The 112,138-nt window shown below is 45.9% G+C and overlaps 1 protein-coding gene and 1 non-coding gene across 3 annotated transcripts; one reads left to right on the forward strand and one right to left on the reverse strand.

Moving 5' to 3' along the window:
• Nucleotides 1–3,066: 3,066 nt before the first annotated feature.
• Nucleotides 3,067–111,007, reverse strand: LOC139057607 (high-affinity choline transporter 1-like). Of its 2 annotated transcripts, XM_070536130.1 has the most exons (11): nucleotides 110,732–111,007; nucleotides 108,782–108,889; nucleotides 96,273–96,428; nucleotides 68,519–68,667; nucleotides 67,029–67,178; nucleotides 62,689–62,818; nucleotides 50,695–50,912; nucleotides 32,109–32,279; nucleotides 23,982–24,232; nucleotides 7,491–7,661; nucleotides 3,074–3,929 (listed from the first exon to the last, which is right to left on the reverse strand). In XM_070536130.1, the coding sequence occupies exons 1-11, from the start codon at nucleotides 110,922–110,924 to the stop codon at nucleotides 3,656–3,658; spliced, it is 1,971 nt and encodes a 656-aa protein (XP_070392231.1). In that variant the 5' UTR covers nucleotides 110,925–111,007; the 3' UTR covers nucleotides 3,074–3,655. The 2 variants fall into 2 exon arrangements, with proteins under 2 accessions (XP_070392232.1, XP_070392231.1); XM_070536131.1 differs by lacking the exon at nucleotides 32,109–32,279 and having other exon boundaries at nucleotides 3,067–3,929.
• Nucleotides 69,029–69,103, forward strand: TRNAF-GAA (transfer RNA phenylalanine (anticodon GAA)). Its single transcript has one exon. It is a non-coding gene; the product is annotated as a tRNA-Phe (tRNA).
• Nucleotides 111,008–112,138: the final 1,131 nt, after the last annotated feature.

The following is a 112,138-nucleotide window of genomic DNA, read 5'->3' on the forward strand; positions in this document are numbered from 1 at the left end:
CACTGGCTTTGGTCGGCAAATGCTTCACAACAGACTTCCGCGTCTACTAAATGAACAGAATGAATAACAAATCGATACTCCGAGTTGTACGCATTCCTTCTAGGCTAACATTGACCTCTAGAGCTGTATATGATTTGCATTTTATATTGTTTTAATGTCACAATTATTACGCGCACGTTACGAAATGTGCTGGTGTTCGATGTAGGTGCAGTCACGTATGTTAACGCATCATGCCTTATGTAGGGAAGTGAATGGTGATGCGTTTAATTTTAAAAAATTCTAAAAGTGTATGACACTGTTGTGCTTAATATGATGGTTTTGTGAAAGTGTACGTCGATGTGAACAAAATTTGTGTGCCTCTGCTGCTGTCTTTGCCAGTATGGAGGCGAAGGACTCCCTCAAGCCACCCTTGATTGGCTTTTCCCTTCGCCTCCCATCCCATTTATATGTGATAAACCAATAAGGAATCAATCAATCAAACAATTTAACATCATGTGCACCACATCGCGTAGGAAGGGTGCTCAAGAGCGCATGCGCACGCACCTTTCTCCTTTACGCTGAAGGCGCTTGAACGAAAAGGGCGAATTTAGAGCAGTTTATTACCCGCTTCAAGAAAGTTCCGCTTCACATATATTGTAAAGTGTTGGTTGGATCAGCATAATATTTTTGTTCATTTCTTCTGTGTTGTTGATTGTGTCGCGGTGATTGCAGCATTGGTACATGTCAGAATATGTTGTGTTTCGTTTATTTTCTTTGGAAGCTTTCGTCAGCCTTCTCATACTTTATGCGAATGGATCTCCTACGACCCCGTCCTAATTTGTTTGAATTATTACCATTTCAGGTTTTCCTATTTGCGCATTACGTTGCTTACACACAAGCCTGCTTTCAGAATCCGAGGTTAACAAAGTTTGCAACCATTTTCCTTCGCATATTCTACATTCGGTAGTATTCTTAGTTTCGCAATCATCTGAACTACTGTGCATTATGCTTTAGTAATATATATAATACTCATTTTACTAGAATTGGTTAAGGGGCAGGCGAAACATCGTGCCTCATTTTATTTAGTCACTGTGGGATTCATATCGCGCATGTTTACCGTTTAACTGCGAGTCGGCCTAGTTGGAACATATTCATATTGATACTTTTTGTGCGCAAACAAACAGGGACGAAGAATAGGGGCAACACAAGGACGAGCGCTTGTGCTCGTCCTTGTGTTGCCCCTATTCTTCGTCCCTGTTTGTTTGCGCACAAAAAGTATCAATATGAGTTTACCGTTTACCGCAGTCTTCATAAACTTCCCGTTACTCAGCTAACCCGTTTTCATGAGGAGCTATTTTTGGAGTACGCAGTAGTGATACTACCACCAACTCCGTACTGCAGCGAAACCTAATTCTAGCAAAATAGGATTTGTATATGACTGTATATGATTTGTATATGTTAAAATGAAGCTTTTTGCCGACTACTGCATTCTTTATAATGAAATTAACTCTATGAATGACCATGTTGATTTAAACAGCGCCCTTCACGATGTAGTGAAGTGGTGTAAAAATTGGCAGATGGAGCTGAACATTAAAAAAACTGCCTTTTTATCTATAACCCGCAAAAAACATAGGTTGGACTTCGAATACACTATCAATAATATACCACTCACCCGAGTTTATGAGCTTAAATATCTTGGCTTGATCATTTCACATGACCTAAGATGGGAAGCTCATATTAACAGTATCATACCATCTGCTTTAAAACGGCTATTCTTCCTCAGAAGAAGACTTCTAGCTGCGCCGCCGGAAATTAAACTGCTATCATACAACGCATTTATTCGCCCAGTTCTCGAATATGGTAACACAATTTGGTTTCCTTATACACAACAGCTTATTAACAAACTAGAAGGAGTGCAGCGAAAGGCAATTAGATTCATCTTTAACAAATACAAGAATAGCGACTCACCTACTCAACTGCTAAAACAAGCCGGTATTCCTACTCTGCGAAACCGCGCTAAGCTAGCAAGACTAAAATTATTGTTCTAATTGATATACAATGCATTACGAAGAAATAGTTCGTTGTATATATCCCTAGCTGACACCAGACCTTCCCACCATAAGTATTCATTAACACTTAAAGAATATGCATTTCGCACTGACTGTTTTAGATATTCGTTCTCTCCTCTTGCAATAAGAGAATGGAATAGCCTGGACCCCTTCATAACGACTAACACATCGTTGCCGAAATTTATAACCCTTGTAGAAGAGCTGTTGTGCAATAATTAGATTATGTTAGCTGGAAATAACACAACTCAAGTCATTGTATAAGATGAAATCTGTATGAGCATTGTATTTGCCTATGTAATGTCACCCCCTTTTGCCAAATGAAATGTACCCTTGTTTTATTTCCTACCATATGTGTATATCTGCTTCGTGTCGATTTCAAATATTGTTGAAATCAAGTAAACTTGTTTTTATCGCTATTTGTGAGTGTATAATATATGCCCAACCTGTAAAAATCCCACTGGGATTGACAGTATCTGAAATAAATAAATAAATAAATAAATAAATAAATAAATAAATAAATAAATAAATAAATAAATAAATAAATAACCTAATAGTACAAAGAGCTTTCTGCAGTTATGGAAAGCAAACAGTTTTTTCTCAGGTGTATCTCTTTGGAGCTCATTACTCGTTTACTTTAGAATCACCCCATGTACTTGTTTCTTTTCGTAATAATGTAAAGAATTTTTTGATGATTGTCGCTACGCTAATGATTTTCACTTCTACTACTGATATATAAAATAATTTAATCGCAGTTGAGTAATTATCCAGATCATTATTTTTTGTTCCTGCTTTTCCAGGTCTTCTATTCATTCTTTCTTCAGTTATACCCTTCAGGTACACTATCGCAGTTTTAATGTTTCTTTCTCACTATTGTATGTGTTAATTATATATTTCCTCTTGTTCGCTAATTATGCATTGTATTTGAGCATCTTTTAATGTAAGGCCCCATGATGTTTTTTTTTTTCCTGAGGACGTTGTTCTGTAAAACTTAAGATCATGTATATTGTACTGCAATAATTACTTGAGATAAATCCTTCAAATCCGGCAAATGAATCATTCTGTTATTCCTATATGTTTCGAGCAGCACGTTGGCTTTGTTAGGAAGTTCCCTTAAATTTTGCTGTACGTGCTACAGCATCGTATTCTGGTGCGAGAATTCAACAGCACATATGGATTCGAAAGCATGGTAACGGACAGAAGAAATTAGGTAAATACTAGTATTATTTCACAGGGTGCACTAAATACTATGCGACACCACGGCCGCGTCCTAGGGCTTCCAATTGTTGCGAGTCCGAAATAGCGCAAGGTGAGAGTGGAGCGAAAAGAGTGCCACGAGCGTTTACAAATAGCGACAGGGGTAGTAGGCGACAAGGAATAAGTGGCGCGCACGGTCTTTGTACAGGATCACGTACATCGCTGCAGTGACGGCAATAGCTGGAGCCCTCGATTGAGTCAGGCGAGGCTTTTTTCTTCCCCCCCCCCATTTTTTTCCCCACCTTCTGCTCCCACCCTCAATTTGTTCCCCTTCGTTTCTTCGCCAAGATTCTCCATGGACAATACGGTGCAAGACCTGGAAGCCCCGAGGAAGCGCAACCGGCGGTCGCATTTCACGAACCACTTTCCTCGTCCGTAGACGAAGAGGACGAATCTGGCGTAGGTTGCGATTTCTTGCCGCGCCGCTTTCTTTTCCGGTTCGCCTCCGATGATGACGTAGATTCCTCCGAGGGCGGAGACCGCTTGTGCTTCCGGCCTTTCTTGCGGCTTGCGCGGCTGCTCTCGTTGCTTCTTCCCCCTTTGCTTCCCTTGCTGCTTTTTCGCGAAGGCGCCGAGCCCTTGGGCTTTGCCACATTCTTGGCCGAGGAAGAACTGGCACGACGAGGCCTGTGCAAGAAGGAAAATTTGCGTCAACGCACCCTGCAGTGCGTTGCTGCTTTTGCAGACGGCTCGTCGTTAGCAAGAGAAAAAGACGAATGCAATGGATACATTTTGTGAATACATAACTACGCTATGCAAGGAGTAACTTTTGCATTTGCCTTGGGCTGTCTGTCGGCGTCAGCATCAATGGCGTTCTCGATGTGCGAGATTGCATACACCTGCGCCAGCATACTTACCTCAATGTTGGCCCAGCAACACATCCTCCGCTGAATAACCGCCTACTCTCTCTCCACCACAGAACTCCCCGAACGCTGCATCGGCGACACGCAAGCCATTTTTTGGCGCTGGCAGTGGACGCCCCGAGTCCGGTGTATACAAGTTATTATTCCGGAAGTTTTAGGAGGTATTACCATGATGTATTTAATGTCCAGTCCGTTACGAGAGAGTTAATATACATTACCATTGGTCATTGTATATCTAGCGTTTAATATAGAGAACAAGTCACATCATCCGACTTCAATCTATTAGCGTCGACTGCACATCAACTCAAGAGCCAAATATTTAGGCATAGGCGCTTTTACGGTGGGCGGGAGTGTTAGGGGGTTGGGGGCACTTGCCCTTGCATTGCAAAAAGTGGAAGGGGGCAAATTATGCTATTTGTGACCCCCCCCCCCCTCCCTGTTCTGAAACCAGGCGCTTTCGGTGGCGCGCTGTAAAATCTAGCAAAATCACAGCTCAGGCAAAATTTTGTTTCTGAAAGCATCAGCCACTTACGTAACGTTTTTCTCTATTACGTATCCCCTGAATTGGCAGCGAGGATTGTCTTTCGTGCCTCACCACGAACAGCTGTAGCATACGACGAATGGGGCAGCGCGTATGGCTTGCGCATACAAGCTGACATTGGGGAGAAGGCTGGCACAGGGCAATACCGGCAGTAACAAACTTCACGTTGCACTTCTAGCATCATGCACCGTTGTTTGTGTGCGTGGGGAGGTGGGGGGAGAGCCACCTAATGATATTTGAAACACGAGTTAGCTTGTTGCATTTAATCAGGGGATGGGTTTGGATAAATTATTTTAATCAGCCGCAACCGACGACGGCGTGCCTTACAGTCTTATATATCAATATAGATAAGGGGTTAACCGAGTAGCCCGATATTTAGTAATTACATCAAAAGAAGCCGACAAAGAAAGTCACGTCGGGCAACATAGGAGAAATTGATTGTGCTTACTATTTGAATTAAAGAAGTGATAAATAAAGGGAAATGAAAGTCGTTAAAGAAACAATTAGCCAGAGGTGGGGAATGATCCCACGTCTTCGCATTACGCGTGCAATGATGTTAGCAATTGAGCTACCGCGGCGCCCTTTTCCCATCAAATTTCTTGGAATGCTCTACTACTAGAGCTAACCTTGGAAATGTTAGCCAACGCCACTGCTCACGAACTTTCGCATCAGCAGAAAACCGCTTTTGCTGTATATAGTGTTGCTCTGCGAATCTATTACAACCAACCGGTCGCTAATTCTTTTGACATGCACTGTTGATTCGTCACGAGTGCAAGTGCCTCACAGCAACAATGTGTCCTGGCAGCAGATAAGCGCATAGAGGTGACCCCTATGCCATGTACGCATTTAAGCACAACTCACCGTTTCTTTTAGCCCTTACGAAAGCCGGACCCCAGTCGAAATGTAGCAAATAAAGCATTCTTCTTTTTGTAAGTGAACTGAACCTACAAGTACCTGTTGAGCTAATGGATCCCGGCAGGCGGCGCTCGGCACATTTGGCCACAATCCATTCTGCCATTTGACCTACTTTCCGATGAGGTACTACTGCCTATGAGTGACCTCACTTCTGCTGCGGCACCAGCCTCAGGTTCCCCAGATGTTTTCTTGCATACCGTCGATGACGCACTTGCGCCAGCTCAACGCAGTCAAGTTGTTCCTGGGGAATACCATTCTGGAAACAAGCATGCGGGGTGAACAGCGGGCACTCGAAGCGAATAAGTGACTGTGAGATGTGTGACGCCACTGATGTTGGCTGGAGAACGAGCGAGCGAGTTGGCGACATTCTTCTGCATAAGCAGACGCTTCTGAAACAGGTGTCACAGCAAAAGCGGCGGGACGGTAGATGATACTTGTGTCCACGATGCAGGAAGGTGAATATATATATATTTATATATATATATATAGCCGATATATCTATAGCGGCTGCACAGCCACCATAGTCCTCCATAAAGAAAGCAACAAAATCCCAATAAAGAAAGGCGTGAGGCAGGGAAATGCGATCTCTCCAATGCTATTTACAGCGTGTTTACAGTAGGTATTCAGAGAGCTGGATTGAGAAGAATTGATTGAGAAGATAAGAGTTCATGCAGAATATATTAGTAACCTGCGATTCGCTGATGATGTTGCCTTGCTTAGTAAAGAAGGAACAGCGGCTTGACTAGGCGTGTCACGAAGCTGGGGTTGCTGAAAAGCGCCGTCAGTGCAAGCGTCGACGGTGCACGAGATGAGACCGACGGTGAACGTTAGTCAGCGCCCAGTCAGCAACGTCAAATAACCTTATAGTTCATGTTCACTGTTCCCACAGCAGTGCAAGCAGCAGACAGAACGCATCGCTTGCTCTGTCACCGAGGCGAGTGAGCGTAGCTTTGACGGTGCTTCCACTTCGTCGTTTTTTGCTGCCAAGTGCCCCACGGGCGCCACAAAAGCACGAAGGCAGGAAAAAGTTAGAAGAGAGCATTACGTCACGCAGCCAGCGATGGCACGCGAACGCTCCGTGAAGCCAGTTCTTTTTCTCGGTGGCGGCCCAACACGTTACCTTTTGCGTCGAGTTCACGGAGCAAAAATTGAGTTTGCTGAGACGTTCGGTTCCAAGTAGCTATGTAAGTAGTTTTTATTGGGTGCGCGCCCGTTTGGCTGCCCGGCCATGGCGCTGCCTGCAGAGCGGGCACACTAAAGCCAACCGCGCACTTTGACGGGCGATCACGTGTTGGCCCGAGAGGCTTCGCTTCAATCGCGTTGTGTGATGCTCCCTCCTAACTTTTTGCTTCATCAATACTCAAGAGCCTCTGACCAAACGCCCGCGAACCGTGCATGGGCCGTCAGCAGGACAACACGACAACGGCGGCGTCGATGGTGTGTATGGGCTTGTAGCATCCGTACAATTACTATTGCAGTAACTTCACTGAATACTTTGACTGCGGAAACATGCATGCAAACTAGATCTTAACGAGGAGCTTTACGCGCAAGATGCTTCTCTCCAACGGAGCATTTCTGAACCGTTCACGAGTTTTTGGTTATGCAAGGGCATGGAGTATATCGAGCGTATTCTGTAATCTAGTACTTTTGTGTATATGATTTTCAGTGTGTGTTACTTGGCTAAGCAGCCGGGTAGAATATCCGCTGTTCCATGAATGCGTCACGTCACACACCGCGTCAAGCAGAACTTCAAGCGTCCCAGAAAATTACCGATCGAGGGTATAACTTCAAGCGTCCCAGAAAATTACCGATCGAGAGTATACAGTTCTAGTTTTGCACGACAAGGTTGAAACCCCAGGTGTGACGTACCTGTTGGATGCCACCTTGACCGCGCTAGAGGACTCAGTCTTAGTGATCTGGCTGCCAGAGCTGATCGGCTGCTCTCCAGAAGAGAGAGCGCGCCTGCCAGAGCCCGATAGAGAGCCGGTGTTCATGCCACGCCGTTCACCAGGCAGCTTCACTTCCTCGCCAGTGAAGCACCTACGCGTAGAGTAGTGCAGGTTGCAGAATTTTTCACGGTCTGTGCCTCAACAGGTAAATTTAACACTACTGCAGTACTCAATGTGGGAGAGATGGAGTTCTGCGCTGGAGACTGTGTACATCGCGTGGCTATATGAAAGGCAGGGCCAAAATTACGGTCAAAGCAGGTTGGCCTTCTTGCTCTTCACACTTGTTGTAGCGCATAACTACAATTTTCACAAGCTGCAGTTTTGGAAACACGAGACCCAAATAGAAAACAGCAGTTACACTACCCCCATGTTCTCACACCTGAATATTAGCTTTGTCAACTAAGAATAAGTTTTCCCTTTTGTTTACTCTGAAAAGCATTGACAACTGGCCAGAATGTGTTGTGTGCCAGCTTCTGTGGATGTTGTTTATCATTTGACTCAGCCCATTCTACGTTGGTTAGGCGAGTCTTCAGTAATGTTTGTATTATTAGTGCCCTCAGCTAATCCTGTCATCTTGCCATGTAGCACTGTCTCGCAGGTCAAGTTGATCGACTTTTGTTGGCCTGACACACGGCTACACTACTGTCAGCTATAGCTGAAAAGGTATTAAGGCAGATAATGACGTACCGTGACGCAGAAGCACAATAAATACATAATTAATGAAAAAGGCCGGTAGTGATACCACCTTTGCATAACGTCTCTCACAGCCTAAAAATAGCTGACCCCATGGGTAGCGTGGAAGTAGTGTTTTCCGCGCTGGACAACCTACGCAGGATCGGTACGGCGGTAACTCCACAACATAAGTGTGCCTCCGTCTGTTCGACCATGCACAAGAAGCGTTTTGGGCCTTGCGTTGTTGGGGCTGTTTATTCAATTTCACTGTCACGCGGGAAGAGATGTATAGGCCAAACTGGTCGCTACATGATTGCATTGTGCACCTAACTATACAGGGGCAATAAGGAATTCACTAGAAAGCTCTCGATTGGGGGACGCAAGTGGATTGCGTACGCAAGAACAAGGGACCACGGCACTGCACATGCGCAGAGCCCTACGTCTGGGTGTGCGTATGCGCAGTACCATCACCCCTAGTTCTTGCGCACGCAAGCCGCTTGCGTCCCCTAACCTAAAGCACTCCACTGTGGCGACTGTGGGTGTAACTGAAGCAGGGTGTGAGACCGGACTAGTTGGTATTCCATGCCAACTAGCTTGTCTTTGTCGCCTTTTTAGTGTCTCGTGTCCATTCTTGCGCTAGTCACTTCAGTGTGGATGTAAGCCGAATTTTTATCGGTGTGAAATCTTAGAACAGCACTGTCCAAAACTTACTTGGGAGATTATTGCAGCTGATCTCATCGCAAGGGCTGGTAGCATCTGTGTTAGCGCGCCATCTTTGTGTCTATGTTCACAGGAAGATTTCTTGATCAGTGTAATCGTCCATGAAAAATTGCGCATTCTGTGACTCATGATGGTGTAGTCTTCGCTCGGTGCGACGTTTTGTGAAGCGTCCTCATGACATTGCTTGATGCTTTCTTGTAGCTGTATATTTCGGGCAACGTAGCCATAAACGAGTTGGGAGTCAGCCCTCTGTTCTTTCTCTTGGCCAGCTCGGCTTCTTTCTTGTTTTCTACGTTGTGGTGTACCAGATTTAGAAATTGGTGATTAGCCTTAATTGCTCCTCTAATTCAACCATATATCTAATTCTCCCCATATTGGGCGACTGTATGTAACCATCGCAGCCAGCACGTGCTTATAAATCAAACGCGTTCTCAATGCGATCCTTGAGGTCGAAAACAAACCTGTGCGCCGCTGTGCTCGGAGCGGTGTGACCGCTTTACCTCACGTAGAAGACGCTGACGACGATAGTTTAGCCGGGCTATGAATTTACGGCCGGTAAATTCACAGGCAACGTGCTTCGCCACTGAAGAAGCGCAGATTACTTGCTGATAATGGGCGAGATATAGCAGTTAGCAGCAGCAAATTATTTGAGGAGTCATATTCTTAAGTATATTGTTACGGGGAAGTTGGGCGTACAAGGCCATATTTAGAATGTATATAAAAGAAGAGCCATTGGAGTTAAAATGACTGACTAGGAACAACACGCAGCCGCCAGCTTCTCGTGGTCTTCCTCTCTCTCTTCGTTCATCCTCCCGTAACAGCACCCCCGGGTGGTGAAGCGCCGTGTAGGCACGTGGCAGTCGAAGAACTGCGAGCGAAGTATGGTTTCAGCCGCTAAACGTGCACGACGTCAACAGGTGGCGGACCTGAAGATAAATGAAACTGTAGTGGCGCTATTTCGTAATTGACGTCGCTAACTTGACGTAAGACTTCATATGGCCCTGTGTAGAGAGAGCGAGAAGCTTCTGGTAAAGGCCGACAAGTAGACATGATGAACAAAGCAACAAGCAAGCACCTTGGGTGAACTTAATACCGCAATCGCATCGGTCGTAGCGCTCTTTTTGCAGATGCTGCGAGGCTAATATGCGAGATCGGGCGACTTAACGCGCCATGTGAGGGCGATCGATGACTTCACGACTGTACTCAGTCGCGACCCGGGGCACAGAACATAGGATGGTGCCAAAGGGCAAATTGACCATACAAAAGATAAGAGGGTGAATATCCTGTGGTGTCATGTCGCGACGAGTTATACGCGAATGTCACGTAGGCCAGTGTGGGGTCCCAGTCGCGATGATCATTGGAAACGTACATCGATAGCATCTCCGTGAGTGTTAGGTTGAGACGCACCGTAAGTCCTTTCGTTTGTGGGCAGTAGGCGGTGGACAGCTTGTGCTCAGTGGCACAAGAGCGGAGGAGGACGTCCACAACTCGAGACAAGAACGAGCGGCCGCTGACTGTAAGTAGCTGTCGAGGTGCACCCTGCTGGAGAATGACTTCGTGAAGCAGAAAATCGGTGACGTCGATTGCGCAACCGGTCGGCAAAGTCTTTGTTATCACGTAGCTTGTCGCGTAATCAGTAGCGACAGCGATTCACTTATTACCTCTAATCATCGTCGGAAAAGGGCCAAGCAGGTCAAGGCCTACGCGAAAGAATGGTTCAGAGGGAACTTCAATTGGATGAAGTCGGCTGGCAGGGGGCAGGGGAGGTTCCTTCCGGCGCTGACACAAATCGCAAGTGACGACAGAACGACTCACAGAGCGCTAGAGACCCGGTCAGAAGAACCGGCGTCGTAGGCGGTCGTATGTACGCAAAACTCCTAGGTGTTCCACCATCAGTGCATCGGGAAGTTTGAGCACGATGGATCGCAGATGACGAGGAAGGACAAGGAGCAACTCAGGGGCATCAGGGTTGATATTGCTGTGGTATAAAATGCCATCATGCCGCACGAACATGCGGCACGTGTCATCGGTGCTGCCAGATTGCACTCCGGCGATGATGGACATTAAGGATGCGTCGCGTTGTTATTCAGCGTGCATGTCGGTCATGTCAGTCATAGCTATCACGCAGCTCACCGGATCGTGCCCAACAGGATCGGAAGGATCCACTGGGTTACGCGAGAAGCAGTCAGCGTCCTTGTGCAGACGTCCAGACTTATAGTTGACTACAAATAAAGATTCCTGTAGCCGCAAAGCGCAGCGACCAAGCCGTCCTGTGGGGTCTCGCAGGGAAGACAGCGAGCAGAGGGCGTTGTGGGCTGTAACGACCGAAGACGTGCGGCCGTACAAACATGGCGGGAACGTGGCGACAGCCCAAACTAAAGCCAAGCACTCCCGCTCGGTGAGGGAGTAATTTCTCTCAGCAGGTAACAGCAGGCGGCTGGCGTAAGCTATCACGCACTCGGTACCATTCTCCTGTTGGGCAAGAACAGTGCCGATGCCGTGGCCGCTTGTGTCAGTGTGGACTTCGGTCGGTGCAGATGGATCAAAATGGGCAAGTATGGGAGGGGTGGTCGGAAACCCGATGAGAGCGGCGAACACGTGAGCTTGCTCAGGACCCCATGAGAACGGCATGTTCTTCTTTAGCAGATCTGTCAATGGCCCAGAAACGACGGCGAAGTTTTTGACGAAATGGCGATGGTAAAAACACAGGCCGACAAAGCAGCGCACATCAGAAGCAGAACATGGCACAGGGAAACTGCGTACGGCGCGAACCTTTTCGGCATCTGGTTGGGCACCGGATGTGTCAACGCGGTGCCCAACACGGTAATCTGCCGGCGCCCTAATTGATACTTCGTGGAGTTCAGTTGGAGGCCGGCTTTTCGGAAGACCGCAAGAATGGCAGCGAGTCGCGTAAGGTGGCTGCTGAACGAGGGAGAAAAAGCAATAACGTCGTTAAGGTATCAAAGACAGGTGGTTCATTTGCAGCCTCGCTGAAGAGAGAACATCATACGTTCAAATATTGCAGGAGCATTGCCTCGGCCAAAGGGCATGACTTTGAACTGATATAAGCCATCCGGCGTGACGAAGACCATCTTCTCCGGGTCCATTTCAACCGAAATCTGCCAGTAGCCGTATCGAAGATCGATGGACGACAAGTGCGTAGCTCTGTGCAAGCATTCCAAGGTGTCATCGATGCGTGGTAGTGGGCAGACGTCTTGTCGTGTGATCTTGTTTAGGTAGCGATAATCGATGCGCAAACTCCGTGTACCATCTTTCTTTTTCACAAGGACGACAGGCGAAGCCCAAGGGCTGGCTGATAGCTCAATGACCCCTTTTCGGAGCAATTTGTCCACTTCTGATTGGATGACTCGGCGTTCAGCATGCGATACATGATAGGGACGCCGACAAATAGGATTCGTGTCTCAATTGTTGATACGATCTTGAGCAACAGATGTTTGTGCTAAAGGCTTGTCGCCGAAATCAAAGGTGTCAAGGTACGATTCGAGGTGGAGACATATGTCCGTGGCCTGTGCAGAGGTGGGGTCAGGTGCAATCATCTTCGCCAAGTCATCCGTTAGGGAACCAGAGCTGTGAGCGGCAACTGGTGCTAAGAAACCGCTCTCGGCATTCAGATTTGCAATGTCACATTTAGACGTATTTGAAACGCTGGCGAAGAACATGCCGGCTGGAAGCATTTGAGGGCACAGGCTGAAATTCAGAAGCGGAAGAACGACTTTGTTATGAGTAATCGTCACCAGCGCATGCGGAAGAGCAACGTTCCGGTTCAAAAGCACGTCGATGATGGGGCGAAGGACATATTCGCCGTCGGGAATCAGCGGCTGTGCGGTCACAGCGACGTAAGTGACTGCCTCAGATGACAGACGCACATCTTGAAGCGAACACAAAAATGGTGGAGTGGGGCTTGGAGCTTCGGCAACTTGAGGCAGTTCCAACTGAAGAACGCCCGTTGCGCAGTCGATGACAGCGAAATGACGGGATATGAAGTCCAATTCAAGGATAATGTCGTGAGGGCAGTTGTCGATCACAGCAAAGAGAACATAAGTAGGGCCGCCGGCTATACTAATGCGCACAGTACACATTCCAAGTAGAACCAGCACGCCGCTGTTGGCCACACGAAGCACTCGGACAGCTGCTGGGGTTAGGACCTTCTTTAAACGTCTACGTAGGCCAGCACTCATAACAGATACGTGGGCTCCAGTGTCGACGAGTGCTTGGACATGTAAGCCGTCTATTTGAACGTCAATTACACCTCTTTTCCTGTGCACAGACAGAGGATTTGCTGCAGTAGTGGGAAAAGCAGCACCACCTCCGAGCGCTGCATTGCTTAGCTTTCCGAAAGTGCATGGCCAAAAGCCAGAGGGGACGAAAGGCGATGTAGCTGCGGCGAACGGGAAGATGGGCGATGTGTTTTCGGTGATTGAGACTGGCGTCCGCACGGCAATGGTGAGCGACTGTACCATGTGGTCCTAGCAGAGTTGTCGGTGCTGTTAGACCCGTCGGCGGGCGAAATATTGCGGGCATTTCCATTAAACCACTCAGGTTGGTCGGCGTGCGAGGGTTTGAGAGCCACGAGTTGCGACAGTATCTGGCGACATGACCACTGCAGCGACAGATGAAACATAACGGCTGGTGGTCCGTGGTGCTCCACTCCCTCGGGCTGCGATAACGCGGAGAAAAGCGTCGGAGTGGAGCGAAAATAGTAGAAGGGCGTTCGTTGGCTCTAGGGTTGGTGACAGCAGAGCGAGAATGTAGGCCAAAGTTTTCAAGTTCCTGTCGAACGATGGCTTGCACGAGGGGAACTGAAAAAGGGGTAGCGTCAGGGCTACGCGAACTGAAAGCTGCGGGTGCCATCGCGTCCAGTTCACGTCGAAGGATTCGCACCACGTCCTCTGATGGTGACGCATGCTGCTGCGCGGGCTGATTTTTACACGTCGACGTTGCGTCAGTATTGGGAAGTCTGGTGAATGGGTGCAGGAGGCGTCGGCTTTTGGCCTGCTCGAATTGTTGGCACTCTTTGATGATAGCATCAACTTTAGAGCAGCTTCTTCATGGGGATGTTAGGGTTACAAGATTATATATACAATGTATATACAATAGGAGCCAATGGGGTTAAAATTGCTGACTAGGAACAACGCGCAGCAGCCTGCGCCTCGCGATCTTCTTCCGCTCTCTCTTCTTTCATCATTCCGTAACAGTATTACATCGTATAAGCACGTGTGCCAGTGCAAGGTCATGATGTTTTTCAGATTATGCCTTTTTGTCTTAGGCGCGACCTGCGCTGTAGTTCCTGTGAACCGAGGAACTTTCATGCGTTTACCTTGGTTCAGTTTATGAGACGCTGCTACTCTTGCGCACTGTATGGTTTCATTTCAAAAGCTAATGACAGGTTTATGACAGGTTCAAAAGCTAATGACAGGCGGCCGGCCAGGTTCACATCTCGAACAGAGCACTGAAGAATCTCAGCGACGTGGCCATCGAAAACCTCAGCGGTTATCAGAAGTGCTGGAGGGCTGGGTCACTGCCCCAGCAGTGGAAGACTGCCAAGACCATCCTCATCCCCAAGTCAGGCAAGCCGCCGTACACGGACAAACTCCGGCTCATCTAGCTCATGGCCTGCGTGGGCAAGGTGTTGGAGCACGTACTCATTTGTAGGTGGCAGGCCAGCTTCCGGGTCCGCGAGGCTTATCAGGTGGAGGAAGTGGCCATTGTCCTGGCCATTGCCGACCGCAGGTGCCAGACGGTGTTGTGTGATTCGCGAAGTGTAGTGCGGAATTATGTCAAGCGCAAACTGTGTGGTGAGGCTGTGCGCGTTCTATGCTCGGCTGACCTGCGACGAGAGAATAGGTATGTTAGAATCAGGTGGTTCCCGGCGCCCGCGGGCAACGATGCGTCGAAGCACGATAACCACAACGAGACGGCACGCGCAGTGGCACGAGCGATAACCCACCGCGCCGCTGGAACCGACCGTCCAACGTGGTGTAGGGCCAAGGACCGCACGACGCTTAATGAACTTACACAGTTCCACCCCCTGGCTCGAAGGACTTGCCGCCCCCGCACCCGGGGCTGAGCGAAGCGGAGGCGGTGCTGTTCCGACAATTGCAAACTGGTTCCTTACCCTCCCCAGTGTTAACGAATCATCTGTACCCGAAATTATGTGAGTGATGTGTGCCGCGTGTGCCAGCGGGAGAGGGCCAGTAACGCACATCCTATGGGAGTGCACCAAGTTCCCCGACGAAGCTTCGACAAGTACAACGATTCCGCCGAGACTCGCGGCTGCGTCGGAATGCTACGACCACAAAAGCCAAACCTGGGCCGTCGGGCAGGCATCAGCGGCTCTTGAAAGACAAAGGCCGAGCGAAAGCGAAGGAACGTTGTCTCTCAGGGCGACGGACAGCGGGAGTAACACGCGCTGGAGTTGAGTAGAGACCACCCGCTGAGAAGACGTCAGGGCCCGCGCCACGGCGCCATTTATTCATGGTGTGGTTCTGCAGGCGACTAAATGAAGTTGTTTCTCTCTCTGTGTCTTGTAATTTTAGATGTTATTGTTTTGTCTACGTTTATCTCTATTCAAAATTTTGTTTTTTGGTCGGCTTCCGTAGTGCACCCTAGTACCCTTCGAGTTTTATTTGTGTCCCACCAGCTGGTGCTCTGACACGTGATTGACCCCAAGAGCAAACATACGTAGAACACGTCTGCGAAAAATAGCGCGTTGCTATGATGAGAATATTTTGCGCAGTTGGAACCATGATAGTTCCCGTGAGTGGCATTTTTCCGTCTTTTTGGAATAGCGAAATTTCAGAATCGCAACAAATACATATTTTCTTGTTCTTTCAACACATCTTCGCAACAAGACATCTTTTTATTACGATCTGTACATAAGCGTGGTATTTGCTGGGTGACATCGCGCAACAAAATTTTCAGGCTCCAGAAAGCGCGCGACAACACACATCGGCCGGCCAAGGAGAAGCCACTCCCTGCTTAGGAGTAATGTGACACGTCTCCTGTGACAGCCAGAATCCAAATCCCGTACGTCGAGCATGCGGCAACTGGGTAGTGCGTCTTCTTAGACAGCTTAGCGACGTCGGTCGCCGGAGGTTGCTTGGGTATTTAGGAATTCGCCATGTTCTTTAATGACACTGTCTGTCTGTGTCTGTCTGTGTGTCTGTCTGTGTGTCTGTCTGTCTGTTTCTGTATGTCTGTCTGTGTCTGTCTGTCTGTGTCTGTCTGTCTGTGTCTGTCTGTCTGTGAGGTTTTGCAAGCGCTCTGTTTGCTTCTATTTTCAAAGATGCTGCTTGCTCACACGTACTGAGTATCGCTATCGTTATTTCGAATTCGCAAGCGCCAGCTGACTTTATGGCATACTGTGCTGTTGATGTCGAGGCCAACCTTGGGCCTACGGCTCAGGACGCTTTTCTATTACTCGGAGAGTCCAAGGCCAATAATTAGACGGCATTCAAGAATGCCCTGGCTAGCCTAATGGAAATAATAAAAATGTGTTACAGACTACGAGTACAACTCAGCAGTTTTGAACAAAATAGTAGCGGAATCCGCGAAATTAGGGATGATGTCTGCTCTGTTTATGGCACAATGAGTGGCGTAAGGCAGTCCATGTCAAAAGCAAACGACGAGCTCGACGACATGGTAGATGAGCTTAATACCAGATCGACACGTAACAACTGGTTCGTAAAGACATGCTCAGAGACCGAAAAATGTGCTTTGCAACGACTGAAAGTAAAATCTGACCTTTCATTTCAACCTTCTTGTCTGCCGCCTCAGCACAAATGTATATTATTCAAGTTCTAATAATCTAAACTTTGCACTTACAGGAAAACAATATTGAAGGAGTCCACACAATTATCCCATTATCGTAAATTCTTAACCTTCAAGCTGAAGGAAGAAGTATTGCTCAATGCCTGGGAACTAAAGAATGTAATGCGCAAGGCATGGCTGGCTCGAAGACGACTTCTCGCTGAAAGAACAGTTAGTTCGAAAAACAGTCGAGTGATTTCGCTAAAATGCAATGCAAGGAAGAATGAAAAATCAGGTTTAACAAACTTGAGGTGCATGGTAAGGCATTAAAGCACGTCGCCGTCTAAGGTAGGGTTATCGAGACAGCTGTACAGGTGATGCGCCTTCCTAAACGACGAGGGCTACAGTGCTAGTCACATTGACACACAAATCAGCCCTACATTTGCCGCTCACCAATTTCCTCATAGTTCTTCATAAACTTCACGCAGTGAAAAGTATGGTTCGCACATTTACTGCGGATATTTTCCGCACTAAACACGGCTTAGCGCTGTTGTTCCCAATGGTGTACTATGGGCCTTATAACGTAAAACTATTGCAATCTCCTGACGTCAAGTTTACGTAACTGCCGACGCAAGCACCGGGCGGGGACTCGCAGCGTTGTTTCAACAGTTCACTCAAACGCAATCCTCGTCTACAGGAGGGCATTTTTTTTGCTTTAAGGCGAATAGCATTGCCTAAATTGAGTTGCTTTTTTTTGTCGAACTGGCTGAATAGAGGTGAGTAGCATGCAGATGTGGATAAGCTTCCGGTGGAGTCGACCTAACGCAGTCAAAGTATATAGCCGGGTGAAGAGGGCAGCGCCGCCCCTTGCTTAGCCTTCGGTGTCTCGTAGAAAATTGCGGCGGCGTGCAACGGAACAGTAAATAAATGCCGCTAAAACAGATCCTCAGCGAAGAAAAGTTGACATAGGGATGTCGTGTACGTGCCAAACAGGCTCGGCAATGTTACGTGCCACGCAAACATTTTTGTTGTCGACAAATAAATCCATGGTACCTGGCATCTCCGATCAGCCAGTGCCACAGCGAACAGCGGGCAGCCATTATCTATTCATTTAAGAACGGGGCAGTCTCCAGTTATTGGAATTTCGGAATAGATTCACTGTAGTTCGCAAAGGATGTTCAAAATGTATTCTTAGGAAAAAGAGAGCATAACAGAGAACGCACAAAAGAAAAGCTAATACTAATTGGCAAGAATACAAAGAGGTCCACGATACTGCTGAGGTAGACAACTTCTTTAATTATACATTGCTAATTTGTTAAAAAGAAACCATACAATATTTTGGTGCGTGAATTATCCTAAAGATGTCTCTACATTTCATGTTATAAACGACGAAAACGGCAATGTAGTCCCCGTGGAATCTACTGCTACTGTCAATAATAAATGTTTTTCAGAAAATTTCACTAGTGATTCACCTCTCCAGACTATTTCTGAGTGCAATCATTCAGCTCTGCGTTGCCAATGTGGACTGACAACCATAGGCGTACACCAAGCGTAGCCCACGCTGTTGAGTGGCTGCCGCTTAATTCAATCTCTGGTACTGATGGCACCAACACTAAACTTCTGAAATTTGCAGTGCGTTTTTCACCCTTTTGGTCATCGCTCATCGTTCAGCAATGCTTAGGCACCGGGTGCCTTCCCGATGATGGCAAATGGCGCATGTCACTCGCATAAATAAATAAATATTCAATTCCGGCCATAGCAGAAGCTCTATTACCGACCGATATCCCTGACGAAACTGGTGGAAGAGATTTCTTCTTGCGGATTAGGACTTATTTAAATACAAATAAGATACATTTAAACAGCCAGCATTGCTTCAGGCGCAAAAGTACTGTCGAACACAATTGCATGAACCAGTTACTGATCTCCATGACTACATACAGGAGTGAAAATACACGCAAGCAATATTAACTGATTTTAGAGAAGCTTTTGATCATGTTGCACATAACTGACTAGTTAAGTAAGTCTATAACCTGGAATTACATTCTAGCACAACTCATTAGAAACCCGAATTCTTAACTATCCAACATCTGAAGATTGTCATAAAGGAACGTACATGTGGAAGCATGCATTGCCTCTCAGGGGTACCACTGGAGTTTATTCTAGGACCATTGCCTTTTCTCATTTACATTATTGTTATAACAAGTAAGATAAGCTATAAAAGGACACGTTTTTCCGATAACAGCGTCAATATTTCACAGGTAGATATTTACTACCGAGGACGTAACTGGCTTACAACCTGACTAAGTACAACGCAATGAGTAGTGTAAGGTCTGGTAGATGGAGATTAACGTATGAAAAGCAAAGCCCATGACAGTTTCTACGCTGACTAATAATTCGCTATTCTAATGTGACCTACACAGATAGAATACAGAACATATGAGGCATTTAGGAAATTAGGACCAATCAATCGCCGCTTGAAACGAAGCTTCACGCTTACACATTTCTCATCACGTTCTTTTAGAAAACTCATCGATAATGTGGCAGCGAAATGCTGTTGCTTTAAGGAGCCGCATTGAATCAGTAGAGAATAATGCACTAAGGCTCATACTTTATCCATATTAGCCCTATATCAGAGGGCATCATTGTTAAAACGCACCATAAGTATTTCCAAATTAGCTCTCGACGCTCCCACCCCGCTCTCGAAATATTCTTGTTCGACATTCTTCGTTCTTTTTTTTACTACACCGAGACAATATTTGCCCCAAATACATGCAGCCTGTGCATGGCATTTGTGCAGTCGCAAGGAGGAACATAAACTGCTGCCTATATATGCTCGAACATTAAAAACCTATGCTTACCCTTAGTGAAACCCATAGATGAGCGGAACGCGTCGCCAGCAAATATTGCCGCTCACACTGAAGCGGTTATTTTTCGAAGGGAACTTCTCAAACATAGTTGCCGTAATTACCAGCTCCATTTTCACTGTTGTTATGCATTCGTTAGGATTGTAGAATCTTGATTGTCGTTGCTGCTGTTCTATACGGGAGCAGTTGAAGGCGTCGTTAGACCTGCCATTACTGTATTTACCATTTCCAGGATTCATGCACGCGCTTTTATTCCCTTTCTGTTGTTGGTAATTATGCGCCTTTAGAATTGTATAAGATTCACTCTTGCTGGTCCTGCTTGAATTGTGAAGAACACTTGAAAGGTGTCGTTATGCTTCCTTCATACTATTATATATACCTTTTACGCATTCCAAATTTGTTTTTTTGTCAATATTTCCTTTTGTTCAGGTGTTCGTGTGAATTCAGAAAGATTTTAAACTGCGCGAAAATGACGGGATATGAATAGAAACACAGACGCGGACACAAAGCACAGTGTGCATCTATGTTTCGATTCATGTCCCGTCTTCTTCGCCCAGTTTAAAATTTTGCTGAATCTATGAACCGACTAGCCCAACAATATGCCTTAGTTCATATGAAGACAGTTATTTTTATTGCTCCTTCTCTTCCTATGTAATGTCCTCCAGGGTCTTCTAGAGTACCAAACTAAATAAATAAACGGATAATGCTGAAGAATACACACTAATTCGGCAACATTCAACAATATTTGCCTAATAGGTCTGATCAGCGAAAGAAGGTTGTGAAAATGCTTCTCGAGAGTGATTAACGTGGCATGTTTATTGGCTTCGGATAAACATGCCACATATTTTGGCTTGTACAAATAATTCCAAATGCTACTGCCTTCACCGCTTCATTCCTCTTCGAAGACAAGTTTCAACTTCAGAGATCTCCAATTACTCTCACCCTGCTCAAGCGCATTCTCATCCGGCTAAAAATATTGTTTTAGACCTTCACTCTAGGCAGGCCTCCGATGCCAATAAGTATGGTTCCTCTCCATATTGTAGTTCACATTCTATTGCTTTTAGAGATGCAGACGGGCCTTTCCGGCATCGCTTTTATTTTTTTATTTTGAACATTTAAGCTTGAATGAAAACAATACACCTTTAGGAGGAGCTTTAGCTCCGTTGGTCGTATCGAAATAAATGGGAATGGAAAAATATTTCTTATCAGGAACCAATACACCAATTTCGACTAGGTTTGTTGCAGTTAAAAGAAAAAGTAAACTCTATGGACGGCAGAAATCCAATTCTTTAAGTTATAATATTTTCTATAAAATTCTTCATAATTGGAAAGGTAATAAAACTTAAGTATTAAGTTTCCAACTCTGAAACTCAGAAATTAAAAACATCGCAATTCTTTATAGTGCATCTAATAATACGCGTTTACCGAGAAATATTGATATGATGTACTGTGCTTCGCAACGTACCAGCAGTTTATGAGCAGGACTTTTGCGAAACATCTTCAAAGATTGCAACCATTTCACGTAAGCTCCAATTTCATACATACATAGTGGCGGATGGTCAGGCAGCCATCTTGCAGTAATGGTTATGGTAGTCGACGCACACGAGTGTTAGTCAGCGTCGCCACTCCATAGGTTAGCTCTAGTAGATAAACATAAATACCCCCGAAAGTGGGTGGGGAAATGGCGCCGCACCATCTGATTTGGTAAGAGTATGGCATGCATACGTGACGACGTGGGTTTCTATCCCACCTGCGGCCATTTCTCGTTTCATCAATTTTCATTACCATTTCTTTGTCATATATCTAATTCAGTTGAGAACTAAGGATATTTTCTACTATGCACTCCTTGGTGTCATTGTTTTTAGGCTTCCTATCACATTCTAGCTGCGTAACTATCGCCTGCAAAGCCAGCGAAGAAGAGGGCTCACGTGCAGGCATCGCCACAATAGAACACATAAGCATTCCCGACCTGAGCGGCCGCGGTGTCTGGCGCTGCCGAGATCCCGCTGCGCCATGGCTGGCTGGCATAAAGAAAGCATGGCTGCGGCGCCTACCTCTTCGCGCCGCCTCCCACAAATTGATGACCCGGACGACCGAGCATAGCCATGCCGAGCGCACCGACTCCGCAAAGGCGTGAGTGACGTGGCCTCACGTGGACCGGCAGAGGTCCCGCGTTTTAGGGTGTCCGGAAATTCTAAATCATCATGCCGGACATCTGGTTCATCCAGCTGGATAGCCACTTCCTTCTCAAGAAGGCTCCAAGCACCGGCGGTGTTGCAGGCTCCGGCTGCGTTCCAGGCGCCGGTTGCCACCCCCGGCCCCGAGTTCTACGAGGACTTGCAGGCTCCACCACAACAGCTCTCGCTATTTGAGCCGTCGCATCATACTACGTCTTGTCATCCTACATCGCCTGCGTCCACCCGTGCCGATCATCAGCATGCGCCAACCCCAGCATCAAACCTCAACTCTGTAAGGAAGCCTCCTCCTCATCTCAAAGGCGACTGCGTGACACCTCTTTTCAAGGTATTCACTGGACCATAGGCGAGCGTTTTCGGCTATTCTACAGCCTGCCGCTCTCTTTCCTTGGACGTTCCCGGAAGATGTCCACTTTCTGTTCGGGGGCGCCTCACTCATCACCGATTCAGAGTCTGTCCCACCGGCACGAGGCGCAAACTTCCCTCTCGCAGGCATGGCGACTCCACAAGCACAACGGTCGCGATGCCTGCAGAGACAACCGCAGCCCTGACATTATCGGAATTCGAGACGGCCACGCAAGCAGCAGCAAGCGAGCCTTCCTATGTTCTGTGTTCACACCTTCCACGGATGCATGGCCTGCCGAAGTTTCGCAGGAGCAGCTCTACCATGCGGTTTGTTCAGCTCGAGAATAACAGTACGTTATTGGCGTGAGCGACCAACACTTGTGCTATCTCGACGCAAGTCGCGAGCTGCCAGACGGCCTTCTTTCGGAGCTCCTACTTCTACCAGACCCGAGCATATACAAGAACACGTGGCAGGTCGTGATTTCGCACTACGGCATCACTGCGACAGCCCGTCGCTGGCCGCCTACGCTGCCGGTGCTGCCTGGTACATCACTCCCGCCACTACCGACAAGGATACCATCTGCAGGCTTTATCTGGACTCCTTTACATGTACTTTAACATTGCACTTTATTTCAATCGCGCTTTTCACTAGGAGGGGGGGGGGGAGTGCCCTGCAGCAGCGCCACTATCGCCTCGAAAGCCCGCGAAGGAGCAGAGGGCTTCACTTGCAGACAGCGCGCGAATAGAGCACGCTAGCGCGGTCGACCTGAGCGGCCGCGGTGCTTGCCGCTCCTGAGATCACGCTGCACCATGACTAGTGGGCCTAAATAAACCGTGGCTACAGCGGCTACCTCCTCGCGCCACCACCAACAATATACATTTCCCTTTAGATAATCTAGTGGACGCAGTTACGGATTTCCACGTTTAGTGTTCAAAAATTCTTATAGAAGGTTCCAAACCATACATCAAGGTACTACTTCTTGCAGCTTTTACGGCCTTTCTCTCTACTGCATCAAATTTCATTCAAAACGGTCCACGAGTTGTCTCATCAAAACATGTCTGCATTTTAAGTATATCAGAATTACGAAATCAAAGTTGACACCAAGCTGAATGCTTTCCTTAAGCACGTGGCACGCATCAACGGTACAGGTGTATTACTCGGTTAATATTGTGCTTAAATAAAGCCTGATAGCTTAGGACTTGCAAATGTTTCAAGAGAAACAATGGCGCTTGCCCTGAAATTTATGTCATCCTTGGATGATCATTTCCCAACGCTCTAGAGCGCTCTCAAAGTACCGATCCTGTTCGCAATGTCGAAAATAGGTGCTCCGGCTGCATTGGGATGACCTTGTTTGATTGTCTGAGTTTACTTCAGAGCTCTCCTGATATCGACAGGTGCTTTCGGTATCGCCTTCACCGCAGCCGGGAAATTGCGTCAGTCTCCGGTCACATGACCTCACGAAAAACTGTTGTTACGTGGGCGAAGGCTGACTCTTGTTCCTTTCAGGCCCACGAAAACTATCGTTCAGGTGCGCGACATCGCTGTTATGCTTCCAGTCTAAACGCAGCCGGCGGCGGCGCTGGCCTCGTTACCAGGAGTTCCCCTCAGCTTTCGCTTCCTTCCTTCTCACTACCGACTCTCACTGGCTGTTCGGATGGTCGAAGATATGTCCCACTCAGACCTAGACTGGAAGCGATTCCCTCGAATTTGCAAGGTCACAACGATCATCCACAGCTGCTAACAGAAGCTCAATATTTAAGATGTTAGTCTGACACTCGTACATTAACTGCAGCATTAGGCGAGCGTTTTGTATGAACAACGGCAGCAAGAAAGGAGAGACTCACCGGAAGATGTCCGCGGAGGGCGGCAGGATGGTTTGGAAGATGCAGCTGGCCAACAGCGAGACGGAGATCAGTGTGATGAAGCACATGCACATTGAGAAGGTTTTGAAGGGGAAGCGCTGCACCTTCTTCTCGTCGTCGTAGTACGGGTAATGGATGAAGGCCGGTACTCCCAGCAGGTCCTCGCCACCAGCCGCGCGAAAGAAGGCGCCCACCATGTAGGCGGTCAGTGAGCCGTACGTGTTCACGTAGTCCTGTCACGCGAAGGATGCAGCGAAAATAGCTGAAAACCTTTACTACACCGCAAAGGGGAATAAAATTGGGAAGAACCGTTCATTATTCCCATACATGAACAGGTGTAGCATGATTTGGGAGTTGGTTATTTGTGGAAAGGTGTGTTACGGGTGGCGCTATCCCTTACTACCATGCCTTACGCGGGACCTAACTGGTATATCGAGTGCTACTTCCCTAAGGATGAATCGGGAATCCCGTCCAGTGCTAGTCACCGCCGATACCATGCGGTACCGCACTGTACCAACGGTAGTGTCGGTGCCACAGTAGCGGTACCGGTACTGGCGGCGCGGTAAAGAGGTGAGCAGCTTTGTCTAGAGTGCGCCGCTGGGGCTGGATGGATGGATGAATAGATTAATAAGGCTGAAGACATTACACCAAACGGCCGCTCACGCCACCTAGCCGTGAGTAGTACAAGAGCTGGGGTCAGGCATGTCAAAATGTGTAACTGGCCTATGCCGTCGCCCGACTCATCCACACTGAGCACATTCTTGAAGGGAAGAAAGCGTTCTCATTGAGAACGAGGGGTACTGGGTTTATTTACAGTATCTGCATGAAGTGTGGAGACCGTTGCATCACATCATTCTAGCATAACTCAAAATGAAAGACACCGAGAAGCCGAAAACGGCTGCTCAAAGCTCCCCCTGTCCTCCCTAGATTCCTAGGCAAGGTTAACGGCCGTCCACACCCATTCCCTCACCTTTTTTAACTGAATACACAGACAAGCTTCGTAGACAGGGATTGTCATGCTTTACTGAAGCAGGCGCGTCTTGATTTCTGGGATGTCCCCGCAGTTAGCTGCGCGTTTGTCAAACGACCGTGGCGGCTACCGGGGCCCGTGAAGAATGCCGTAGAACAACCTTTTCCAGGAATTTTCTTGCTACCATTGGTCCCTGAAGGCGACAGTGAACCAGGTAAGAATATACGGCCCGCCAAACGTTTTTCGCCTTGCGGGCGCCGGTAGTCTGTACGTGGGAGACGCATTGTCAGCTTCGCGAAACGATTCGTAGCAGTAGGATAGGAGAGGCTAGAATGTCACAAGCCCCGCAGGCCGATCGCAACAGCTCCTCCATGGCCCGGAAGATTCCGACTGGCCAGTGCTTATAACCGCTGGGCAGGAAGAGAATGGCTGGTGGCAAAGCCGATGACTTGGCTTGTAGCAACCAGCTGCGAAATGCTGACATACACCTAGAGACATCTCACAATGAGAGACACTGCGCTGAGATGAAGTATCTTGGATGTCGCTCTAGAGCTGCCAGGCTTCAAAGAAAACATGAGTGAGGCTTCAAAGAAAACCATATGTTCATCGCTACTGAGCATCATGTTCGCAGATATTTTCCTCAAGTTACGGCTTGAGCAGAGGCCCAACCAGAGATGGTGGGGGGGGGGGGCACACTCGGCACGGGCTTTGGATGTGTCAACTGATGTTTTGGACACACCAGACAAATGACAGATTTATGACATTTGATAATGACCAATATTCTATTTATTAGTAGGAGTACATTAACATCGATGCTGAACGAGGATTAACTGTCAGTTATTTCTTTTTTTAATCTAAAAATTTAAGTTAGTTTAGCAATTGATTGTTGCATTCACTTAAATATTTCACACGCATTTGAGTAGGAAGAATAGGAGCTAAGAGTTTCTTTTAGTGTCATGACCTTGACTGTCTTGATGCTGTTTTGCATCATGTTCTCGTGTTCACTTTTGTACACAATATATTTTCCGGCACCCGCTTTATATATTGCAAGAAGCAGCTGCAATGACAGAAGGATGTCAAGGAGCCAGCCGTGGGAGACCCCATGTAGTGCAGAGGAGCGGACGCCAAAAAATCTAAATACGTTGCCATGCAATTTGGGCAAGAAATCTACAATGTGGATATATTGGGTGCACCATTTACCTAAATGTCCACAAGACTTTCAAAATACAGTGTGTCCCACCCAGATGAAAATTCTCACGTGCCCTATGCAGTTCCATTAAGCAGGGTGTGAGACCGGGCTAGTTGGTATTCCATGCTGAAGGGACAAGTGCCACTTCAGCAAGAGCGGACACGGGACACATGCGTTACTTCAGCTAGAGTGGACACGGGACACAAAAGGGGACAAGGACAAGTGCTTGTCGTTGTCGCATTTTGTGTCCCGTGTCCGCTCTTGCGCTAGTCACTTCAGTCATCTTAACATGGTATATTTATATAATGTCTCTGTTGGGAAAGTCACAATGAAGTATGCTCTCTGGCAACAAACACTAGGAGCAAGTGTCATTGAAAAGCTAGAAATGTGTTTAAGAAAAGCTGACTAGTTTTGTGATAAGTGACTGCTTTTTGTCTTGCCTCTCAACAGATATATCCATGTGATAAGAAATAGTGGTACAATGAAATTGCATATTTGCTTAGTGACATGATAGATACTTGCAATGAGCACCGTGCTTGTGTTCATATATAAATCAACAGCTCATGCTTGGTTTGGTGCTTACATACATTTAACAGCTTTAATAGCTTGCATATAACAGCACGTGAATGCACGCGTGCAAATACAAGCCTCGGCCATTGTGTATTTGAAATGCTGCCATGAAGCAGACAGATTTTCATGCCTTCCCTTTTATCTATTTCTTACACCTAATTTTAGAAGTATGGCCTCTTTTCGGTTCCAGAAACCGGAAGCATTGGGGAAGCATTGGCATTGGGGAACATTGGGGAAGCATGTTTAAGAAGTCATTATCGTTTATGTGCATGCTAGAGAAACCAGTTTATTTGAACCGATCGTGCTTCCTGAAGCAAAAACAAGGAGCAATTGAAGCCTTTAACTGTGTACACGATTGTGCGCACCTTACGTCTTGGAAGCCGGAGAGTCACTTGGAATTGGAAATTTTCTCAATGTAAAATTGTGTTTTCTCCTGTCAAATAGTCTGTAATAGCTTCTGGCAGGTATTTGATATTTTGATTAGGGCGACTCAATCTACTTGCCAACCGAGTATGCTAGTCGAGGTAGAAATGGGTTCAATGCAAAGAACTGAGAGCACCTGAGTAGAACACTGGTTCACCAATTGCCGGATGCGAACATACAATGCTAAGCAAAAGCCACCTAATTTCATGGCATCTGTAGACACAATTTTTCTGAGGCAATATAATGTTATAGCATCTTTGCACATGGTAAATACCTTGACTTAAAATAGAATGTACAGTGAGGCAATGTATTGATCTTCCCAGACACATATGTACTTGTTTTGAGATGAAGATTCTGTGAAGTGCGATATTTCTTACTTTAGCGCATCTTGAACACTTCAGTAGAAAAAAGCTTTGGTTTTAGGTAGTTTGTTCCTTGTGCAAGTGTATGCAGTCGCTTGCAAAATCCACGTGCGCAGAACGGATAAGTGAAAAAGGATGGTGCCTTTCTCAATTTATGATGTGCTTCTTTGTTTGTTTTTTCGTGCACTTCTCTGCCTGTACTCATGCTTATGTCGCCTCTGATGCATCATATTTATCACATCTGATTTTTGGTTCATATCTAAAGCCATGTTATACTTATTTAGATTGCATTTTCAACAAGTCACAATAATGGATCATGTAATTATGCAAGCAGCTCCCCAGAAGTATAGCATTCTTGCCATAATGGGATTGAAAAGCTACCATATATGACAAGGAAATTGATGCGCAAGATTTTAATGCCAGTGCTCTTTGCAGTTTTATACTCATTTGCTGCACACTAGTTAATATTGCAAATTTATTTTTATTTATTTGTGCAAAAGTGTAGTGGATCAATTCCAACAGTACCAAGAAACTACTTTCGTGAGGAGGTCAACCGAATAGGAAATATGATACACCTCTGTTCCACTTTGACACAGGGCTGGATATTGCTGCAGAACCACGACAAGACACATTTAGAAACAATGGGGTGCAATCCATACATCAATAACTCTATGTGAAATATAAGAAAAGCTAACTAGACCTGCCGTCTCACATCAGAATATGCAACGCATTTCTAAATGCACTGTGCTCTAAGTCACGAACATTCATAGGCTGTACAGGACGTTATCAAATGAGCTGCTGTCTTAGAATATGGCACACATAAAAAGTTTCTTCCACAATTTATCTACATTACCAGCCCCATGCCAAGCAGTTCTTCTGGTAACCTCTGCCATATAAGTGCATGCGTTTTGTGCCAGAAATGCGTTTGCTGGCTAGTAATGCAGTGCATATTTCTCTTCGATCATAGTGTCAATACTTTGTGAGATTGCACACGTTTGTTGCATGTTTAACTTGCCGTTGTATAGTTTTTTTTTGAGAAGGTGGAGCCAAACCATAATGAAGGATCTGTCTACGCTACAATACTGATGAAACTTTAGTGAATATAACTATGGTTTATGACAAGATGTGTTATAAAGTTCATGGGCATCATTGTAATGTGATTTTGTGTCTTTCAGATGTTTCTGAAATGATTATTCAGTTTTCTTGTGACTGATTAATAAAGATTTTGACCTATTGAGAGAGAAAATGCTTCATTTGAGTAACTCGGCGACCACAGATTACATTCCATTTATCAAGCATAAGTGCAGGAGCTGCTTATGAAAGAATAAAATATTCCCCGCGTGTAAGTATTGCGAATCCCTTCTAACGTGACCATGAATCTACATCGTGCTTTCACATTATCGGGAAGCGTACTAGCACTCTGTTTGGGGAAGTAGAAACACTCGTCTCGGAGGAGTAGAAGCACTCAGTCTGGGGAGTACTATTATCTCTGTGAGAAGAGTATTAGCACTCTACGGAAGAGTACTACCACTCACTTGCGGTGGAGTAACAGAACTCTGTCAGGAGTAGTTATCCTACTCTGTCTCAAAAAGGGTCGATCTGTTCTCGAAAAGAGAGTGAAACATGGGACAAACAGATACTCCCTCGAAGAACTCTTTGTTTTTAGAATGTATGCGCATAGCGCGGCCCTGTTCGCGGCAAGCGAACCTACAAGTTGGGAACTGGACAAGGAAGCGATGAGCAGGCACCCAGCTCTTTTTTTTTTCTTGCCGCGCATGCGCAGTGGATACCTAACTCAATCTCAGTGACTATCGTTAGATGCGCTGCCCCCTCCGCAGAGACCTGGCTTCACGCCCTAGACAAGGCTGCTCACCTCTGTACAACCGAGTTGTTTTTCCGCTGTGTCAGACTGCGCGATCTTCGATATGGGCACCCGAAAGCAGTTAGAAAAGAAAAATCCGGGTTAGTTCACAAGCATACCTAAGCGCCTTAAAATTTGCAGCTCCGATCAATTCAGTGCTCCAAGCCGTTACAGCGAAAGCTAGCAAAATGATACGCGCATCAGTACCCCGCGAGATCAGCAGGCTGACCGCCACAATCACAAGTACGCTCTACCTTAACTGCACGAAATACCGTTAAATACCGATACCGAAATACCGAAATACCAATAAATCGACCTCCGGAAATGTTCTACACATCAGAACCCTAGAAGTGAATGGTTTTTTAAATTTAATAAAAGCACCAACGCGCATTTCAAATGCCTCTTCAGCACTAATAGACCTGTGTCCCTTAGAACGACAGACAGCTGAGCTAGTTTGTAAGGATTCATTATGCAAAAAAGAGGTGAGGAGTGCAGACAGGACTGAAGAGTAGAGAAGTCGACAACACGAACGCCGTGTTCGTGTTGTCCACTTCTCTGCTCTCGTGTCCTGTCTGCACGCCTCACCTCTTTTTTGCATAATGGACCTGTTTAATTATTACTAACATTGACTAGTCATGTCTCTTATCAGGGTTAGTAAACGCCGCGATCAGTGACCACCCCCCTATATTTTTACTAAGCTCAAGAACTGTACACTAGACACATCACTTGAACTGACAGTTACCATAAGAGATATTACCCTGAGAAGCTTGGACAATTTTCGCAATCAGCTATAGATGGCTGACAGGTTAAACGTTTATCGTATCAATGAACCTGAACTTCCCTACGAATATTTTTAGACACATTTAGTGGTATTTGTGATCAATGCTTCCCACTCAGCACTTTGAAGCGTTCACTTCAGAGCAAAAAACCAGGGATAATGATGAAATGTCTGAAAGAAATACGCAAGCGAAAAAAATATGCAAAGTTTTCAGAAACGGCAAGTGTGAGCTTGCCCTGAAAACCTTCAGATTTCAACAAAACAAGGTCACCCGCCTTTTGCGACATGAGAAAAAGTGCTATTTGCAGAATTTCTTTCACTCTAAGGTCATTAAAAAAAAGAGTCATATGGCTTCGAAGCGAATAAATGAGTACCTAAGCCGCGAGGTGAATTATGAAAACAATCTTTAGGAACGTTGCATTGATAGTAGAATCATTTCAAACGACGATGTGGCAATTTCTTTCGATGAGCATTTTTTTGTCTATAATAAGTAACAAGAATGACCCAAACAGTTTACAGCACATGGGCGACAGGCAGAAAGAAAGTGCCTTTCTCGTTCCTACAACCGCTGATGAAAGTTACAATTTTTTAATCTATAAAGAACAGTGGTTGCTCTGAAGCTCATGGATTACAAGTCAGACCTATCAGATGGGTTTTAGAGATAGTCGCCCCTGTCTTGCAATACGTTTTTAACCTTATCTTCACCAATGGCATCTTTCCTAAAAAACTGCAGATCGCGAAAGTAATTGCATTGTATAAAGGTGGAGACAGGAATGTTTTCTCCAACTACAGGCCTATATTAGTACTCCCTGTCTTCTCTAAGGGCCCAGAAAAATTGATTCATGTCCGAATGGTCTTCTTTCTTAGTAAACACAGCATAATAACACCATGTCAGAATGGCTTTATGAAAGGTCTTTCGACGGAACATGTTCTCTTAGCGCAAAGGGAAATGATACTAGACGAATTTGAGCAACAAATATGTGCATTACGCGTTTTTATTGATTATTGCAAGGTTTTAGACTGGATAACACCGGAATTTACTACAGAAAAATGAATCATTATGGTTTCCGTGGCGTAATTCTGGATTTAATCAAATCTTACCTACAGTACCGCAAGCAGAAAGTAATCATTAACAACCATGCCTCAAATTTAAGATCTATAGCATCAGGAGTGCCACAAGGAAGCATCCTTGGGTCATTGTTATTCTGTATATACAGTAATGATGTCGTTACTGTTTACTGGTCTGCTATTTTCATTGTCTATGCTGAAGATACGCCCATATTAATCACTGCGCGAGATCACAACGATGCTGTTATGAAAGCAAATATCACGCTAATGAAGCTGTCAACTTTGTCCACTGCAAATTTATTTTTTGTCCACTGCAAATGTTAATTTAACTCTTTTTTGTGTTGCAGCCAAGGCTGTTTTTAGTTTATGTTTTATCCGCTTTGCTTTCCTGCAGTCCCTCGCCGGGACAGCATTGCCTACATGATCAAAGTGTACAACATGGAATGATGCGCAACAGACTAAAAATTACTACTGCGTTGCAGATGTGATCAATAAATGAGCAGAAAAGAACACGCGAATGACAGCACACACAAATATGAAAAGAAAATCGCCTCAGAGCAAGAAACGTATGCGATCACCAGATACAAGGAAAGAGACACCGTTTGCTATAAGGAATGTTTAATATACAATTCTCTTTAAAATATTAAATTCATAAAAAAGACGGCTTCAAATTTATGTTTATTCGCGTTACTGGTGAAAAACACGCCAAACTTTTTTTTTGTCGCTATGTAAAACGTGGATCACCAGCAACTGTATCCCAGCCGCGTATTCCTTTACAGCTGGCATTCCTTTACAGCAAGTTAACCAACTTTACTAACTTCGACAACACCTTGTGGTTTGAGTGGTGCAGATTGTGTTAGGACCAAGCAAATTCATGAGAATTCCTGCCTTCAAGTAGATGACGGACAGCAGCTGCGGGAAGAGGATGACGTAGACGAGATCCGAGGACAGGTACCACAGTGCGTACACCGAGTTCGCCGTGAGCGCAATGTAGGTGGCTACTGCGCCCACCGCCACGATGGATAAGCGCATCACCCAAATCACCTCGCTGTCCGAAGCCTGCGCGGGATCACCCAATTAAGTATGCCACACGTACAGCCTTCACCCGTAACGGCATCGACAAATGTTTTGACAGGTAGCGTGACAGATTGTGTGACGAAAAAATGAAGCCACACCGGCGAAACTAAGCCATAGTTGAGTAATGTGGTTCAATGTCACAAAGCTAAACAGAAGGAATTTGAGAAGACATATCCTATTTTGTTAGCTCCTTGAATAATATGAGCTGCCTTCACAGACGTCTGCATCCTTCGCTTTACAGGGGGCTAAGTATGTTCTGAAGTAGCCGATGAGAGTTCATAAAGGTAAAACCACGGATATCGCAGGTAATAACTAAGGTTGCGTGCTTTCGGCATATACCGGTAGACACCGAAAAAAACCCCAGAGGTGGTTTTCTATGAATCAGTAAAACCTGGAAAACCTAAAATTTAAGCTGTGCTTCAAATAGTAAACGTGAGCAGACATCTCTCAATTGCACTATCTATGTTAACACCACGATTCATTCAGACACGCTTTTCATCCGATACTCTTGCGTAACTTGGATTCACTTCTGTCCAGTTTTCTTTCGTTCCTTCCGGAAAAGCTACAAGTGTAGAAATATATATTGTCACGTGGTAGTGACGGCGAAGAAAGAAGCAGTACGGTGGAATACAAAACTAGCTTTTATTGGGCGAACCTGTGCCCACAAAACAGGCTACACTTATAGCACAACGAAAGCGTCGAACACGGTCGGCGATCGTCGAAAATCTGATCAGCGGGTCAAGCGCGTCGGCTTTTATACAGCAATCATCGAATGTTCCAGATTAAACGTTGGGACCCGCATGCCTTCTAAAATGTTCTACACCATTCGTGTCAAGCGATGAAATCAGATAACACAACGTTCGGCGACAACAGACAGCGGATAGAAGCATCGATAACTTTCCAGAAACTTCGGACACATGCAGGCGCGTCCCGCGCTGTGCGATAACATTTGTTAGGCGACAATACTTGTCGCCCGATAAAGACAAGTACACGTGTCAATACCCCCCTCTTAAAAAGCATCGACCCGATGCTGCAAACAAACGAAAGTAATAAGTAAGCACTCATAGCAAAGAAAAAAAAACAAAATAATGAAAGTTCGTTAGCGTCCGTAAAATGCTTTAAGACGCACCACGTGGACCACTTCAGGTCGTGCGCGACGTCGCTGTGAATGCGAAATACCGTCTGGCACGACCTCATAGTCCAGAGCGCCAATACGTCGGATGACCTTGTAGGGTCCGAAATAGCGTCGGAGTAGTTTTTCACTGAGTCCTCGTCGGCGCATCGGTGTCCAAACCCAAACACGGTCGTCGGGCTGGTACTCAACAAAGCGTCGTCGGAGGTTGTAGTGTCGGCTGTCGGTCCTCTGTTGGTTCTTGATCCGTAGGCGGGCGAGCTGTCGGGCTTCTTCGGCGCGCTGGAGATAGCTAGCGACGTCAACATTCTCTTCGTCAGTGACGTGGGGCAGCATGGCGTCGAGCGTCGTCGTCGGGTTCCTGCCGTAAACCAGCTTAAACGGCGTGATCTGTGTTGTTTCTTGCACCGCCGTGTTGTAAGCGAATGTTACGTACGGCAGGACGGCATCCCAGGTCTTGTGTTCGACGTCGACGTACATCGCTAGCATGTCGGCGAGGGTCTTATTCAGCCGCTCCGTAAGACCATTCGTCTGCGGGTGGTAGGCCGTGGTCCTCCTGTGCCTTGTCTGACTGTATTTCAGAATGGCTTGGGTGAGCTCTGCTGTAAAGGCCGTTCCTCTGTCGGTGATGAGGACTTCTGGGGCGCCGTGTCGAAGCAGGATGTTTTCGACAAAGAATTTTGCCACTTCGGCTGCGCTACCTTTCGGCAGTGCTTTAGTTTCAGCGAAGCGGGTAAGGTAGTCTGTCGCCACGACGATCCACTTATTTCCGGTTGTTGACGTCGGAAAGGGTCCCAGCAAGTCCATCCCGATCTGCTGGAATGGTCGGCAAGGAGGCTCGATTGGCTGTAGTAATCCGGCTGGCCTTGTTGGCGGTGTCTTGCGTCGCTGACAGTCTCGGCATGTTCTGACATAACGGGCGACGTCGGCGGTCAGGCGCGGCCAATAATACTTTTCTTGTATCCTCGATAGTGTACGGGAAAAACCGAGGTGTCCAGCGGTCGGATCGTCATGTAGGGCGTGCAATACTTCTGGACGAAGTCCTGACGGGACAACAAGAAGGTAGTTGGGGCGGACTGGTGAGAAGTTCTTCTTCACGAGGAGATTGTTTTGAAGCGTGAAGGAAGATAATCCGCGCTTAAATGCCCTGGGGCAACGTCGGTGTGCCCTTCCAAATATTCCACCAGGCCTTTTAGCTCCGGGTCTGCCCGTTGCTGTTCAGCGAAGTCTTCCGCGTTTATCAAGCCAAGGAAGGCATCGTCATCTGCGTCATCTTGCGGCGGCGGGTCAATGGGGGCGCGTGATAGGCAATCGGCATCGGAGTGTTTTCGTCCGGACTTGCAGGTTACAGTGATGACGTATTCTTGTAGTCTGAGGCTCCACCGCGCCAGTCGTCCTGAAGGATCCTTTATACTCGCTAGCCAACACAACGCGTGATGGTCACTGACGACTTTGAATGGCTTGCCATAAAGATAAGGGCGAAATTTAGCTGTAGCCCAAACGATGGCGAGGCATTCCTTTTCGGTCGTAGAATAGTTGCCTTCCGCTTTTGACAGCGACCGGCTAGCGTAAGCTATCACCTGTTCGACTCCGTTTCTCCTCTGGACTAGAACGGCACCGAGGCCTAGGCTACTGGCGTCAGTATGGATTTCTGTATCGGCGTACTCGTCGAAGTGCGCAAGTACAGTCGGCGACTGCATGCGTCGTTTGAGTTCTTCAAATGCGTCAGCCTGCGGCGTTTCCCACTTGAACTCAACATCACATTTAGTTAGACGTGTCAACGGCTCGGCGATGCGTGAAAAGTCCTTGACAAAGCGCCTGTAGTAGGCACACATGCCAAGGAATCTACGCACTGCCTTCTTGTCGGTGGGCTGCGGGAACTTTGCGATGGCAGCTGTTTTCTGGGGGTCGGGGCGTACTCCGGATTTACTGATGACGTGGCCTAGGAACAGAAGCTCGTCGTAAGCGAAGCGGCATTTTTCTGGCTTCAGAGTGAGCCCTGATGACTTGATGGCCTCTAGTACTGTCGCAAGCCGCCTAAGGAGATCGCCGAAATTTCCGGCGAAGACGACGACGTCATCCAAGTAAACAAGGCAGGTCTGCCACTTCAATCCTGCTAATACCGTGTCCATGACGCGCTGGAAAGTTGCAGGTGCCGAGCAGAGTCCGAATGGCATGACCTTGAACTCGTAGAGGCCGTCTGGCGTGATGAAGGCGGTCTTTTCCCGATCTCTCTCGTCGACTTCTATTTGCCAGTAGCCAGACTTGAGATCCATCGACGAGAAGTACTTAGCGTTGCAGAGCCGATCCAATGCGTCGTCTATCCGTGGAAGGGGGTATACGTCCTTCTTCGTGATCTTGTTCAGACGACGATAATCGACGCAGAAACGTAGGGTTCCGTCCTTTTTCTTCACCAGGACAACAGGGGATGCCCACGGGCTTTTCGACGGCTGGATGATGTCGTCGCGCAGCATTTCGTCGACTTGTTCTCTTATAGCTTCGCGTTCTCGCAGCGAAACTCGGTAAGAGCTTTGGCGGAGTGGTCGAGCGTACTCCTTGGTGATTATGCGATGCTTGGCGACTGGTGTTTGTCGAATCCTCGATGTCGTCGAAAAGCAGCCTTTGTATCGTCGGAGCAGACTTCTGAGCTGCTGTTGCTTAATCACTGGGAGACTTGGATTAATGTCGTAGTCTGGTTAGGGAACCATGGTCGTCGGGGTAGATGCGGCGGAATCCGAGAGGACAAACGCATTGCCGGTTTCCACAACTTCCTCGATGTACGCGATCGTCGTGCCCTTGTTGATGTGCTTGAACTCCTGGCTGAAGTTTGTCAGCAACACTTCAGTTTTCCCTCCATGCAGTCGAGCGATCCCTCTTGCGACGCAAATTTCACGGTCTAGCAGGAGACGTTGGTCGCCTTCGATGACACCTTCTACGTCAGCGGGTATTTCGGTGCCGACCGAAATAACAATACTGGAGCGGGGCGGGATGCTCACTTGGTCTTCGAGCACACTCAAGGCGTGGTGACTACGAGGGCTCTCCGGCGGTATCGCTTTATCTTCCGACAGCGTTATTGACTTCGACTTCAGGTCGATGACTGCGCCGTGTTGGTTCAGGAAGTCCATACCGAGAATGACGTCTCGTGAACACTGTTGGAGGATAACGAAGGTGGCAGGGTAAGTCCGGTCATGAACGGTAATTCTTGCCGTGCAGACTCCAGACGGCGTGATGAGGTGTCCTCCAGCGGTTCGAATTTGAGGGCCTTCCCACGTAGTCTTAACTTTCTCCAACTGGGCGGCGATGTGTCCACTCATGACGGAGTAATCAGCCCCTGTGTCGACTAAGGCAGTGACTGCGTGGCCGTCGAGAAGCACGTCGAGGTCGGTGGTTCTTTGTCTGGCGTTGCAGTTAGGTCGTGGCGTCGGATCACGGCTGCGTCGTGTTGAACTGAAGTTGGAACGTCGCGTCGTCGCGTCGTCGTTCGTCGGTGTAGTCTTGCCTTCCTGACTTCGTCGGGACGGCGGCGTGTCGTTATGTCGTCGAGATGGTCTCTTCGTCGTCTTCGTCGGCGGCGGAGGATCTTCGTCAGTTCGACGAACAGCAACCGCACCTCCATCGGTTGCTGCTTTTAGTTTTCCGGGTATGGGCTCGCAGAGCGGCCCCGGGCTGGGCCAGTGTATGGACGGCGCTGCGGCGACAGGTAGCGGCCTGGTGACGGCGAACGGGACGGTCGTCGAGAGTTCCACTGAGTGGCGGCTAGGTAATCGGCAATGTAACGTGGGCGCTCCCCAAGCTGTGGACGCGACGCGTTGACGGCGAACCCTCTCAGTCCCATGTCGCGGTATGGGCATCGGCGGTACACATGGCCGGCTTCTCCGCAGTGATAGCAGAGCGGGCGGTGGTCGGGAGCGCGCCAAACGTCGGTCTTCCTCGGGTAGGTGCGCTGGGCGAAGGGTGGGCGCGTTGGCGGTGGCGGCGGAGGACGACGGAATTGCGTCGTTGCAGGACCCTGGCGTGGTCGTGGAGGGGGACCTTGACGCCGTACGACGGCGGCGTAGGTCATTGCTTCCGGCTGCGGTGGTTCTGGTTGCACCTCAGGAACTCCAAGGGATCGGTGCACCTCTTCCTTCACGATGTCGGCGATAGAGGCCACTTGAGGCTGCGACGAAGGCAGGACCTTGCGCAGTTCTTCGCGCACAATGGCCCTGATGGTCTCTTGAAGGTCGTCCGAACCTAGTCCTTGGATGGCATACTGCGGCGTGTGCCCCTGGCGGTTATATTGCCGGGTGCGCATCTCCAGAGTTTTCTCGATCGTCGATGCCTCTGCAGAAAACTCAGCCACAGTCTTCGGTGGGTTACGAATAAGTCCGGCGAAAAGGTCTTGCTTGACGCCGCGCATCAGGAAGCGAACTTTTTTCTCCTCCGACATTTCCTGGTCGGCGTGCCGGAAAAGACGGGCCATCTGCAATTGAACGGGCCATCTGCAATTGAACGGGCCATTGCAATCTGCATCTCCGTGAAGATTGCGATCGTCTCGTTTGGCAGCTGCACTCTGGTTTCTTTTAGAGCTTGGGCTCGCTCTTTTTGCACGACGCTTGTAAACGTGTGCAAGAAGCCGCTTCGGAAAAGGTCCCACGTCGTTAAGGTGGCTTCCCGATTCTCGAACCACGTCCTGGCGGCGTCTTCCAATGCGAAATAGACATGCCGCAGCTTGTCGTCGCTGTCCCAACTGCTCATACGTTTCGAGCCAGGTTTCCGGGTCCTCGAATGTTGATCCGCGGAACGTCGGAGGTTCCCTGGGCTGCTGCAGCACGATGGGGGATGCTGGGGCTGCCATTGGGGTTGCCTTGTCCACAATCTTCTTGGTCTTGTCAGGTAGAAGTCCGTGCTCCGGGGGCAGCTGTTGAAGACGGCGGCTTGCTCGATGTTCCGGGACAGCGCTGGTGTTGTCTTTGCGGTCCGGGCTTGTATTACGGCTTGTCGGGGGCGTCCGGTACATGGACGTATAGCACCTCCACCAGATGTCACGTGGTAGTGACGGCGAAGAAAGAAGCAGTACGGTGGAATACAAAACTAGCTTTCATTGGGCGAACCTGTGCCCACAAAACAGGCTACACTTATAGCACAACGAAAGCGTCGAACACAGTCGGCGATCGTCGAAAATCTGATCAGCGGGTCAAGCGCGTCGGCTTTTATACAGCAATCATCGAATGTTCCAGATTAAACGTTGGGACCCGCATGCCTTCTAAAATGTTCTACACCATTCGTGTCAAGCGATGAAATCAGATAACACAACGTTCGGCGAGAACAGACAGCGGATAGAAGCATCGATAACTTTCCAGAAACTTCGGACACATGCAGGCGCGTCCCGCGCTGTGCGATAACATTTGTTAGGCGACAATACTTGTCGCCCGATAAAGACAAGTACACGTGTCAATATATATATATATATATATATATATATATATATATATATATATATATATATATATATATATATATATATATATGCCATATACCTATATATACATATACATACATATATGTTTAGGCCGGACCCCGGCCACAACGTCAACAATCCGCTTCATACGCGCGTCTACTTCACTGTATATATATATATATATATATATATATATCGTTTTGCAGGCACCTGTTAGACTAATCTCTGCATCGAGTTCCATCTGCTGTGGTTCGCCTTGCCAGGTTATGGAGAGCATGCCGCAAAGAATGGCCGGCCTTTTCTAAAGCTTCCCTTCATTTTCTTGGCTTCTCGGTGTCAAACGCAAAAGTAAACAATGCGATTTCTGGACTGTGTTTTCTTAGTCAAATGGAGCGTGCTGCGATGGATGACAAATCTGTCGCTATGTACATGGACCTTTTTTTCAGTAACAGTAATAATAAACTTATTAGTATAACGTCGCCTTCTTATTTTCATTTGTTGATGCAGTAGGTAAATGTGTAGGGTGCTTGGTATGCATTCAATAATGTTGTGTAATGTCAGGCGAGAAATATTTTCTCCAGTAATTAGACATTCGCTTTACAAGACAAGCCCCGATAAACGCCGTTTCTCTCCGGCATTCCAACTAGACAGCGAAAAACACTGGTTCAAAGGAACAAATATAAACATCGATAAAAAAACACGAATTCGAAGAAACAAAGCCGATAACATGAAAGCCTAGTAATACCCTACGTGATTTATCCAACTTTCGCATGCGGACTAATGCTGCCTAGGCGCACAAACCTGCAGCGACACTCCTGAGCAAATTCATGGGCTCACTTCCTACACTGAGCTACTTGACCGCTCGCGGTCTATCCACCATGCTGGCCCCGGGTTTATGGGTTGCTGGAAGTCGCCGCCTCACCTACCCTGGCAGCTTCTAGATAGGCGGAGAATGCTTGTCTACTGAGCGTTTTAGACGAGCGGAGGCTTAAAAAATTAATCGGAAGCTCTCCGTACGTTTCTACTTATAGGCCGTGTGTTTGTTTCGGGACAGTAGACAATTTAATGAATATCGCAGTCTCCACTGGCACATGTCATCTTACCTGCAAAAAGGATGTGCACTTGTGGCATTTCAGTATAAGTCCATAATAACGATGGCGCTGACCTTGTCCTTGGGGAGAATCTCGATGTGGTCGTGCCTAGCTTCAGGCCTACTTTCCAGGATGCCACACCTACATACCACCTTCGATAGCATTGTAAGCGTGTATGCTTTACTTTCAGCAGACCTCCACGCATTCGTAACGGATGAATACAGAGCAATGAGAAGGCACAAAGCGATGACACTCAAAAAGCCTACGTTTAGTTTTACGCATGTATACCATGAAGATCAGGGCACCGAGCGCGCGCCAAGATACACGTGCTTGGTGCACGTCTACGTGTTTCAACAAAACGCTAATAAATACCTGAAAACAACAAGGCGCTAAAGGCAAAAAACATTCTGAATAGTCAGAAATTTCGCCCTCCTGCATGCAGTGCTTCAATGGTTCGGACAAGCGAGCTCCTTCTTCAGTCGATGGCGTAATATTGCACGTATCAGCCAGCCTATGACTAAAACCGCCGTCTGCAAAGTTTGCATTAAATTTGACTTCAGGTGAATTTTATGCACTGTTGAATTCTGCAATGAAAACAATGACAGCGATTGAAGACACCGCACAAATTTTTCCTATGCTGCGGGAGCCTCATAATTAAGGTTCCGCCCGGATACTGTGCATTCTGTCACAAGATAATGAAAGGAAATACACAACATTCTTACATGTCCGGGACCACCATATTAGGTTGGACTTTCAGCATATTGGCTCTGTAGTGTACTTTGTACAAGCTGGAGACAGAGCATCATCATCATCATCGTCATCATCATCATCATCAGCCTGGTTAAGCCCACTGCAGGGCAAAGGCATCTCCCATACTTCTCCAATTACCCGGTGATGTACTAATTGTGGCCACGTCGTCTTTGCAAACTTCTTAATCTCATCCCCCCACCTAACTCTCTGCCGTCACCTGATACGCTTCCCTTCCCTTGGAATGCAATCCGTAACCCTTAATGACCATCGGTTATCTTCGCTCCTCATTACATGCCCTGCCCATGCCCATTTCTTTTCCTTGATTTCAACTAAGATGTCATTAACTCGCGTTTGTTCCCTCACCCAATCTGCTCTATTCTTATCCCTTAACGTTACACCCATCATTCTTCTTTCCAAAGCTCGTTGCGTCATCCTCAATTTAAATAGGACCCTTTTCGTAAGCCTGCAGGTTTCTGCCCCGTTCGTGAGTACTGGTAAGACACAGCTGTTATACACTTTTCTCTTGAGGGATAATAGCAACCTGCTGTTCATAATCTGAGAATGCCGGCCAAATGCACCCCAGCCCAGAGTATATAGTAATAACAGAAAATCTAGTAATATAAACTACAATGACCACCGTACAGCAACAATCCCAATTATATTTGAAGTGGCGACACTGCCACACTTGGAGACCCGTGCGTCAGTCAACCGTCACAGCTGTTAGTGTTAAAGATGTATCCCAGCATTCGATGAATTCTGGAGCGTTCGTAGGGCGGCATGACAGAATAAGCACGGGAACGCGTTTCGGTGTTTAATATGTGAAAGTTGATTTTTTTTTCAGCTCGTCTTGATGGTTTATGAGAAAGCGTCAAAGAAAGAATCACTAGTAAAACATGTGCAGTTTAATATATCTTGTTTTTATCTTAAGACCACGCTGCTTTTAGCATTTGCTGTAAAATTAACATGTGCAAGTGTTCCAGTTGAAACATTGAAAACGCATACATCTGTCTTTTCATGGTCCCATTGGGTGACCCTATGGCAGAATATGGCCTTTCGCGCTTAAAGATGGTAATATTTGCATAGGCAAATTTATCAACAGGGAAGTATTTTTTGGACAAACTTCACGTGAAATAACTGAGTAAGTTCCGTGCCTGCTGTATTTTAAGAGGAATGACTAGAAATACACATTTTTGTGTCATACCGCTCAGTCAAAAAAAAAAAAAAATCGAAGGCTTTGTCTCTTATATTGCCAGATGGGCTATAAAAAGTCGAAGGTGAAAAAAAAACGTCATAAATTTTGAATCAAGAGAATTATTTAACGTTTCACGTAAGGCGCATAATGTTAAGCTTCGTTTCCTTTTTACCATATTTGGAAATGCAATAGCCCAATGCGCTGAGTGCTGCGCAATTTAGTTGTCAGGCTGGCTTCTGGCATGTTATCAGGCATTTAATTGCAATTTCCCCATCCCCGTTCATACAAACACTATTTATAGATCGTATGTCTGTCTGAACAAATAAAAGTGGTTCTTGTTTATGGATATTTAAAAACTGACATTGCCATCACGGTAGCAGAAAGCTTTCGTTGCCTTACTACAATGCAGACAACTAACCCGTTGCTGTTCGCCATGCGTGCTGGTAACCAGTATTCGCTTTTCTCAAAGAAATCTAGCAATTATCTTCTGGTGCAGCTGCCAAGCCCCCGGTGCTGTGTCGATATTGCTGTCGAGTATGTTTTTGACGTTCACTCTTTGCTTCTCTTCTCAGGCTAGATCGAGTCTACTCTGAGTCCCGAGAGCACAGACCTTCTACTAATAGAAGTGCAAAAAGTAACGGCCGGCCAAAAGAAAATAATTACAGCAATAATAGGCATTAGGAGCCATCTGGTAGCGACGAATAAATTGGTGTCGGATTCGAAGCACCAAATGAGAGTAGTCGAGCATATTTGCGCTAGCATTATCCCGTTACGAAATGAAATCGAGCCCGTAAAATGGAAGCTACTAAAATTACTGACATGGCCACTTGCTTGAAACGGCGTATGGATGGCGCTGAAACCGCAACCGTAGGAAACAATATATTCTTTTATGGCCTTCCCGATACTAATCACTCGGAGACATTTGCCCAACCTGACGAAGGCGTAACTCAGCTGTGTTTTCAGCACCTTGATATTGACACACACAAAAAAATTGAACCAGTACATCATCCAGAAAGGCACACCGCTGGAAACCGCCGCCCTATAATGATCATACTCACACACTTGAAGACAAAATAGACCGTCTTATCAAATGGCCGTAAGTTTAAAGGCACGGATCGCAGTGTCGGCGAAGATTTTTTTTCTAAGGCTGTGCATCTCCGCAGGCGATTTGTCGCTTTTGCAAAAGCACAATCTGCTTCCTTTTCATTGCATTAGAAAACGTTGTACACACGTACTTGGCGCAGCAACCTCAGACCTTAAAAATGACATAGAAATCACATTACCATAGGAATACAATAAAGACAACTCGCCTGTTTAATTCGCGTAATAATGTGTCCTTTTCAAAAATTTTCACAACATACGTAGCTTTCTAATTTTCACTACTATAGGTAGCGTTCTACCATCTACCAGAACGTGTCAAACTTGAACTCATCGTCTACCAGTAACTAATGCGGCTTACAAACTAAATCATCGACGCGGACGCTCTCAGCGATCGGCCCAACTTCGATGTTTATCGATGCGATCAGAGGGGCGCTCGTGGCGGTGTGTTGTCGTGAACCAACAAATGTACATGCGACTTAATATTGGCAGCAACCTGGAAACACTGTGGTGAAAATGTTAGTGTGCTCCGCGAACAGTGCTGCTGGGTGTCGTCTGCTGGGTGTAGTCTCTTAAACAACCTAATAAATATAATTACTTCAGTCATCACCAATGCTATCACCCTCCTTTTTGGGAACGTTTTTTCACTATGACCTGGCAGACATTTTTGCTACTAATCCCAGAAAATTCTGGCAGGCGATAGACCCCGATAAAGCGCGCATCGTTACTGTTACTAACGATCTGGTTGAATCGGAGAATGGTTTAAGCTACGATAACCTGTTCACCAATGCGCTTTCATCATCAGTGTTCACTAGTGAGATGGGGATGCTTCCTTTACCGCTAACCACAAATATACAGTGCAACATGTCAGCTATCGCATTCACAACAGGTGGGATTTTATGTGTAATAGAAACTATTTTCTTGATTAGCTGGCATCGATGAGACTACCTATGAACTACTAAAAATCACGAAACATATTTTTACGGCGTATCTGCATCAATTATTTGCAGAGTCGCTTTACACAGGCCCCGTGCCAGAGGAGTGGAGATCGGGATGGTTATTTCAATCAACAAATCAGTTAACAAAAATTGTCCCCTAAATTAACACCTCATCTCATAGAGAAATGTTCACTGCAAAATCACGGAGCACATAGTTTACTCTCAGAATAGTAACTTTCTAGGCGCTAAAAACTTTTTCATCCTTTGCAGCGCGGGTTCTGCAGGGGCCGGATTTTAATGCTTGACATCATTACCCTTAATTTAATTAATAAGAATAAAAATAAATCAAAAAGGTCTATACAAGCTATTTGCATGAATATTACACATAAGCATGTTTATGCCTGTTCAGGGTACAGAGGTAAACTTGACGTAACTTCAGCCAAACTTTAAAGAAATATGCATATGCCACGTAGCTGAATCGAACCAAGGTTGTGTTGTTCGCCGTCGCTTGGTATACTTACACTATTTTTCGCATTGCACCAAACTGCGTAATTAGTATTAATAAATAAATCAACTCTTAAAATATTATAATCAGATGAAAAGCGTCAAGTAGAAAATTATAGAGCAACACCAAAATCTCCTGATACAGCTTTCTGTTGCTCAATATGTGCTGCATAAAAGTGTTTTTCCGAGCGTCAACGAAAGACCGCTAATGCAGGTAATGTGCCTCGAGGGCCCAGTCGTGTGCAATTTTTCATATGTTAGCGGGCTTTCTTTCACAATCAGAAAAACTTTTATGTAGCACGTATTGAGCAACATAAAGTTGTTTCGGGAGCTTTTGGTGTTCCTCTACAATTTTCTGCTTCATGTTTTTCATCTGATTATTTTTCATCTGAGTCCACCATAAGACAGAGTGGGCATGTGAGCAGCACTAGTTGCACTATGCCTCATGCGCAACTTTTCTTCGCTCCACAGAATTTCCTGATGCTGGCCCTTGTTTCACCATCTGCGCCCATCCAAACGTGCCGTACCATGGGCGAACGCGTCGATGCTGTCCAAGATCAAGAGCCCGTCACCGGCACGTGTGGCCTCCATAATCTTCCATCCTTCCTGGATGTACCGCTAGATGGACACCGCATCGTTTCTGGGACGACGTCACTGGTTGATTCACCGCCCTTTCCCAGCCCCTTCAAAAGCAGCTTGATGATGAACTACTCCTTCAGTGGGCATGCGAGCAGCACAAGTTGCACTATGCCTCATGCGCAACTTTTCTTCGCTCCACAGGTGCGTAACAATTTGACCCTGTATGCTAAACGGAGTGATAATCGCTCACTTTTGCTGCTCCCATGCCCACTTGTCTTATATGCTACTATGTGTGATTGTTGCGACGTGGCGCTATTGTTGTTGCAATGCGGTGATGTCGAAGAAAACCCGGGGCCTCCAAGGGTGCAGAGGGCGGCTCAAGATGACTCTGCGTCGAGTAGTCTTCCCGAATCCCAGTCGGATCAAATGAGTACAGTGCTATTAATGCTAAAAGACATAAAGAAGTCGACAGTCGAGCTTGCCAAAGGTCAGTCCGAATTGAAATCGGATATGAAGGATGTGAAAGCCAGCCAAAACGCAATCGAAGGCAAGCTAACTGATATTTTCCGCCGTCTCGAATCACTTGAGAAAAAATCTGAAGCCCTAGACACATTTGCCAAAGATATCGCCATACTTCAAGAGAGCGCTGAACGGTCAAAAAAGCAGCAGGACACCATAGTCTCGCGCTTAGACGGCTTGGAAGACAGGTCAAGGCGGAATAACTTGGTTTTTCACGACATACCCGATTCCCATGAGTCATGGCTGCAAACTGAACAAAAAACCGTGGATGCCCTGTCGTCAGCTATGGGAAATGCCTTGCCACCAAACTCAGTTGAACGGGCGCATCGAATCGGGACTTTTTCAAACACAAAATGTCGTCCGGTTATAATGAAACTAACAAATTTCAAAATTAAGGAGAGCATACTTTCGTCGCGCAGCCAGCTTAAATATAGTAACATTTCAGTAACTGAGGACTTCTCGCCTGCGGCAAGGCTCGCTCGAAAAAAGCTTATCGAATTTGGTAAAAACCAACCTAATTCCCCCTCATTTAAACTACGTTTTAACAAGCTTTTCATTGATAATCAGTGTTTTATGTATGATTCAACAACTGACAGCGTTAAGCAAGTTAAAAGTAGTGTTCCAGATCACGCAAGCGCACCTGTCAATCTGCGTCATCATCCTGCTACATAGCAATGCGCAAAGGGCAATGGCGTATCTTTAACACCACAAGTCTCCGTGCTTGCTGCAAACGCTCGAAGTGTGTTTCGCAAACGCGTGGAACTATAATCGCTCATCGATAGCTGTAATACTGGTATCATTGCATTAACAGAAACGTGGCTACAACCCCATGTGCAAGATTGTGAAATCTTTGACTTGTCTCGATTTCACACTTTCCGTTGCGATCGCACTAATCGCAAAGGCGGAGGCGTACTACTCGCTATTTCAATATCCCTGCAAGGTCATCAAGTCCACTTATACTGTAACCTGGAAGTTGTGTGCGCGTGCGTCGATATCGGTTACCGTAAAATTACGATTGTTGTCTGCTACCGCTCTCCATCCTACCCATCCACTTTCACCACTGAGCTTCACGTTGTGCTTAACACCCTTACTTTGCGGCATCCTTCGAACCCCATCATATTATTGGGGGATTTCGATTTCCCCAACATATGCTGGACTACTGAACCTCCGCACTGTTATCCATTTTCTTCGCAAAGTAACGACTTTCTTGATCTCTGCTCTTTGTTTTCCCTAACACAATTAGTATTAGAACCAACGAGGATCTCGGAAAGCGCCGCTAACCTCCTTGACGTAATATTATGCTCTCATCCTGACATAGTTACCAATGTTTCATGCTTACCGGGCTTAAGCGATCACCTGGGTCTTTCTTTCAACATATTATCTCCTGTGATAAAACCAATTGTTGAAAAAAAAATAATTTACCACTACGATAGGGCAAACTTTGACGATATTAATATTCATCTAGCTAATTTTCTTGATCCTTTCCTAAGCCAATTTGATGATCGCAAGGTTGATGAGAACTGGACCGTTTTCAAAAATAAGATACATGAGCTCACCGACAAGTTTATTCCATCAAGTGTAATATCCTGCAATGTTAAGAAACCCTCGTTCAATTCCAAGTTAAAAAGGCTTTCAAACCGAAAAAAACGACTGTATCGAATAGCCAATAAAAGTTCACTGGCATCGAAATGGGACGCTTATAAGGAGGCAAACAGTACTTACACAGAAGCCATTAAACTTGCCAAAAAGACATTCCAAGTACGCACTTTGCCCACAATGCTTGCTAATGACCCTAAAAGGTTTTGGCGTGTTATTAACCCTTCCAAAGATACTTCAATCACGTTGATTGATTCCAACGGTTTACCGGTACCCGAAGATGTCCCCATATCCTTAACTCTGTGTTCTTTAACAACTTTATCGTATGTAGTAACCCTGTGCTTCCAACGCTCGAGTCTTGCAATTACCCACCTATGGACTTTATTATCATTGAACCTCTTGGGATCGAAAATGTAATTAAAGGTCTTAAGTTGTCATCAAGTCCTGGTGCTGATTTGGTTAACGCGAAATTCCTGAAAAATACTGTTGTTTATTCATCTGTTCTGCTTTCGAAAATTTTTCAGCAATCCTTAGATACCCATCGGCTACCTACAGATTGGAAGGTTGGGAAGGTGGTCCCACTTCATAAGTCCGGTAGCAAACATTCGCCACTCAACTACCGCCCCATTTCCCTCACAAGCATTCCTTGCAAGGTTCTTGAACATATTCTGTACTCACATTTAGCTAAGCACTTACACAATAATTCATTTTTTAGAAAAGCACAACATGGTTTCCGAAAAAACTTGTCATGTGAAACCCAACTTCTTTCTTTTACTCACAGCCTTCATCTTATTCTCGACAAAGGTTCTTTCGCAGACTGTGTTTTCTTTGATTTCGCCAAGGCCTTCGACAAAGTGTGCCATAAATTACTTCTATTTAAACTTAGTAAACTTCATCTTGATCCTCACCTGTTTGCATGGCTTGAACATTTTCTCTTTAATCGGCCACAGTATGTTGTGGTTGAAAATCATATGTCCTCATCTAATCCTGTAGACTCTGGTGTGCCCCAAGGATCTGTTATAGGCCCTCTTCTTTTTTTAATTTACATTAACGACTTACCCAATGACGTTTGTTCTAACATTTACCTTTTCGCAGATGACTGTGTTATCCTCCGTGAAATCTCGGACAAATCTGATAACAAATTCTTACAAGACGAAATAAACGCTATCTCTAACTGGTGTGACGTATGGTTAATGCAACTTAACGTAAGTAAATGTATGCGTGTAACTCGCAGCCATATTCCTCCACCGAACTATTACCTTAATGATACTCCCCTGGAGGTCGTAACCTCGTATAAATACCTAGGCGTCCACATAACCTCATCAATTTCCTGGTTGTTGCACATCGATAACGTAATTAACAATACTAATCGCATGCTAGGTTATCGTCGCCGAAACTTTTCTCCTGCTCCTACATCATTAAAATAATTCTATACAAAACACTTATTAGGAGTAAAATGGAGTACGCTTCATCCATCTGGGACCCGCACCTCGAAACCCTTACTCAATCACTCGAACTAATCCAAAACAATGCCGCACGTTGCATTCATAGCAACTACAGCCGTACATCAAGCGTAACTGCCATGAAAAACTCTGTGCTGCTTGCTCCTCTCTCAGCCCGCCGTAAGTGCTTTCGCCTTGCTTTATTTCATAAACTATATTTCCACAATTCGTACCTACGCGATAATCTAATATCACCTCCTACCTACATTTCCTCTCGCATCGACCATAGCCACAAGGTTGGAATCATTCAGTGCCGCACCAGAACCTGTAACGAATCATTCATTCCTTGGACCTCTCAGGCATGGAACCACCTTCCCGGCGCAGTTGTCGCAATCAAGGACAACTCAAAGTTTCGTTCGGCATTATCAGACATCATTACTCCCGGATGCAATTAACTAACCTCATTTGTTGTTTATTGGTGCTTTGTTTATTTATTTGTGTATATTTTTTTACCCACCCCCTCTGAATACTTCGGTCTTGAGGGTACAATAAAATAAAAATTAAAAAAAATAATAATTGAGCAGGTAATGTATATATTATGACTAATTATGTAGTTTGGCGGAATGCAAAACATAATCTAAGTATCTCCAAGCGACGGCAAACAACATTACTTTGGTTCGATTCAGCTACGTGGCATATGCTTATTTCTTAAAGTTTGGCTCAAGTAACTTGAAGTTTATGTCTGTGCCCTGAAGTTGGAGGCATAAACATGCTTATGTGTATTATACATGCAAAGAGCTTGTATAGAAGTTTCTCGCGGAGCCGTTTCCTCTTGAGTAACGAGATGGCCCTTGCGGCGACGCACTGCACGTTGCTTCAGCGAAGATTACGAACACGAAACCATAATCGGTTCTGGCCTGCTACAGTGTGATTAGCTGTCAGCAGTGCAACTGAGTGTTTGTTGGCGCACTGCGCTCACGTCATACTGTAAAATATGAGGGGTTGAGGTGTATGCAGTAGTTTGCTGCAATCATGGTAACTTGCGTATTAAAGAATGGAATGAAGCTGTGTGGCCCAGTTCGCATAAGCTCACATATGCCTGTGTGCCCGGCCCTTCTCAATGCACGGCTTTCCTCCAGAAAAAGAAAAGGACTCATTCGTCAATGTTGTATGGCAAACTGCCAAAGAAAGGACTTCAACCCCGGAACATCACCAGCAGCCAATACTTACACAGGGAAAATTGAGTACAGCGCCACTTCCTGACAGTCTCGCACGTTATCTTTCCACAACCACCGCGACTAACACCCAAACTTACGCCACTCTATCACCAACGTATCAAGATTAAGTGAACGGACCCGCTGTTGAGCAAATGTGCCGAAGCAACGGTGACGGCCACTACAGCGACCGCACACGAATGAACGAAGCTGAACGTTTTGTGGTGGTCAACCGAGTAAGCGAGTGACTAGCGATAATACGCCTTTTCTACAAGTTATTTAAAATTACGGAACGTCTACTTTACAATCGTTGTGTGCCGCAAACTCAAACCTATGGCATCTAAGCACAGCCGCGAGCGATTGGGCAGAAAATATACAATCCGATAGCGACAGCACCGAGGGACCTTACTGAGTCAGAAACATGAGAAGCTATTGGTTCATTATGTTTGCCAAATGAAGATCGAAGAGCAACAGACACTGGCTGCCTTTTCAGTACAAGCACCGCATACGCTACTCGCGTCGTTTCAACCAGGCGTAATAGGCATCGAGATTATTTACATGCCCCCTGCAAATGCGGCCAAACATGGTGTCGTCAAACTAGTGACCGTCTACAATATCCAACGAAACATAGCTTTTCTGAGCCGCAAGGGCTTCATGAACATTCATTGTGAACAAGGAGGCAACCGAAGCAAGGAATTGACTCCTTACCACGTGATCAAACATGGCGGCGCCCAGAGGATTGGCGCGAAAAGGGTCTATAACCAACACATCCGATAAACAGTAACTCAAACAAAAAAATATTAAGCAAAATTGAGTTTAAGCATGAATGAGTGCATGTTGCAATGTGATGCAGTAAGCCGCTGATTGTCGTTAAAGAGCGCGCGCAGCCCGCAGCATCGGACCTGCTGTCTGAAGGTGAGCTTGTAGATGTTCCAGGCAAACATGGATGCCGCACTGAGGATGGACGAGTCCGACGAGGACATGACCGCCGCCGAGACGGCGCCCAGCCCCATGGCAGACACGAAGCCAGGCGTGAGATACTGCAGCACCAGCGGCAGCACCAGCGAGGCCGCGTCTCCCACGAGCGGAACAGGCTTTGTGTAGCCCGCCGCTGTGAAATCTGCATGCAGCATTTTTTTTTAATGCGTGAGTTTCCCATGTATGACTAATATGACTCGAATGGGATGACACACGAGAGCTGGAATGACGCACGAGAAAAATGTGCGCATGCAATGTCGATGAACTTGGCCTTCCACTTCTTTGGTCTAGTTCCGGAAATTGAGCCTTGAGAAAACTGTTTGCTCACATTCTGACGTTTCCTAAATGAGTTTTCATACATTTCAATATACACTTGATTGAGCAGCGAATAAAACTTACATTGAAAAATTTTCAGTTCCCAATTGCCAGTGTGCCCCTAGAAAGAACTCGCTTACTTCGATACAAAGCCTTCCATGGTAAAATGTATTAAATATGCTAAGGAAAATCGGCACGTTATAGTGGTGAAGTTTTATTGCATGATTCTCGCTGTAATATTGTTTATCTTAGGCCCTATAGAAGAAACAAGCGTGTTCGTCATTAACTTTTCTTATTTGTGACTGTTTTTCGAGGCGCAATAAAGATAAACATCTGAAGAAACATATAATTTGAGATTTGATCTTTTGGAGGGAGCGGGGCATCATTGTAAAGAGCGCACGGTGGTGCTTGCACCTGTGGAAGTCCCTCAGAGTAAAGTTTGTGCAGCATTACACACACGACAGCGCTTGACTGGTGTCTGCAACATTGTTCACATACTAACATTATTAGAATTGCCTAAAGAAACGTCGGACGCACACGCAGATGTTTATTAAAGATATCGTCGACGTATCCAGTTGATCTTAAACATACGGTGGGTCCATCAGGCGGAAGCGCTTCCGCAAAGTCACATCTCATGAAATTTCGCAATACTTTCAGACTACAGTGGTTAGAATACGTACGGATCTGTTCGTCTTACACGTATACCTTACCGCCGTCATAAGCGCTAATTGGTGTTCTACTCAAGCAAAAGGGGAATACAAGGGCCGCAGCTCATTTCAATGGAAATCAGTGCAAGCGCGGCGGAGGGCTCACTATTTCATTTACTGCACCTTAGGGGTTCGAAGGCGTCAAGTAAGAGGTGCGTACATCAAATTTCCAAATAGAATTCAATAAAACGCAACTGATAAAAAAGAAAGAGCAAACAAAAGTAGCTTACGGTAGTACGAATGCAAGTAAATTACACGCTATGGTGGCTGTGCTTCCTAAAAGGGGAAGCGCAGAAGCGTTGAGGAGGAAAGGAGACCTGGAGAGGATAGATGCAGTGAGCGTCTATCCTATCCAGGTATCCTTTTTTATTGATCACTTCCGGTCTCCCCTTTGCAAAAATTATGTCAAAGGAACATGGCGAACAGCTTACTAAGCTATGGCTGTGTTTCATCTGAGAGCAAGTGCCGGGTTATTTGTTCGTGAAATTTCCCATTATATGAGCATGAATCTATCCTGCTAAAAAGTGACTTCCACAAGGGTATTGTGTGCGGGAAGAAGGAGTTATTCATTGCCGATGCTAGGCTTCTTATATGTGCGATGGGGCGTGTGTAGGCTACTCTCGAGGATAATTCGAGTGGTGGGTTTAGCAGTGCATATTATGTGTACGACTGATAAAAGAAGGGATAAACCAGTCAAAGACTTGCGATTATGTGGCGTGATTCAAATACTGAAAGGGATAGGGTTTATTTTATAGCAGATATATGGATGTACGAAGAATATTGCGATGGTATAAAACGTTCTGAGAACGAGGCCAAGGAAGTGCGAAAGAAATTCGAACGAAAAAGGCGTTTATAGAAGGGGCGCTAAGCGGTAAATATGTTATAGAGCAAATGTTAAAGCAGAATCCACGTAAAGTACGCAAGAATTGTCCTTTGCAACGAGGAAATCAACAGAACTCATCTGGCGAAACCCTAATAGGTAGCAGGCATGGGTATTATATGACAAGTGGAAAAGCCGCTATGCGAGTGCCAGTGCTGGCGACGTGGTAGAACCTGATTGATACGCTGCTCTCACAGGTTTAACACAGCGCCTTCTCTTCTGCCTATTATGTTTTTCCCTTATTGATGCGAAAGCGTCAAACCGCCAGACGAGTGTTCAAGGGCGCTGGTGCAGTCTGTAGCAGTGAAGCGGCACCTAAAATGCCATTGGCTGCTACACCACGTCACGTGCGCACCTAGACTAATTTGGCTGCTACGCACGCTACCGCTCGAACGCACCTCGACGGAGCAAAGCGGGTGAAAGGGAACACCTTCTGCTGCCATAGCGCGCAAGGTGTAGCATGAGGGAAGAGGGGATCGATGCGACTCCACGTGACCCTCGCTTTCAGAAGCCGGCAGGTGGCGCCCGAGCCAGCACCGCAGGCTGCTGCTATTGCTGACTAAGCCACCATGTACGACTATCGAGTCCGAGGCATCCACTACATCAGCGGTCGCAATCTCGGCAGGGGCAAAATGCGGCCGTTCAAGCCAGTACATCACAGATGAAGTATGGGAGGGGAAGAACGCAGCAAAATAAGCGAAAAGGCAGGTTGCGAAATCGACCATCGTCGTCAACTCTCCCAATATACGGCGGGCGGAACGAGCAGTGGCGAAACGAGCTATCAGACAGCACGAAGCCATTCGAAAGCGTGAGACCGAAGCGCATCGCTATGGAAAGCGTTTTAAGCGTCAAGAGTACGAAGCCCTTCGATAACGCGAAGTCGAAGAAAAGCGTCGGTATAGAGAGCAGAAAGTACGAATGCTTTCGCACTAAAAAAAATTACCGACGATTACGTTACTTCCTAATGCGAAATTTGAGCGCAGCAAATAAGCTGTTTCACCTTTTCGATAGATTGAGGCAAAGAAATCGAGCAACACATGTATGCGCTATCACAGAATTTTTTTTTATTTTTCACACGTATTCCTTTAACAAAGACTCCATTAACAGTTCTTGACAGTCATGAAGGAAGCTTTGTGGTCGGAGAAATAGACTGATATATGTTCGACTTGGTACACCAATGCTTGATTCTCAAAGACGAGATCTATACAAGTGCCTCGCGAGGTTGTCACAGCCGTGGGACGCGTTACGAGCGAGAGGAACGGGATGTTCTCCCGCATAAGTGTTAGGAAATTGCTGTTTGTCTTTATATCAACATTAAAGTCCCCCACTACTAACATCGGTGTGGATCGATGGACGGTTAATGCGAGTTGCAGGAAGTGCACGACGTCTTTCGTGAGTGCGGTAGCGGACTCACGAAAGCGGTATCAGTCGGTCGCTGCTAGCGCTGGGGGGATGAAAGGGGGGCGGAGCTGGTTATGAGGCCGACGACAACGCGAAACCCAGGAACGGACGCCAAAGAGCCATTTGTGTAGCCAGCCCTCCTCCACAGTCTCTCCTCCTCCCTTCCATCATCCTCCCTCGCCCGGAGAGCCGACAGCGCGCATGCGCGGCGGCGGAGCAGCGGCGCATGCGCGGCGGCGGAGCGCGGCGGCGGAGGCGAGCTGGTTACGAGGCCGACGCCGTCGACGACGACGCCGACGACGACGCGAAACCCAGGAACGGACGCCAAAGAGCTGCGCTCTAAAAATCATATGAAGTGCTTAGGTGTCCTCGGATGTTTTAAACACGAAGCATTTCTTGGCGAACATTTGCCGCTTCGTTAGCATCCGTCCGTCCGTCCGTCCGTCCGTCCGTCCGTCCGTCCATCCATCCATCCATCCATCCATCCATCCATCCATCCATCCATCCATCCATAGGCCTATATCTTTGTGCCTGCATATTCGTTTTGAAAATTTCGTAGGCACCAACATTGGCATAGTACCATAAGAGCGTATCACGAGCATAAATGTCAAGTCATGAAATGAATGTCATTACATGTGTGTGATGTAGGCCATGAAACAGCCGCCTATTTCTTGGTGCTCTCATGAATGTTTCGTAAATTTGGTAGGTGCCAAAACTGGCAAAGTATGACAAGAGTGTATGTAAGATAAATGAGAGGTCCTGAAACGAATGTCATGACATACTTGTCATGCAGGTCGTGAAACAGCCGCCTACGCTTCGGTATGTACCAATATTGGCATAGTACAAGAGTGTATGACGAACATAAATGATAGGTCGTGACATGAATGTTATGACATGCGTCTCGTTTAGGTAATGAAACAGCCGTCTACGTCTTGGTGTTGTATGGTGCATTCGCTAACTTGGTAGGCACCAAAACTGTAATAGCATGACAGGACTGTATGAAGAGCATGAATGATAGGTCATGACATGCATGTCCTGCATGACACGACACTTCCGCATGCGTCTTGGTATTCTAACGGGTGTTTTGTTAACTTGGTAGGCTTTCCGCACAATGCTTTGCAGAGCACCGATTCTGATAGGGCATCGGATCTGCCAAGTTTGTTTTAAAGGGACCCTGAAATGATTTTGGCGATTTTCTACAAACGTACTGAGTCGTTAGAGTAGGTTCTTCTGATCATTAATTGATGCATCTAAGTGCTCTGCGTAAAGCGTGTAATTTATTATAAGGTTTTGAAAATACACATCGCTGCCGATCGCAGCGCACTGCTCGGCGGAATTTTAAGCCGCCCCTACCCATATGATGCAAATAACCCATATTACGTCACATGGGCGAGCTATCTGATTGGCTGACCAGGGCGCGTGGTCGATAATTTTTCAAACTTTATGGTGAACAAATGATGCTCGTAATAGTTGGAATGTTAGTTACGTTGTTTTTGTAAAAAGAAAATAACTTAAAGAGAATACACAAGAATAGTTTTTTAGTACACTTCAGCACTTCCGGCACACAGCAAGTGTCGTCTGCTTGTGTTACAACGTACTCCATTTTGACGAGAGCTCCGCGGTCAGAGTCGGTCTCAGTCTTTTCGCGAGTACTATGATTCGACTTTGTTGCCTTGTGGACTGCAAACCTAGCGACCTACAAACCGTGAGTCCAGTATTAGGGCAAACGCAAGCGCAAGGGGACAGGGTCTGGCCGCTTGACTGTGCCGGGATGATCCACGAGATGAGCAGAAGGGCAAATGTGAACGGTCTGCACGGTGCAGCCATCTGGTGGCACAGAGCTCAACCATACACAGTAGCAGCAACGAAGTGTATTTTTTGCTGCTGGTGTGTATTTTTCGCAGGAGTGTAATCATCAACACGTTGATTTTTAAATGTTTAAAATGCTTTACACTTGGTTAGAGCAATATTAGCGCTTTGTTTGACTGGTTAAGCGCTGCGCCAGCAAGTGTCTGGACCGTGCAGACCGATCAGGCTGCTCACGTACGTCTACGCTAAAGTTCCTTCATCAGCTTGAGTTTATGCCTCCAGTCATTTCCCGAAATGACCAGCTTGCCTGTTTTTAGCGGAGTACCGGACACGTTCGGCGCTACTACAGAATGCTCGCAACGCACGCTGCTTCGATAGCTCTCGGTCGACGGCCAAGCGGCTAGCGGAGAGGTCTCGCGCGGGAGGGGGCGTGCTCCTAAACAACCGGAAGTGAGCGATGTGACATCGCATCGTGACACAGGACCAGTGAAGGCGGAGCTTAGCGCCTCTCGCTCGGCGAGCGAGTTGAGGAGGAAACGCATAGCTAAGGAGGAGGGTAACTTGTAATCGCTTGCAGCTCCATTAATACGTAACGCTTCACTTAAATTGTGGTGCGAATGTTCTACTTAAGCTGTACCCTACGCGCCTACAAAATTTGTCCGAACCGTTTCAGGGGCCCTTTAAGGCAAAGGTAGCGTTTCACCACACCCCGCCCCCTTTACCGTATCGGGTATTTCTAGGCAGACCCCAAGGCTCAGCGCTGAGAATGCTGCAGACGGGCTCCTTTCCGTCTCGATCCAGGCTGAGTCACTACACCCTGGCTGTGGATCCCCGCTGCTCCGACTGCGGCGAGGAACGGTCCACCTTAAACCACATGCTGTGGCAATGTTGTGGATTGCACCACTCGCCTTTCAACAGGCAAGAAGACTGGGAAGAAGCCGTCAAGAGTGGCGAACTTCAAATCCAGCTTCGGGCTGTCCAAAGGGTCTGCGACAGAGCCCAAGGTCACGGTCTTCCGCCCCCGGTGTGGATGCGGCCCACGACTACTACAACGTAGTCCCTTAGGACTACATGAAGTTTCTTGTCTGTTGGTCTGTTTGGTAGCCTCTTGCCGTGAGCCAATCCCGGAGATACTGAAGCCTAGCAATGTGGGTCGACATGTGCTGAAAAGTACGTGCTCCTGGGTGCACTGGTCGTCTTTATGTTTATATGCATTATTACGATATCAAGAGATGAGCCACAGCGAGAACAATGAAGTGGGTCTGTGCCCTTGTCGCCAACTAGTGTCAGCCTGGCTCTCTGGCTCCAGTGTAAACAGCCTCTTTCGTCTGCGCCTTTCCACATGTAACATTCTGGTGGAGGTTAGCGGTCCCCGTTCTCGCCACGGAACTCCGAAGTGGTCGGTACATCGAGCTTGTCACCATGCCTCCTGGTGACGAGACCACCCCTTGTCCAGCTTGTCCAGCTTGTCCAGCTTGTCCGAGACCAGCTTGTCCGACTGCTCCAGTCGTCACGGTCGCCCTTTTTCCGTAGTCACTGACCATCATGCTCACTGCTGGCCCTCATCTCTAAAAGATCCTACAGGCCGGTTTGGTCGATGGCCTTTGAGGCGACAAGAAGTTTCATATTGTGGGGTATACAAGTCTGGCCGCCTGCACCAAGACGCTGACAGCTTGTCGCGTTAGCCTGTTGACTCTGACTCCACCAATATTATCAGTGGTTCTTGCGTATTCTCTGTATCACAGCTGCTTCATTTCGCCGACGAGCAACGTCGTCACGCCTACAGCAGAGCACTCATCGATCGTTTTCAACACTCTCCGGCCGATGCTACTCTGCGCCTCTTCGTCCTCCACGACAGTACTCTGTATCATCGTAACTTTCATCCGGACGACTCTGAGTCCCTACTTGTCATACTTAAACACCTCCGCTTTACCGTTCTAGAAGAGCTTCACGACGCACCAACGGCAGGCCACTTCGGCATATCTCGAACCTATGAGTGTGTACGTCGCGGTTTTTTCTGGCCGGGCCTTGCGTGTTCCGTATGACGTTACGTCACTGGTTGTGAGCTTTGCCAACGACGCAAGTAGCCTTCCAAGCTCCCCGCTGGTTACCTGCAGCCACTCGACATCCCTGCCGAGCCCTTCCATCGTGTCGGCTTGGACCTTTTCGGCCTATTTCCGAAATCGACATCAGGAAACAGGCGGGTTGCAGTCGTGGCGGACTACGCGGCTCGCTACGCCGTAACCCGTGCTCTTCCTACTAGCTGCGCAACTGATGTTGCGGACTTCCTGCTACATGATATCATTTTGATGCATTGTGCTCCGCGTGAATTGCTAACAGACTGTGGCCGTACGTTTTTGGCCAGTCACTGAAGGCATCATGCATGCCTGCTCAGTAAAGCATAAATTTACCACCTCCTACCACCCTCCAATGAATGGTCTCACTGAGCGTTTGAACCGCACCCTTACATGCATGCTATCTAAATACGGTTTAAACGACCACTGTGACTGGGACCTGGCTCTACCTTACATTACCTTTGCGTACAACTCTTCCCGTCTCGAAACTACTGGTTTTTCCCCGTTTTACCTCTTGCATGGCCGAGAACCGATGCTATCACTGGACACTGTGCTTGCGTCCACCACATCTTCAACTAGCAGTTATGCCCGTGATGCAATCGCCCATGCTGACCAAGCTCGCGAACTTGCGTGCGCTCGTCTACAAGTGTCTCAAGACGAACACAAGCAACGGTACGACCACCGTCACCGTGATGTCCATTTTGTGCCCGGCACCCTCGTGCTGCTTTGGTCACAATCGCGTACAGTCGGCCTTTGTGAAAAACTGTTTTCCTGTTACACAGACCCGTATCGCGTGCTCCGCCAAGTGAGCGATGTCACCTATGAATTCGTTCTAGCCACGCCCACTAGGTCCTCCACTGTGACAACCAGTGACATTGTCCACGTCGCCCGACTCACGCCCTACTCCTCTCCACGCGCCTAAGGTATTTAACAACACCGTGACGGCGCTTTATATATATATATATATATATATATATATATATATATATATATATATATATATATATATATATATAAATATATATATATATATATATATATATATATATAAATATATATATATATATATATATATATATATATATATATGTATATATATATGCGTGTGTTTGTGTGTGTGTGTGTGTGTGTGTGTGTGTGTGTTAGGCATAAATGAAATTGTGCAACGAGACGCGAACACAGGGACAGGGCACCTCGAAGCTCTAACCATCACACCGCGGGGCGTGCCCCAGAGGGTGTATTAACATAGATGTATTTTGTGCGTGCGAGCCAGCGATTTGAGGCGCTTGGCGAGTTTTATTGCAATATACATTATATGAACACTAACGAACTTTCGACGCGATCGATAATTACACATAAAAATACTGATTTCTTAAGGTTTATTACGTTTTCCGAAGAAATCTCACATTAGCTGTACTTTGCGTCAGAGTTTGAACTCCGGGTGGTGAAATATGCCTATGCATGTTCGTGTTCCAAGCGCATAGACTGGTGCATAGAAAGAGCCGTATTCCTGGACCTCAGAGGAGACAGGTTTGATTGCTTGAACAAATCGTGACACGGATGTGCGGACCCTACCAGTTATTGCCATCGACTTCCCACATTTAGTAGCCATGGTAGTACATGTATGTGCAAGGTTTCTGCCACGAATCACCGCGTACTTGACATCGTGCAAGCTTGTCGACGCTTGTTGATCGTCAGACGGCCAGCCAAAAGAAGCTCCTGTGAAACGTGATCGCAGTGAAGCAAGGAAGTCCTGTGTACGCGCCGAAACCACTGTGAGGTCCAGCCGCAGGAATAACGTGCTGCGGCGTGGGCTGCGCACGCCGCAGCTCAACACCGGAGGCGCGCAGGCGTGGAGTTACGGGGACGGGAGGCCGCACAGCACGTGTATTCTCTCCCGTTTCTTCCCTTTATGGAGCAGTTTTCACAGCTAGGGGCATGCCTCAATGAATAATTGTATTTATAGTTCATGTAAGGCGGGGGAGCATCGTGAGAACTTGCTAGTTTCGGGCACACGCACTAAGGTCAATCAAATGGGTCGCGAAACTTCGGGCAAAAAGTGGCCCAGAACCAATTGTTACTGACATAAGCAAGGGCGGCTATGAGAGCAGCGATTGAAGCGGAACTAGATGAGAAAGAATAAGCATTGCTGATGAAAAAACCCTGCAGATCCCACGCCCTATGGGGATCGATATTATGTGAAGCAGTGTGCGCGGAGCCTACCAAGTTAACGAAACAACCATGAGAGCAGCAAGACGTAACGGGTGTTTCATGACCTACATGACACGCATGTCATGACCTAGGATTTATGTTCGTCCTACACTCTTCTCATACTATGGGAATTTTTGTACACACCAAGACGTAAGGGGCTGTATCATGACTTACACGACACGTATGTCATGACATTCATATCATGCCCTATTATTTATGTTCGTCATTCACTCTTGTCATACTATGCCAATTTTGGTACATGCCAAGGTAACGAAATGACCATGAGTGCACCAAAACGTAAGCGGCTGTTTCATGAACTATATGACACACATGTCATGGCCTACGATTTAGGCTCGTCATACACTCTTGTCATTCAATGTGAATTTTGGTACATACCGAGACATAGGAGGCTCTATCATGGCCTATTTATTTTATTTATATTTATTTAGGGACGCTGTAATCCCAGGAAGGGATTTTTCGCAAGGTAGGTGTACAGATACAAGCACAAATCAAATATTTACAAAAAAGCCGAAAAAAAACAAAGGCCGCAAACGATAACAAATAAAACGGATCAGCAGTGGAGAGAACGAAGTTAAATGATGGCAGTGCAATATAGGAGTAAACATAGCAGCACAGTAAAGTTTATGGCATATTTTAATAGTCCAGGAACATATAAAATATTGAGTATTACAGTAATACAATATGTAAGGGGCATAAAGCTGATAATAATAATAAATTAGTATTTATATGGGCAGCAGGGAATGAATACAGCAGGAAATAGATGGTAATGGACAATGAGGCTTCTGGTGAATGACGCCAGAGATTGCTTTAGTACTTGATCGTTAGTAAGCCTAATCCATTCCGTTACGGCTCTTGGAAAAAAAGAATATTTAAAGCCCTTATTCCGATGACGAGAGGGGTGATTGTGAGATTATGACGTCTCGTAGTGTAACCTGAAACAAAGGATGTTACTCCTTCAATATTAATCTTAAAATGAGCTTTTATTAATTGGTATAAAAACAAGTCGGGATGTCTGCCTTCTGCTATATATATATATATATATATATATATATATATATATATATATATATATATATATATGTGTGTGTGTGTGTGTGTTTGTGTGTGTGTGTGTGTGTGTGTAAGGAGCCCGCAGGTGGGTACGAAACCACGCCTTCGCACTACCCGTGCGATGCTCTTACCAATTCAGCAACCGTGGATTCGTTTTTCGATTTACTTTCTGCGGTATTTATGTTTATTTGCTCGAAATAACCAAGGGGTTGCTAACACGATGTTAGACAGAACAATTAACTTTGCCAAATGCCTTTGTCCTCCTCAATGTCGCCGCCCACTGCAATGGCTTCGAGCTTCACGTGGAAAAGATAGCTCGCTGTCCCCGCTGACCAATGCCGATACCTACGCCTCCCCATTTGACATGGCCGCCAAGCCAGGCATTCAGCAGAGTTAATTATTCGTCCTTCCGAGTAACGCCTGGGACTGCTGGCGTCGCAGCCCCAGGGCGCCGTAATCATACCATTGCTATATTATTATTTCGCGCGCTTTATTTATAACGTGGACGAAATATCAACGCCAGACATAGCACACTGAAAACAACTGAATCGCGTGTTTTAAAATAGATTTATTGCTTTTGATAAAAATTTGCGCCCTCCATTCAGTAATTAAAAAGTTAGTCAAATACTGTCATCTTATTATCAATGGTTCAATTATGAAGAAAATATCTCTCGATGCTGTACGTCACAGCTGGCAGAATAGTATTGGTTGCGTACTCGTATTTCCTTAATTCTAATTTTATGAGTTTGAATAGCGTTAGCCAGACTCTCAACAGGGAACTTAGTAGAGCAATTCACTCACTAGGCCTATAAAATAAGAATTCAGGGCTCAGAATCTGCACCAACTGTTCATCGCTCGATCTTTTATCAAGTAAACTGCATAATGAAACAACACACTTGGCGAAGAGTAGCGCTGTAGTGATACTCCAGTGGCGGAGTTACCAAATTGACGGCACGAGCTGCACAGATGCGATGACTTCATATCTATTCTTCCCATGTATTACTGTTGCATAAAAAATCAGCTGGTGAGTTAAATCATGACTACAGCTGCGTTGATCAGCCAAAATCACCAGCGCTGGGAAAAGTATAGGCGCCAATGTGTGTACCTTAGCTGGTAGCACTTAAGCTGATGGTACGTTCATTAGGCGTCGCTAATAAAGCTAATATGTCGTTGTTGGCTAGCCCGCGAGACGACCGTAACCACTTCCTACCGAACGCATGCAATGCTGACAACTCCGTTGCCAACTGATGTCGCTTAGTTTTAAGTCGACCCTTATCCGCAAAGTTTGCTTCTGAGTATTGGCTATAATCTGCTAACGCTTTTGCATTTCAGCGATTCCGTGAGTGCAGACAGACTGGATATTACCAGCATCCAAATTTATCTGAAGTGTAGCCACACATTTGTGCGACGAACACCGCTTCAGCACTTGTGTTCGACTTGTCCACTTACTTGCGGCCTTAGCCACGGCACCGACGACCACTGGTGGAATGGCCATGAAGAGGCAACCCAGCGCTGCCATGTACGAAAGAAGCTCAGCCCCTTCGGCGGTGCGGCTAGACAGCACCCGCTGGAAGTACACCTGCCTCACGAAAGGATGGTAAAAAAGATAGCTGACATAGCGCCAGTTTTAATGCTCATCAAGACACTTTGCGGTACGTGTGCAGAAGGGAGGTAGCTTCCTGCCTCGCCTCGCTTCATAAAAAGAAAATTTATATGTCCGGTGCTGGGATGCAATCCGGCAGCCAGGCGCCCTTACCGTCAGGCCACGGTCATTTTTTTTTACGCACACTTGTCTTGTGCTAACGCTTTTTGAAGCGACTGAAACGTGCGGTACGTCTATATTTGGAACTTTAGCTCTTGCCCGTGCGCTAGTTTTCAGTCGGCCACAGACTCACCACTCTGTTGCCTTTGTGTTACAGACAAGCTCCCTTCTTCATCACCTTCTTCGTTGTACTAGAACCGAGAAAGTGATTCAAGCTTGAAGTGTGCCGTGAATCTCATACAGTGTGCAATTTTAACGGATCTGTTGGCAACGCTCCTCACAAGAGAAAGCGATATGCTATAAAATTTTTATATGCTTCTGAAACTAATTTCGAACATCTCACAAATTATCACGAGCCGTGGAGCTGCTTGAGGCTCCTTCTCCATATACGATTAAATATTATATGACCCCGTATTCATGCGTCATTTAATGCTATAAAGTCAAGTATCTAGATGCATATAAATATAAAATACGAATGTCATGCTGTATATTGAGCCTTTATTATGTCACTGTTGTTTTCGTACATTTAGATATAACTGCTGTGTAAACTGAACTGATGATTATTGTCCGAATTCCAACGACTGCACCTCAGTGCTAACACTGGAAGGCACAAGGTGACGCCACTTGTCAAGCTGCTGTTCATGTTCCATTACAGAACACAGGTCCTAGCGTGTGCCTGGCACGTTGCGCCCTTCTAAATTTTGTTAAATTGAAGCGCTATAAGAACTTGTGAAAGTTAACAATGCTGGTAACTCATGCCATTTAGCCCTACGTAACTTCGGCTTAAACATCGCGCAAGTAGTCAAAAGGGCATGCATCCTGAGAACGAATGCCAGAGACAAATAATACGGCTCTAACGAAAGTACTGAAAAAAATTGTTTGAAATCTAGACAATCTAGCAGAATTACCTGTATGGTAGGGAGAATAAATTAAGAATTTATGTACGTCTCGAACTAAATAGTACATTTAATAATACAAGACGATATATGGTGGCAGGGTGCTTTTAACTTCTTTCATAATACGGAGATCAAAAAGTTCTCTTGACTCCTTGATCTACGTTAAGACGAAGGCAAACGAGAGAAGGGGCACGTAGAAGTGCGTGGACCAAGGTGCGGCGTTGCAGGCGCTGGAGACGCCAGCCTATTGTTGTCCCGGGGCGTCTTTCTTTCTCGTCTTGGTGCGCAGACCATAGATATATTTAGTGTGGAGGTTGCCCATTGAACGGTTTATGTAGTTTGGTTTGTTCTGTATGTACCATGACTCCAGTAATAACTTTTAGCGTTGGTCTGGGGGATTTGCATTTTATAGAAAGCAACTTTGTCATCGGCATCTTCTGAATGTTTAGTGAAATAAATGCGTATACTCGGCATAAAGTGTTGCCTGATTCTTCCCTTTACGACTTTTTGTCTCTTCAGTGTAAGTCGCTGCGCAGTCAGTACATGTGTTCCTGTAAACAATGCTTCGCGCCTTCTGTTTTGACAAACAGTCTTGCTATTTCGGAAGTAGGACCCACGGAAATGGCATGGTTGCTTTGGCGATGCGCTGCGAAACGCAATGGCGCGGGCTTGAATCCCGGCCTAGGCGGCCGCATTTCAATGAGGTTGAAATGCAGAAATACCCGTGTGCCGTGCAGTGTGTGGACATATTTACAAACCAAAGGTGCTCGAAAATAATCCGGAGCTCCCGATTAGCGAGCACCCCATTAGCGAGGGGAGCTATTCTTTTTTTATGAAGACTGCTGGCACTGAAAGCTTATAGTTTGCGTAAGTTGATGTTTATTTGATGCTGTCGGATGGTTGTCCGAGTGAAGTAATTTCGGTAGCCATTCGTCCTGATTTCATTGACGACTGTTCCGCCTTCTTTCTTTCTGTCGGTTTCCAACGTCCATCAAGCTTCAACTCTTTTTAGAAAGTGTTGACAGATGACCCCTCGTGGCTTGACAGGTGATTAAAAAGGGGTTGGTTAAAGGTAAACAACAAATGTTATAGTGTCGCCCATTGCGTGCGGTTCTACACCTAGCAATGTGAGGAATCCGTCTTTTTGGCGCTCGCATGGGAAATCTATGACAGGTCATATGGATTTTCGGTGCTTGAGGAGGTTTTCACAAGACGTTTGATCCGGGCTACGAAATACCGAGAGCATTTTCCTTGATATTTTCTATAGCTATGTTGCAAAATCGAGACTCGCGTAAAGCTTTCGGACTTAGTCTCGTATCTTTACCTAATTCTATTGCGTTGCTAAGTCCACCATGTCCATCATAATTGGCAACGGTCCATACGCGAAGAAATTATTACTTGGAAGATGAGCCAGAATGCTGGTAGCACTGCAGGACCCGCAGGAAGTGGTGGGCAGGATGACAACACCCGGCTGTAGTATTGTACACAGTGCCTGGCCATGTCCGTCTTACCCGCGTACGCAGCAGGCTTTTCTGGCGCTCCTGGCTTCTATGCGTGGGCCTAAAAAAGAACGCTGCGGCCAGCGTCGCCTCAGCAGGCGCATCTGGTGGACTTCTTAAGCGCAGATTCACTCGTAGGGTCGTTCCTAAGCGGCAGCACTCGGCCAGGGGCTTGTCTTGCCGATCCTCACAGCTCGAGTGTTACTCCCCCAAATTCGCATTGCTCATCTCGACTTCTTTGCACATTGTACTTCTTTACTTTCAGTGCACATTACAATAAATGCCGAAACTACGTAAATAGTGCATATTTATTGCTACCAGGTACCAGTTCTTGGCACTAATGGCCATCTAAGCAGCATATTTTTCTCCTAACAGACTATCAGAAAAACAGTTCTGGGTATGTACGTGCCGAAACTACGACCTGACGGTGAGGCACGCCATACCTCCAGGCGCGGCTTGCACGAATAGTTAGTGACCAAAATAATAGGAAATTAAGAACGCGCTCTGGTGCGGACAAGGAGTGTAAATTAAGAATTCAGAATTCAAGAACGAGCTAATAGATGTTTTTGCAAGGTGCCCCAGATTAGGTTTTATCATCTGAGGTCATTTAAAGTGCACATGAATCTAAAAAACACGAACACGGTTTGCATTTCGCCCCATCGAAATGAGGCAGCCACAGCCGCAATCAAACCCGCGAGCTTGAGCTGAGCAGCGCACCTCCACAGACACTGTACTACCGCAGTGGGTATAGACTTTCACAAGCGTCAGCATTTGACACGTCATGTATATTGACACGTGCACTTGCCTATCTTTATCGGGCGACCACGTTTCGCCACCTAACAAATGTTATGGCGCAGCGCGGGACGCGCCTGCACGTATCCGAAGTTTCTAGAATGTTATCGATGCTTCTATCCGCTGTCTATTGTCGCCGAGCCTTGTGTTATCTGATTTGATCGCGTGACGCGAATGGTGTAGAACTTTGTGGAAGACACGCAGGTGCCTACGATTAGTCTGGAACATTCGAGGCTGCTGTATAAAAGCCGACGCGCTTCACCCGCTGATCAGATTTTCGACGATCGCCGACTGCGTTCGCCGTTGTCGCCGATCTTTAAGCGTAGCCTGTTTGTGTGGGTGCAGGTTCGCCCAATAAAAGTTAGTTTCGTCTTTCACAGTATTGCTACTGTGTTCTGCATACGTCACTCTACGTGACAATATTGCTATTTCCACACTTTCCAAGCCCAATATTTCGCTTACTTTAAACTTCTATTCATAGTCTCCGGCTTTCGTCACCATATGCAAGCACTTCCTCAATAAAATTATTACTCAATTTTTTTTTTATGTTCGAGGACCGGGGGTCAGCTGTACTGTTTATGATTCGACGAAACTTGTCTAAATATTATGTTGCACATTTTGTTTTCCAAATATCGTGTATAACTCGAGTCGCTCGCGACTATAATAATAATAATAATAATAATAATAATAATAATAATAATAATAATAATAATAATAATAATAATAATAATAATAATAATAATAATAATAATAATACGAACTTTCTCATTATCGAGCCGTTATACATTTTTATAGTCCGAATGGGGGACGCTTTTCGGCATGAACGTTCCTGAACCTCACCTGCCATGGTATGCCCCCCATCATGAGCAGTAGCATGGAATCCCAGTAGGTGCCGAAGTCTGTCCACTCAACACTGCCGACGAAGTCATTCCTGGGGTACGATACCACACCCACGGCTTCGTGAAACATGGCAAAGGGAAGGCACAGCCACTGGGTATGAGATCAGAACGACTGATATTCATTAAATTATTACACGAAACGTTTGAAAAACTGGTTCTTCATCTATATTTACGCCAATTTCGACTTATCGTAATGATAGCTCAAGTTGTTGTGTTGTTTTTTGCGCACTTCTTTATATTTTAGCATTAACAGATACTGTGCTGAAATATAACAAGAGGTGTACTAAATATGCTCCTTGGTATCTTTTTTTTATTCCCGAGCATGGGAACGCAGCAATTGTTATAAATATAGAGTTTGAGCCCACTGGTTGAGCTTAGACTAACGAAAATCACAGAAAAAAGGTAACAGATTAGAATTATTATTTTTATTCAAGAACGTATTTGATGACAATGACTAATTACTACCCCATGAAAGTAATTGAGTAATTACTAAGGTGATATTCATTAGTTATTGAATTTCTTTGCTCTCAATTTTTGTTAGGAGTGCACAAATACCTTAAATGAAACAGGCTGACCTGGATCTTTTATTCTGGAGCGCTTGGAGCACTTGGAGCATTCTTGTGTACGATACGCAAAAGTGGTGGCAAAGTCCTTACGAAAGACGTTGGTTTCAATTATTAACGTAAATGAAATTGTGTGATGAAAGGATTCAAACAGGGGACCCCTAGCGTGGGTTGTGACTTTCTTGTAGCCGCTACGCGTGAAGGAAAAGTGCTTGGCCAACACGCAGTTGTCAAGCCTTTTATTGGAATAAAGCGCAGACCGAGGAGGAAACTCTACTAAAACACCGAGCTTGCTGCGATTCTTCAGTTGTAAAAAAAAAAGGAAAGCGGTAATTTATGATGGCTTCAATGCACGACAAGTGTAATGCGGCGAAACAACAGCTCTTTTTTACTTAGCTTACGTGTACTTCAATTGATACAGCCACAACGACTACGAGTCTTACACTTAGTGCAATATTCTAACATGCTGCTGTCGTATTCGTTGCTTCGCCCTTATGGTTAAACTGATATTTATTCTACCATACCCAACACTCATCAGCTTTCAGGTTGGAATGAAGAATGCCTGATCACGAGCAAACTTGTAATGCGTCAGCCCAAAGCGATGCGATCCCTTGTAGCATCCATCAGTAGGTTACCGTAAGAATTTTCTCGGAGCATGTGCTGTAGTTGCTGGGCGTCAGAGAGGCGTAGACCTTGACCAAGAGCCAGTCTCTCACTTGCGAGACACGGTGTTCACCGAGCTATTCTTCCATTTTCATGTTCATTCTCGAGACTTATCCAACAAAGGCGTTGTCGCTGGTTCAGCATTTAGGCTCCGTACGCTGACGCCTGTTGCGATGAAAATAAGCCATTTGAGCGCAACACCCACCAGTCCAAGAAATATGGCACCCAGCTGGACGACGTCCGTGTAGGCCACGGAGTAGAGGCCGCCAGTGAACGTGTAGAAGAGTGCGATGCAGGCTGAAGCGATCACCGACTCCCTTCGGTCGAATTCCATAATCACCTCCACCGTCGCACCTGCGTATCGTTGGTTAACAGGAAATAAATAGTTATCGCCCTTTGTCTTTGCACGAGTGTTCGCCATTGAGTGAACGCTATGTTTCCGGCGTTGCCCGATTTCAAATGCCACGCGCCCCACATTGCTGACATCTCAATTGCCGCATGATAGCATGGGATGCTTTATAAAACCTACAGGATACAACATGATAATTTACAATTCAGTAACATTATCAGCCTATTATACCCCCTGCAGCACGAACGGCTATATCAGCTCATTGCTTCTCTCCACCTTGCGGGTTTCCGCAGAACTACTGCCTCAAACACTTGCCTTTGCTTCGTGTTCTCGACACATTCGACTTCGCCCTGCTATCTGCTAGCCGCCTGGTTAGCTCAGATGGTAGAGCGGCTGCCCCGAAAAGGCGGTGGTCCCGGGTTTGAGTCCCGGACCAGGACGAATTTTTCTTCAACTCTGAGGCTTTTCCTTAGAGGAACCCGTAAGGGTTTCCTTTGTAGCAATTGCTACGAACAGGTGGATGTCTGATTTTTACTTTGCTCATTACTTCTCTCCACCTTGCGGGTTTCCGCAGAACTACTACGTCAAACATTTAGGCTTACTGCACAGACTCAACCTATATAGTGACGCAGTTATCGAAAAACAGCTCCCCCATGCAGGCCTAGTTAATTTGAGTTAATTACTCGCACAGGAAGATGTTGGCGACGCTTTCTATGAGCCCAAGCATTATTATGACTTATTTCAGATGTTTTTGGGCACCTCGGCCGTGTGACGCCGTTGCGCGTGTACCAAATCTTACCGAGACAAGTTTTGGCGCTTTCTCTTACCAAACACATTATTGTGACCAATTTCGCCAGTTTTTAGGGTACTTTTCAAGCACAGTGGCCGCGCTCGGCGTAGTGCGCAGTTAGCGGAAAGCAGCTCCGCTGTGGGCCGCTGTTAGTTTTGCGTGTAATGAATCTTACTGGGAGAAGTTTGTGAAGCATTCTCTGACCCCAAAATTATTGTAATTCAGTTCGTAACTTTTTGGGATACTTTTGAGGCATGATCGCTGCGCCTGGGGTTGTGAAGCTCTTAGCAAAAACGCAAGCTGACCATTGTGAGTTAGTTTAGCGTGTACTGAATTTTAGTGGGACAAGATAGTGACGCTTTTTATGACCCTGCAACAATATATACCTTATTTCGGTACTCGCGCTTGTCGAAAACGCGACGAGCGATTGACGATAGTGGTAACACGGGAGTGTGTTGCTTGCGCCAGCAGGGCGCGTAACATATAACGCCGAGGAGCTCGAGACACCGACACAATTAAAAGGGATGCCGGTTTCATCCCCCAGATGTGGACACGGCAACACCGACGTGGCTGTGTGCCCTGAAGTTCCGCTTCTTGCGCAGGTGGGTAAAAGCAAATAAGGTTTCTGCAGTGATCACATCTGCTTATTAGTGCTGCCGTGTCCACGCACTCTTGGTTGTTGTATCACTGAATGCCTATCCGTAATAAGCCTACTACTGAAAGTTTCTGGGGGATATCAAAGAAAACCCAGGAACTAACGATAACATGCTTGAGTAGCTTATGCTGTCTCGAAAAGAACTACTTGAGAAAGTGACGGAAATCAGATATAAGCAGGCAACATCAGAGGCTTTCCTCTCGCAGGTTGAACGCAGACTTCAAGCTATTGAAAAAAAAACTTTAATCCTTAGATGATGTTCGTAAGCATCTCTCGGTGCTTGATTGAGCTGTAAGTAAATTTGATGTTTAGATGGGCAAATTGGCTGAAAGAATTGATGACATAGAAAACCGCTCAACGCCAAATAACCTTATAATTAGGAGGGGTATAGCAGCAGGAGACTGTGAAACAGATGAAGATGTCGTGCGCAATTTAAATTCTGATATTTTTCAGCAAATACTGAAAGTTAAGTTGAACTCGATTGAACGTATCCACAGGCTTGGTAAGAAGATAAACGGAAGAAACAACTCAGTTGTTTTGCGCTTTGCTAGATTCAGGAAAAAGAAGAAGGTACTAATCAATTGTTCGAAGCTTAAGGGTACGCATTTCAACGTCCAGGAAAATTTTTCTATGAGAGTTAATAGCGCACGCAAAAGCCTGTGGTACTCAGCAGTCGAGGAAAAAAAGAGAGGTGCTAGAGTTAAGCTCACTTTCAAAAAGTAAAAAAAATAGCAACACCGCATACGCTTGGGATGACGTAAATCATAAACGGTAGGCGCACTCGGATCCTTCAATGAGCAAGGACGCGTGACTTCAACGAAACAACCTTGCATGTTTCAAGATCATAAATCTTAACGCCCTTAACATATTAAATAAATAAGATGTGTTAGAACGTATTCTACTCGAGCATGAACCAGATATTGTTGGCAATACGGAAAAATGACTCCACAATGACATTTCGGACGCTGAGGTTACTCCCTGCTGTTACAATCTTTTGAGAAAAGACCGATGCAGTAGAAGAGAGGGGATTACTTGTAAAAAATTCTATTACGTACACAGTATCGCCGTATTTCAGAGATTTCTAAGCTCTATGGATAAAAGTAAAACTTCCCAACCATTCACTTTGCATCGGTGTATTTTACAGACCTCCTGGCTCAACCGTCAGTGCAATGGGAAACCTTACAGAATTTGTGGAAGCCAGTTTTTGCCTCACAGATAACATATGCTTGATTGCCGACCTTAATTTAGCTAGAAGCAATTCTGTAGCAGTGGATCGTCGCTCATCTGAACCTCGATCATGCGAAGAACTGCTTAGTTTTACCTTCTGCTGTAATTTTCCCAGGTTGTCTCAGAACATACTAGGGTGCAAGACTGCGAGTCGGCCTAGTTGGAACAAATTCATCTTAAAACTTATTGTGCGCAACAAATAGGGACGAAGAATATAAGAAACACAAGGGAAAGCGCTCGTCCTTGTGTTTGTTATATTATTCGTCCCTGTTTGTTGCGCACAATAAGTTTTAATACTAGGGTGTGTGCGGGTAGGTCTCAATCGTTGGTCTTTTATTTCTTTCTGAGCCGTTACATCCCTATTTTTCTAGCTGCTCGGTTGAGGATGGAATGTGTGACCACAAAATGGTTATCACATGCTTTAGACTTGGTGCAAGGACCTCGGAGAACCGCTTGCGAAATTTCATCCCGAATTTTAAACATGCTAATGATGTATGCATAATCGATCACCTTGCCTTCTTATTTGAAGACTTCATAACTATGTACCGTTCTGGGGAGAACGCTGACAAACTCTGGGATCATTTTTCCGACGTGGTTCAACGTTGCATAAATTGCTATGTTCCGCACCACCTTAAGAACACAAGAAAAAAAAATCCATGGATAACCAGAGACATTATTCATGAAAAAGGAGGTTGAAGCGAAAGCGTCAGGTGCTTGCACAGTCTGGTAGCCAACATTCCATTATTGTTATCAAGAATATGAGCCAGGAATGGAAGCAACTTATTAAAGACTCAAAAACCAGCTTCTTCAACCCTATTGTGGTATCATTCCTCAAAAATGCTCCTAGTAAATTCTGGAGATATGTAAACACCTCGCCTCGCACTGACTGTAAGGATAGTACTTTAGATAGAGCTCAGTCTCTAAACAGTTTTTTCTACCGTTTATACTAAAGATGATAGGTCCACACTTAATTTTGATGAAGTTCCCAATCAACCCCTATGAATGACGTTGAAATAAATGAACAGGGTGTATTAAATCTTATATAGAACATCGATAGTTTTTAAAGATAGTCCAGGACCCGATAACATTCCAAATGAATTTTCGTATATAATATGCAGAGTGGAACGCTCAACACCTCACAGTTATCTATCAGTCCTCAATTTCTACTGGCGGCTTCCCATCTGCTTGGAAGTGCGCAAAATATGTTCAGATTCACAAAAGTTGTAATAAGTTGGATGTTAATAACTATAGAGCCATTTCATTAAATAGTACATGTGCCAGAATACTAGAGCATATTGTCTCCAAACAATTATCCATATACCTCACAGATTTTAATATCATATATGGCTGCTAACATGGTTTCCTTAAGCAGCACTCGACAATAACTCAGTTGGTTGAATTATTACATGATCTCGCAAGTGCCTTGAACGAACGTAAGCAAGTAGACAAAATATTTCTTGAGTTTCCCAAAGCCTCGATAAAGTTTCCCACCCTAAATCACTCCTAAAGATTGATAAAATTTTCAAAAATCCGATGATCACTAAATGGTTTTCCTCTATCTCTCCAAGAGGGAACGTTGTGCTTGAAAACTGTCGCTCTGGTCCCTCAGGGGTACTATGCGGTGTACCCTAGGGTAGCGTTTTGGCTCCGCTTTTTAAAATATTTAATAATTATATTGTCACGTGGTGGTGACGTTGAAAAACACAGTAGCAATACTGTGAAAGACAAAACTAACTTTTATTGGGTGAACCTGTGCCCACAAGAACAGGCTACACTTTAGCACAACGATAGCGGCGAACGCGGTCGGCGATCGTCGAAAATCTGATCAGCAAGTCAAGCGCGTCCGCTTTTATACTTCAGTCATCGAATGTTCCAGAAAAATCGCTGGGACCCGCGTGCCTTCTACAAAGTTCTACATTATTCGCCTCGCGCAACCATGCGATCACATTACACAAGGTTCGGTCACAGACAGCGGACGGAAGCATCGATAACATTCCATAAACTTCCGATACATGCCGGCACGTCCTGCGCTGTACGATAACATTTGTTAGGTGGTGAAACGTGTCGCCCGATAAAGACAAACAAGTACACATGTCAATATGCCCAATAATATCCCAGTACCATCCGGCTGTTCGCAGACGATTGTATCTTGTATAACAAGGTAAAAAATCCCGATGACCAGACTCTTCTTGAATTAAACTTGCAAAAGATTAAACCCTTATGTGACACATGGTAAATTGTATTAAACACAAAAAACTGCTGTCATGACGCTTACCAGGAAAAAGAAACCTCTGTTTCATACTTACTTCATTGAGAACACTTCCTTAACAAGGGTTTCCGCTGATAAATATCTTGGTGTTATTATTACATCCGACTTAAGATGGAATGTTCATATTGATGGAATGTGTACCAAGTCACGCAATGCACTACGGTCCTTAAGAAGATGTACTCACAGCACAACTGCTGAAATAAAAATTCTAGCATACCTAACGTTAATTAGACTAATCTTGGAGTACGCCAAAATAATATGGAATCTTTACACGGTAACAAATAAATCTAAACTTGATCAAATTCAACGCGTCGCTTTAAAGTTTTTTCATAATAAGTATTGGCGGCATGACTACCCCTCAGAATTGAACAAAATTGACAATCTACCCTCTCTAGAATTCTGAACTTCCTTCGAAAGACTAATATTTCTCTTTCTTGTAATTCATGATCTTGTTAGCATAAATAAAAGCGATTACTTTATCATCCAACCAGACACCTATTTTAGGCACAGACAGAGTATGCATTCCCCCTCTCTCTATCTTTATTGATTCTTTGAAATTTAGATTTTTCCCTAGGGCTTTCAATGAATGGAACGGGCTACCAGACACTATAGTGAAACTATCATGAACAGGTGAATTTCAGGAAAAAATTAAGTCTACATATTTTAGACAATTTACCTCTTGTGACCTTAATTTTTTCATGAGTATACCTCTATAGTGCGTTTTCGTAAAAGTGTTCATTCGTTAGAATGAACACTTTTGAAGACAGTTACTATGAAGAACAACTATGAACAATGTAACAACTATGAAGAACTATGTAACAACTATGAACTATGTAACAACTATGAAGAACTATGTAACAACTATGAAGACAGTAATAGAAATGCAATGTTCCGATCCATACCGCATATTACTCCTGCTAAGGTCTGGACATTCTTTGTATGTCTTTCTATGCATCACGTTTGTATGCCACTTTCAGTGCCTTTGTGTACAGCACATTTTCTTGATCTTGTATAATTAGTAACTAGTAAGTAGTAACTAGTACCTAGTAAGTTTTCATTTGACAGAATATTCTTGCACCTAGAAAATAAACATTGATGCATGATGTTCCCCTACCTGCAAAGGCATGTAACACCTTGTATGTGCTCTCTGTACGTGTTCCACTCCTGAAATGACCCATTGTGGGCTGACAATAATAATGAAAAATAAATAATAAGCATTTGACATTTGTCTTCTGAGCGACTGAAAACAGGATTTGCGCCCATGAATCTGTCTTGAGTGCGACTACAAGGCATTCTGCGACTGTGTAACATAGTCTGGCTGAGAGCCTGTGTTGTAGACACCTCTTTGGACTTGGCGTAATATTGCGTCGACTGAGGCCAAGCTGTTTCCGAAAGGCGCAGTCATCCGTGTATTTGAGCTCTTAAAGTGCAGGAAAGGCTGCACTTAAAGTGCTTGAAAATCGGATGCTTTCTTCAGATTTTATGGCATTGTTTGGGAGGAGTCTATTTGCTACTAAATATAAGTGACAATGAATTTATCTGTAATGCACTCATTAAACACTTGCGCAGGTTTCGCCCCTACACGCAATATTTCTGTTAGGTCAATATACAGAAATGATACATGCTTGTAATTTACTTTTTTACAGCTGATTGCAACCGGTGGAGCTTCGTACCGCAACGGCAGCTGCTTATCTGGCGCCAAAGCTATGGATGAATGCAAAAGAAGCACGGAACGAGCATATATACGGAGCAAAACAAACGTTTCTTCATCTCAGAAGACGTCTTGCGTTTTCATTATGAAATTGCACGTGACATAGATTCGGTGAAGGCTTGTAAAAATTGTTCGTAATCATTTTCACTAAATAATAAAATGATTCTGCGCCAAGGCCGTGTGTGGTTCAGCAGCAGAAACGACAAAATAAAAATAAATGCCGCGCCGATCAGCGGAGCCGGCGTTGTGTGTACCAACTAGCGTTCAAAACGCGCGCACCCAAAACCGAAACCGCAAGGTGTTAATACCATCCACTTGGTGCGCTACAGTCAATTCGGCCGCTGTGCTCTATGGGAGTGCCCGCTTTTGTTGAAATTTCTTTCTCTCTGCAGTCTTTTTGGAAACTACCCAAGAAAGCAAATTAACCTTGCAGCCTCAGGGTGTGTGCACCGGTGAGTGAAAAATCACTGTTTCGCTTTTTCAACTTTAAATTTCTTTGTGTGCAATGCGGATAAAACAGACTCCTGTAGTCATTTTTTTTGCAAGTCGAAAGTAATGAAAAAATTATTGCTCTTCAAAGGCGATTCAAACAAGGCTCTCCTTATTTTGCCACGTTGCTAAAATTCCTAACACGGAGTACGGTATAAAAAATAAATGGTTTTGGCTGTCTGCATGAATAACACCCTGCGATAAGTTCATTGCACATTAGCGGAAATGTACTTCCGGTGATACAGTTGGATAAATAGCATTTGATACATACACACTGTATTTATTACCTAGTGTCTGGCAAAAAATTTATCTAATCGAGGCTTCACTAAGCAGAGGTCACACAAAGACACAATTCAAAGAAATGCACATTCAAAACTGTGTGCGTGTACTTTCCTTTCATGGAGCGTTTTCTGCACTGTTCTTAGTCATACATTAATCACAAACTTATGCACGCTTGCACCATAATAATTGAGGCTCTCCTTTTGCCTCCAGCCTACAAAGCACTGCTCATAATTGTTCACCCCTTTGCACCGTATCTTCTCTGGACGTACGAGTCAAAAGTGAGTGTGCGTGCGTGTGTGCACGTAAGAGAGAGGATATGGGTCCATTCGTGTATGTGCAAGAGAAAATCTACGTGCGTGGGTGTGTGTGCTTGAGTGCCTGCGTGCATGTAAGAGATAATGTGCGTGGGTGCGTGTGTGTGAAAGAGCATGTACCTGTATGTGTGTGAGAAAGAATAAGCGTGCGCGCGTGAGAGAGAATGTGTTCGCGTGAGTGTGTTTGTGTGCCTGTGACAGTGTGTGCTTGCGTAGGGGAGGGCGTGCAAGTGTGTGAGACAGATTTTGCATGGGTGTGTTTGCTTGAGGGCGTTTGAGAGAAATAACGTATATCCACGCGTGCTTGTTTGTGAAAGAGCGAATCAGAAAGAGCGTTTGTGTATGTGCGCGTGGATGCGAGAGAAATAATGGGTGTACCTGCGTGTGTGTGCGAGAAAGAATCTGAGTGCATGTGTATATGCTTGAGGTGCTGCGTGCGTGCGTGCGCGCTAAACTTTCCTGCTTACAATCGTCACCTGCATTTTGCCAAGAGTTCTGTATAGGTAGCTTCTACGCTATTCAAAAACGATGTGAAAAAAGTGGTAGAGCAGAAAGAGTTGGATAGCCGGGTGCATAATCGTACAGTAATGATGGCTGAATGTGCTAACGTCTTAGAGCCCAAGCAGCAAGAAACACAGTTGCTACGCATTTTCAGCGTGAACGCACGGCTAATTGCTTTAGTAAGATCTTGTCAACAGTGTCACTGCACCCCCATATTTGAAAATATAAAATTCATAGGGAAAGGAAAAGGTAAGAGGGAAAGGGAAATAGTAGACGTTTTTCACATTACACAGGAAGGAGATAAATGTGTAAGCGCTCCCTCCTATGTCTTTCGGGAAAAAAAGAAATAACATTTTTGGAAGAAACATTATAACGTTGCTGATTTACAGATGTTTTTGCGACTGATGTGCGCATGGCTACGCTGAAAAAGGTATAAATGTCCGGTGAATTTCAAACAAACTTCCACTTGGCTGTCAGCGCTTTTCTGTGGTATTTGTTTCCTTCTGTCCGTCTTTTTCGAGCTGTTTATCCTCAGTTCTAAGGCTAATTTCTCTCCCGACTGTAAACCGCATTACGCTCGCCTTACATTTACATAACATTAATGTTCGTATATACTGGGCGATAGGCTCACATTATATTTAATGTTCAACAAATTGTTTGGCTTTCGCTTCTACTGGGCCTTCAATATCACGAGTGTTGTCATCCATGCGTGTTGCCTTATTTCCGATATCATATGGTCTATGCAAGTCCTTGCTTGTCATTTTGCAAACGAATTCCGGTGAGGACGAACGTTTCCGCCAACAAAAAACAGGTACCCAGCCGGCGTGAACCGGCGTCGCATTATTCTTGACAACGCCGCAAAAACACCAGGCAATGCCGGATGACGTCCGTTAAAGATAGGTTGAAAATTTGTTCCTTCCAGTTCAGACCTACAGGAATGGGCCTTGATAAAAACCAAACACATTGCTAATGAAGTAACTGATTATTCTCGTAACCATTTTGAAAACAGATGTCAAAATTGCGATACCATGGTGGCGTTCATACGTGCAACCACATATTCGTCTTTCACGACAAACCACCCTTCTGCTACCGCAGGTGTTTTATGCTGCTTAGCAGACGCACCAGACCCGTCTGTGGCCAGCTCACCTGCCATGTGTGCATTACATGCCGGACTCCATATTTGCAGTCCCTTCGGCTTTCTGCTTGTCGATGTCAGCTTTGCAGGCACATCTTGAAACTATTGTGCGGCATCGGACATCTCTTTACGCATAACTCCCGCAATTTGTTCACCAGCATTAAAATGTTTCAGGCCTCTACGTGTTTCTTCGCATGAGTAATCAATCTCAAATTTTATTTTGAGATTTAGGTTTCATCATTCTCCCAAACTGAATGGCCTACCAGGTCGCCAATGGCTACCTGTGTGATTTCAAGCGGGCAGGCTTCAAGTCGAAGCGGGCAGGCTTGAAGCACCACGATTAAGCCTCACAATATAGGTCCTACTCTGTTCCGCAACGGAAGTTTCTGTAGATCATCAAACCACTTCGGCTACACAATTCTAGATCTCTAGGCAAAATTTCTGCCTTTTTGGTCTCTGCCATTACTATAGGGGGTCAGCGTTTGACTGATGGTCCGTCGAAATGGGTTAGCGCTTTTTTAAAGAGCGTAGAGAGAAAGGCAAGAGCCGCCTTTTGATACGTTTATAAAACAGTGTCTAGAGGCCACCTAGACCAAGTGATTTTTCTGGCTTCCGCTTTATGAGACAAAACCGGTGCCTTCATTGTGAGCTTCTCTTCACTGTGTTCAACAGCCTTAATATGTGCTCTGAAATTCTGGGACATCAACCCTTCTAGAAGCTAAAAGCTGCTCACAGTCAGAAAACAATGCGTGGCTGATTTCACTACTACCAGATGTTTCACTAGCCACCTCAGTTTAGATATGCTTGAGTCGTGCGCACATTCGTTGAGACCGAATGTACTTTTCGTGGGCCTCTTTATCTTGAGTGCCACAGGCCTAGAGCGCACAATAGGGGATCTTCAAAATGCGTAGTAATCTGCTAACACTGGCCGCGTCTAGCATCTTTCCCAAGGTGTAATTGCGAATCGCCTGTACGTCCGGCGACCTTGTGCGGCTCGACGAGCGTTGCCGGAACGCTATTCCGGACTCTAAAAATGAAACAGTTGCAGTCTATAATAAAGAAATTTAGCTTGTCCGGAAAGCCGCCTCGTTACCGTTGGGGCGTTTTGCCGGGGGCGAACTGCGCATGCGCATGCCTTTGCTGGATACCGGATTGCGTTACCGGATTGCCGGATCCGCCCGGTTCAGCCCGCTCCGAACCAAGTGGCCAGATTACCGCGTCTACCCCGACGAACGAATAAGCCGAGTCAAGAAATGGAAAAAAAAAGAAACGGGACAACAAAACAACAAAAAGCTGCCCATCCCGTTGTCCGTTCTCGTAGGCGATTCCTGCCGAGTGATGATATTGTTATATTAGAAGAAGTATTGTAGCTCAACTGCCCTCTAATTCCTCCAATAGCACTGCTAGACTCGCCCCACTAGATAACGTTCTAGCGTTAAACGTTGCCAGGTTCATATTCCAATGGCAGCCTGTCCGGAGCCAGTGATTCTTAGCACCCTCTGCTGCATCGCAGGTCTGGCCGCCGCCGTGGTCCGTTGCTGCACAGCTGCTGGGGACTGAGGGCCGGGGTTTGATTGTGTTGTTCATATAGGAGGTTGTGGCCAAGTACTGCACCAGGGTGGCCAATCCTGCTCTGGTGAGGGAGTGCGTTACCGGTTCTTGTCACCGGGATCAGGCCGCACTCCATGCCTGTTTATGCAATTTTATCAACATGCGAATCTTCTTTTTTTTAAGACCGGTGGAAAATTGCCGGCACCGGGATTCGAACCACGGACCTCTTGCACGCGAGGCGGGTGTTCTACCTCTACGCCACCGCTGCAACTCATAGGGCTCAGTGAAATAGGGCTCAGTGAAGTTAGGAGGCCAAAAGAAGAATATACAGTGCTAAAAAGCGGGCACGTCCTGTGCTACCGGGGCTTAGCAGAGAGAAGAGAACTAGGCGTCGGTTTCCTCATTAATAAGAATATAGCTGGTAACATACAGGAATTCTAACAATACAGGAGGATGCAGCGGTGGCGTAGAGGTAGAACACCCGCCTCGCGTGCAAGAGGTCCGTGGTTCGAATCCCGGTGCCGGCAATTTTCCACCGGATTTAAAAAAAAAATCCGCGTGTTGATAAAATTGCATAAACAGGCCTGGAGTGTGGCCTGATCCCGGTGACCAGAACCGGTAACGCACTCCCTCACCAGAGCAGGATTGGCCACCCTGGTGCAGTACTTGGCCATAACCTCCTATATGAACAACACAACCAAACCCCGGCCCTCAGTCCCCAGCAGCTGCGAAGCAACTGACCACGGCGGCGGTCAGACCTGCGACGCTGCAGAGGGTGCTAAGAATCAGTGGCTCCGGACAGGCCGCCATTGGAATATGAACTTGGCAACGTTTAACGCTAGAACGTTATCTAGTGAGGCGAGTCTAGCAGTGCTATTGGAGGAATTAGGGGGCAGTAAATGGGATATAATAGGGCTCAGCGAAGTTAGGAGGCCAAAAGAAGCATATACAGTGCTAAAAAGCGGGCACGTCCTGTGCTACCGGGGCTTAGAAGAGAGAAGGGAACTAGGCGTCGGATTCCTGATTAATAAGAATATAGCTGGTAACATACAGGCATTCTATAGCATTAACGAGAGGGTGGCAGGTCTTGTTGTGAAACTTAATAAGAGGTACAAAATGAAGATTGTACAGGTCTACGCCCCTACATCTAGTCATGATGACCAGGAAGTCGAAAGCTTCTATGAAGACGTGGAATCGGCGATGGGTAGAGTGAAAACTAAATACACTATACTAATGGGTGACTTTAATGCCAAGGTAGGCAAAAAGCAGGCTGGAGACAAGGCAGTGGGGGAATATGGCATATGCACTAGGAATATCAGGGGGGAGTTATTAGTAGAGTTTGCGGAACAGAATATTATGAGGATAATGAATACCTTCTTCCGCAAACGGGATAGCCGAAAGTGGACGTGGAAGGGCCCGAATGGCGAGACTAGAAATGAAATAGACCTCATACTCTGCGCTAACCCTGGCATCATACAAGATGTGGACGTGCTCGGCAAGGTGCGCTGCAGTGACCACAGGATGGTAAGAACTCGAATTAGCCTAGACCTGAGAAGGGAACGGAAGAAACTGGTACATAAGAAGTCGATCAATGAGTTAGCGGTAAGAGGGAAAATAGAGGAATTCCAGATCAAGCTTCAGAACAGGTATTCGGCTTTAACTCAGGAAGAGGACCATAGTGTTGCAGCAATGAACGACAATCTTGTGGACATCATTAAGGAGTGTGCAATGGAAGTCGGTGGTAACTCCGTTAGGCAGGATACCAGTAAACTATCGCAGCAGACGAAAGATCTCATCAAGAAACACCAGTGTACGAAAGCCTCTAACCCTACAGCTAGAATAGAACTGGCAGAACTTTCGAAGTTAATGAACAAGCGTAAGACAGCTGACATAAAGAAGTATAATATGGATAGAATTGAACATGCTCTCAAGAACGGAGGAAGCCTAAAAACAGTGAAGAAGAAACTAGGAATTGGCAAGAATCAGATGTATGCGTTAAGAGACAAAGCCGGCAATATCATTACCAATATGGATGAGATAGTACAAGTGGCTGAGGAGTTCTATAGAGATTTATACAGTACCAGTGCCACCCACGACAATAATGAAAGAGAAAATAGTCTAGAGGAATTCGAAATCCCACAGGTAACGCCGGAAGAAGTAAAGAAAGCCTTGGGAGATATGCAAAGGGGGAAGGCAGCTGGGGAGGATCAGGTAACAGCAGATTTACTGAAGGATGGTGGGCAGACTGTTCTAGAGAAACTGGCCACCCTGTATACGCAATGCCTCATAACGTCGAGCGTACCGGAATCTTGGAAAAACGCTAACATATTCCTAATCCATAAGAAAGGGGACGCCAAAGATTTGAAAAATTATAGACCAATCAGCTTACTGTCCGTTGCCTACAAACTATTTACTAAGGTAATCGCAAATAGAAGCAGGAACACCTTAGACTTCTGTCAACCAAAGGACCAGGCAGGATTCCGTAAAGGCTACTCAACAATAGATCATATTCACACTATCAATCAGGTGATAGAGAAATGTGCGGAATACAACCAACCCTTATATATAGCTTTCATTGACTACGAGAAAGCATTTGATACTGTCGAAACCTCAGCAGTCATGGAGGCATTACGGAATAAGGGTGTAGACGAGCCATATGTAAAAATACTGAAAAATATCTATAGCGGCTCCACAGCCACCGTAGTCCTCCATAAAGAAAGCAACAAAATCCCAATAAAGAAAGGCGTCAGGCAGGGAGATACGATCTCTCCAATGCTATTCACAGCATGTTTACAGGAGGTATTCAGAGGCCTGGAGTGGGAAGAATTGGGGATAAAAGTTGATGGAGAATACCTTAGCAACTTGCGATTCGCTGATGATATTGCCTTGCTTAGTAACTCAGGGGACCAATTGCAATGTATGCTCAATGACCTGGAGAGGCAAAGCAGAAGAGTGGGTCTAAAAATTAATCTGCAGAAGACTGAAGTAATGTTTAACAGTCTCGGAAGAGAACAGCAATTTACAATTGGTAGCGAGGCACTGGAAGTGGTAAGGGAATACATCTACTTAGGGCAGGTAGTGACGGCGGATCCGGATCATGAGACGGAAATAATCAGAAGAATAAGAATGGGCTGGGGTGCGTTTGGCAGGCATTCTCAGATCATAAACAGCAGGTTGCCATTATCCCTCAAGAGAAAAGTCTATAATAGCTGTGTCTTACCAGTATTCACCTACGGGGCAGAAACCTGGAGGCTTACGAAAAGGGTTCTACTCAAATTGAGGACGACGCAACGAGCTATGGAAAGAAGAATGATAGATGTAACGTTAAGGGATAAGAAAAGAGCATATTGGGTGAGGGAACAAACGCGAGTTAATGACATCGTAGTTGAAATCAAGAAAAAGAAATGGGCATGGTCAGGACATGTAATGAGGAGGGAAGATAACCGATGGTCATTAAGGCTTACGGACTGGATTCGAAGGGAAGGGAAGCGTAGCAGGGGGCGGCATAAAGTTAGGTGGGCGGATGAGATTAAGAAGTTTGCAGGGACGGCATGGCCACAATTAGTACATGACCGGGGTTGTTGGAGAAATATAGGAGAGGCCTTTGCCCTGCAGTGGGCGTAACCAGGCTGATGATGATGATGATGTAGCTCAACCCCTTCGACGATGCCGCGATATGGGTAAAAGTTGCAGAAAAACTCTGCGATCACCCAAGTGGGGCGCTACGTTAGAAGCGTAAGGGAAAGGTTGGACCTCCTCCTGGCGCCGTTCTTGCGGGAGGACATCAAAAACAGAAGAAAGTAAGTGTTCCAGACGTTTATCACTCATTGATATTGCTACGGCACAATATGTGCGATCACGAAAGGCAGTCTTCTCGCAGTCGAGACGGCTTGCTGTTATCGTGTGCGAACGATTCACGGCCGCCGATTCCATTAGTGACGTACGCTTAGCCTTCCCCGTCGAGCGCTTCGATCCCTGCTCCTCTTCCGCCATTCTTCTCGACGCAGTCAGCGTCGCTTGACCACGCTGGACAAACCGGTGCCCGTTCTTCGCCTCCGAGTGCATCTTTCTCGTCATCCTCGCGGTCTTTCGCGCCGGATTACCTGCTTCGCCCGACCCAGTATTGTCTGTAGTGGTTGAGGATTCGCATTCTGATTCAACTGACTCTTCGTCGGAAGTAGTCGTCGCTGTCTTGGGTCTGCCTGTGGACCGACTCTGAGGCGCTTTCGTTTTAGCTTCGCTCACGACACCGTGGGGTTGTTTGCCGGCAAGCCTTAAAGATTTCGAGTCAGCCCCGGACGGACCAGGCCGCGCGCCGGCCCTTCCACTTCTTGGACTCACGTAAAAGGCGCCGCCGGCTCTCCAAGCACACGCAGGCTCCCTCTTCGAGTTGTATTTCCAGCTGCCCGAACCAGGCCCGCAGGGCGGAGACGCCACTCCGCTGCCGGAGCTGGCGTCCCTTAGGCAGAGCCGCATCGCTGGAATGAAGCTCCTCCTGCTGTTTTTTTTTTGTTACGCTGTAACGTTATTGTTATGCGGCATTCTGTACCGAAGGAGCTTCCTCCCTGATGGCCCTGATCTTCTTCTTGTCGTGCCAAAACATCTACGACAGACTGTGCTCTTTGAGATGCATGACGCACCCACTTCAGGACATCTTGGGGTAACCCGCACGTACGACCGCGTCGGCCGCCGCTTCTATTGGCCTGGTCTCGCTCGCTCCGTTCGACGCTATGTTGCTGCCTGTGATCCCTGCCAGCGTCGGAAGACACCTCAGGTGCTATCTGCCCGTCATCTCCAGCCGATCACCGTCCCTGTGGAACCGTTCTTTCGTGTTGGATTAGACCTGCTCGGTCCCTTTCCCACGTCATCCTCTGGGAACAAATGGGTAGCCATCGCGACTGATTACGCCACCCGATACGCTATCACTCGGGCTCTCCCTACCAGCTGCGCCACTGACGTCGCGGACTTTCTCTTGCGTGACATTATCTTGCTTCATGGCGCCCCGCGACAGCTGCTTACTGACCGTGGTCGAAACTTCCTCTCGAAAGTTATGGCTGACATTGTGCGTTTCTGCTCCATTCAACACAAGCTGACTACTTCATACCATCCTCAAACCAATGGCCTGACAGAGCGGTTAAACCGTACTCTTACCGATATGCTGGCCAAGTACGTTTCCAAGGACCACCACGACTGGGTCATTGCCCTTCCTTACGTAACAATATCCTAAGCTGAATTGTTTCGGCCGAATTTTCTGAATGTGCCTGTTTGCTTTACTAGACCAGGGACGGAGGAAAACTATAAGGTCTTCGATAGGCTGCTACAACAGGTAGGAGACCTGGCCCACGAATGGGGCTGCCGCCAGCCGAGATCAGTGGTGCGGAGCCACCTGGTCACAAAGGGCAGGCCTGCCTTCACTGCAGCGAGCGCCGCACGGCCAAACAGCGGCAGCCCAACACCCGTCAGACAGCCGCCTTGGAGGCCTTCGCCGCTTTATCTACTTATTTTCGTAGGAAACTTGTTACCTCACTTTTTTCTTTCATTCTTCTTTGAAAGGGGGGTGACGTGCATGAGTTGAGATGTTAGCACTCCATTCGATTGCTAATTACAATGATGCGTGCTCTTGTGCCGTACCATATGTATTGCTATATGTATTAATTTCACACCTAAGATATGTCACTGTATGGCATCCTGAAAGCTCGCATTCAAGTATGCATACAATGTTCATTTTATTTAGCCGTGTAGCTGCAGTTTTGAATCATGAGCCAAGTAATTACCGTAATTACTGTAATCTAAATGCCTCAAGCCTTATTGTTCTTCTAGGGCTGCATTTAAATATGTGTAAATCATGTAGAACGGTGCTGCTTCTTCTTTGACGTGCAATTTTCTAGCGCATTTCTTTAGAAAGACATTTCAACACACGCGCCTCCCTATGATTGAACTGTTGGGAATCATTGCAAGTAACCTGACCTAAGTGTTAGCAGAGCTACTCGTTTTACGTTTTAAAGTTTTACGAAATTTTATGATCTCTTTCTTTGTAGGGGAGAACAGCCAAGTGCTTACATCTGCCGCAGAACAGGAGCCACACGATGAGCCCGATGACCCAGGAAGGTAGTCCTCAAGTGGATGGTCTGAGTCGCCTGAGCCATGCTGTCGTATTTATTAGTACCTTAATCTCAGTGCATATGATAAAAACTCATTAAAATAGTACCTCTTGTACTCGGTTCTTGAAGTAACCTGTTTCCTGTTGTTTTGATGAAGACAAATAGTTGTTGTGCTCATATGTAGGCTGCCACTTTATGTGTTTCCGCAGAACTCATTTGCCCTATCAGTATTTTGGTGCTTTAAATGACCAATTATTTGGTCCTCATCATGTTCTCTGGTTAGCTGAGTCGGTGGAGAAACTGTCCTGGAAAGCAGAACGAGCAGAACTCGTTTCTGGGTGAGTTGGTTGGGATCCAATGAATACACTGTTGCGCCAACCCGCATCGCGAACCTGCATTGCAAACCTGCAACCTGCACTGAGCTAGCCTGCATCGCGTGCCCTCACGAGGCTACACACCGCAGGCTACCCGAGCTCGGTCGTTGGGGCGGTGTCAAAAAATGCTCCAGAAGGTGAAGGGAAAAAGGCATACCCCTAGGCCCGACCAAAAACGATGCAAACCTGCAGTGCTGCCATACGTCCACAAGCTTTCCCACAAGTTGAAGAAAGTCGCTACTAGGTTTGGTGTGCTGGTTATTTTCTCGGTGCCACGCAAGTTGTCTGGACTGTGTCCGCGCATAAGCCGCGTTGACAAAAAAGTGATAATGCCAGAAAAAGCACACTAGACAGTGCGTGAAATGTGCGACGGGCGTTATTTACGAGATACCGCTGAAATGTGGGAAATCCTAGGTTAGACAAACGGGGATATGTGTTAATGACCGGGCCCGGGAGCATGAATTGTCTGTAATCAACAAAGGTAATGCGCATTTACCTGCGCATTACATTGTTTGCCTGGAAGGCAGATTCCACCCACTACTGCTTGAGATAAAGGTACTTGGCAGGAGTGGTGATACGTTAGCAAGAGAACTTTTGGAGGCATGTCACATAAAAGAGAGAGACACGAGCTGTATTGGTGATACGTCTGTTTTATGTTTGAAAACGAGTTGCAATTAATAAAAACTTCTCTGTAATTGCTCTATGGAACCCTGACGTACGCATGCGCATTTGTTCCTTCTCCCTGCCCTGCTGTAAGAATAAAATCAGTTGAAGTTCAGCGCTCAATCTGTCGTTTAGTACTCTCCGTCCCAAGTCTTTATTTTTCCTTTTTTGGCGTAACAATGTATTCATTTGTCCTGGAAAGTATTAGTCGACGATTCAATCCCGAGGCCAGCATGAATATTCTTGCAACTTGCAGCTTTTTTTAGGAAGAAATGGCTTTTCTAGTAGCTCTAGCTTACTTTCAGGTGGATAACACAATTCGGCCCTTTCATGAAACTCCCCCCCCCCCACCATTGCCGATTTCCACAGAACAGTGCATTTGCTCATACTGTGTACTCGTCAAACTGTTCAGTAGTGGTAGTTCACCAGACAGTGCATTGAATGGGCTGGGTGGCAAGTATGTGACCATTGTGAACACATGTGTTTTAGGTGCTTTGTAATATTTCCGGCCGCAAGGTCATTTTGCTAACACACAAACTTATCAGATGCTTCAGGGCCTACATGTAGACAGCTGCATTGATTGTTTGAGCTAAACATAAAAAATGGAGGTGCACCATAGCATGGCAATCTGGATACACAATCAGCACGACTTTTATTATTTCACCTTTTTCACTTCAGCTTGGTGTTGTAAGTTCTTCTCTTAGCAGGTGATAACTCTTTACCCAAATGTATTCTGTAAACTTAATCCTTCCAGTCGATGCAGCAGTGTTCTTTCTGAAACCTTTGCGCATGAATCATGGATTTTGACATCATTGTTTACAAACATTGCTTTTGCAAACATTATGTCATTATCTGGTGAACATACAACTTTCCCCAAAACAAGTGCTTCTGCCATCATTATAGCAGTCATTCGGCAGTCACGGAACGAAAGAGAACGTACAGAACCAATGTTTCCATTTCGCATAAGGTGGAGTGGAATCCATGTCTTGCATCGTGCTAAGGTCTTCAAAGCCTTCCCCCCAAAATACTGAACTCACTTCAGCACAGTCCTTTTCCTTAGGGCGCCATTCCCATGCGCGTTTTCCAACTTTTTATGAATTGTTTCTCCATTCTTGGCCAATTTTGAAAGTAACTTGATATTCATGCTCTGGTTCCATCTGCTCTTCAAGCTCAATTTCAACAGCAAAAAAGTGAGTTGGGCAAAGAAGCGCACACACAAAACTCTTGATTGTCTTACAGCGGTTGAGTTCGTACTAGAGGTCCACAGGAGGTTTTTGAGAGGAGAGAAAAGGCGTATGCTGCCAGTATTAAATAATGTGTTACTGTACTACCATGTTTTCGTGGCTTTGTCGCTGGGTCACTGCATGAAATTTTGTGATGGCAACGCAAAGCACAACACAAAACAGGTTAAACACATACATTTCGTAAAGCCCTTATATTTTCATATTGTTATCAGCCAATTCCGATGTGAACATTACCACGGCATTGCAGCGTGTCAAGGCTCACATTATATGAGAAGCAGATCTAAGCAATGCCCAAGCGGCATTAGTAAAATTGCCTTTGTTATGAACAGCTAACTGGCAAGCTTGTTTTTATAAAGTCTGCCAGAGTGATGGTTTGTTGGCCGTTAATGCAAGCCAAAATGATGATTGAGTGTACGAAGTGTGTACATAGTCCCTAAAAGTTTGCCCATTTGATGAAGTGTGACCAGGCGCAGAAATAGCTGAAGGAAATCCCTGCTACAAGTATGAAACGTTTTAGCTCTCCAGCATTTAGTTTGCTTGTATACATTGTTACAGTGGAAGGACATGGTGCTAGAATATGTATGGTTGAAGGCACCATACGAGGAGGATAAAACGTTTCCAGGAACTAGACCATGAAATCTGACAGTGTGGATATTATACTGTACTTGCAAGCCTGTACATTGTCTTTGTATAACAGTGTTGTATAGTCATATTTCTTAAATGGTAAATTTGTTCCATGTTGTGTTATAGCAATGTAGATTGAGTGAACTTTCACCTAATGACGATTTTGCTTTGAAACTCAGTCTGAATGAAATATCGCTGCGTGCAGGGTTATGGAAGCCCACTAATAATATATAAAATAATAGTAATCTTAAAACACGTTTGCAAGAAAGATTGTGCATGTTTTGAGTCCTCAGGTATAATTGCCCACAAAGTTTCTTATCCTTTATTGTAGTTCATTGCAAAGCTCATGCAAGTACCGTATTTACTTCTCTATGGGTTGACTCCTATACATTGATTTCGCTCTAAAGAAATAATAAATTGACTAAAGTGAATTCATATTTCTCTAGGAAAACTAAACACTGCGAGCATGACACCCCTTTCTTTACCGTAAGTTTGGTTTATAAATCTTCGTAGTTGATGCCTTAAACTACACCCTTGTTGGGACTGCCAAAGAAGTAATCCTCATTGCATAGTTCTCAGGCATCCTCGGCATCCCAAATAACGTACTCATTGTCATCGAGTTCGTTGAAAAGCAGCATTTCTTGAAGCCTGTCTGGATAATCTCCTGACAAACTTGATGGCTTACGCGTCGAAGAATCACCATTAGGTCATGAATATTGCTAGCTTTTTCACGAATATAGGCCGATATTTTTTCGCAATGAGTATGAAGCGAGGAGCACAACACTAAAATATGAAAACACTAAACAACAGAATCAAATAACATTAGTTATATTCCAGAATCTATGGAAGCCATATAGATAGTTTCATTGTACTCTGCGGACTTACCTGATTACCTGATTGCCTGATTACACACGAATCAGGAATTACCTGATTCGTGTGAAAATCTTATACTCCATTTTTTTTACACCTGAAGGGCCGACGGCTAGTCCCAATAACGTTACAAGCCAAAATTTCACACATATGTTACCAGTAGGCACGGGCGGTAATGTAGATATGCCTCACGCCCGTGTGCCATTGCAAGGTAACTATCTCATTCGTTGCACTCCCTCTTGCACCCTAAATAAAGAAATCAAAAGTCCAAAAAGCAGTTATATATACAGACTGTCCAAGTGTCCTGAAAGCCTTGATGTCAATCCGTAAGCATAAATATCCCGTACTTATTCAGCTCTAGGGGAATCGAGGCTAATGTTCTGGTAGACCAGATGGCCACACCAATCGCATAACATGTTGTTAATCCTACTGCTGCTGTCCCTGTCACAGATCAGAAGCCTTTCTTACGAAAGAAACTGCGAAACCACCGGCAACACATGTGGGACACAGGAACAAATAATAAACTGCAGGCGATAAAGCCACAATTAGGTTTCTGGCCCTGTGCAACAAAATTAGGGCTAGCAGATGTCCTATTCTGTGTGTCTGTATTTCACGCCAAATGTGCACTGATTTTCTAAAGTCGTACATGGGACCATAAAACGAGACAAGCCAAATCAACGCTCTGTCAGAAATTTGACAAAGCATGAAGCGAGGTCTGATGAGCTGAAGCATTGTGGTGGTTCATTTGTGCTGTCATGTTACAGAAAAGAATGTGAAAATGTTTTTTCACTTGCTTCAAAGCATTCATGTCTAGACACTAAAACCAGCAAGAATAACCACATTCTCATTTATTTTTATACTTTGACTTTTATACGCGAGGACACATTGATTCCATTAGATTTTTATTTTTCTCGCTACCTGCGGGCTGCTGGAACCAGCCAGAGCGCATGCGTTTTTCTCGCGTTGACCCCGCCCACCGCGCGGCGCACTTCGATGTGCGTTCGTTTTTCTCTGGCCGAGATTAACTTTGTCTGGCAGAGGTCTGGACGCTTTCTGGCTAGCAGACGAGAAAAAGAAACAACGCGTTGTCGCTAGCTGCCATCACTCGAGGACTACACGGATTGCGACGCGTTCGCTTAAGCGCAACCTCTGCGAAAAATTTTGTCCCGCCGGTGTAGGATACCGAGCAGCATGCGTATGGTTCCCTGTGCACCAAGCATCTCACGCTTTCTTTGATATTGCTTCGGTAGCCACATTAGGCGCCGAAAGTAGGCATTCCATTGTGGCTGACATGCTTTCCCTTCCGCTTTTTTCATTTCTGTGCACCGGCCCCACAAAAGAATAAAATACGTTGTTGCGGCACAGCAAATTCTCGTACGATGAAAGTTCTATTTTGGTACTTGTTCTCCTTCTGCGGAAAGTAGTGGGCCGCGGGACGCTTCAGTTACCAGATACTTTGATTATATTACTGCTATAGAAGTTATATGGACACTCCAGGCGCGTTCTTGCCGTCGCTGTCACCGTCACGTTCCGTATAAAATCCAAGGGTGATAACATCGTGACCGCGCGCTGCGTGCCGTATGTGCGAGTGAAAGAATAGGGGGGGGGGGGGGGGGGCGTGGCACGGGTGAGCCCACGATGGTGGCTCAGTCATGTGTGCGCAAGGGAGAAAAGCGAGGAGATAGTGCCCGGCTCCCTGTCTTGCACGATACATTAGGGGGAGTAGAGAGAAAGGGTTCTGTGGTCTGTGAATTTGTGGATGCGCACCATTTTTATTCGCCCTGTTTGACGCAATATATAATGTAACTTTTTCCTTACATTAGTGCATTTATAGCAGCGACTTATACATATATTTAGATATTTTGTTGCGATGTTTTGTATATATGCGCAGTGAACTTTGTTTCCAGTGACACTTTCTTGCCCTTTACGAAGCTGTATCTTCGTATTTGTATATTCTACTCTATCTTCGGATTTCTAATGTACGAGGGCGAGTCAAATGTGAGTGAGCCAAAATACCCCACGCAATAATGGTTCAGTTGATTATGTGCGAAGTATGCGTGAAGCACTGATGCATCTTTCATTCACAAAACTGGCACACAGGTGTGAAGATAAAGGGTCTTTAATGCTCTCATACAGTGGGCTGAACATGGTTGCGGGACATATTAGACTCTCCAAAAATTAAACAGCATTGTGTCGTGAAAATCTTGACAGCTGAAGATCTTTCCCATTAAGAAATTAGTCGCTGTATGGCTGCCGTTTAAGTTGAACATTGTATTTCATTGGCCACTGTGAACGGTTGTAACAAAGGGTTCAAAGAAGGACGTGAAAGTTGCAAAGACGATCCAAGACCGAGCCATAGCCACCGTACTTTCACCCCCAACACAACTGCAAAGGCTGACAAGAACGGAGGATAAGAACGGAGGATAAGCTCTGTCAGACCGTTTGAGCATCAGTCATGGTTCGGGTCACGCCATAATTCATGAACATCTCCGTTATCGGCTCTTGTGTGCGCGATGGACGGCCAACACTTTTAACCACCGCCAGAAGAACGACAGGTTTGGCCCTGCCCTGACTCATCTAATCCGGTATAACAATGAAGGTGACTACTTTTTGTCTGCAATTGTGACCGGGGACGAAACATGGAGCCGCTACTACTAGCCTGAAGTAAGACGACAAAACATACAGTGGAAACATTTGAATTCACCACCGCAAGGAAAGCAAAGGCAGTCATTTCTGCCGGAAAGGTGTTGTTGACTTTTTTTTTTGATCGCCAGGGGCCATTATTGATCAAATTTCCTAAACCTGGAGAGACTATCAATCGCTCACGATATTGCAAAACGTCGGATCGGCTGCGTGTCGCAATTAAAAACAAATGACATCGAGAATTGAGGAATGGGGTCATCTTGATCCACGACAATGCCCTTCCCCCTTTTGGTGATTTGCTTAATACAAAACTGGCAAGGTTGAAATAGAAAACGCTGCAACGCCCTCCATACAGCCCAGAACTGTCACCTTGCAACTTCAACATATTGGTGCATTTAAAAAAAAAAAAGCAGGTCAAGGTAATTAGATTCGTGTCGGACGATGACATGAAAAAGTCAGTTGCAAATTTTTGAAACAGCAACTCAAGGAGTTTTATCAGACGGGAATCACGCGACAGGTTAGTCAGTGGGACAAATGCCTAAATGCTCATGGAGACTACTTTTAAATAATGTACCCCATCTGTATTATAATCGTATTGGCTCACTTTCATTTGTCTCGCCCTCGTAGATATTGCAGAACTCCAGCTTTTTATATGTGCTTCCTGTTGCCACTATAAATTCGGTGCAATTGCTCACAATACACGACCGGTGCCAGTTACTCCTGCGCAATACATTGTAACAAAGGATAGCGTCATTGAGATTTTTCATGGTTGTTGCTTATGTACGAAAAATGTAAACAAGGTTCTTCAATGACAGAGAGAGAAATGCAAATGAGAGAAAGACAGGGAGGTTAGCAAAGCTGCACTACAATATTTGCCGTCAACTTGCTCAATACATGGCTCTGCATTTTTCATATAAGTGGCATGCACTGCTTTGTTGGTTTCCAACTGATATAGTTCCAAATTTCGTGTGATACGTTCTTTACCTATTAAAAAGGCAGAAAACAAGGAAGCATTGATATCAGCTATTTCGGGCAGAATTTTTTAGACATGCTGGTATATTCGTTTATGAAAAAATACATATTTTACTTGTCTTGAGAGTGCGTAGCGTTCAATAATTTGTTTGTAGCATTTTTGGCAGTGGTAATGCAGTGTGATGTGTGGTGCGCGACATGGTGCGGTGATCGGGATGGTCAGGAGCAGACGACGCTGAGTGCAGGTGCGTCGAGGTGGAAGAAGGAAAACAACGACGCCGAAGAGCGTCCGGCGCGAGAACGCGCGTTGCATGAAAAACAACAAAAAGAAGAAAAGCAACCAATTAGAAAAGACCACGGGGCGTCAGGCAGCCAATCCGAGAATGCCAAATCGGCGAGACCGGAAGAAAAAGCGCGGTGCGCTGGCAGAACGGAAGGGACACGCAAGGAGACGCAGAGGACACGCAGGGGAGACGCCAGGAGAGTCCCAGGAAGCGACGGCAGGAGGCGGTCAACCACCGGAGCGGGCGTTGAAGACGTGCCGTCGGGTTCCGGACCCGAGCCCACCAGGACTTCACCCGACCGGCGCCTCCTGCCAACCTGTTTCTGTGCGTCGCCCGTCTACCCGAGCGTGCCGTCACCTCGTCAACGCCGGTGAGCTTCTGCGCCAGTGGGCAGGGCGAGAACAGTCGGGCTACGGGCCCGAGTTCGACGCCAGATGCCCGTCCAAAACGCCGCCCCGTCTGTCGTGCCGCTTGCTGCCCGAGGCCGGCGTTCGAGCTTCTGCGCCCGAGGGCGAGACGAGAGCAGTTGGGCTACGGGCCCGAGCTCTACACCCAGCTACCCGGCCAGAACCCCGCCGCCGTCTGCTCGTGCCACCAAGCCGCGCGTTTTACCTCGCCTAGCCAGAGCTGGCGCGCTCCGGTCGCCCGGTCGGTCAGCTTACGCCGCGACCTATGGTGAGACCGGCGCCACTCCTTTCGCCAGCTTGTCGCCCTGTCGCAGCGTCGAGACTGCCCTCGTTGCAAGCCCGGACTCACGCACTCGTTAACCTCATGCTAGCCCTATGTGTGTTCCTTGCCGCAATGTCTGCTTGAGTGTTTATTTTAGGCATGCTTGCTATTTCCTTCTATTTGCTTTATGCCTCTTTTTAGTTTGATTAAAAGTCTTTGTGTGTGTGTTCAAACCAACGGCTTTGACCTCAATTGGGTTCTCGGAGGCTCCGCCTTAGAGAACCAACCGAACTATTGAGTACACGAACCTTTGCCCCATATTAGGGTCATCACATGCAGCTATTATCAATGTATTTGATCGCTCGACAAATTCTATAAAGAGGAGGCCGAGCTGCAACGTGAACCTGCCCGATTAGATGCTTCTAAGGATAGTTTTACTGGTGTATTGCGAGTGACGCCTGCCTTACGCACCTGTCACCACATTTATTGATTAGGTTGGCCTGTCAAATGAGGCGGGTATTTTTTATTTTTGTTTGTCCAGATTACACTTGTGCGTTCAAAAATGGGCTTGCAACTGCAAGCTGTGCAATGGGTGGTCAAATGTAATAGACCAGCGTTCTTCGTTCTGAAAGAATGTTCTTGCAACCTTTTGTTTATACACCTGCCCGTTTGGCAAGTCACGAATTCAGGTCTGTGCTTTACATGAATTGTGCGCAACTAAATCTGACACTTCTGCTCGTGCTTACACAGCCTGGCACAGAGTGGATAATTTCTTTGGAAATAGAAATAACTCTTGAAACCATAACGATTCCCGACGTTGTTTAGGCCATGTGCCAGCCTATGTATATAAGCAATAACTGCTGGCCTTTTGCGATGACCAATGTCACTTCGATCGCTATCTCTTTCTCTGCTTTTTAACGATTTCGCCAGTTTTTGCGCTGTCAGCTTGAATATGTGTTCAGGATAACCAGCCATGGTTAGCCTGGTGACTTGATCCATAGCCGCGTCCAGCAAGCAGTGCTGACAAGACTTTGTTATGGCGAAACGGAGGCAAGACAGGGCGATACCATATTTTACCAATTTTCTGTGTCACGAATTGCTTGTGCAAGGCATGGACGTGACATATGAACTCTTCTTCCTGGCTTCCACAGAATCTGCGGAACCGGCAGTTGAAATTGCACCCGCCGCAGTTGTACAGCGGCTATGGTGCTGCGCTGCTGATTACGCAGTCGCAAACTGAAACGCGGGCTCTCATTTCCATGGAGGCCAAATGCAAAAACGTCCTGGTCCTTCCATTAGGAGCACGTTAACTGTCCTTTAGTGGCCAAAATTATTACATTGTCCCCCGCTACGGCGTGCCTCATAGACAAATCGTAGTTTGAGCCTGTCATAACCATAGAAATCCATTCAGCTGAAAGTGCAAACGTTTCCCGCCTCAAGACGTACTCCACTGCGCGATATCTACCGTAGAATGAACCGGGACGCTGCTTTTGCTGTCGGGGTTCATGTGTCGGGCGATTTGTGTCACAGTGAAGATGATGACACTGGCTTGGCGCACACCCTGTGCGGGTGCTGTCATACTAACAGTATTTTTAAAAGTGTTTTGTTCATTACAATCTCCCCGTAACAATACACAAGTCAGAAATGTGTTCTGGACACTCCGAGTAAAGAATATGCAACGCAATTCCTCCTGAATGTTTCATTATCGACAGCACTATCTTCAGCAGACAAATATCCCAACGATACTGAGCGTGGCACTACACACGAAACTGCCGAAAGACCGATTTCGAAAGGAAAGCATTAAAAATATATCATTAAGAATTGCAATAGTGCGGAGCCACCATGTAGAGTGCGGTTCACTGTTAAAGCTAAAACTATAATTTGCGATTGTTACTTTGCAGGAGCTAGATGCAAATTCTGGCTGAATATGCGTCAATGCACTGCACAGTCGCGTAGAAAGGTGCCAGCGCCAACCACAAGGCATCTGCAGCAAAGCAGTGCAATTGTACAACGCTAACGGGAAACATCCGCACGGGATATAATCATGTCCCTTTTTACCAATAGATCACACCGTACGCAATTGTCATCATCATAATCATTAATGATTAGCCACTAGTCTTACGACGTGTGCAAACATGAGGCAAGAACATTGTCATATGACTTCCCCTTCCCGCTAGGTAGGAGTTCCGTCTCGGCATGCACCCGAGCATCCACGTTACCCAACGCGCAATTTATCGCTCACCCAAGGCGGCTAAGATGGCGGCTGACCAGAACACCTCGCCACAGAGCGCCGGCAGGAAGAGCAGTCCACCCATGCGGGTTCCGAAATGCTTCTGGAAAGGGTCCAGCATCGTCTTGTAGCCGGCCTTACGCATCTTCACCGCAAAGAGGTTGCCACCTGCGCTAGTATGCAGATGTGTTGTATGTGTGTGGGGCAGTACCGCCGCATATACCTATGCACATAGGTTTGGTGAAGGCGCAGTTCTTAGGTGTCAGTGCAGAAATCGTAATGATCTGGAGGCGTTAGTCAGGTGATGCGATTAGGCCATGAAAAACGTTTTGCAAGGAGCACTCCTAAGTACTTATATTCTGTGGTGTGGTCAACTATGTTATAAGCCAAATAAGAAAAGTTATATATATATATATATATATATATATATATATATATATATATATATATATATATATATATATATATATTATCATCACTCATCACATCACCTCTATTTCAGCTAACACCTCCAGATCATTAAGATTACTGAGCCGCAACTTAACTGCGCCTTCACCACTACCAAAACTAGCTTACATAACTATTCTACGACCACAAATTGTGTACGCCTCTTGTGTATAGTCGCTTCATCAAAATACGTCATCGAACTCCTGGAGAACATCCAGAATTGAGCGAGCCGTTTCATTTGAAAAAGTTATAGTAACCAGCCAAATGCAACCCAAATACAAGTCGGACTTTCATTTCAACCACTAACCACTCGCCGCGATATTTCCCTTCTATTATTGTTTTATAGATTTATTCACATAGTTGGCCTATCCTTATCAAACCTGAAAAAAGGATCCTCGATGTCACGACTGAATAATCAGTTCAGTCACACCCGAATTTATGGCAACACACACGCTTTCAATTTTTCAGCTTTACCCCATGCGGTCCGTTTAGGAAGCACTCTCCCAGATAACATCGCTTTCCAATCGATACACAGGGCATTTCGCAATCGCATAATCAATCAGTATGCCGTTTCAACAATCAAACATGTCTTGCCTTCTTCTAATTTCTTTCTTGTATTTCTCTAATTTCTTTCTTGCATTTCTTACAATATCTATTACCGTATTCTTGCAAAAACATTTCTAATGCTCGCGTGTTATGTTATTGTGTTTTGTGTTATTGGTCTTCATACTGTATGTGCAATATCGTATTAATTTTCCGCTTTTTCTCCACAATTCCTATACGAATATGTTACCGTATTTCCCCCTTAGCACAATGCCGTATCGAAGGCTGTAAGGTACTTGTAAATAAATAAATAAATATATTTCCGCGGGCGAGAAGACGACTGTAGCATTATGCCGGCACCGATGAATAAGAGGTAGAGGTTGCTCCTCGCCATCTTGGCGGTTCTTACACCTGGGCTACTCGCGTTTCTGGTAAATATTTGTAAATGTACCTTTCTTGTGCCAGATTTTAAGTGCGGAGTACTTTAGAACCCGGGAAGTCGTCCGTTCAATGTCGTTGGGTGTCGCGCACCAAGGCTGGTACGGAAACGAATCAAGAGCCACAGCATCAGTCAGGAGCCACATCATGATGTGGCTCCTGACTGATGCTGTTTTGGTATCAGTCAGGTTTTGGTTTTGGTATCAGCCTAGGTGCTGTGGCTGCAGCCACAGCACCTAGGCTGATACCAAAACTAGTCAGGACAGGGCGCCACAACACCTAGACTGACAGCAAAACTAGTCAGGAGAGGGCGCCACAGCACCTAGGTTCGTACCGAAACTAGTCAAGAGAGGGCGCCACAGCCTCTTGGGTGTTAAAACCCCTCAATCTCCCAAAGTAGCGCCATTCGCTTCCCTCCTCCTCCGCTCGGCGCGGCCTCGACGGTGGCGCCGCCGGTGGTGGGCCGCCGTAGCAGGCGACGGCTAACACGCAATGGCAGAAAATCCGCAGAAAAGTTCTTTCGAGCCCTGCGGAGCAGTTTTTTCAATCGTGATCTGTCTTCGTCAGTCGGTAACTGGCCTTTAGAATTTCGTCTTGGAATTGCGGAAGAAATACAGAAAAGTACCATTATTCAAGGCGAATTTAAGGCGTAAACCGCGCGACGTTGAGAGTTCGTGTTGCTGAAACACGACGCAAGCACGCAGTGTACTCAAACACGCGCGTAATTACTAAAGTTTCAGGTATTGACAGCATGAAAGTATGTGTACGTGGTTTCGTAGGTTCATTCACGTACCTGCAGGACACTTTTGTTCGGTCGGCGCGTGGGAGATTCCGGCTGTGTGCGGTCAGCAATGCCTGGCAGCAGGGCCGTTTTGGTAATCGTGACGATATATTGCTTTTTTTTACAAGTACTGCTCTAGGAGGGCACATGTAATGGCTAACGGATGCCTCTGAAGAGCACGTAACATTACACTAATGCAGACATCGCAGGGAGTGTTCGCATACAAAATTGGCTGTCCGCGATCTTATAACCCCTTGGCATGCACAGGCTTCGGCGAGCCCCATCCAGCCCTGGTTCTAGCTTCGGTGTTCCCGTTGCCGCTTTGGTGCGCTGGAGGCGCCGTAATTAATACGAAATAATGACAAGTTGCTACAGCTAGTAAATAAAATTTATTGAAGAAATACAATCGCGCCGCGGCGCCAACTTCTAAAGCAACGCTAGCGCACCCGCGCGAGCATTATGAAACGCCAACGAGGAATTCACCGGCCCACGTACGACTCTACGATCAAAGTGCACGTTAAACATCCCCAGGCGAGCTAGATAAAGTTATCCAGAGCCACCCACTACGACCTCCATCCTAGCTTTAGTCGCTTCGGAACGTTAAAAACGTTAATCACCACAAAGCAAATCAATACATGCGGGCGTACATTGGAATCTAAAAGACTGCATCGTAAGTCATAGTGAGCCTTGCAATAGTGTCGAGAATGTGCTAACTTCTGGTGGAGCTCATAACACACGCTGAATAAAGTCGCTTTTATGTCACAGGCCAGCTGCAGATGCGTGCATTTCACTGCAGGACAAAACTACATGAAACAAAGAGAGCACATTCGAAAAAAAAAGTCACACAACGCGCTAAAAAGCACGCAGAGCATGAACACACACTTTTTCGAAGCGGAAGGCGTGAACTAGGCTCAAAATAAGGGGTTGTGAGTAGCCGTGGCCCTTATTTCACTAAGCCGTGCGTTCTTTGCCACTTACTCGCGGTCAGCCCGCCCGGTCCTGCGAATCCACACTTCTTTTTGCGTTGCGCCCGCCGGACGGCAAAGCAAAAAGCTTTTTGCCCTCGCTGTGTCTGTTGCGGCAACCGAAGGTGCAGCAGCATGGCATTGCAATTAAGTGCTCGGCCCTGCACATTCTATTACGCTAACGCGCTCCGTTCAGTCCGCCTGCCGTACTTTCGTCGAGCAGGCCCAACAATGGAGGTCGGCGCGCGCTGGAAAGAAAAAAGTACACAAAAGTGCGGCGCCTGCTCTGCGCTGGAAAGAAAAAAATATACAAAAGCGCGGCGCCTGTTTCCACGTGACACAGATTGGCCAATGGGGGAGCGGAGGAGGCTGGGGCGACAGGAGGCGTGGAGGAGGACGCGCCAGGGTGAGCGGGGTGGCGGAAAGATCTAAGAATGGCGTTACGTTTGAAAAATTGAGGGGATTTATTGGGTGTCACGCACCCAGGCTGATGCCGAAACGAGTCAAGAGAGTATTCCACTGTGAGGTTAGAGGAAGGTGAGAAATCCCTGTCGTAGCGATAGTAGATAACACGAACAGATTTCTTTTGTGCGGACTCACTCTTGCTAATATCATTTTTTTATAGAAATGGTTCCAAACTACAGATGCATATTCAAAGATAGGGTGGAATAATATTTTGTATGCCACCAGTTTGCTTTCTTGAAGAGTCACACGAAGGGAGCGTTGGAGATGGCCGATATTTTCAATGAATTAGTATATATTACTTAAGCAGGCTTGCTCCAAGATAAGTTGTGGGTGAATAAGAGTTCGTGGTACTTATATTCGGGTATTCTTGGTAGAAAGGAGTCATTGAAAAAGTACTAGAGAAACGAAGGAGCTAAACGCCTAGTGAATGTGAATGAAACTGCTTTGGTGAAGTTCACACTCATCTGCCAGGTGTTACACTATGCGTAGAAGTGTAAGAATGCTAATTAAAAACAGTATCATCTTGAGGGGAGTTAATATTGCGGTAGAGGATGCAATCATCAGCATAGAGACGCATGTTAATTATGTTTTGTGGCAAGTCAGTTATGTAAAATAGAAAAATAATTGGGTCAGGCACTGCCCCTACGGGGCGCCAGAGGAGACATGATCAATAGGCGGGTCAGAAGTATTGTAGCGTACAAAATGGGAACAGTCGGACAGAAAACTGGCAATCCATCTACGAAGTTAGGAGTATTTAGGATGAGGCTGAGTTTAGCTAGTAGATTATGCTGAACCACAGTGTCGGACACTTTGGACAGATCTATGAAAATTTTGTCAACCTGTGCACCATGGTCTTGTGCTTTAGCAATGTCATGCATGAATTCAACCAGATGAGTTACGGGTGCAAACACCACGACGAAAACCATGCTGACAATCAATCAGTATGTTATTGGATTCTAGGCAATCTACGATATATTTGTAAATTATATGTTCGATAAGTGTGCCCGAATTACAGGTTAGGCAGATTGGTCAGTAGCTAGTTGGCATCATGTTATTGCCAGATTTGTGAAAAGCCAGACATTTAACACGTCGCCACGAAGAAGGAACAAGGGCAGTTGCTAATGATTTGTTAAACATAACAGTGAGATAACAATTATACCAAAGGAAGTAAATAACAATGAAAGCATTACAAATGCCGCCAGGACCACAGGACCTTTTACTGTCGAGTTTGAGTTTACAGTAATACAAAGAGGTCACTAATTGTTGAAGCTATATAATATTGAAAAGGAGGGAGTTCGAGGTGGCCTTAAATCGAAACGAATTGAAAATATGAGTTGAAGGCAGATGCGATTTTATAGGAGTTACTAGAAGGCTTCCCAATAATTACAAAAGTGGTAATATAATTTGCGCAAGGTAAGATAGATTGCAAAAATTTCTTGGGAATTCGTTTTTAGAAGCTGAGGAAATATTACGCTGAAATATAAATCTTTGCCCGATTTGAGTTTACCTCGAAGTTCCTGCTTCACTTCGTTAAACATTACAGTTTTAGCCGGATCACTACTCAGCTTTGAGCGACTTGGTCTCTTGACACATCGTGTCAAGCGCAAAGTACCTCTCGTCAGCCATGCTTCAGCTAAGTGTTGGTTCACGGTGTTTTAAGAGCGACAAAACGGTGAATGTATGAGGGAATAAGGCTTTCGAAAATAGAAACTAAATGATTAACATCATCGCCGGCACTCATTTAAACAGTTATTGACATTTTCCCTCAGGGTTTCAATAATGGAAACATTATTAAGCGTTTGGAAGCGAGGAGTGCAATATGTGTGGCTTTTTTGCCAGCACAGAAATACAACCTGCAACTACCCGATAATCGCAAATATCTTTAGTCACTGCGCATTCGAAACTGCCATCCACGAGGCGTTGGCTGAGAAAGTCTTGATCTAGAAGGGCTTCACTTCTAGTAGGCTGGCTGTTGTTTAAGACCAGTCGACTGTGACAGCTCTCGAAAACTCCCTCGATGAGCGAAACTCATGACGAGGCAGGGCTAATGACGACCATTGATATATCTGGAGCATTAAAATGCCCCATAAGCAGTATGTGTGAAAATAGGATGCTGCACTCGTGCGAAAACATATTCAGACTAGATAAGCCGCCATGAGATGAACGGGGCAGCAATATAGGATGCCAATTATTACTGATCTATTTTCAAGGTATACCTTACGCCAAGCAGACCCTAGATTGATCAGAGCTTGGATTACATAATGGTCACATTTCAGGAAAAGGACTGCACCAGCTCCTCGGCCGTGTTACCTGTCAACTCTAACAAAGTTGACATCAGGTGGTGCTATTTCATCATATATATCACCGTGTAGCCACGTCCCTGTGACGCCTATAATGCAAGCATCGTGACAAGTAATGAGTGTGAAAAAGTGACTAAATTTGTTAAGCAAGCTCGTGGCATTGACTTTCAGAATTTGTAGGTTACTATGTGAAGTAAGATAATTTCATCTAGTTTTTTGGGCGAGATTGTGTGCGGCAGCGCCTGACATGAGGTGGAATGCTTCGACAAGTTCATTGGTGCATTTATGCCAGTTATAGCATACGTTATCGCGAACCTATTATCAAAGCGTAACCTTGCAGAAGGCCCATTGTAACGAAAGCATGTGCTAGCATCCCATAGATGCTTACATATTCGGTTAGAAAAGTCTTGCCGAATGCTGTAGCAAGTGTCTTTGCGCTTGAATTCCTGAGTACCTGTATTTTCTAATTCAAATCTAGAAAGTTAATGAATACAGGACGTGCATTAGTTCTGCAGGTAACACCTATAGTACCTAAAGTGGTATTATCAGTTCGACAATGTATAATGGATTGTCAATTTTTTTGGAATTGCTGTTTAAAAGCCGAGGCAGTGTAACTCTGAAATGGAAGTCTTTGGCCGATTAAAGTTTAGCTCGGAGTTTCTCCTTAATTTCGTTGAACATTGCTGATTTAGCGGCATCACAACTCAGCTCTGAGCGCCATAGTTATTGACACGTCGCAACAAGAGTAAAGTATATCTTATCATCCATACTTTATCCAAGTTATTGTTTACTGCGTTTTAACAGGGACAAAATGGTCAATGCAGTATTATATTGTGCAATCTTTCAATGCTAGTGAACTGCATTTTAAGCACATCCGATAACCACAACGAGACACTCGAAAGTAGTACGTTGTCGTTTTGGTCTTGTACTTCAGGTTATCCATGACAGACCACTTTATTTCTACGTGGCTATTTTCGAAATAATCAACGCTCAAAACGAGCTAACCAATTGTGTCAGTAAAGTGATCCTGAAACTGCTGTCTTTAGCATTTATGCTTCAGACGGTAGCGCTAACTTTCTCAGTCAAAGTACACGTTCAATTTCCTATTTGCCCAGAACGCTTTATTGACAGAGCAAATTCAATGGCATTTACACAAGATTCCATCGCCTCGAAATGCGAATTAACAGGCTGTACGAGCAACGTAATATCAAAAGGCATTTGTTCCTGGTCAGCAATTAGCCTCGCAAATATATCAGCATGTAAACTTTGACGCTATTTGCAGTGCAATCAACATTCGGAGAACTTGTTCCTGAGATATTCGTTTGATTGGGGTTCGGGTTACTTCCAGGCCGCGTACTGTTGGCAGTATTGCGAGGTCCTGCATTTAGTCTAATATCCCCGATTAAAAGGAGATCGCTGAAGCAATTTAGTGCAATAGAACATAAGTAAAAGTCACCGTCCCTTCCACTTCGTGAAGATGGTCGAAGAGCGAAGCTGTGCTAATTTTTTTTTATGTGAGGGTTAATGCCTCAGGGCATACAGGGTTATGGGGTGCGGGTGAATAAGGATGAGTAAATGAATAAAAAAAGATTTGTGCATCTATCGAAGTTCAAGAGGGGTGCGGACCCTGCGTCCCAGCAGTGTAGTGGCTAGGATTATGCGGCGAAATTCCCGCTGCTGTGAGGTGCCGGAGCATGGTCAGTTTCAACACAGGGCGAACTCACAGCATGTGGGTGATGTCGGCTTCGGCTCTGCGTGACTTGCAGACCGGACGCCTAGGGCGTGGATATAACTGGCGAAAGCGTGGCCACTTCCGAGTCCTGGCAGGAGTGAGGGCAACCCCGACGCGGATCCTCTGAAGCACAGCCTTCTCTCACGGGTAAGACCACCGGGGGAGCGTTACGGCACACGGATGTACGAGAGCACGTGTGCAGCGCCGGAGGTGATCCTTTCTTCTTAAAAAGAGGGTGACATCATCTCGGTATGCGGTGTTACTGGCACCGAGTGTTACATCATGCAAGTCGAACTTCACAAGCAGTCTACATAGCAAATATTTTACCATTCTTTCCCACGTCTCGAGCGCGCACTTCGGGATTGGCCTCCCAGCACTGCCGTTTAAACTATAGCATCTCTGGCGCGCAGCTCGAGGTCAGCCCTAGGATGACAAGTCCATTAACGAGCCAACTCGCACTGACGCTCGCGGTAGGCAGCTTTTCCCTGAGGAATACGAAATTCTCGTGGTATTCTCATAGTTGTAGTAAAATCGAACGTGCGGAATCACTAATCCAAAGCACCGTAAATTGGGCGCAAGGCCCACCACTGGAGATCCGGGTGATGCGATCGTTTTGACAAGTGGTTGGTTCGGTTTGGCGTGTCTTCCCGCACTTATTGCGCCAAAAAGCAGTGCCGGCCGCCACGCGCTCTTAGTATCGCGTCTATCGTGCGTACGTTGCTGCTGCCATGCCCACTGAAAAAGGAATGTGCTGCCGGCGCCTTTATACACAAAGGCTCGTGGCTGACGTCACATACGTGAACGTCATATCCATTTTTGTTCATCAGGTTGCTGGCAAACAGGTTGACCAGCAAACCAAGATTACCATTCGCTGGTGATACAAGCGTTCTTTTGCACAAGGGATCCGAAATGTGCGCATGTACTGTGGTAGTCGAAGATGTGGCAGCTGCCAGATAAGAAAACGAATTCTGCACGGAATGCCCGGGCGGGACCGGATGACCGAGGCAGACAAGAAGCTGTGTGAAAACGAGAAGACGGTTCAGCATCCTGTATACATTGCTGATTCCTCACCCACTATTGCCGGCTTCTGACACATTGACAAGCATCGTTTGTCGTAAAATAGAAGTAATGTCACCAGCTCCGTTGTCTCGACTGCCAACAAGCGTATGATTTCCTTCAGTTCAAGCTGTCGTTCACCAGAAGGTCGCTAATTTGGAAATCCCGTCTGTCTGATCTATTCGCGTTCGAAACGCCGACCACATTCCGCAAGACACATAGAGAAAGGAGCTCTTACTCCCAATACCGCAACCCCTCCGAATGGAGGAAGCCAGGTGACCGCCCAATGTGTTTCACGGCCTCTTTAGATGGGCATGTTGCGCGACACTGCTGGAGCCACCTTGAGAGAGCACGGTCTCACTGACGACGCCGATAAGTGGACGCGAGCAGTGGAGGAGCCCATTTCGCAAAAGTCCGTAAACATGGATGAATACGGCTTTTGTTTCCTTTCACGACCGCGGCGCGAAGGCGGTCGGCCTTGACGTCATGTTGACACAACGACACCTGTGGCTGCAAGGGCAAAACATGAATTGCTCTTGAGTTGTACCGGACAAAAGAGGTGAGGCAAGCTTTGTCATGGCCTTGACCTTACCTTTGTTGGCACTGACTTCTGTTGTGGATACCAGATTCCTTAGGAATGCGGCTGTGGTTTGACGAAATTTGCGCTTGCCAATGTTCAGGGTAACAGCTGTACCTTCCAGCTTCTTTAGCCTATGCCGTAGATTAGCATCCGGTTCTTCAATTGTAGTTTGACGGAATGCTGTGTTTTTGCAGAAAACTCACGTCGGCTAGTCCTTCCAGCGCTCGGAGCATGTCGCGTTGGTAGAACTCCGAATAATTTCCGAATAATAGTCTCAAGAACTAAAACCTTCCAATTGGTCTGATGAGAGTTGTGCATTCGCGACAATGTTTGGGCAATAGAACGTGCCAGTATCCTGCTCGTATATCCAGCTGGGCGGTTAAACACTGTTACACATGCCAGTTTTGCGAGACACTCGTCGCCATAAGCACCCGCTCAGGAATTATGTGCTGATTGAGCTGGCCATATCAACGCAGATGCGAAGCCTGTTCTTTTTCCTTCCAACGACCATCGGAAAACACTATTAGGTTGTTCGCTCTACCTTCTGGATGACATCCATGTTAAGCATCCTTTTCAGCTCCTTCTTCACAAGTGGGTAATGGTGGATGTGGGCAAATTATTCGTTTTCTGAGCCTGAGGTTTCACCTTTGGTCTTCAATAGGCGCACAGAATTGTAGTGGCCTTTCGTCCCACAATGGTTACGTGTCTTGTTCGCTGTAGGGCACTGCGCCTTCATGTGGTCGCGCACGCTGCCACACCACTTGCAGCGTTCATATTACAGCTTGATTTTGCGTTGTAGGCGCGACGACCTGAAAGCGCCTTTTTTACCTTGCGGTGGGCTTTACTGCTTGCCTAGCCGCGCACTTCTACGTCAAGTGTCGGCTGTTAAATAGAGTGGATATCTTTGCGTTCAGGTTTCGTGGCCTCTGAATTGTGGGCAGCTGTATAATCGTTTTTTAGAGAGTGAGTTCTGCGTCAAGCTGCAGCTTCTCACTGGCTTTCTCGTCATGCAAGCCAACGACGAGCCTATCCCGAATCAATTCGCCTCTGAGAGTTGCATATATAGTAGTAGCTCTCTGCAAAACGCTCAGTAACGAACGCATCGGCACTTTCATGTGGCTCTCGTTTCCGAGATTTTAATGTCACTCGCTCGTATGAAATTATTGCAGGACAGAAAATGCTTTTCACAAGCATTCACTGCGACATTATACGATGGCATCTGTTCGGCAGTCAGTTTCGTGGTGATGAGCAGGTCCACCTCTTCACCTAAGGCGTAGAGCAATGTGTAGGTTTGTGTCATCTAGTCCCGGCTCTTGAGACGGAATATTTAAAAAGACAGCAATTTGCCCGCCTACGATGCCATTGTGTCCAATCTTCATGCTTGCGGTAGTGGAGCTTTGTCGGCAGGTCTGCGGCAAGCGGGTCAAACGCCTTTGTTGCATGGCGCCCGTTTCGGTGTGCGGCTTACTACGTCGAGATCACTGTACTCGTGGGTACCTTGTTACCTTGGTTATCCCGCCGCTGCCTTCATGTAGTAGTCACGGCCAGTAACGAGTAATGAAGACTGCTTTGTATTACATTTTTATGCTGGCGGGCTGACTTATCGGTGCCATTGGGTTGAGTGCTGCGTCTCCCCTCGTGTGTGGGAGGCCGGGGTTTTCTGAGCAGTCCGCTTGGCTTTATGGCTGCTTGGGGTGCTGCAATCGCGATGGCTGTATGGCATATTCAATAAACTCAAGCAGGCCGAGTGACTGTTCTTCACCGCTGCGGTGCAAAGGGAATGGCAATAAATCATCATCATCATCATCATCATCATCATCTACAGGAAGTATACGGGTATCAAGAAAAAGAACAATCATTCGGTGCAATCAAGAAGTTCTGTGCTTCGTGCGATCAAGAAATGACCTTTCAGTTGTCAGTGCGCCTTGCGATGGTCTCGCTCTCCTTGGTTGTTACTCGTGTTCTCTCGTAACATCTCCTCCCCGTGCCCCGTTTGCAGCTGTGATAAACCCACTAGCCGAAGAACAAAAATAACCTGTTTTGACAAGAAATCGCGACCGTCGTGGTTGCTTAGTAGCTATGCGGCTGGGCCGCTAAGCACTAGGTCGCGCGATCGCATGCCGGTCATGTGGCTGCATTTCGATCGTGGCGAAATTTGGAAACATCCATGCACTTAGGTTTATGTGCACGTTGAAGAACATAGGGTGGTCTAAATATCAGGAGTCTCCCACTACGGCCTGCCTCAAAATCAGGTCGTATTTATATCCATAATTTAAAAAAAAATAACTAGAAACAGCAGCTGACATTCATCGCCTCGATGTTGCTGGCACTGTGCGCCAATGGAGAGTTCGACATATCCAATGTCACGTTAATTATAATACAGTTATGTTACATCAGTATCGCCCAGTAGGTTCTGGTGTTCGGCATACAGAATAATGCTATTTCTCCGGGTTTGGTATAGTTGGATTCAACTGTAAGCTAAAGTTTTGGTTACGTTTGCATTCTCGTCTCCTCAAGTCATATGCATCAAAATATTCTCTGAAGTTCACCTACATATAGCTGTGTACGATTCATACCACGTATGTTTATTTTTTCAATTACTTCGTTATGTGAGCATTGGCAACAGTATGGCTCTATTCCTAAGCTTGATTAGCTAGGCTTAATTATGAACTTCTAGCGCAATATTTTCTGCATATTTTGAGCAGGAAGTACAAATATTTTACCCACAACATGCTTGTCAACGTTATTTCCGTGAGCCATTTGTGTCAGGCATACAATTTTAAACACACAATGAAGTTCTTCTCTGTTCTCATGTCTATACAACCAGCTTCCAAAGTCTGTCGCGAGCATTCAGGGTTAGCCAGCATTTCAAAACCGCAATACTATCTTTTATTAGTTGGTCAATCATCATTCTCCAGTGCTGTTCTCGTATTTTTGCATGTTTTTCCATGTAATTGGTGTATTTTTCGACATACTGATTGTCTAAGGCCACGTTACTGTTTTAATCTCTTACTTGCCTGGATAATTTTATGCGCGCATATTTGATCGCCCCTGCCCTCTTTAATGTTTCTATGAAGATGCAGCGTAAAATAAATGCCTAAAGAGTCCCTAGCACTTCTTCTTTTCATTGCGAGTGCTACGGTTGCTCATTCTTTCTCTCTCTCTCTCTGTCTCTCTGCGCACACTGAGCCCACACACATGGAGGTTCCCTCACCGATGGCAAGGCTGATGGCGTAGCCGAAGGGAGCCTGGCACCAGGCGAGGCCGCTCACGTAGATTATCTCGGCGGTGCCATTGATGTACCCTCCGCCTACCCAGGTGGCTGCGCAAAACACAAAATGTTAGCAGCACAACACGTCGCACTTTCCTTACCAATATTCAAGCTGTGGCGACATTCAATCAACTGTAAGGACAACTGGATATCCTGGATTCTGTTGTTGTCACGTCAGACGTTCGCCGCATGCTACAGCTTTGTGCCGGCACGAATATGATTAGGCACGAAGGCACTTACGTGGGCATCTATAATTCTAAAACATGTAAGGTTTACATTACCTGGCAAATGTTTTTCTTTTGCTGTATTGAAGGAAATGTGGACCCATGTATAGATAGCTCAGTGCAGGCTATGCATAATCGTCTGCGACATGTTACATGTGCACAAAACGTCAGATTGCTCGCAGCAAATAAGCAAAGCAAAATCTGATTACTAAAATACCAAGGTTCACAAAACATTATTATACACAACTGTCGCGTCCATGTGCGCGCACCAGTTACATTTTCGTATTCATTTCTTTCAACGCGCAGCACCCGAATGCAACGACCTTTCCCACCACATCGCAGCTATCACTTGTTCATCAATTTCTTGAAGAACGTAACCGATTTTCTTTCCGAGTGACATCATGTGGCTATATTGTGAACCCGCCCTAGAGGGGTCTTTAAGGAAATAAAGCGATGTGATGTGATACAGTGAATGAGACCGTGAGATTTTAGACTCGGTATATTCGCAAGCATGGAGAGATGAATGTGTCTACAATTTCGATGCACCACATCCACAAATACAGCGTCTTACAGAGATGATTGAAACACATAGAAACCATATTCATCTTTTGCGTGGTGCTTTGCCGACAGGCTGTTGCAGGTTTTTATTGCAAATGATGAGAAACAACCACGTGACAAAAGCTTATTCGAAAACGCGCGCTGCGATTGATCAAAAGAGCAAGCCTGCCTTGTTTAACTTTTGTTGTGGAGGGCGCAGAAGCTTTTTTTGTTTTTCTTTTCCTTTGAAGGTTGTGCCTTGAAAAAAATTTCAGTATGCAAAATTACAGAAAGATTTTATTTGTAACTGTGCATAGCTAATTAGTTATATGCCTCCACATTACGCGCGCCGTGTTTTTCATCTGCTAGAGGCGCGTTGTGAAAGCCACTCAAGTTCGAGTGATTTTAGGCCTGAGAATAGCAAGGCATCTTAATCAGTAAAAACGCTATATGTTTACTGGTTACTTAAATGCAACATGGCACAATTCCGCGAATACGTAGACATTAGACTTCCTTTACTTATGTTAGTCCAGAAAGTCGACAGTAAGCGGCAAGCTTCCTTGGTCATCATCGCGCTCTATGCAATACTGCCAGATGGTTTTAGATAACCGCAAAAAGGAAGCATCGTTTCAGGTGACTGAAACACGCCACACTCGCCGTGGTTGCTCAGTGGCTATGGTGTTGGATTGCTGAGCACGAGGTCGCGGGATTGAATCCCGGCCATGGCGGCCGCATTTCGATGGGTGCGAAATGCGATAACACCCGTGTACTTAGATTTAGGTGCACGTTAAAGAACCCCAGGTGGTCGAAATTTCCGGAGTCCTCTACTACGGCGTGCCTCATAATTAGAATGTGGTTTTGGCATGTAAAACCCCAAAATGTAATTTATTTTTTTAAACACGTCACAGTTTGGAAGGGCTGAAAAGTAGGATGCGTGGTTGCGATTCTGTAGCGATCCCTTTTCTGATGCTATTGCTTTTCCCGGTTTATGCTATTCTTCAGTGATCAGAACGATTTGCCGACCGTGTTATCAGGCGGGTACGCTGGCCTTGAACGGTGGCTGATAAGAATGGCACAGAATCGAGCGCAAATCATCGCTACGAAATCGCAGTACTGCATCGCTTATTCGCACCTGTCATTGTGAAGACGCCGACAAAGAGGCCGATGTTTCGTCCGGCGAGCATGATATTAGACTGCTCGCCAATGGTGACATTCTGTGAGTCCTTTTCCGGGCCGCCACCCTTGCGTCCTGCCCAGATGCCTACGACAAGGATGACCAGGTAGAAAAACACAATGGCCACCAGGCCAGGGACGTTGATCGCCATGGCCTCGGAGTAAGAAAGACGGAGAAGGGCTCTTGACGCTTGGCGTCAGTAACTGCTTGCCAGCCGTTGCCAGTCTTCTTCTTCCACGCACATGATTATGACAACGACGATGATGAGGAGGAGGAGAATTATTATGCGGACTTTAGTAAAAACTGAGAGAAATGCCTAATTCTTGGTCTGTCCCTGTACTCTGTGAGCGATAAGCCAACTTAGAGTCTGTTTGGGGTGGCACTAAATGGGCACGAAGTCATTATTTCCGCTTTTAAGATATTTTCAATATATTTTAATATATGGCACGTACCCACGGTGAGGGATTTATTTTTATTTTAACCTTCATTGAATAAAAAAATGAATTATGTACAAAAAGCTGTTTTTGCCGATAGCTGCGAAGGATAGTGGCCGGTCCAATACAAAAATTCAAAATACTTTATTTATTTGTGATTACCCTAAGGACCAAAAGCAATAAAGTGGGGACTGGGTTACAGCAAATGAGCAAAAGATATAACACAAGACATTCATTCCCGTTAACAATGAGGTATGTCTTCTCGTTTTCAGAAAAACAAGTTCACCGATGATTACCATACTCGCTAATATGAATTTAGAGCGCAGCTGTTCAGGTGTTTAGAATTCGCGATATATTGCGGCAATGAATTTGATTCTGAACGATAGGTTCCTCTCGGAGACGGCGCTAAGCCTCTGCTGAGGCAGCTAGATTAGACTCGGCGACAGACGAAGCACTTCCACCTGTTGCATCCCTCATTGTTCAGAATGAACTGACTGACGCTATTTTGGATCATGATTATATTGTCCCGTGGCAGTGAAAAACGATACAGTGTCGAAAATATGGATTCGAAATTCAACTATTTATTGGGCGAACTTAAGACGGCAAACAAGTTACACTCAACCACAACGACAGCGGTGAGCGAAGTCGGTGATCGTCGGCGATCTATCTGCAGGTCAAGCGCGTCGGGTTCTATACGTGACTCACTGAAAGTTCCAGCATCGAGACATATTCAATAAGAGCGGACCCTCCCATAGAGCCCAGCGGCCGCATTGACTGTAGTGCACCAACCAAATGAGATTAACTTTCGGTTTCGGTTCTAGGCGCGCGTATTTTGAACGCTAGCTGGCACGTGCTACGCCGGCAGGGCTACTCGGCGCTTTTTTTTATTGCTTCTGCTGCTCAATCGTGCGCGGTAGTGAATGATTGCCGA

The sequence above is a fragment of the Dermacentor albipictus genome, chromosome 3 (genome assembly GCF_038994185.2).
Source record: "Dermacentor albipictus isolate Rhodes 1998 colony chromosome 3, USDA_Dalb.pri_finalv2, whole genome shotgun sequence".
Taxonomy (NCBI): domain Eukaryota; kingdom Metazoa; phylum Arthropoda; class Arachnida; order Ixodida; family Ixodidae; genus Dermacentor; species Dermacentor albipictus.

Coding starts and splice junctions, on each gene's coding strand:
- LOC139057607 (XM_070536130.1), bottom strand. CDS start 110,924: ATGGCGATCAACGTCCCTGGCCTGGTGGCCATTGTGTTTTTCTACCTG. Junction 62,819..67,028: donor TGGGGGGCATACCATGGCAG/GTGAGGTTCAGG, acceptor TTCGTGAGGCAG/GTGTACTTCCAGCGGGTGCT. Junction 50,913..62,688: donor TGCCGTGGCTAAGGCCGCAA/GTAAGTGGACAA, acceptor TGCTGCATGCAG/ATTTCACAGCGGCGGGCTAC.